The sequence below is a fragment of the Eublepharis macularius genome, chromosome 1 (genome assembly GCF_028583425.1).
Source record: "Eublepharis macularius isolate TG4126 chromosome 1, MPM_Emac_v1.0, whole genome shotgun sequence".
Taxonomy (NCBI): domain Eukaryota; kingdom Metazoa; phylum Chordata; class Lepidosauria; order Squamata; family Eublepharidae; genus Eublepharis; species Eublepharis macularius.
The window spans coordinates 79,816,082-79,960,260 of NC_072790.1; the positions used below are offsets into that span (position 1 = coordinate 79,816,082).

Here is a 144,179-nt window from a genome sequence, read left to right on the forward strand (position 1 = left end):
ACTGCATTCTAGTGGCCCCCTTCTGGCCACGGCAGGTTTGGTTCCCGAAGCTCCTGCGGATGTCCCAACGGACGTATGTGAGTCTGCCCCCTCGGCAAGACCTTCTCCTAAACGGGAGCCTGGTCCACCACGATCCAAGGAAGCTGCATCTAACGGCTTGGCGGATCATTCCTCCCCGATAGGCTTTACTGACGAGGTACAGAGGGTCCTCCTGAATGCTCGTCGGCCATCCACTAGGCGCGCTTATGCGGCCAAGTGGCGCAGGTTTGAGCTCTGGGCGCTTGCCAGAGGAGTGGTGCCTGACAACAGTCCCTTGGGGGTTGTGTTCGAGTATTTGTGCCACTTGCGTGGCCTGGGCTTGAAGGCTTCCTCCCTCAAGGTCCACCTGGCAGCGATATCAGCTGCTCACACCCGAGTTGAGGGTGCTACGGTGTTTTCTCACCCACAATCCCGCCAGTTCCTTAAGGGCATGTACAATCTTTACCCACCTGTGTCGGCGCCAGTGCCTCAGTGGTCACTGTCCTTGGTGCTCTCACGTCTCATGTTGCCTCCATTTGAACCGATGGCTACCTGCCCCTTGGATATGCTATCCTACAAGGTAGCATTCTTGGTGGCCGTCACATCGGCCAGAAGGGTCAGTGAGCTGTCTGCACTGCGGTCTGACCCTCCCTTTCTTGTGTTTCATCCCAACAAGGTGGTCCTGCGTCCCTGCCTTGGGTTCCTGCCCAAGGTGGTGTCCGCCTTCCACCTCTCGCAGGATATCTCACTGCCTGCTTTCTTTCCTCAACCCTCCTCTAAGGGGGAAAAGGCCCTCCATACCCTAGACTTGAAGAGGGCCCTAGCCTATTACCTGGATAGGACGAAGGAATTCCGCTCCAGTCCTCACCTGTTTGTATGTTTTGGGGCCAAGGACAAGGGTAGCAGGGCTTCCTCACAGACCCTGTCTAGGTGGATTGTGACGGCCATTAGCAAGGCCTATTCCCTGGTAGGGGTGGCTTGCCCGCTCCATGTCAGAGCCCACTCCACGCGGTCCCAAGCATCCTCTTCGGCACTCCTCAGGGGGGTGCCCCTGGTTAACATTTGTAAAGCAGCCACATGGTCCTCTGCAGACACCTTTGTCAGGCATTACGCCGTTGATGTCAATGCGGAGCAGGATGTTTCTGTGGCCAAGGCTGTCTTACACTCCCTTTTTTCCTGAGGGAGTTTTGGAATGACTTTCTTGGCGTACCTGCTGGGTACCCTTGAGTGAAAGTGTGTATATATGTACCTGGGGGTGTGTATATATGTAAATATTGAATATTTATGTGTCCTTACACAGTTTTTTACATAGATGTATATATGCATATCTATTTATTGTTGTTCTTGTTTGTTCAATAAAATTGTGTTGGACTTCACCCCCGCCTTCCTTATTGTGTGAAGCTTGGTACACTCCCATGTGTGGAGGCACAGAAGAACGAAGATGAAAACAGGGTTAACATACCTGTAACTTATGTTCATCGAGTTCTTCTGTGCTGACACACAACCCTCCCTCCTACCCCGCTGTGAACTCCAATGCACAATACTGTGATGGCTGTAACGGATATTGGTGTTTTTAAGGTGTTACGGCTGGAGTGTGTTGGTCAAGCGGCGGCAAGGGAGAACTGAGGGAAGGGGCCGTTGGTCGCTGGAGGATCACGTGACCGTTTGGGCGGGAAAACGGTCGCTGAGGCGCGCGACAAACGGCCCCTTCGGAGCCATGGAAGCTCTAGAAAATTCTCCGGCGGCTGGCCTGCGCCTGCGCAGTCCCCATGTGTGTCAGCACAGAAGAACTCGATGAACATAAGTTACAGGTATGTTAACCCTGTTTTCCAGGCCCCTGATCATTTTTAGTTTCTTTGCATTACGAACTGAATTACTTCAAGACAAACATCTTGTAATTCAGTCCTGTTAGCTGGTTGTCATAGTTACACAGGCATACTTAAGCCTAGGGAAAGCAAACAGCTGGAAGAGGCTCATGCTGCTCTGTTTATTGCTGGAAGACTAATTTGGCCACAGCTGCTTAGTCAGTGGCACAGACAAAAACTGATTGTGCACAGGCAATGTGCTAAAATACTTATTTTTGAAGGCACAGGTAGCTTTCAAGAGTGCGTCTGCTTTTTGCATCTTCAGTAATTGAGTTGGTATTTAGAAGTGGCTTTCTGCCCCTACATGAGGGAATTGAGGGGTCTTAAAATTACATTCTATGGAATCACCAGACTGGAAAATGTTAGTAGAAAGATTATGATTTATTGACCATGTCAGAAGTTTCCCTTGGCAAAATCTTTCTAAATTATTAAAATTGTGAACATAGTGACCTTCTTTAGTTTAAGTGAATGTTAAGGGGGAAGTGAATGGTGCATCATTCTAGAAAGTAGAAGACTAGCAGAGTCTGAAACATGGGCAAAGGTGTTCTTGAACAGAAGGCAGGCGAGGAAGAACATTAATGGGGCCACTTTCCTCAGAGTTGCTTCTGCTTGTTTATCACTAACAGGAAGTGCAAGAATATGACAGTTTTACCCACACTAATCATTGAGACATATTGAAATAATGGGTAGATAAATACACTGAGTTGGATCCCTCAAATGCAAGGATCACACATCTTTCCCGCACTTCCCCCCACAGTTCTTTCTGAGTCAAAACGAAGAAAGAACCACAATGGTGCAGGAAAAGAATTCTTTAATACTGAGTAACCTCTATACATTTTGCCTGAGCTTTGTCAGGGAGATCTGTCAGTAAAACAATATATGAGAAGCTATTAATGTAACATTCCAAAAATGGTAAAACACATTTTAAAAAAACCAGGACCAGTATACAGAGCATGTGCATTTTTGATATCTAGAAACCTACACCAACATAGGCTTACATATTCCGTATTTTACATTCACAAAAGATGTTTTATAAAAGCTCTTTAAAAGTTAATACAGTGAAAACTTACTGCCCTTCAGAATTATTATGGATGTCTATTTTGTCTGTGCACTGGTTGCAAAGTGGGAGTATAGGCCAGCCTCAGTTTTCATCTAGGTTAGCACCTGCCAGAAGATGGGGTCATTTAATCCATAAGGGGGGAGAGTTAAGAATCCTTTCTGTCTCCCTTTTTAGCAAAACCCTCTCATTTGTTATATCTAGTGATGATTCAAAATAAAAAAATCTGTTGGCTTATGGTTAAGCTCCTGAAAATGTTGTACCAAAAGGGCACCAACCCTGCGATATATAAAATGTTGCTTTTATTCTCAGAGAGATAGAATTTGAGGGATCTTCCCCACATAGATTTTACCACATCCACAAGCTATTGCATGCACCACATGATCACTGTTGCAGGTAGTGAATTCTTTAAGATAATACTTATTATCAATAGGATTGATGAAATATTTCATCGGCTTGAGTTAAATGACACCATCTCCTGGCAGGTTCCAGGAACTGAGGCTAGTTTATACTCCCACTTTGCAACCAGTGCACAGATGAAACAGACATCCATAAGAATTCTGAAGGGCAGCAAGTTTTCACTATGGCCATTTCCCCACAGTCTAAAAATAGCACGATACTCACAGAAGGTTGCCGGCTTCCTTGCCCAATTTTTGACACCATCTATTTACATTTACATCCACGTGTAGGGGTTAAAGAATACTTTTCCTGCACCATTGTTTTTCCTTCTTTGATGGATTGTGGAATCCAACCCACCAGTCTTGCAGAAAAATATGGACATCTATTAGCAAAACCCATCTATTGTAATAGAAATGATGGAAAATGTGTCTCAAAATAGTTTTTTCAGTTTAGATGCATCCAAGATGGATCAAGGAATGGAACCTTGCGACATTAAGTAGATTTCAGTAATTAGGACTATGCAGCATAAATACTAGTGTGATTGGTTTGAGAACTGTGGTCCTGAACCTCTGCACTAATGCATCCACCAAGAGGGCTCTTTTATCAAATACTTGACTCCAGTTCAAGGGTGCTTTAGGGAAAACCATGGAGATAGCAATCAGTCAGCCAATCTTACCCAGCTGGTTGCTATGGGTTGTGCCACATTTTCCCCTCATACTCAGGCAGCTCACTTTTAAATTCACCTTTGCCTTCCAAGAATCTGATACAATTACAGTAGCTGCAGCCTACTGTGCACTTCTTTGCATTTTTAGGGTGGGTCTCAGTAAGCTCTGTCTTGAATGACAACAGCAGTGTCCCTTTTTAAATAGGAAGAGAGAAAATGGAAAGTGGTCATAAGGGCCCGCTAGTCTGGGCACTCTTGCAGCACAGACAGTTTAGGGTTGAATGTATGGGACATAGATTGTATCCTGCAGGTCTGATGTCCAACATACCTAAAACTTCATAGCTCAGCTGAGATTTCATTTGGGGGAATTCATAGTTCATTGCTGGAACACTCATTTGTTTTCACATAGCTAGACATCTGCTGTAGAACTTTAAAGTGTGCTACAGGAGAGCACTTCTCGTATCTTAGATTACTTTCTGCAGACTCAGTACACTTTCTAAATGACACGTTACAACACAACCTTATCTGTAGTTTCACAAGACTCCTGTTGTTATTATTGTTGTTTATTTATAGTCCACCTTTCTCACAGAAATCCAAGATGGATTACATACTGCAAGTGAATACAATGTAATCAATAGCTGGGGCATTCACAGAGCAAAAATACAATATGATCAACAATTAGGGCATTCAATGAAAACAGATACAATAGCGTATGGTAGCCACAAATTTGAAAGCTAGCATAAAGCCGAACACATAAATGGGACCTTCCTGAATTAAAGCATATGTAATTAACATGCCATCTTTAGAAATGTCAAACTACCCAGTAGGATCATATCTACATTCAACAGACAGTACTCTATTCGATGTATTGTCAAAGGCTTTCACGGCCGGAGAACGATGGTTGTTGTGGGTTTTCCGGGCTGTATTGCCGTGGTCTTGGCATTGTAGTTCCTGACATTTCGCCAGCAGCTGTGGCTGGCATCTTCAGAGGTGCAGCACCAAAAGACAGAGATCTCTCAGTGTCACAGTGTGGAAAAGATGTTGGCAGGTCATTTATATCTATTCAGGAGGGGTGGGGTTGAGCTGAGTCATCCTGTAAGAGTTTCCCAGGGTGTGGAATGCTAATGGCGGGAGGCTTCACTGTATCCTGAGGAGGTTCTTTTGCATATGGATTGGTGCTTGATGTGCTAATCTTCTCTGCAGGGCTATTGTCGGGTATAGAGTGTTTTGTTAGCCTGGTGTTTTTCAGAACTGGAAACTATGCTCTAATCATTCTTAAGGTTTCTTCTTTCCTGTTGAAGTTTTGCTTATGCTTGTGAATTTCAATGGCTTCCCTGTGCAGTCTGACAAAGTAGTTGGAAGTGTTGTCCAGTATTTTGGTGTCCTGGAATAAGATACTGTGCCCTGTTTGAGTTAGGCTATGTTCAGCCACTGCTGATTTTTCAGGTTGTCCAAGTCTGCAGTGTCTTTCATGTTCTTTTATTCTTGTCTGGATGCTACGCTTTGTGGTCCCGATGTACACCTGTCCACAGCTGCAGGGTATACGGTATACTCCTGCAGAGGTGAGGGGGTCTCTACTGTCTTTTGCTGATCGTAGCATCTGTTGTATTTTTCGGGTGGGTCTGAATACTGCTTGAAGGTTATGCTTTTTCATAAGCTTTCCCATCTGATCAGTAATTCCTTTGATATATGGCAAAAACACTTTTCCTGTAGGAGACTTCCTTCCACATCATTCCCTCGACCTGAAATAGTGCTATTTGCCTCCTCAGGAAAACCTACAGGCATCCCTTCTGTAACCCCATTCACAAGTTACATCTAATGCATACAAATCTGTGTATGCATTACACTTTTCTTTTACATGCATTGAGTAATTCTCAACACATCTACAGGCTGAAGTGGGTTTGAAACCTCACCTTTATCAGGTTCTGGAGCCTGCCTTGTTTCATTCTTACGCATGCACACAGAGTGAACGCATAACATCCTGCATGTAACATGTGAACAGGACTACGTTATGGTGAATATGTGTATCTCTGTCAAAAACAACTAGCACATGTGCACTTTACAAATGGAACTGGGGACCAGTACCTAGATGTGTGATTTCAACCACTGCATTCAGCTGCACAAGCATTTAATGTAACATGAGAATTACTTAACACATGTATAAAGAACACTGAGTGGAATGTACTTGTGTTTTCACTGTAACTTCTGAACAGGGCTTATGTAGAACCCCAATGGTATAAATAATTGAGAAAACAGTCCAAGGCAGGGGAAGACTTAAGTACCTATCCCCATAGGGTTGCCAATTCTAGGTTGGGAAATTCCTGATGATTTAGGGGTGGGGCCTGGAGAGGGCAGGGGACACCGCAGAGCATAATGCTATTAAAGCAGCCATTTTGTATTGAGGAGCTGAACTCTTTAGTCTGGAGACCAGTTGTAATTCCAGGAGATCTCCAGGCCCCACCTAGAGTTTGGTAATCCTTTTTTCTCACCTGCGAATACTACTGTAGTGACGTGGTTGGAGTGGACAACACCGCTTCAGATTGCAAGAGAACGTTCCCCTTTATTAAAAACTTGCCGTAGAAAACAACAGAGCATTCAAAGAGAAAGGGGCAGTACCTCTCCGTCAATGATCTGTTCTAATTTCCTACTTTGGTAGAGATTTATGTTTTAATGTGAAGGCTCAGTCCCAGCGTTTGCCTGCAGTCAGAAACACTGCAGCCCATCCCACCACCCCAGCATTCTCCCGCCTCAGTAGTTTGCACGAGCGAACGAGGCCTAGCCGCTCTCAAGGACCACCGGCTTCTTCCAAATGGAGCAAAGGGTAGAAAGAAAGGCGTCTCTGGAGGCTCCGCCGGTTCTGTGCAGAGCGCAGAGCCCAACGTCGGGGTGGGCGGGGGAGCCCGAGCTGCTTCATTCATGCGGCCGCCAGGGAAGCGGGAGGAGGAGGAGCCGCCCCGCCCGCCTGCCGCTTCCACTGAGGCGTCTTATGAATGAAGGGGGCTGGCCAGTTGCCTGGAGCGCAGAAAGCGGCGGGCGACGAAGACGCGGGGCAAGCGGATTGGGAAGACGGCCGGCCGGACAGGTAAATGGGGAGCAGCTCTGGGCGTTTTTTCCTCGCTTGGCGAAGTCCCGGGAATTTTTGCTCCTTTGGCTGGAGATGAGATGCGTCGCTCATCCGTGCGCTTGGCGCTGTGCATGTGTGGGTGTTTCCCCCCCCCTGCACCCACCCGGCTCAGAGCCACTTCTTTCCACCCCGCCCCCCATAACCGGGTCCCATTGATCGATTTCCAAATATGTAGGCAGATGAGGCCCTTTTCATTCCAGTTGCAGCTATGCTGCGGAGCTCCGGATTTAAGAAGGCACCCGTTTGGCCCCATGGCGAGCGGCTGTGAAAGTGTCCCCTGAAGCCGGATTGATCTGATGAGATCTGCGAGCGACTTCGCGGGGCGGGGGGAGCGCTTCGTGGAAACAACTCGGGTTGTAAACAGCTCACCTTAGGGATACGGAGGAGAGGCGGGGGCAGTCAGAGGATTCTCGCCTGATTACACCTCGTGTCGCTTGTTCGTAGGGAGAGGGGACAGGGGTGTTCAGGGGGCACAGCGCGCTGCATCCGCTATCGTTGCCGGCCGATCGTGGCTCAGGATAATGTGGTGCCAAACGTGTTTTCTCTTATGTGGGAGTAGGGGGTTGTGGAGCAGAACAAAGCACAATTGCCTGTGTAAGCATATGAAGCTGCCTGGTATGAAACTCGGGCGGTCTATCTCAGTATTGTGCTGCCCCACTAACTGCGGCTGTCCCTTGAGCTCGGCCAGGAAGAAGGTCTTTCCAGGCCCCTGAAACCCGAGACACTTAACAGAAGATTGAGCCTCCTTTAGCACCTCTTTTCTGGCAGACAGAGTTCTCCCTTCCTTTCTTCTAGACAGAAAAAGTTGTAAAAGGGAAAAAATGCATTTTAAAAAGAGCTAGAAGGCTCCTATAAGCACCTTTTTACTTCCCCCACTCTCATTTTGTGAGTGTGCCATGAGAGGTGGTGCTCTTGTTTTTGGGACGTGGTCTGTAGAAAATAGTCATAGATCCAAAGGATCTATGAAAATAGTAGAAAATAGTGTCAAAGCAAAATAAGGCAAAGGGGAGTGCTGGATTTGGGTGGCATTTTCAAGATGTGGCCATTATTTATCTTCCTGCTCCTTATTTCAGTATGTGGCTGGGACTTGTGGGCAGCTTTTGTAGCTCGTCACTAGATTTGTTGTTCGTGGATACTTTTGCCGTAATCACAAGTTTTTTCTAATGAGGGCCTCACCCACATTTCAGTGCTTTGTGGAACAGCTTGTATAGCCAACTGTTGGAGACACTTCTCAGCTCCCCCACCCCCACCCCCCCATCCCTGTAGTTCAAATATTTCACTAGGCATTGCCAAAATTTTCACTTCAGGAGTAGAAACATGGCCCAAGTGTATACACAATCTCAGTTTTGACTGTTGGAGGAGCCAACAAAGGGAATGTGAAGAGAGAGTAGCCAGGATAATGAGGGGAGAATGAGAGCAAAAATCAGTTGCATGCCTTCATTTTTATTTTGGTTGGGTGTCAACATTAAGGGATTAATCCAGAGGCTTCATGGAAAGGCTGAGGTGGCACTGTGGAGAAGTCTTATGAAGGAGTCCCAGGCACAAGGTAAATTAACCACGGGGATCTGTATAAAACAGCAGGATAATTTAGGGGGCACAGAGGATGGTGGATTTTGAGGAAGGAAAGTCACAGGCAAGGATATATTGGGAAATCAGGGCATCACAAATAGGAAGGTGCAAGATTGGAGGTAAATTTAAATAGAGCTGCCAAAAGGCCTAGTAAAAATGTCTCATCCCTTTACTAAAGGCTTACAGTGCAATCCTAAACAGAGTCACACCATTTGAAGCCCGCTGACTGTAATGGACTTAGAAGGGTGCTTCCAATGGCACTCTTAATGTGTAGAAATGTGTAGATGAAGCGTTTCATGGCAAGGAGGTAACTTTAACTTCAAAGGACATGGAAAACATTTTATCACACAGCCTTTGGAATGAAAGATGGGCTAGAAAGTTTTTAAAAGAAATAAACAGATCACAGTAACAAAGAAATAAAGAAAAACACACTATGTACCAAATCCTACAACTCCTGAGTTACGAGATTAAAACATTTATGGTACAATCCTGTTTAATCAGGTGCAATTTCCACTGAATTCCAATAAACATACCTAAATTAAACGTACAGTGCGATCCTAAGCAGAGTGACAGTCGTTCTAAACCCATTGACTTTAATGGAACTAGACGGGTCTGATTCTGCTTAGGTTGGGCACATGTTTTGTTTATCAGCATGTTTACAACTGGATCCCTGTAATGGGTGCCCGTGTGATAGCTGTGGATGAACACACCATTTTGCCAAGTATACCAGTCTAGTTCCTATGCTTTGTAAAATGCTTTGTGTGTATCTGTAAAGGAAAATGTGTAAGGCAGCACATAAGGCTCTCTGCTGTAGTCTGTGCAAATGTGTTTGTTACAGACAGAGACAGCACAGCACTGTCTAACATGGGCAAGGACAAATCATACATTACTGTCATGTTTTCACCAAGAACTCGGCAGATGAATTTTTCATCAGTGAGTATGTAATTGCTTTCTGTTATGTTCTCTGGCAGTACAACATAGAGGAGTTTCAGCTGAAATTTGTTGAACTGAATTAACAGACTTCAGTATGGAAACAACCTCATATACTTGTAAATAAAACATATTTAACCAAAACTTTAAAAAAATAATTTAGAACAGTCCTACCCCACTTTCTCTACACACAGACCTCTGGAGATGGGTTCAAGTCACATTTGTGAAAAAAACACCAGCAGATATCAGTGAAAGAGATGAACTAGCAAAGATTTATACAAAGCAGCCATAACAGTTTTAAAATTCCAGGAGCGATGAATCTTTAAATACAGGCGCAGCAAAACCAGTTTTTTAAAAAAAGCCAGTACAGAGGTTTCCAAGTGCAATCCTGATAGTTGGGGGGGGGGTGCTGAAAGTGCTCAGGGAGCCAGCTAAGAGTTACACTGGCGTAACTCATTGCTCTGCCTAGTTATTAGTCTATCCCTTGTAAAAGACATGGGTTTGTCTCTACTCAAGGATTTTTATCTTGATTATTGGGCTAGTTTAGTTATGTGACAGAGTATAGTCATGAAATGTGTCCTCAGACAACAATGCTTGTCTGCACGTACAAGGAACTCCTCGATTTTTCTGGACAGAAGTCCCTTATGACTATGGTTGCCAACTTCTAGGTGAGGCCTGGTGTTCTAACAGAATTACAAGTGATTTCCATACTACAGAGATCAGTTCCCATAGAGAAAATCATAGCTTTGGACTGATTTTGCTGAACTCCTTCCCCTCCCCAAATCTCATCCTCCCCAGGCACACCCCAGATCTCAGGAATTTCCCACCCCACAGCTGGCAACCCTACTTGTGGCTCTTGTTGTCTGTAAACTCCACTGTCTCTAGCATAGAAGCAACAATGTAATTGTTTGCTTAATATAGGTTAATACAGGTAAATTTCTCGCTAACAATTGTAGACTCTGCTTCCACTTTCTGGTATCGCTGATTCATTCCTTGACCAGATAAAATGGTGGCTTGTTTGCTTCCAGTCATAATTCAAAGTGCTCACTGTGACTTTTAAAGTCCTAAACATAGGGCCAATACTGCTTTCTCCCATATGATCCTTCCTGCGAAGATCTTCCATAGAAGCCTTTCTTTGGGAGCCCACACCTTCAGAGGTGGTTCAGCTCTGTAGGAGAAAGCCTTTTCTATGGTGGTATCTTGAACTCCCATCCTACAGTTGTTCATAGGATGCCCAATCTATTTAGCTTTCTGCACCAAGTCAATTCCGTTTTTATTCATCCAGGACTTGGGTTGATTTGTTTGTATAAGAGTAATGTCTCTGGGTTTCTTCCCTTTGATTTCTGGTCTTAACATGCTTTTGTTGCTGTTGTTTTTGCTGATGTTATTTTTTATTGTATTGTTTTTTAAAAAATTGGAAGCTTCCTCAGAAACATTAAGGTTCAATTAAAAAAACAAGGAAGTAAAGAATCAGGCTTGGAGATAGAATGTCGAATAATTGTAAATGAAAGCAGGTTCTCTGGCCTTTTCTATATGATGGATAAAATCTTGGTAATGTGCTATTATGTCCCTTCTGGTAACCCTCTGGAAATGGGCTGGTCACACACCAACTGAGAATAAAATGTGGGCCTTTTTCTCAATTTTTTTCTAGTTGCAAAGTAATTATGTCATTTAGGACAGAAATCATTGTAAAATTGTAAGAAAGATTCTGTACATGCCCTGTGAAAATTTAAAATATTTTCTGTACTTTCTTTTTATTTAACCATTTCTGCAGGTATCAGGTTGAATTGTGTTAAGGGATGTTGCTTCTAGAACAGCTGATTTTGAAAATATGACAAGAAGTGCTGTAGGGACTGTCTTTTGAGTTTGTGACTAGAACTAGACTGGAACATTTATTCCAAGATGAAATGTCTTTCTCTTTTGGGACTGTGTATGAACGGATTCTTTAAGGCTGACTGTATATGGATATTACTGTCTAAATGTATAACAAATTTGCTCAGAAGAAATGGAACAAGGCAATAAGAACAGTATGTGCTTTTATATATTCTACATTTTATTTTCTCTGGCCTGTTTAGCTAGTCTTTCCATGCTTAGCAAAATATTATTAACTGCTTAGCAAAAAGTATTTATCCAAGGGAAGGCATAATTTGTTTTCAATGAGGAAACAGACTCTGATTCACTGGTTATGAGTTGTTTTTTATATTTTTCTAAATCCTATAAAATCAATAACTGAAGAGAAAGAAGAGGAAGAGAGACTTGTACAAAACAGTAATAATGTCTTTCTTTAGGAATTAGAAGGTTTTTAAAATTTTGGTGTATATAGATAGAGAGTTAAATACAATTGAACAAATCTGAGGTGCTGAATTCTGAGCATGTTGAACACTGATGCAAGTATATCAACATGAACTGCAGAACTGTATTACAGTTAAGAAAGAAATGTGTGAGCAGCGCAGAGCAACTCTGGAAAGAAGATGAAGCTATGAGAGAGTGACTGTCCCAAGGTCATCAGTGGGCTTTCTGGCAGGGTGGGGAATTGTCTTTCTGTTCCTAGCAGACCCCATGTTGGCTTACATGTTTTGCCTGTGTGTTTGCAACTGTGATAACAATGGGATGTTCAATCTAGTGTGAGAATTCAGGCAACACCAGTCTTAGTACACTATAGGTTCAATGAATATAGTCTGAACTTGTCACAATCTAGATTTGTTTCTTTTAATCATTATAAGGGGAAAAAAGGAAGTAGCTACAGGTCAAGATTGTAGCACTCTTGAGGGCCTTAACTGGTAGTATTTCTTTAATGTAGAGGAATGGGGTGGTTGAGCTAAACTGTGGTCTTTTGTCCCTTCCTTGTATTACTTGGAAGATAGAAAAGATGATAGTGACATTGCCAAAAGTTCCTTCTGTAATTTGTGTGAGTAAATTTATAGCTACTTCCCTTTATTATAAGGCTTTTTCATCAGCAGTGACAGGCTTTGATGATGGAATGGTCCTTTATTAACTGTGTAGAGCTTTTCCTACAGAGAATATAAAATACGATTTTTTCTTTGCTTTAGTCATGAATTCCCTGAGTAGCCTTGGCAAAGTGGCCACTCAGCTGCCTTTATTGTTGCCAGCCACCCCCCTTCAGAATTATGGACTCTGTTGCCAGTGCCTGTCTCCTGTCTTTCTGAGTTATGGACTCCGTCACCAATGCCTGTCCTCTGCCTCCCTGGATTATGGACTCTCTCTCTCTCTCTTGTCCTAAGACCTGTTGCATGCCTTATGCTGGCCATGAACTTTCCTTGGGCCGTGGACCTGGCAGCTAGCAACAACGCACAAGTTGGAAGGATTCTCTGTGAGACAGACTAGGCACCCCCTGGCCCGCTCCCACAGGGAAGCCACTGCAGGATGAACCTGGGTCCACCATCCTACCCAGAGCAACATGCTAGCAACATTGCACCAAAAAGTTGCAATGAGGCAAAGTCAAACAGAAAAGGGTGGGGAAAGAGCCCCCTCACTCACCACACAGACACCTTCCCAGTCGTTGCCTAGGGAATTAATTCTTGCTCCTTGCTCGCATAGAGAAGAATGGGAGCTCTCTGCTTGGCAGGCAGAGCTGCCTATCAAGGTTTTGAGGACTAAGATTGGCTGCAGAACGTCCACTCCTCCCTTGCAGAATGGGAGCTCTCTGGTTGGCAAGCAGAGCTGCCTATCAAAGTTTTGAGAGCTAAGATTGGCTGCAGAACGTCCACCCCCTCCATTGCCTAGGGAATTCACTCTTGTTCCTTGCTCCATAGAGCAGAATGGGAGCTCTCTGCTCAGCAGGCAGAGCTGCCTATTAAGTTTTTAAGGGTTGCAAAAAGTCTGTGGATGTCCCCTCCATTGCCTAGGGAATTGATAGATTGATGCCAGGATATCTGGACTCATGGACCGTGGACCAATGGACTGGCCCAAACGGACCAAAATTCGTGAAAAAAGGTGAGTCCCACAAACTGTGTGTTCGTGAACCACAAACTGGGCCGGACCGTGTCTAAATTAGATCCATTTTCCAGACCATACCCACCTCTAGTTCTGATTAATTCTTTGCTTATTTCAACCAGTTATGGAAAATTTTCAGTTTTGATTGTGTGTATTAAAGAAGATACCTTAACTAGTATTGAAACAAATCATTCCCTAGAACTCATCTTGTTCTTCTATTACTCTCCTTGCATCGTTAAATTGTGCTTTGTCAAAGATTGTGCTCCTTGTCAAAGTTGTAAAAGTGTGGCTATTATTGCTAAATGCAGCACAGTGTAATTGTTATAATCTGCTGTGAATCAAATTATTGTGTGTTTTTCCCAGTCTGTATGAGATGGTTTTGCTATATACTAGACTTGTACATGGGAGTTTATTTCTTTCATTTTTATTATTAATTCCCAAAGGGTCTGTTTCATCATTGGATTGTTTCATATGGTTTTGTTTCATTATTGTTTCTTTCATTATTATTGTCTCATTTTCATAATTCTGTTTAGTTATTATTTCACATTGGTTTTAATGGAATTCCACCCCCAGGGCTGCCAGTTGCCCTGTGGGGGTAGGGGATCCCTTGCTCCTAGCATGCACCCCTCACCACCACTCACCTGACCAGCAGGAGGGAAAGGTGTGGCGAACAGGCCTGGGAGGGGATGCTTCTGGCAGGGTGCAATGATGTCACTTCCAGGAATGACATCATCATGCTGGCCATGGGAATGCTCCCACACTTGGGGCTGATTTGGGCCCCAAATGGACTGATTCTTAAAGAATTGGCCCCGTTCAAAGTGCAGGAGCATTCCCATGGCCAGCATAACATCACTACCAGAAGTGATGTCACTGCATCAGGGTTGGGAGCATGCCTTCTGCAGGCTTGCATGGGAGGTATTTTGACTCCTGGGCCCATTTCCCATACCTCTTCCCCCCCACTGGCCAGGTGAGTGGTGGTGGGGGATGGAGGCTGGGAGTAGTAGCTACTGATAATAATAATGACACTGTGCTTATATATCACCCTCCTGGACAGATTAGCACTACACTCAGAGTGGTGAAGAAAGTCAGTGTTATGATTATCCCCACAATACAGCTGGGCTGAGAGGAGTGGCTTACTGAAGGCCACCTGCTGAGCTTATGGCAGTAGTGTGGCTCGAACTAGCGGAGTGCTGATTTACAACCTGCCCACTTAACCACTATGCTACAGCTGTTGAGCTCCCTCTAATGAGCAATGCCTCTTGCCTATGAAAACCATCTCACCTCCATCACCCCTTCCTTTTTTTGCCCAGGAAAGCTGCTTCAACCTTTGAAATAATGGCCCTGGTTAATCCCAAACATTTCTGGGGTTAATGGGGATAGAACTATCAATATATTCCAGAATCCCAGATATGATCAGTATCCCCGAATTTATCTGAAAAAATATCAATAAAGTATGTCTTGGGTATATTTTCTGAATAGATATACCGAATTGCACACCCCTAGTGGGTGCAGCTTCCCCACAACTTGCATGTGTGCCGGGAGTAATTTTCCTAGGGTGCCAAAAATTCTTGGGCCAGCTCTTATCTTTTTCCATCAATGTCAGTGGATGTCCACTTAATCGTCTTGGTTGCTCTCTTCTGCAATTTTCCAGCTCTGTAATATTCTTTTAAAGATATCAGAACTGTGCTCAATACGTCAAATGTGTATTTTGTTAGTATTTTTGATTGTAATATAAAAAAAGCACATATGTTTCTAAAAAATAAAACAGAGGAAGAAAAATTAAGAAGGAAAGAGTTGATAAGGACTGGTGGCCAAATATGAACAAACACAGCAAATGGGGCCCGGCTGGTGCAGAAGACAAGTTATTGAATTTAGTCACTTTACTGTATTGTTTGTTGAGGAGCCTTGATACATCCTTGATGCATTAACAGAGAGATGATGGCTCTAATGTGCTTTGTAAATAATGGCCTGATAATGGGGAACATGCTTATGTATGTACTGAACACCACCCCCATAAAATTATCTTACAAAAGAGCTTCTTGATATGACGCATTTTTATCCAGTTAGGCAATGAGAGCCATTGTGTCAAAGAAGGTGCTATAAAGAATCAAAATCTGTTTATTCTTTAGCCGAAAGAAGAGAGGTCAGTTTTGTAAAGATCTTTGCTGACCAAAACGCCATTTCACAGCTGTTACATTTAGAGAGCTGAGGAGTGCTCTGCCAAGTGCTCTGGGAAGAAGAACAATGGAGCTCCATCCATACTTAATGGGTGATCTCAGGAAAATTGGCCCTTAGTTTGACTCCTCTAGTGCACATCTTCTGGGAGACCTTTGTAGTCCATCCTCTGCCATGCACCCTATTTCTAGCTTTGCACATGACCCCAGAAGTGCTGAGCGCAAAACTCACTTAATCTTGGGGAAATAAATAATTGGTCTTGACTTTTTCATAGGGAACATTTACATACATTCCCACCCCTTCTGGTTGGCCAAAGACAATCTCCGTCTTTTCCACTGAAACACTAAAATGAGGGCTAGCAAGAAGGAGAGTTTGTAAGCGTTCAGACTATGATCCTTGGAATTTTGACCTGCTTTACAGGAAAGGCATGAAGATTAAAAAGAAAACCTTTTGTAAGTTTTGACCTACCTATCAACTGTACTTTTATTTTCTAAATCTGCATTTCCCTTCCCCTTTCCCCTCCCCAATATATCCATCTCTGTGTGTGCTTAGAATAAACTCTTTAAAATGCATTCTGGACCTGAGTGTCTTCCTCTAGGCTTATGAACGCAATGTCCAGGCAGGGCTATATGGGAACAAGTGGCCCTTCAAGTTCCCTGGTCCCAAGTTGCGTAAGGTTTTATAGGTTAAAATCAGTACTCTGAATTAGGACTGGAAGCAAACAAGCAGCCAGTGCAGATTTTTGAACATTGATGTTACATGATGCCTGTAATCCACACCAGCTAGCAAACCTGCTGCTGCATTTTGAACTAACTGAAGTTTCAAGCTGGCAAACTAGTCAACGTTGTTAAAGGTGCCATGTACTACAGATGAAATTGTATGTCCAAGTGTAGATCCAGGGGCTTTTCTGCACACCCAATTTACAGCAAGTTTTCTGGGGATTTGGCCTGCAAGAATCCACTCCGATTTGGGCTTCTGTAATTCTGCACTTGAGGTAGTTGAACCGATGTACTGTCTGGGTTTCCCCCACACCTGCAGTTTAAAAAATGTCCTGTTTCTGCTGTGGGATTTCTGGAGGATGAAGACGACATCAGTGGTTTTGTCAGTGTGGGTTTTTCCGGGTTACAATGTTGTAGTGTTTGGACATTAGAGGGGGTTATGGATAACGCCTGTCTCATCCTGTACTTGTCCTCCAATGACTGAACGGTGATATTTACACTGTAAATGTAATAAAAATGTCTGTTTTTTGAATGATTGAGGTGTTTTAGAGGGAAACTTTAAAATCAGAAGAAGGATTCAGTACTCTCTGCAGAGTTTTTCTAGCAGCCATTGCCGCGTTCTTTTAACAGAGTGCATGTGCAAAAAAAAAAAAAAGGAACTGATCTTCCCTAAGTGTGATTATAATTTGGACAATTACTTTTGAAATAGAAAGAGACATAAACATGGAGATTTCCCCCCAATATATCAGTGTTGCAACATTGTTGGAATTTTTTTTTTAAAGGAAATACTCAACAAAATTCATGGGGGGAAAAAAAGAGAATGACATACAAAATGCCATCCTACACATCTTGTGTTGGTGAGAAGACAATTTACTTCATGCTGCTGAAGTTAGCACACACACATACAACACAATGATGATATTTTTACATTTTTTTAAAGGAAAGCTGGAGGGGCAAGAGTGGCAGAAGAACGAAAAATGGAGTGGTTACACATTGGTGTTCAACCTGTCAGCACGCAAGGGGATAAAGGGGAGGGTTAAAGACCAAGCCACGGATTCCACCAAAGAAAACATTCTGCGCCTCATTAAAAAAGTCTTAACTCCACTTTTAAAAAAATTGGGGGAGTGTGCAGGAAAAACCCTGCAAAAATCCCTCCAGGGAAAAGTGAATTTGCAGCAGATGCACTGCGCATAACTTGAAAGAGTATAAAAAGCAGTTTCAAGACTGAACCAAGGTAATTTGACTGATGGCACCCCCAAGCTGTGAACCTACTTCTTCAGGAGGAGTTCAAACACATGCTGAGTGGGTTGTTTCCTGCTTCTGTCAGTGTCGGTTCTTTCCAAAGTACCTTAGGCTTATCTGAACTGAGCTTCAGTTTAATGGGCCTCAGCAAGACCATTAGCAGCTCTAGACACTGGTTCAGACTATTAACAGCTTCACCTGAAAGAAATGGGAAGGGGAGACAGAGTTCATGTCATCACAAGTTGATGGCATTTAACTCCAAAACTCTGGATTACCTATGACTTGTCCCAATAGCTTCATTTAGATGTTAAATGGCGTGAGAGGGCTAGAACCTTGTGACATACCATGGCATAACTGCTGTGGTATCAAACAGTGCTACCTCATCCTCAGCTTCTGGAAACAGCCTGCCAGGTAACAATGGAACCATCAAATTCAGTGCCCCAATTCAACCTTAGCCAGACAATCCAGAAGTTTATCCCCTTGATAAGTTAACCAGCTGGCTTATAGGTGTTGCCTCTTCATCTGATTCCGGCTCCTCGGACTCGTCATCTTGTACCTCCCAGCATTGTGTGCGGAGACGGGTGCTCCATCAGTGCTCCGAGGCTGCTGCCCACTCCCGCTGCATCCTTCTCATGGTTGGCTCAGGAGGTTCAGATCTTTCCAGTTCCTCCCTCACTCTGCTTGAACCCTCACCCCCCCGGCGGCCTCCCCCAAGTTCTTGTCACTTCATTGAGGGCTCTTCTTGCGCCAGTTCTGTTGCAGGCTCCCCTGATACAGAGGCTGGCTCCTCCAGTTCCTTGTCCTCTGAGGAGGACCTGACAGCTGGTGGCAAGGTGACAGGTCGAGGCTGGCCCATGACACATATTGCGTAATATCTTTCATTAAAGCCAAGCAAGGTATCACAAGATAGAGCATCCATCATGCTGGATGCTCAGTACCAAAAAAGGGTGCCTTGGTGGGGGGGGGGGGAGGATATGTTGTGTCAAATGGCAAAAACCCAAATCTGCAATTGTTTTGCTATATGAAGACTGCACTTCAGAACAAAAGGTAAGTATTGGTTCCAGAAACAAGCTAAATACCTTGCAAACATACTTCATGCAATGGTTAAACACTTTATTGAATGTTTATTTATTTTAAATATTGATATACTTGCTTTTCTCCTAGGTATCCCAGGACCGAAGGAGGGTTCAGATGCCATTAATTTCAATGGGATAATTCCATTCATGCCTTTGTCTCTAATATCTAAGTAAAATAGCAGAAAGAAATGAACAATTTGCATAATCTTTTAAAAAACAAACAAAATCTGTATAACAGCCAATGGAATACTTCTAAAGTTGATGGGATAGTCTTTTTTAAAATTAAAACTTACTACAAGCACTTTATCAAAGTGAAAAAAACCTTGGTTCTTTTTAGAACACTGAGCCAGCATATTCTAGTTTATGCTCAGTTGTTCAGTATGGGGAGAATATACCAAATAGCCCACAGAGGATAATTTTTGTGTAAGTTCTGATTTCTGTAAAATGAAAACTGCTCTGAAGCTTCAGGAGAGCTATTAATGTACTTGAACTGCCATTTAGTGTGGTTGATGGTGGTTTCATACAGCACATATGAAGCTGCCTTATATAGAATCAGGCCATGGCCAGCTAGCTCAGTATTAGGAATAGGTCTCTGGCAGAAAAAGGGTGTTCCCATCTGTTATTACTGTTTAATTGGAGATGCCAGAAATTGAACCTGTGACCTTCTATTGCGCAAAGCTACAGTCCCTCCCCACACAGGAATGGATCACAAGGGCGATAACAAATGTGCCACATCTTTGAATGGATAGTGGCTCAGAATTAGGTTTCTCAGACCCTAAAGTGGGTCACAACTATCTCAGGTGGCTCACAAGGCAAAAAGGGAGGAGAGGAACAAAGTGAGCTTGGAATCTCAATGGCAAATTGCTTTGGGTTTGCTTCTGCAAAATGTACCAATTGGCCATGAAATACAACATGTTGGTTAGTAATATTGAATCTTTAGAAATACGACACGTGGAAAATAAGAATATAAACTTGGTCCGTATTAGCTGATGTGAGATTCCTGTATTATGTGCTGGGAGAGAGAAAGTAGCATGGAGTTACTTTACAAGTGGATTGTAAGTTTAGGAAGGTCTCTGGCGTGTGGCTGATTCAGCCAGGTGGCAGTAGACTGGGGGAATAGGCAAAAACAACTTTCATGAAAGGAGGACCACTGCCAGAGAGATGAGAGTGTAGAGTAGGGGCCTGCTATGCATTAAATGGAGAAGTGGGAAAAAACCTGGGTTGGGTTGCTTTCTCTGATAACATCTGTTTTCACTTTTCTAAATATGTAACAGGTTGAAGATGGCTGCACATCGATTTAACAAAACATCACAACATGCTTTGTCAAATTCTGATTACACTTGGGAATATGAATATTATGAGTATGGGCCCGTTTCATTTGAAGGACTCAAGGCTCATAAGTGTAAGTGTTGTCAGAGAGCTCTTTGTTTCATTGATTTTAAATTGTGAAAGATCTTTCTTTGTTTTCTGCTGTAGTTACAAGTAAATGAATTTTGAGAGGTGTTCTTTTTCTCTCTAAATCATCTTACCTACAGTTTTGGCCAGGCCTCTTGGACACCTTTTCCTACACTTCTATGATGAATATTTAACAACATAGATGAATGTGGAGATATAAATAATGCAAGCAACAATCAGTGAATGTCAACTCCATGAATATGATGCAGAAGAAGTAATTCTCAGAAAGGACACAAATTCCAGCCTTTGTGCACTTGAGCCCACTTTGTCAGATGCATGAAGTGAATTTTCATGTGATAGTTTTAAGAGAGGGACAGACAGGGCTACAACGTAGGGTAGTGAAGTAGAAATCCCTTAAATGTGTCGTCCAATTATACTAATTCCTCTGATGCTGTTTAAAAAAATAGTTCTGGGAATTTGAAATGGAAGCTGGCAGGGCACAGTGCTGATCGGCTTTGCCCCCCCCCCCCGCCCCCAAACAGTTTTTCTCTAAATGTTTCCTTTTTTTTTTTACTTAATAAGGATGATTGAATAGCAAAACATATGCATCAATTAAATAAAATGGTAGACAACTCATCTGAGCTGAACATGAAGCAGGAGAGATGAGACTGACATCTGTGCTGGTGTTTGATTCATTATTATGCATACATGCTCTTTCAGTTGAGAACTGTAAACTTTTAATATTTCTCCACTCGCAACTGACGAAGAGAGCTGTGGCTCTCGAAAGCTTATGCTACAGTAAAGTTGATTAGTCTTAAAGGTGCTGCTGGACTGTTTTCTATTTTGCTACTACAGACTAACATGGCTAACTCCTCTGGATCCTCTTACGTGTATTATTATACTATCTTTTCATGGGTATACTAATTAACAGGGAGCTTTAATGTGCTTTGATGAACAGAACTGCTCTTCTGAACACACACCATCCAGAACCCTTATAATTAGAGCTATGGTATCCTGGTTGAAAGGAAATTCAAATGCAAATGGAATTTGTTTGCCAAAGTTGTGCGTAAAACTTCAAACGAGAGTACAGCATAATAAAACTGTAATCAACCTTAATTACAAATTGCTTTAATAATGCCTTGGTGTAATTGTTCTTTTTATTGTTCAAAAATTATATAGCTAATCAGGTAGCTTTTAGTATCTCACTTTGATGCACTTTGCATCATTTGAAATTGCTTTCCTCTCAACTGTTAAATTTAGTTATTAGCACATTGGAAACAAACCCAGAAAATTTGTACAAAGACTGGGGTGAAGATTCTGTGCCACATATGGGCTAAGGTCTGCAACCCATGGACACTCAGGTGGGTCATGGAGCCCTACCTGCTGGGTTGTGATCACCTATAGACCCCTTTTGGAAGGGCCTGCTTCCCGTGCACATGCATAAAGAGCAAGGGTGCCCTCCCCCCACCCAGTTCCTACACTGAGCAGCAGGAGATCATGCAGTAGTGGAAAGGCTCCTCCAAGGCTCTGACTCTTGGTTTGTCTGTAATAGACCTCCTAATGTTTGACTTGTATTTCCTTTGAGTCTGCTGTTCCTTGACACTGATGAGGCCATAACTCTGGCTTCCTATCTTCCTGTCATATGACTCTGATCATCTCATGCTAACAGTTCAGTTGCACACCTGTTCTAGAGAGTTTGAAGACCACGGTGCCAGGGAAATGTTTACTTCGCACTGCATATCCTCAGGGTTTTCCTTCCCCTGTTCACTCTGTCTAGATGTTGGTATATGTTAGTCATTATCTATAACTTTTGAGCTGCTGGCCCTAGTCCCGTGGTCTTCTCACACCGCAAGCAGGCTCTGGACAACTTGTCTGCTAATCTGGCACTGTCATCTCAGATTGTGTTGATCATCTGTCTGTGAGTAGGAGTTGAGAAGTGGGAAGTGCCATTTAGACTACCTCCCCTGCTGAGCCTGCAAACAGCTGATCAGCACTGCCACAAAGGGCATTGTCAATTTGGAACACTGGGCATGCACATCTGAGTGTTAAATGAACATTCACCTTCCTCTTCAGCATCTTCTGTTCCCTAGGGCTTGGGTTCAGAAGAGTGATCTGTGTGTAAAATAGACATGGGCATGAATCGAAATACAAATCAAATTTCGTGACAAATTGGGCAGATTTATGTTTTGTGAAATGCGTTTCATGGGGCCGTGATTTTCACGAAATTCACAACTTTTTGGGCCGATTCGTTTCATTCGTGAATGATTTGTGATGCCAGACAGGCTGGTTCCAATCAATTGATTCCCTAGGCAACATAGCCCCAGAATGTCTGCATACCTTTTGTTGCCATTGGAAACCCCAATCTTAGCCCATATAACCTTGATAGGCAGCTCTCCCTGCCAACTGGAGAGCTTCCATTCTGCCCTATACAGCAAGGAGCAGGGGGGTTAATCCCCTAGGCAACTGAGGAGATGGGCCTTCTGTAGCCATGGGAACACCAATCTCATCCCTCCAAACCCTGTTAGGCAGGTCTGTCTGCCAACCAGAGACCTCCTGTTCTGCTCTATATGAGCATTTCTTATGTAAGGCACAGCTCTCTGCCTCATTATTTTCAGTTCCAGTAGACAGAGGGAGAGGGAGGACTGGGATTTGGAGTGAGAGAGTGGAATTGGGGGCTTTTGGCTAGATTTGCTGCTGCTTTAAAAGAGGCTGAAAAGCCTCCTTATTTTCAGCTCTTGGCCTTGCTGGGAAGGTCATTGGGTGAGGGTGCCTTCTTTCCTTCACCCCACCCCACCCCACCACAGTCTCAGGGCATTGCCTGGCTCAGGGGCCTAGCTTGACTGAGGCCTACTTTTTTTTTCTTTAATTTTCTTGGCTTATATTCTTATTTAGAGCATTTGTTCTTGTTGGGTGAGGGTGGGCGGAGGAGAACCTGCTGAAGTCTCCCTGCGAGTTTGGCATCTCTGGGTATGAAGAGTGCCATTGAAGTGCCCTGGGTTCTGACGAATCACGAAACTAACAAATCGTTTCATGAAATGGTACAATTTCGTGAAAGTTCGTGATTCATGATCCGTGGAATGCAACAAAACACGAAACGCTTGTTTCGTTTTTTTCCCATTTCATGCCCATCTCTAGTGTAAAAATGTCTTTTCACAACTGGAAGGTCCTTGCTGTACTGCACTGGCTGACTATACACACATACACCACTGCCATAATCAGAAAGGGATTGACCAGCACTTGTCAGTGATGGAAATCATCAAAATATTAATGCCATTTAAGATGGCATGTGACAGATTTTCTTGAGACTCAGATGTTTTGTAATAATGAGATACTAATATGTAGAATAAGAGGTGATTTTTAAAACCTTCATCCATGATTTAACTCCCCTCATTCTCTCTTTCCTTTGCAGATTCCATTGTGATTGGGTTTTGGGTTGGCCTTGCTGTCTTTGTCATTTTTATGTTCTTTGTACTCACCTTGTTGACAAAGACAGGAGCTCCACATCAAGAGTAAGTACAACTCATACTTAGCCAAAGTCCCCTGGCAGTGTTCTTTGTAGCAGCAGCTCTTTGGAATGTATTCATTCTGATGTTAGAAGTAGCAGTGTCATAGAGCTAAACTACACAAGACGAATTACATGAGGATGCTCAAGTGAAGGGAGACGCAGTGTAAGCTGGGAAGCGTAGTTTGAATTTCACCTCTCGCAAAGATCGCTCCTCAGAGGGTTTGTTAATTTCCTCTTTGCCTCCCTGAAGGCTCTGTCAATTATTAACAAACCCTCTGAGGAGTGATCTTTGCTGATTTTGTAGAGAGAGGTGAAATTCAAACTATGCTTCCCGGCTAACATTTCGTCTCCCTTCAATTGAGCGTCCTCGAGTAATTCATCTTGTGTAGTTTAGCTCTTAGTTGTTGTAAAATCTAAGCACCCCTTTATTTGGAAAAGGCACCAACCTGAGATCTTGTCTCTTGAGAAAATGCTGGCTTTTTCACTAAAGAAAAGAATGTTTGCTGACTTGCGGAAGAATGTGCCATATCCAGTTGCTTGGGGAGTGGGGGAGAGATTGACAGAAAGGGGCAGTCCCTGAAAGTAGCATCCTCCTCCCCCATCCCAAGTAGTTTGGAGTAGTCTGAAAGTATATAGTGTGTTCTGGAATGCAGCAGGTTTTAGCTAGCTTTGTAAAATTTCAAATGTATCCTACCATTTCTGGAAGGTTTATCCCAAAGTCCAGTTATCTGGTATTTGAATGAAAAGTTGCCTGGTTAATGTTGCCCTTGGTTTCCTGGTTATTGTTCTCATTTAAATCCTGCTCAGTGCCCAAATAAGAGATCCATTGGCTACATTTCTCCTTTAAAAAAGAAGGAATGTACAGAACATATCTTTGCATTCAGTTGCTATTTTAGTTATGCTTGGGTTTTATGGAAAGTTGAGGTTGGGCTCTCAATTTAGTGTATAGAATTTGTCGCATGACTCAGGGACTGGTTGACACCATGTACACACGTTGCTTGGTTATTCTGCGCTTGAAGTGTGAACCGTGACAGCTGACTGCAGAAGTAGTGAGGGAGGTTTCTGCCATCAAATTCCTGTTTCCCTGAAAAAAGTACACACTGCAACAGCTGAGGATAATCCTACCTCTGCAGAAGTCTGGGTGAGGCTTTCTGTTGCCTTTCCCTTAGGATGCCTTTAATCGGATTAAAATCTAGAGGCACAGAAAGCCTATAAATGAACTGCCCAGTTGCCAGCACACTAGTGTGTTGCTGAGGAGTGCACTTTTGGGGCTGAAGAGAAAAATGGAGAAGAAAGATTATTTCTTAGTGATCTCAGCTGATGTCCTGCTGGAGAAACAGGTCTCTATGACAGCAAAACTGCTCTCCCTCAGCTGTATCTAGTTAGGAAGCTGGTACCCTTTTGCAGATATCTGATCTGGCCATGCTGTGATTCTACACAAAAGGCCAGCTTTCTGTTAGCCTTGCTGGAGGTTTACTCTCCATTGTTTCAATACAGATCAATATTGTGATTTTTTAAAAAAAACCTGAAATATTTTTACTCTTCTGTAACTTAACTCTGGTCTTCCCATGTGGAGCAGCAGAGAATAAGTCTTTGCCATCATTATGGCCACTGAATGCTACAAATATTTAGGGGGTTTATTTTTCTGAAAATTGCTCACTGTCTGCTCAAAACAATTTAGCTAAATTGTTTCGAGCTGCAAGAACCAGTGAAGGTACCTTACCTGACTCAGACCATTGGTCTGTCATGGTCAGTATTGTCTCCTCTGATGGGCAGCATCTCTCCAGGGTTTCAGGCAGAAGCCTTCCCCGTCACTTACTACTAACTACCTACTTCAGTTTTAACTGGAGATGCCAGGGATTGGACCTGGGACCTTCCACGTGCAAAGGCTGTTTCTGTATGTTGTAAAAGAAGCGGATCACCCCCAGAACTGTGGTGGTTTATACCGAACCTTCCACACATTATTGTTTGTCAGCTGTGTGCACTTCGTGCTTTCCCAGCTTTTTTGCGCATTTTCTGAGATTGCACTTGCTTCGAGGGTTTGCTGCTAGTTTCCAGGGCATTTTCAGCAGCATTGCCATGCACAGGGGTAATTTCATAGAAAAAGAGCTGGAGGAACTCGTTAGCATAACTGATTTGCATATGCCACACCCCCTGACATCACCTATCCTGGCTCTTTTGGACCCAATCCTGACTGTTCAGGGAAGAAATTGGGCCCAAAATGGCAAAAAGGGCTGAAAAGGGGCCCCAAATGGTCAGGATCGGGCCACTGCTGAGCAGGAGAGTGATCCACCGCCTGTCAGAGGCCTGATCCTGGCTGTTTTGGCCCCAATCCTGGCCGAAATGGGCCCCAAATGGTCGAAAGTCAAGTGGGTGGGGCCACCTGACATGTGACCTCTTTGGGGAACTGCTGGAACTGTGTTCCTGCGCATTCCCCCTCAAAATGACCCCTGGCCATGCATATAAACCGTATGAAGTGCTTCAGAAGAGACCTCCCATGAATCTTCATCCACTTTTGTCTGTGGCTCTTGCCTCTCCTTCATTACAATATTGTTCACTTCCTGAAGTCTGCTTGCAATGTTTCCACATATGTAGGCCTTTTTTATTATTTCCAGAGTCATAGCGCAATTACATTAAAAAATCTGTATGTACACATTATCCCTTTGCTATGCTGGCTAATGGCAACTCCACAGCAAAATCCTTTTTATTAGTAGTGGAAAATCTTTGGTATTGCACTCATGGGAAGCATTTTGATCAATCTAATGGCTTGCACCCCCTTTTTATTATTTCACTAGAAAATTGCTTTATAACACTAATCTTATATTATGAACACACAGCCATGGCCACAATGGTCTAAGCAGGCAAATTATAACATTCATTTTTGAATGGCAACATAACAGTCCAGTATCTGCAAAGGTGGAGACGCAGTTTGTATTGAAACTCCTGTCATGCAATCCCAGCCTCTCCACCAATCGGCCAGTTCCTGGCCCCTCCTGGCCTCAGCAGTGTATCCTGGGCCGATTCCGCAGGGCTTACCTGAAGCCAGGACGCTGTGGAACATGCCGGCAAAAACGCAGAAGATCGCATTTTCTCACGTGAGTTTTGCGCGACATCACACAAAACTCATGCAAGAAAACGCGATCTTTCGCGTTTTTGCCGGCATGTTCTACAACGTCCCGCAACGTTCCGGCTTCAGGTAAGCCGTGCGGAATCGGCCCTGTTTCAGAAATGTTTGGATGCCAAGTTTCTTCTTCAACAACTATTGCAGTCATAGGAAAGGAAAGCTCAATTTCTGTTGTCCCCCAAAATCATCTCTTAAGCAAGATGTCGGGAAAATAAGCCTGTGGGAGTGAGAGGCATATTGTGGCATGAGAAGGAGATAATAGATCTCCTTTCTTTTTGAGGAGAGGAAAAAGTCCAGGAGGCACTATGCACCTCTCACTGGAATATTGACTGCTTTGAAAAGAGTGTTGAGCAGATGGCTACTTGAAGACACAAACACACTGCACTGGAGGGCTGGACTAAAACCAAGACAATGCCCCTAGAGTACAAACAAGTGGTTGCCCACAATAATTGGTCAGGGAATGCGTCCTCATCGTGCCCGTACCTCAGAGAGCTTATTAGCAAGTAGGAAGCCCAAATATCTGTCTAGAAGCATTAACCTGGAGATAATGGCCGAACACGGGGACAACACTCTGGAACTGCAGGAGGGATCAGAGGAACTGTTTACCCATGATTGGTCACAGTTGATTCGGCACACATTCGCATCTCCATGCCTAGCTCTCAAGGTAAGAAAGTGTTCATTTGGAGACTGCCCAAATCACTGTCTGATTATCCACTCTCCTACCCACCAGCCACCAATTTCTCATTATTTTCCTCTTAGGAACAAGGAAGAACTGTTCAGACTAAAACAACATGGCTGATGAGGAAGACTCAGATGAAATTGCGACTCATGCTCTTGGGGAATCAGGTACGCTCACCCTGCAACTTGGCTGCCATCAGTCTGGCTGATTGCACTTTTGTTTCCCATAGGGGCAATGAGCAGCAATTAACTGTGAGCATATGGAGATTGGGGACATTCTGGAGATGCTGCAGTGTAACAATTGCTTTTGTTGAGGGGTGTGACTGCTTTAAAAGATGGCCTTGACATTTTGTTAGCACCTAGTTAAGATAGCTATCTGCTGTGGGAAACACAAGTATAGAGGAACACCAAAGAATCTCAGGCTTCATGTCCCCACATTAACCTGTCTTTATGTAAGATTTCTATTTTGGTGGAAACAATGCCAAATACTGATTTCAGATTAATCCTTTTTTTAAAAAAAAATCCCGTTCCTCAATAAGGAAATGAAGCCACCTGTGGATCCTCTGAGGATGTTCTACCAGACAAAGAAAATCAACCCACCTTCCTGGGATAATCATGGTACTGTTCCACATTTTTTTGGGATGATCCTTTATAAACAAGACTAATGGAATCAATCATACTTTTCAGTTACTAGGGAGGTTTTGTTTTTATGTGATGCTCACTATATTACTATGTGATGCGATGCATCTCATCTTTTGACACCCATAGTAATAATGTTTTATAAAGATTTTAAGAAATAACCAAAGGCAACCTTTGACTGATCCCTCTTACTGCCTTCCATGGTCTAAGTTGTTTAAAGGCTTTGGGTCATGTTGAAGGGACACCTTTCCAGTAAGACTAACAAGTGCTCTGTTTTCCAAAGGCTCACAGGAGAAGACTGTGGCTGAACTGTCTCCAGGAACATAACTTACTAATGTGAAGACAAGAAAGAGGAGGGTGGCTGAAATGTACTGTGTTGCTGAAAGAATGATGACTCAGTCAGCAAGCAAGCACAGTGCAGAAATGGCAGACAGAAGAAGGCAGCTGGAGGAGGCCAAGTGATGGCATCAGGAGATGCTCCAGGAAGTTAATCGTAGGCATGATGAGCTTCTCCAAGAAACCAGAAGTGAATAAATGGTTTTCCAGGAAGCTTGGCTGCAGAACTTAGAAATTATGTGGAATGCTGTCAGCACACTGAAAACACTAGAGGATTTAATGCTGTGGCAGCAACAAGTAGGGCAAGAAAAGCAGGCTCCAGGTGACCAGCAGGAAGGCTTTGTTTCTGTAGATGAGACTGGTCCACCCAAACTTTCCTGTGTTGGGCATCCAAGGGATCATTTGACATTGTAGAATGCATAGTGGCTGTGGCTGCAGGGCACTGATGTTTCTCCCTGTTATCACATGCTTATTTGTTGTAGTTTTTGATTAGCACTGACAGGTCTTGTTTAGAAGTTAAGAGTTCTTTGTTAACTGTGATCACTATTTATGAATAAAGTTCACATTATGCCTCCCAAACTGTGTCCCCCAAAAAGAGTTTCTTTATGAAAGCTGTCCCATTGCTTCCTCTTACTATTTTATTTCTGTTTAAAGTACAAGATTTATTCATGTTGCTTCAAAGAGAAATCAAGGTTCCCTTCAGAGACTTCCATTCTTGCTGTTTTTTGAGGTGATAACCCCAGAGTGGTGTTCAAGCAGAAGAATAAATGGGGGCAGGTTCTAGGGCATCATCTGAGCTTTTTCAGATTCGTTTGCGTGAAATGTGCCAAACCTCCCTCCACTTCTCTCCTCTTGCCCCTGTAATCTGCGATCAGCAAAGAAAAACTTCATTCATACTGGCTCCAGATTCCTAAGGATGAGTTAAAGAAAAGGATAGAAACAAATAAGGTTGATATCCTAAAACCTTTTCTATAAGGCTTCTTTGAAGAATTCCTCAGGAATGACAGTTTTTTCAGATTGCGCACACACCTAGGATTCTCTGGACCTGAGGATTGCTTTGATTACTCAGGGCAGCCTTATGCCCTCCAATCTGCCCGTGGACCGGTGAGTGTCAAGGAATGAATATGGTATACGTCCGCGTACTTTACACTCTGGCACAGTTATTGAGAGTGCCAGGCATGGGAAACGTATTGCTGTAAATACCATGGGTATCTTCATGGATCCATGCTGTCTCCCCTCTGTCCACACAGTGCTCCTCCGGAGCTGCCCTTATACCCCTTTGGCTTCCTCCTCCTTCAGCAGTTGCTTTCCAGCAACCACCTCATGTCCCTGCAGAACAGCTGAAAGGGGGATACAACGGTTAACAAATTTCTGAAATGAACCCTTAAAGTCCCATGTGTTTGTATCTCTGATTGTTAAGTGCTCACTGCTGAAATTTATATTTTTGTCAAAAATGGAATAATGCATCGACATCAGTGAGATTCCATTGGGGTGGGAGTATATATATTGAATGGCAGGTACTCCAATCCCTCTCTCAAAGTTAAAGAAGAATTTATTAAATTTTATTGTCGTGCACATTATTTATAGTCCTCCTTACTGAGATTGAAGGCACATAACATAGTGTGAGTCAGTAAAGTCACAGTCAGAGACCAATCAATAAACAACATAACTGGGTGTATGCTGGGAAATTTGAAAAGCTTTAAAATGATAATGAGAATCTTAAAGACTGTAAGAAATGCTAAAGAGAGCATAACCATTTCTAAGACAGTTCAAGCATCATATTAACTATGCAATGAGATCATACTTTAAGCCAGTCACAGTACATATAAGTAGAATATATAGTCCCTATCCCTTAAATTATGCATCTGTAGGGACCACTTTCCTACAGTACATCCCTCCAAGATGAGTAAAAATCCTTTTGAAAAATTTTCTGGTCTGCATCCTTTGTAGAAGGTCAGTAGAGTGAGAGCTTCCCAAAAGTCCTCATGTAGGCCGTTCCATCAGGGAGAGGACGTGGAGATGCACGTCTACGTGCAGTTATCGAAAACACAAGCATGAATCCTGTCTTGCCAGCTTGGCCTTCTTGCTTGCTCTCAGAGCTTCATGAGGGATGCAAGTAGAGTGGGCTTACCACTCTGGTAGAGGATTCCTTGCCAGGCCTCAAGCACATCAAAAAAGGCCCTATTGACACACTTGAACTTTGAGCGGCACTGGTCAGAGGAAGAGTGGTAGCCCAAGGTAGCTAGCCTTCTTGCTGCTGTACTGAAGGTGGACCTGGTCTCCAAGTGTGCACTACATATCACCTTGTTTGCCTTGCCACTCTTCAGCAGGACAGAAAGAAGGTGCTCGATCTCCTTGTCCTTCCAAAAAATGCCAGGGCGTCATGGAGGCATTGCTCTTAACCAGCATTCTTGCACTAAATTACAGGAATGCTACAGAGCATGCCCCATTAACATGATGTCACTGTGTTGTCTCCACAGGTTTTTTTTTTTTTAAGTCTCAACCACTCACATTTGTGGGCTGACTGCTCCCATGAGCAACTGTAAATTAGTTGGAAAACCCCACAGACTGTTCCCACATGAGTAGGAATGGAAGTAGAGTTATGTTTCCACTTAGAAACCCCTCCACAAGCCCCCATTCAGAAAATAAGGAATGTAAAATCCCCTTGCATCTACCAAGGGATAAATGAAAGTGACCCCCCCCCCGAAAAAAGAAGAATCACTGAGGCCAACATTGGCAATGGGTATTTTACCTGCACAACCACCCATCCACACACCCTGGACAAGAACAAGGAGAAAGGTTTAAGAACACAGTAGTTTATTAAGCAAACTTATAGGCCACTCAAAACTGACTATGTCAAAACAAAAAACATGAAGTAACTCAGAGCTTATTGCTTTGTCAGAGGAGAATTTCAGCGGACTACATTCTAACCATAAAGTTGGCCAGCACTTCCATTACCAGCTTACCCTAGTCTAAGTGTCTGTGGTCATTAGCGTGAAAATCCTCCTCTGCAAACGGCACCCTGATTGCTGTGGGCTCGCAGAAATCCCCAAGATACTTATATCCTTTTTCAGCGCACACATTGTGGAGAATAACACACACTGTGACTACAGAAGTCACATTCACTTCTGCAATACTTAGCTGTGTGGAAATGCATCTCCAACGGCTCTTCAAATGCCGAAAGGCACATTCCATTACATTCTGGGCATGGCACAGGGCTCAATCGAAGGTCCTGTGCCTCCAAGAGACTGCAGTCTTTCCAAAGGTTTTCATGAGCCACCTGAGCATGGGGTACACTCAATCAGAAATAATGAGAGAAGGAACAGAGATGCCTTCAAGAATTAATGTTGGATTGCCAGGTTTACGGTGCCCTGCAGAAAAATAAATGAAAACTGCTTCCGATTACTCCTTCCTTGGGGAGAACAGATTGGAATATGGGCGCCGTCTATAGCCCCCGTGTGGATTGCCAAGAACACCCAAACCATCCATGATCTTAAGAGAGGGAGAGAAAATTGTTGATTAGTTTGTTGATCTCCTTTGGAGTGACAAATTGGGAGGCAGGAAATGAGAGCACTTCAAAGACATTCCACATTCTTACTTTCAACTTTCAGACATGGGGGAAAATATGCAAGTAAAAATAATGCTATAATGTTTAAGGACAAAATAATTAATTAAGTAATCCCTCATTCATACATACTTTAGGTGACCTAGTATTATGGGTGGCTTGTTCATGATGATGAAGATGAGTGAAACTAGTATTGGCAAATGATACAGCTAATTCATTTTATACAATGTTGTATTGACTTTTTGCTTGCTTTCTAGGAATGCAGACCCTTCTGAGAAAAGATTCTGCATGAACAGCTTTGTGGCTGAATTTGGAAGGCCATTAGATTCCGACCAGATCTTTTCCCATCAAGCCGCTGAGGAATCCAGGTTGCTCTTCCACTGTTACATCAATGAAGTTGAGAATTTGGACAGGGCAAAACAATGCTGCAAAGCTCCAGTTCTGGGCAGTAACATCCAGTTCCAGGAAGTGGTCCAGAGCTCTGGGAGATTTGAAGAGGAGCTGAGTTGTCCCACAAAATTCAACATCCCCAACTTTGTGAACACTGACCAGAACTCTTCCCTGGGTGAAGATGATCTGCTGATTTCAGAGCCACCAATTATTTTAGAGAGCAAACCAGTTAGCCAAACTTTACACCAGATTCTCAACTGAAGACACTTGAGCAAAGTGTAGATCTGTAATTCAGCAGGGACTCCTGTGTAGTGGCATCACACCTTTTACATCTATGTTAAAACAGCGGTCTGTTCTTTGACTCCCATACTATGTTTCATTTGTTAATACAGGACTACTGTTGACTGAGTCCATGTAATATGGATGTTTTGTACACAACATGGGATGTTTCATATTGTCTTTTGAGTGTTTGCTCAGACTGTCATCATTGTCATGTTGCTTTTTTAACATATGTAAGTCAGCAAATTGATGATAAAATAATTCAAAACATACTTGAATGAGTCAACATGAGAATATGTTGAGATTGATACGTGTGAAAGTCACCAAAAGCAAGAATATGCTTGGAGTTTACAAATCTCAGAAGTCAGTATGTGGTAGTGCTTAAGCAGGGCTGACATCTCAGTCCTAAACACATTGGCAGTAAGTCAGAGACTGCCAAGTTGCTTCTGGACACTGACAAAATTAATTAATAAATGGGATATTTAGTTGGCTAACGTCTCATTGATCTCAGCAGGTAACTAACTCCTTGTGCATTAGAGCCAATAACTTCACAAGGAGGTATTTTTCTACATAATTTTTACACCAATAGTTTTTCTTGAGAGGTGCCAGTTGGCAAAATCTAGAAACTACATGTAGTTTCCAGGGTCACATCTCAAATTTCTGGAAAACAGTGAGTGTTTGTATTCCTAGTGATTCCCAGCATATAGCAGAGCCATACTTGCTTGAGCATGGGTATATATATATGCATGTATAGTCTTCAGAACTAATTGTGATTCTTGTCAGTCTACCTGCAATAAAGAGACTAGCATGATTCACAAAAGTATAGGAAGCACTAGGGGTTTGTATGGTATTCAGACATGTATTCACTATGCTGATAACTTGTGAAATAGTTATTAGTTGCCATAGTGGTCTGTCATAGGGAAAATGAGATATCTGAAGCACATTTTAAAACATTTCTTGATCCAAGAATGTACATTCTAGATTTACATTATTCCTTAGATGGGAACCATCTGGGATTAGAAACATGCAGTTCTTGATTTTTTAAAAAAAATATTAAGTCTCTGTATCCTTCAGTTACTGTCTTTGTAGCGCAGACCTACCAAGTATAATTTAAATTAAAAACAAGCGTTTGAATGGCATCCCCCTCCTCTTCAAGTTTCAATGCTCTCGTCAACAGCAATTGAGGGACAACTGCTGAGACTCTGATCTACTATGGGAGATGTCACATTGAGGCATCTAGAAAGTGGAGTGGTATTGCAGCAGAAGGAAGGTAGTGACATCCGGATGTGAACAAGGATCATCAAGGCCCTGCATGAGTTTCAAGGCTGGGACTTTCCTTTGCCCAGGTACAACAGAAAACCCTCTGACTGTTCCATGAGTACTATCACACCTGACTTGATGCCTTCTTTTAGTGAACATTTGTACCAAACTTGATTGGCCCTATTAGCGATAGCTTCAAGATGGCACTGTCTAGTAAAAAGAAGGGTGAATGTGTGAACTAATCTCTGTTCCTGGTGGTTGTGTGTTTTTCAGTAATACTAAAGTATTTATGCCCTGACCTGGGTAGACCAAGTGAGCCTGTTCTTATCAGATTTCTGAAGCTAAGCAGAGCCGGCCTTGGTTAGTAATTGGATGGAAGGCCTCTAATGAAGACCAGGGTTGCAGAGGCAGGAAATGGCAAACCATCTCTGTTAGTCTCTTGCCATGAAAACCCCACCATAGCCATAAGTCAGCTATGACTTGAGGGCACTCTCCACCACAGTATTTATAAAATTCTCTGTTTTTTAAGTGTTCATTACCACACTACATCTGCAAGGATACAACCAGACATTGGGATCTTTTATATTATTTTGGGAAAAGGTGCTCCCCCCCTCTGTTTTCCTTGCTCCCCTCCCCCACAAAAAGATTAAAACATGCCAAATTTGGAGGGTAGCAGTTTCACCTGTACTTCTGTTCACTCTCCTGCCCAGGAAGGGTGATGCGTTGTCACATTTGTGATATGTGGAACGTACAAAAGACCTTTTTATCCTGTCAGTCAGGTGTACCTATACCTTACTTATTTTTTTAGTGTTCCTTTTCTGAATATATTTTATTTCAATTTCCAAAGACACAAACATAAATTATGATAAAATAAAAACTACATACATACATTTACGTGGTACTTAAACCTACTCTTGATATTTCACTTCTATTTAAATATCTTATTCTGTCTTTACCATCTGTCTTATCTAATATTTTAATCAACTAATATTTTATTATAAGCATGTATTATCTCTTTCCTTCTATCATTTTCTTTGATCATTTAATTTTGTTATTAATTTTCAGCCATATAATTTTTAAAAAGCTAAGAAGTTAATTTTGCAATTGTCAAATACTCGTTTAATTTATTCTTCCATTCCTTCATGTCTGGGCACTTCACCGCTTTCCATTTTGCTGCAAATATTACTCTTGTCCCTGTCACCATATACTTAAATAGTTCACTGCATATTTTTGCAATTTTACTTGGTAAAATATTTAATAGCATATTTTTGGATCCATCAAAAACTTGATTTTTAAGATCTTTTGCATTTCTTCATGTCCAATATTTTCTTGCTTCCTTGCATGTCCACCACGTGATAAAATGTTGCATCTGTATCCTGACATTTCCAACACTTCTCATTATAATCTGTTTGTTTTTGCTATATAAAATTGATGCAATATATATTATTATTTAAAAAACATTTTGTACCAGTTCTCCCTTAATATTTGACATTCAGTAAACCTACTTTCTTCCATAAATTTTCATACTAACTCTTTTGATGTATTCTCCAAAGTTTTGCATCAGTTTTATTACAGTTTTTTACTTCTTCTGTTTCAGTGTTATATTGCAATAACATTTCATAAAGTTTTCCTAATAGGTGTCTTAAATCTCCATCAATTATTTGTTCAAAGGTGGTTTTCTTTCTTAGTTGTCCCCATTCTTTAGCTATTTATTCTTTCAGTTTAGACACCATTTGATATAACAACCACAAAATATTTTTTCATTCTTGAACCACTTGCCAAGATTTTGCTTTTTCCTTGTTTGTCCATCATATACTCATAAGTAATATGGTCAAATTTCTTTCCTGTACTATCGTCACAGTAAACATTGACTTGGGATGTCAGTGGCAAGGTTGGGGGACTTATTTTATTTCTGCATTGAAATCATATTCTTAATAGACCATCTCTCGATATATGGCACCTACACCTTATTGAAAGTATGTCTTAACTTTACATTAGCCTCAGGTTGCAAGCATGGATATACTTTCCTTGTGGAGTTTCCATGACCAAATAGTGTGGGTTTTTGTTTACACCAGTATGATTGCAATCACAATTAAGTGAACATATCCAGACTACATGTAATGGTCTGTCACTTGTAGAAAGCATGCCCTTAGCTTTACACTACAGCTTAGGTCTGGTGGTCAATCTCTACTTATGGGAGGTATTCCAGCAGCAGGGCAGGCCTTCCTCAACTCTCCCATCCCACTGGGACTTGAAATGATCCCTGCAATACTGTTCCTGGGGGATAGGGGGCCTTTAGGAACAGCATGAGGGGAAAATTGGGAGGGGTGGGAGGATCAGCAACTATCATTGCTTTCTGTTACCAGATATTTACTGCAGACTCCAAGCCAGAACCTAAGTACTCCCAAAGTGGCATTAATTTCAAGAAATTAATAGGGTGGGAAGAAATGAATTGTAGGAGAGAAGGTGAGACCTGAGGCTCAGCACCTTTTCTTAAAATGTAAGCCTTTAATTGTTAATTTGGACTTGCTTTGATGATTGAAAGCAACCTTAATGGGCAATTGCCACTAGCGGTTCCTGAGTAAAAGCAGGATAATCATTGTAATTGGCAAAGTCAGCAATTTCACAGCATCATTTAGCTACAATGAAATCTTCCTACCCTGGCGTTTTGGTACAGTAGCATTTTCCCTTTCAGAAATGAAGGAGAATTAGTACCAAACTGACCTCATTTGGAATATTCACTTATTTCATTTCTCAGTAATGTAATAGCTGTTAAAATTGCCTCCCAAGTTGCCTCCAAACCATCTGCTCTGCTGTGATTCCCTTTATTTCAACAAGCACCATCAGATTTACAAGACTGAAAGCCTTCTGGAATTCTGTTATCTCAAAAAAGCATTTAGCATCACCCGTTTTTATACAAACACCACAACCATTAATATGGATGCAGTGTCGCATTATACACATTCAGTATTTCTATATATGTTTTTATGCAACTATCTAACGAGTCTATGAGGTTATATTTGTAGCTATTATCTAGGAACCTTTAACTGAGTCAGCTGCTCAGTAAATAAGAAATCTGTACTTCTTGGTACATTTATTATCCTAATAAAAAACAAACCAGTTGCAATGCTTAGGTTAATTTTTTCACCATTATTTATCAAAGCCTAGAACCGTGAGCAAAAAAAGGCTGAAATCTATTCCAAGAAAAGTGGCTTGCTGCCTTGTAACAATGATGGAGGAATAGCACGCTTGGTTTTTTTTTTCCTGAGCTTTGTCTGAAACACAAAAAGCCAACTTCATGATACGCTTAGCACCAGTCCCCCAAGGAAGTTTTAAAATAGCAATAGATTCAGGAGAGTGCAGATATGTTCCAAGAACAACATAGAAAACAGAAACAAAGGAAACAGAATACAGATGGTTTAAAGGAAAACTTCTAGTGTGAACAAAGTTATTAGGAAGACATGGAACAAAAATTGCAGGGTGGTGAATGTGATAAGAAGTGAGGCGGAAATCTGAAGGATCAGGACCATGAAGATCTTGCATGCAAGGCAAGAAGCTTATGATGGATCTGTTGTCAAAGCAATTCTTTGGTTCTAAAACTGTACAGTATTATTTTTACAAATCACTTTCATATTAAATTTCTTTGGTCACAATCCAGTTAAAAGGCACAGATGAGGCCATTAAAATCAAGAGACTGAAAGATGCTTAATTGCTGTAGCCCATGTTTGCATGAATAAATCTGAGAGACAGAAAAACAATGTGGTACAGAAGTTATTGTCCGATTAGACCCATAGAGATGCTGGTTCAAATCACCACTTTCTCGGTTGTGAGGGTTAAGCATGGTCAGGAGAACCATGTATGTCACCCTGAGCTCTGGGGGAAGGGCAGGATAAATGTGATAGATTTTAACAGTTATGTGCCATGCAACTTAATAGAAAACCATTTATCCTTTCCACCTGCCTCATCCCACCTTCAAAAAAGGTGAACTGCTTATGTTCGATACCTGGCATTTAATATGGATTTGATAGACATCTAGTCATCACACAAAGCTGAACTTTTTTTTGGTAAAGTGAAACCCTACTTGGAACAAGATTCAGTGCTGGCCTGTTTTGTATATTGGAAATATATTTTACTCAGGCGGGCTAAGGGGAAGGAATTAATTTGGCTGACCAAAAACTTGTTTTATCAAGGTTCTGGGTATGCTGTGCCCTCTTAGTTTCCTTGAATTCCCAGCAAGCTTCTGTAGTATGTGTAGATCCAGAATGAAGTGGGAAAATACACTGCATTATTCTGGCCAGTATTACTATGAAGAATCAAATAGACCCCCCCCCCCCACACACACACACTGAAGTTCTAGACCAGGGGTTCCCAATGTGGCACTTGTGGGGGCCTGGCACTCACCAACATGGGTGGGGCTGAGAGAGCTCCAGGAAGCTGTGACTGATGCAAGGTTACCCAGTTGGCTTCAAGCGGTGGAGTGGGGAATCAAACCCGGTTCTCCACATTAGAGTCCCACCGCTCTTAACTACTATACCAAACTGGCTCTCCATGTGGGTACCAGGCAAAGGCCTGGCAACCCTACTTAGAAGAAAGAACTGACAAAAGTAAACATTTTTGGACAGCTGAAAACCATATCGTTGCGATCACCAATTCTTGAACAGAGCTAGTCACATGAAAGCTTTGTCCTTCAATACAACTTTTTCTCATAAAACCAAGTGAAACACTAATTTTTATGTTCAGTATTATTTAATACATAAATACACTATCAGTGTCATATAAAAACTATCAACAAGTTTCAATGAATTTGTACAATTGAAGTCTGAACATAGGCCTAAGAAATAAACTCATGACCTTGTGAGATACACATTCTGCTTGTGTCCATCTTTATTAAAACTCCTCTCTTATTAAATGGCTTATATCTTCCAATAATTTTCAGGTATGTTTGAACCTCCTGTAGGAATTATGACACCCTGCTTCTGCAATTGCCGTAGAACATCCAAGATGGAATCCAGTTCTATGCGGAATTTCTCTAGCTCTTGATTCTTCAGCAGGGCGAGCTTCCTCCATTTCTCAATTTCCTGAGTTTGTTCCACTTCTGCAGTATGTCGAGTGTGCTGTAGTAACTGCACAGCAGAATACTATATTAATGTTTAGACATAATTTCATTAGTTAGAAACTATAAAATCAATATAGCTTATACTCAACATGGCCAAACCTGTGGATAACCCAGAGATTAACAGACAAGACACAACTTTCTACAAACCTGAAAAGAGGTCTGGAATCTAAAACAAACAAACAAAAAAAGAAACACATGGGGGTTAAACCTTCCCTACATAACAGAAGCAGTGCCTGTAGCTTTAATTAATGAATGCACTCTGCAGTGGCCATTGTAAGAGTTGTTAAGCAAACACAACAGTATTGCCAGCCTTCAAGCCTCAATTACTGTCAGTAAAAGACAAGGGGAGGGGGCAGGACCTTTTCCAGGCCTGTTTTGACCTTTCAGGGAAGACTCACTGAGGCCAGGCCTGGCAGTAACCACAAGGAGCCTTGATACCATATGATCTGCATGACTCACTGGGACTTGCTGTTCATAAGGAGCCACCCCATGAAAGCCAGTGGGTACTGTGGTTAGAGCTTCACACTAGGATCTGAGACCCAACTTCAAATCACCACTCTGCTATGGAAGCTTACTGGGTGACCTTGGACTAGTTACACATTCTTAGCCTAACCTTTATTGCACAGTTTTTGTGAGAATAAAATAGAGTAGAGAATGATATAAATTGCTTTAGGTCCCCATTAAGAGAAAGCCAGGGTATAAATGAAATAAATATAGCTGAAGATAGAGGGCAGATAAAAAATAGGTTGGTTGGTGGGTGAGAAGGAAGTGGGAAAATGGAGAGGTTGTGGGGATTTTCAGGAAAGGGAAAGAGGAAATAGTGGGAGGGGGGAGTCCTTGCAAGTCCCTTTCTTATAATCGCTAATTCTGAATCGGCCCTACCAAGATGTTTACAAAATGCTTCTTCTAAAATGATTTGAAGGAAAACACACACTTGCATGATTAATTAAGCGTATATGGTCACTGGGACCAGGGCTTGGGACTGGTGTGGTATCGGACTAAAATGTGGGAGATCCCAGTTCAAATTCTCCCTCTACTGTTGAAGCTCACTGGATGAACTTGGACTAGTCACTTTCTCTCAGCATAATCTACTATAGAGTTGTTGAGAGGACAAACGGAGGATGGGAGAATAATGATGTAAGCTACTTCAGAGGTCCCCACTGGGGAGAAAAACAGCATATAAATATCTAAATAAACAAGGAAAAATAAAGAGTCCAGTGGATTCATACAAAGCTAGCACATTTATTGTAGCCTACACTTTCTTGGTTTGAGCCCAGTTTGTCAGATGCACTGAAATGAATTCTCAGTCAAAGATTTTTACACACACAGATTAAGTTTTATATATGTAACTTATATATAACTTATTATTATATATAACTTATTATATATATTATAATATATATTATATAAACAATGGGCTAAAAGGCCTAGATTGTAACACTGTAGGCAAAACTGAAAATTACACATATAAAAAAAGCATTTTATGTGTGAAAAAAATGTAACGTAATATGTGATACGCACATCAGTCATAGCCTCTATGTGCAGGCTTACAATGTGTATTTTATAGGACATTTATATACAAGTAACTTTCAAAAGGTACAAAAAAAGATGTGGTTGACCACCACAGCTTTGCTGTAATGCACAAAGTGACTCCAAGAGGCAGCAATGATGCTATTTCTCATAATATGTGACATGGGTTATGTGAAAGTCTTGGACTGAAAAGAAACACTAAATCGTAATGCAAGTGTGAAGAAAGCTCATTAACTCTTGTGTCAAAAACCTCTATTAACATGTTGGCTATAGCTCACAGGTATATTCATCACAGAATTGATTAAGATAGTTTTAAATGGGTAGTTGTGTTGGTCTGCAGTAGAAAAGCAAGATCTGAGTCTAGCAGCACCTTAAAGACCTACTAGAATGCATTGTAATATTTCAAGGCCCTTAAGCCAAAGACTTTTGAACAAGCAGTAAGAATAAATGAGAGACTGGCATGCTTCAAAAAGAAGACAGCAGTGAGGCCAGTACTTCAGAAATGTAATTAGGGAAACGTTGCAAACTGTGCACTTCACTTGATGTGATCCTGTGGCTCAGTCAATGATTCAGTGTTGAACTGCAGGACAATAAACAGGGTTTCTCACCTGTAACTGTTGATCGTCGAGTCTCTTCTGTGCAGACACACATTGGGACTGCGCAGGCGCAGGCCAGCCGCGGAAAAGATTTTTCTAGCTTTTAGAGATGTGAAGGGGACGTTCGGATCCACCGTGCATGCACGCCGGTGTTCCCGCCAATTTTGAATGCATATATATCCGAACGTCCCCGGCATTCCCTCAGTTCACCTGAGCCGCCGGAGAAACTCAGAAACCAAGCACTCACAGCGGGGTAGGTGGGAGGGAATGTGTGTCTGCACAGAAGAGACTCGACGATCAACAGTTACAGGTGAGAAACCCTGTTTATCGTCTTCGTCCTTCTGTGCAGCCCCACATTGGGAGAATAATTAGCATCTCACCAATGGGGGCGGGTGTGAGTGTCTACTGGAACAAAGAATGCAGGACAGCCGTGCCAACAGCTGATTCACACCGTGCATTCACGTCCACAGAATAGTGTTTGATGAAAGTGTCTGCAGTGGACCATGTCGCAGCTTGGCAGACGTCCCGGAGCGGCACTCCTCGCAGGAAGGCAGCAGAAGCAGCTTGCGCTCGAGTGGAATGAGCAGTAACCAACAAGGGACACTGGACTCCAGCATGCTGATAGCAAAGTTTAATTGTAGACACAATCCAGCGAGAGATGGACTGGGCAGAAGCAGGTGAGCCCTTGTGAGGGCCAGAGTAACACAAAAACAGGGCAGGAGATTTCCTGAAGCATTTGGTGCGATGTAAATAAAACAATAAAGCACGCTTTACATCCAATGTGTGTAGTGCTCGTTCCCCTGGGGATGAGGGTGTTGGAAAAAAGGAAGGGAGGACCACCTTTTGCTGTAGGTGAAATTTGGAGACCACCTTGGGCAGAAACTCCATGCTAGTGTGGAGCATGACCGTACCAGGGAAAAACTGCAGGAAGGGAGGGTCACACCTCAGAGCAGACAGCTCCCCAACACGTCTAGAGGACGTGACCGCCACCAAAAAGGCCACCTTTTGTGTGAGCAAGGGCAGGGGACAGGTGGATAGGGGCTCGAAGGGCCGGAGCATCAGTTGGGAGAGTACCAGGGACAGACTCCACTGAGGAATCGGCGGGGCCCTAGGAGGGAAGGTCTTGAACAGGCCCTTTAGGAACTGCTTGGAAAGCCAGTGAGTAAAAACGGTCTTTCCATCAATCTGCTCATGAAAAGCAGAGATCGCAGCCATGTGGACTTTAATGCTGGAGAAGGCAAGACCCTGTGAGCACAAATATAGGAGGTAGTCGAGAACCATAGGTAAGGGGCAATCAAAGGGAGAGACCCCTTTTGGGGCCAGCCACCGGGAAAAACGTGACCACTTCCTCTGGTAGGATAGCCTGGTAGATGGCTTCCGGGCATTTAGAATGACTTTAAGAACCTCCGAGGAGAGGCCTACTCCGGAGCGCACAGGAGCCAGGCAGCCAGGCTCAGAACTGCCACATTGTGGTGTCTGACCCCGTCCCTGGTCAATAGGTCCGGGGTCAGCGGAAGTGCTAGGCACCGTCCCTGTGAAAGGGAGAGTAAGAGCGGGAACCAATCCTGGCGGGGCCACTGTGGGGCAATCAGGATACAGTGGGTGTTGAAGGCCCTTATCCTGGAGAGGACCTTGTGCAGGAGCGGAAAGGGCGGGAAGGCATAAAAGAGCCCCGGGGACCAGGGTATCTGAAAAGCATCCCCTAGGGAGTGAAGGCCAATTCCGGCCCGGGAGCAGAACAGCGGGGCCTGCTTGTTGTGGGCCGTGGTGAAGAGGTCGATGAGTGGTGTACCCCATGAGCGGAAGACCTGGTGGAGGTAAACCCTGTTGAGGGACCACTTGTGCTGAGGTAGAAACACCCTGCTCAGTGTGTCTGCTGCGGTGTTGAGCTCCCCGGCAATGTGAACGGCCCTGGGAAGGACGTTGTTGACCATGGCCCACTTCCAGAGAGTCGTTGCTTCCCTGCAGAGCTTGAGCGAGACCGTTCCTCCCTGCTTGTTGAGGTAATAGCAGGCTGTGGTATTGTCCGACAGGACCTGAACCCTCCTGTTCCGAATGACATCTGCAAAAGAAGCAAGGGAGTAACGGATCGCTCTAAGCTCCAAAAGGTTTATGTGCATGGATGCCTCAGTTGGGGACCAGACACCTTGGGCTGAGAGCTGCCCACAGCGCCCTCCCCATCCCAAGTTGGAGGCGTCAGTAGAGACGGTGACCTCTGCCAGGAAAGGGCCAAAAGGTCAACCTTTAGACAGGTTCTCCGGGACAGTCCACCAGGCCAGGGAGCGCTGCACCACCCTGGGGATGGAGAACTTCTGATGCTGGCCCATAGTGAGGGGGTTGTACCTCCGGACGAACCAGTTTTGCAGAGGCTTCATATGCAGGCGTGCGAAAAAAAACTACCCCTGTGGAGGAGGCCATAAGGCCCAACAACGTTTGGATCAAAAGGGCAGTTTGGAAACGGTTATGCAGGAAATGATGGGCTAAGGAGGAAAGCCTGGTCAGGCGATCCGGGGGCAGGAAGGCTCTGCCCCGTGGAGAGTCGAGATGAACCCCAATAAACCTAATGGCTGTGCCCGGAGTTAGGACAGACTTATCCCCATTAACCACCAAGCCCAACCTAGCCAGTACAGACAAAGTGAGGGCAATATGGGCCTGGAGAGAGTCAGCTGAGGGTCCCACCAGGAGCCAGTCATCCAGGTATGGGTAGATAAAGCATCCCCTGGACCGTAGATATGCCACCACGGTGGCCATGCACTTCGTGAAGACCCTGGGTGCAGAGGCCAACCCAAAGGGCAACACCGTATATTCATACACAGAATCCCCATAGACAAACCGCAGGTATTTTCTGTGGCCCTCGAAAATGGAGATGTGGAAGTAGGCGTCTTTCAAGTCTAGAATAGCTAGCCAAACGCCAACCTCCAGGAGCTCTATAACCCGTGCCAGGGTCAACATCCGAAATTTCTCAACCCTTAAATAACTGTTGAGGCCCCTAAGGTCCAAAATGGGCCGGGAACCTCCATCCTTCTTATCCACCAGGAAATACCTCGAATAAAATCCCCAAGGGGAAGTAGCGGCATCGACCACCCGGACAGCACCTTTGTTCACCAACTCTATAACATTATTGTGTAACACAACATCACAACATGGAGAACAACGGGGAGGGAGAGAAAGGGGAGGTGCATCAACAAATAACAATTTGTAACCATGGGCCACAATAGATAGGACCCAAGTGTCAGATGTAACAAGTTGCCAACAGGGCAAAAAAGGCCGAAGCCTGTCCAAGAACCGGCAGTAGAGGTAGTGTCCTCAGAGGCCAACAGGGGAGCGTTCAGGCTTAGTCAGAAGACAGAGGGCTTCTGCACGGAGGTTGAAGGCTTGGGTGAAGAGGGCTGTTGCCTGCCCTTGGACCGGCCGGAGCGCCTGGACGAATGACGCTGCTGGGTAGAATAGGATCGGTGACCATAGGACTGGCCCGAGAAGAACCGCCCTTGACGCTGCTGGTAAGGCTGATAAGGGGTCTGGTAGGATCGGAACCGACCATAACGATACCTCGGACCCGACGGCTGAGCTGAGGGGGCGACTCCCAGGGACTTGGCCGTTTGCTGATTTTTCTTCATCAGGGAAAGGGATTCATCCGTCTTCTCTGAGAAGAGCTGGGGCCCCTCGAACGGGAAATCCTCCACTTTCGCCTTCTTCTCTGGCAGCCGGGCCGTGGACCGGAGCCAGGCGTGCCGACGCAGGACCACCGAAGTCGCCATCGCTCGCGCTGCAGAGTCGGCCGCATCCTTGCCAGCTGTCATCTGCTGTTTTGACAGCTTCATGGCCTCGGCTTGGAGGGCCTTAACCAGGTGGCGGCGATCCTCCGGAAGGTCGGAGAGGTAAGAGGACAGCCTTCTCCACAGGAATAAATTATAGGATCCCATTATAGCTTGGAAATTTGCTATACAGAATCCCAAGGATGCGGACGAGTAGATCTTCCTGCCCATGCCATCCAGCTTCCTGCCTTCCCGGTCTGCCGGAGCCGAAGAGGAACCGTATCGGAACCGAGCCTGACCTTCCTCCGCCATGATAGAAGAGGGCTTAGGGTGAGTGAAGAGGTACGGGCAATCGTCCTGCTTCAGGCGGTAGTACCTCTCGACCTTCTTTGCCGTCGGCGGCAGGGACGCCGGTGACTGCCAGAGCGCAAGGGCATTGTCAACGAAATCCTCCACAGGGGGGAACGCCACCGACGCGGGGGACCCAGAATACAGCGCCTCTAGCAGCTTGCTTTTGGGCTTGGAAGTCGTGGAGGAAACGTCTATCTCCAGCGCAGCGGCCATCCTCACCATCTGCTCGGCGAACATTCTGTAGTTGTCGTTTGGGGACGACGAACGAAGCTCACCCACGGTGCCATCCGGGGAAGGGTCAGAAGCCACATCCAAAGAGTATTCTGACGGGGAAGCCAGGCCCTCCTCATCCTCGGAATCTGAAAATTCTGCCGGGGTTTGCGTCGGAACCGAAGTCCGGCGATCAACTGGGGCTGAAGGACGAGGCGCAGGAACCGAGGAATGGACCAGCACGCTAGCCGCAGGAGGAGCAGGCGCAGGGTGCACGATCGGCTGAGCCAGAACGGAAGGCTGCGGAACCGAAGGATGCTGCAGGAAGGGCACGGACTGCTGGAACCAGGCCACGAAATCCTGCCAGGAGGCCATGTTCCCTACCCCCGGGACAGACTGGCAAGGAGGTAGAGGAGCGGGCTCCGGGGCAGGCCAGTGAAATGGTGCCGGAACTGACGAGGTGGACGGCATCGGAACGGAGGACTCCGAAGGCGCCGGGGCAGACGGCAGGGAACGCTCGAATGGCTGATATGGTTCCGAGAAAGGCGGGAACGGCAGGAATTCCTCCGGAACCGACGGAGGAGGCGTGCAAGGAGGTGACGGGGTGTGGAGACTTACCACATCGTCAGCTATCAGGACCGGTCTGGGCGGAGTACCGGGTGGCACAGTTGGAGCCGGGGATGGTGCACGGCCCTTGGCTTTTGACTTGGCCTTGGCCTTTTTAGGCGGGGGCTCCGAAGAAGCCTCTGTGGCCGAAGTTTTGGACGAGGGCTTCGATTTGGATGACGGACGCCTCTTGGCCTTCCGGCTCGAAGGACGATTCACGGAACCGGAGTCAGATCGGGCCTCCGGAACGGGTTGCCCCGTCGGTTCCGATGGGAGCAGCTCTGGCGACTTACGAGACGGCGCCGGTGACGGAGCGGCGGAGCGGGGCCTATCTCCTGATGAGCCCGATGGCTTGGGGGGGAGAAGGTTGGCATCCCACAAGAAGGCACGGAGCCTGGCCTTTCGATCGCTCCTCGCTTTCGGGGTGAAAGACATGCATACCGCACAACGCTCCACGACGTGCCCCTCGCCCAGGCAGATGAGACAGAGCTCATGGCCATCCGAATGTGTCATTTTCGTTCCGCATTTCAGACACTTTTTAAATAAAGATGTCTGAGACATTTCGAACGGTATCTCCCGACAGATGGACACAGGAAAATACCGAATAGCAGAAGAAAACGACCAAAGAACTCCGAAGAGACGCTGAGAGACAACTAACGCTAGACAATAAGAACCTTTTCGACGGTGGCGAAAAAGGAACTGAGGGAATGCCGGGGACGTTCGGATATATATGCATTCAAAATTGGCGGGAACACCGGCGCGCATGCACGGTGGATCCGAACGTCCCCTTCACATCTCTAAAAGTGGGCTAACTGTGATGACATTCTTACATTTCTGCTTTGAAAGAGCTCCTGTATGAGTGAAAGTGTTCTGATGGAATCCAACCCTATGTGTTTAGGATTAATAATTAATTGTTATTTTGTTGCCTTAAAACTTTCTGGAACTGTACAAACTAATTTGGCTACACCTGCATGATAAGACTATTTTCATAACAGGATTACAAGTCTGCAGATAGAGTGTAGCAGTATGTATTATTTATTATAGTGAAAAAGTTCCAACCTGCAGTAGCAGCAGCTAGTGTACACAACCAGAAACATCAATTTTTTTAGATAACAGTTTGCTATTTTATTTACCTGCTGAAGCTTTTGTTCTCTTTGTTCAGATCTGGCTTCCAACTGTCTCATGCTCCTTTCTAGGCATGCAAAGTGTTTCCTTTCAGGCCTCTGGCTCTCTTTAGCTTCTCTGAGTTCTTCTAACAATTTTCCCATCTAAAATGTGATATTTTAATGCATTATAATAGGCTGTTCTGTGCATGCAAAATCACATCAGCAACAACAGGTGCAAGTATACATATACAGGGATGGCTGTGGTCCTAGCTTCCCAAATGAAATTCAAAGAACGTAATGTTTCTGTTAAAATGGGAAACAACAAAGTGGGACCTTTGGGAAAACAACGCAGTGGGACAGAGTGGGACTCAGGAGGACATAAGAAGAGTCCTGTCACATCAGACCAAAAGATCCATCTAGTTCAGCATCCTGCCTCACAAATCAGCCAAGCAGATGCCGCTAGAAAGCCTACAAATAGAATACAGAGGCCAAAGCCTCTGCTTGGTGTTATCCCACCCCTAGCAACTCTTATGCATAGCCAGTCCATATTCAGCCACTCATGGGCCCATCCGCTGTGAATTTGCTAGCAGCTGTGTAGCAGGGAATGAAAAGCGTCAGGAATCTTTTAGGATATAAAACAAGTATGTTTGTCTGCGAGTACACATGAAATACATGTTATACTCATCTACTGGGTAATGGCATTTAGTCAATGATAAATGCAGGGGGTAATATTAATATGTAACTAAGAAGTTGTATTAGCCTTAACCTCAGATTCTAAGATACCAGCATCAGGTTTCCAGAGCCCAGGATCCCCACGCCCTAACAGAGCATTTTCACCTTCATTTTTTGTTCACTGAATTATCAGAAAATATTCTCTTCCATTCCTTCCTTCCTTCAATATGATTAAAGCTCCTTGACTAAAAGTCTTGAGCAGTCAAAAACCATATGTTAAATAGTATCATCTGGACACAACACTAAACCAATGGAAAAAATTCAATGTTGCAATATCTGACTAAAATAAAGCATTGTTGAATGTGTGCTCAAAGAAACTGGGCCGAAATGAGATGGAGGGAGGAGTTATGTGCATTTAAGTAGATGCCCACCTGTTCATATCAAAAGTGGGGAAATACAGATTACTATTAGTTATAATTTAAGATCTGATCTATAGACAGTGATGAAGCTAAGGATAATGGATAAAATGCTTCTTGGATTATACCATTTCAGACAGAAGAGGACTGCGTGATTCCACCCCGTCCCCCAACAACATACTGCACACAGAAAAGCAGCGCATCAAGAAAAAAGCTTCTAGTTTACCTGTGTTCATAGGCAGAGTTTTTTCCCACGAGGAGCCATTCCAACATGCAGTCTTTCACCTGTTGCCTGAAATGCTACAGTCCCAGAAACTCTTAATTATATTTTGTTGTGTAGCTTAGTTTTGCCTAATCCATTTCTGCGGGTCTCTATTAAAACTTACTTATTAAACAAATCTTGTCAGAAAGTTGACAAGAATACAAGATCCAGCTGCCTCAGAAATGGTTTCTTGTCACTTGCTGTGACATTCTGCCTCTGGTATTATTGGAGGGCACATGATGTAGCTCTGTTGCTGCTGCTTCGCACATCTGGTTATGGCCTCTGCCTGGACAGGAGGCCACCTGGGAGCCCCCTATCCATGCCCCCTTGCATTCTTTGAGGGAAGACAAGATACGAACACAAGCCAATAAGCTGTTCAGGCATGTTACCAACATTACCTGATGTGAAGTACAAAGTACCACAGAACGTGCTGGGTATAAAAATGTAATGATGAACAGTGCTATTTCAGAATTAAATTACTAGGATGCTTTGAAATACTCTGCATTTACCACTTACTTCTTTTTGAAGAATTTCCTCTCGCATCCGTGAAACTGTAAGGGCTTCTTGATCTCTCTGCAGCTCAAGGAGTTGCTGCTGAAGATGTTTTATCGAGACCTACAGAAAGATTTAATCATTCTTGATTAAACTCATCATTTAAAAAATTCACCTGAAAGCATCTCCTGAATCTTGTTAAGGAAAATACTATAGTGCTTCATGAAAGATGTCTCATATTACTAAGTCTAAAGGAAGACAAAAAGGATAGTTAAAAAAGCAGTGCAAATGGCAGAGGGTTGTCAGCTCTGTGGAGGAACTACTAGACAAGAATCTTCTTCATTTGTAGGCAGCAGACTTTTAACTTACAAGTGGCCATGGGTAGAATGCTTTCTTCACAAGTTTTACTTAATATAGTATTAGATTAACATTTGGGAGACAAGACACACAGCTAGAAAAATGCAGCTAATGCTACAAAATGTTTACAACTGGAGGAGGAGCACCATCAGGACTGGCACCTGCATTCCCTGAGAAGGGGCAGCTGCTGAGCTCCAGGGCTTCCAGTGGAGCACAGCACTGCTGCCACCTCCCACCTGCTTCCTCGTAAGCCATTCCTCAACACCCACACCCTACAGCTGCAAACATTGCCCAGCATGGCCAGGGGAAAGGTGTGCAGGTGGTACATGGCACGCATTTCCTTGGCAGTGGTGCTGCCAGCTATATGTGCTGCCCAGCACTACTGAAAAAGAGTGTGGGAGCCGGCATTTGAGCAGGGGAAGGATTGCTTGGGCAGTGAGGAGGGGTGCCCAGGGCCATGAATCCAGCCCTGGTTGCCAGTGCAGCCTTTTTTAAAGCACTGTGGTAGGTGGTTGGTATGTTTTACCTCCTGTGTTGAAATTTTGCTGTTTAACTGAGCTACTTTGGAAGTAGAATGCTCCATAGCATGCTGGCAAAGAATCTTCTCTATCTCTTTCTGATGTGATGCTTTAAGGGCTGCAATGTATTCTTCCGAGTCTTCTTTTGCCCTGTAAAGGTAATTAATCATCTTTTTTTTATAAGTGTCTGTTAAACTTCAAAGAATGAAATCATGCAATCATGCAATGCTCAGAAATGATATACTTGTTTCTTTACATCGACACATACTTTATTTCTATGAATTTACTTCAGCTTAGGTGCAAATCTTCCTTTTTAATGACAGTGCTTGAAGTACAACAGGCTCTAGGACATATGACACTTCTCTGCTGTTCCGATACCACTGAAGAGCTTATGCCAGGATTCACAGACGCCTCATATACAAATGCCACAAGGAAAGAAGGGCTGAACTGAGAAAGAGGAACTGGGGGGCATCACCCCACCTCACTCTTCCTCTGGTCCTGTCTATCCTGACACAAGAGGTTCCACTGGTGCAAGAGAGAAGTGGGGGTGATTCGGCCCTCTCTCCCTCTTCATGGCAAACCACTGTACCCTGTGCATTTTGCTCTTGAGGCTCCTGAAACTAACACTCCTATAGCAGGTTTTTGGTATGTCTTAACCTCCAAGTCATATTTACAAATGCAGCTCAATCTCCATATTCCACCAGTACACCAGAAGACTCGTGCAAAGATTTCTCACTCCCATTAATGACAGTGTTAACTCTGTGTATGTGCGTGGGGAGTTTACTCCTTATATTGCTGTGCATACAGAAGCCCTGCTTGCAGGGGACTGTTGCTGTGTATACATGCTACACATCATGTCTATTGCTTGCCACTCGCTAGCATTCTGAACTAAGGGGTGACTTGATCATGGCATTTCAAAGTTGTCTGATAATGTATCAATTACCTCTGTATGATACTTTCAGAGTTGGCTAGTCCTGCTTGAGATTTTATCCTTTGCTGGCTTAGTTCCAAGGTCAATTTTTCCAGCTTGTTTTTCAGCTGAGCATTTTCTTGCAGGACTTCTGAAATATGAGAATCAGCAAAAGCACTGGGCTGGTATATCTTATCATCAAGAGTGCCAGGGAAGAACTCTTCATTTCTGGTGTTTTTTGAATCAAAAATCACTTTTTTCACATTTCCTGCAGGCTTTTCTTTACTGTCAGTTCGGCCACCTGAACCTTTATTGGACAGCATAATCCTCCTTTCCTTCTGAAGTCTCTCTACAGTTCTTGTGAGGTCTTGTATCTCTCTGTTTTTAGCAACCAGGTCTTGATTGAGTCTCACCAACTTGGCCTTTGCATGAGCCTGCTCCACCTGGAATTCGAGTGACTGTATATCTGCATCCTCTGTAACTTTCTTCTGAAGCTCTAGCTGAGCAATCTGATTTCTAAGGGAATCGATTTCCACTTCAAGGTTTTTTACTGTAATCTGGTGGGCCTCATTCACACTACGAAGTTCTTCCTCAAGTGCTGCTTGGCTGACCGTACCGTCTTGGAGCCTCTGAGGGTCATTCAGCAGCTTATATGCCAGGAGCTGTTCAAGCTCACTGACCCTTTTCTCATATTGATACTGAAAAGGCAGGAAATATAAAGTGAAATACTTAAATAATTGTTTGTTTTCAGCATGCCATACAAACATACCAATAGGCCAAAATATTTGAGTGCTCACAATAAGTGTGTTTTACATCTTTCTTGCCCACTTTGAAATGATATACTAAAACGTACATACCAAATTTTGTTTCTGTATCTCAATATTCATGAGTGACATTGAATACACAAAAAATGCCAAATGTGTAAATTAAACCAGACCCTCACACTTGGCCAGTAAATGCCACTTTTGAAAGGCATCTAACGAAGAGAACTGTTAAGTCTTAAAGGTGCTACTGGACTCTTTACTCCTTTTGAAAGGGTAGAGGTACACACAGCGTGCTTTAATATTAAGATAATTTGTAATAATATCAGTCACGTAAGTGTAGAAGGAAACAGTTCAAGCCAGTTATGCTTGGTAGGGACAACGGAGTAGATATTTTCCACTGTACAACCACTGAGTACTTCCATTAACTTTTTCATGCTCTGAATTTGCTTCCTATTCTCCACTTTGTAGATTTCACCTTTTTCTAAATGTAGTTTCAATCCACTGAACATTGTTCCCAAAGGAGTCTTGAGAAGGAAAGCAGTGTTTGGATGCCCCCATCATCGGACTCTATTTTCTATTTCACAATAAATGGTAATTTACACAGAAGACTCAGCAACAAATATCTTGACCAAAGACTGCTTCGACATGGATAAAAACACCACCAACCAAACTTTTGCACAACAAAGACTTCTCTATTCATGAAAGTTTAAGAAATTTAAAAGCTGCACTTGATCCAGAAAGCGAGACCATGCATGTTGGTTGCTTTCTGTTTGCATTACCAATGGAGATGTGCCTCTCCTCCTTATGAGAGCAATCTTAAGCAGAATCCTACTCCAATCAATTCAACAGGGATTAATCCCAGTAAAGTACTCTCAGACATGCACTTTATGATAATCATCCAAGGCCTAATGATTTGGCTGTGTGCCTGCTTTGAAATAATAGGTGTGTGAATTCACTTAAGGGACCACCAGCTCTTAGGGATGACAATTGCCCATGAATGCAGCTGGACCAGTGCACTTGCCTACAATGGGGTGGATCCAATAGCACACTCCTGCGGATGCAAGGACTTCTACCACTGGAATGTGACTTTTGTGCCCCCCTCCCCACAGTCTGAAATGGCTCCTGAAATCCTACTTCAGGGAGAGACACGAGTCCCATGAGAGGGATCATGGAGGCAATTTCGGTCTATCACACTTCAGGGAGTCATGAAAGTCACACTCCACTGGTGGAAATCCTTACATCCAAGAAAATGGGTCCAACTCAGTATAAAGTTCTGAAATGTTCATGCTCAAGATATCTTCAAAGGAGATATTATTTTAATTCAAACTCCTTTGTTCTTACTGTAGAATCAGCCACCACTTGGAAGTTCCTAGAACAAAGTTTAGGTATTTACTGGGGAGAAAAGCATCCTGGCTTCTGCTTGCATAGGGATGCCCTTGGATTCCCCAACCACAGCAAACTTGCTGAAAAAGCTCAAGTCACCTTTACTTTTTGAAACTGCTGCTCCATAGTTCGGAGACTTTTCTTGGCATCATCATCTTTACCCTCAAGTTCTGCTTCTAACTTTTTAATTCTTCTTTCAAGGAACTCAACTGTGTTGGTTTTTGATGACGCATCACCGCCTCCATCTGAATTCACTGTGGCAGCAGCATAGATCAAAGCTGGCAAGGAGTTTGGATGTCTTCTTTTTAGAATCCCTTCCATTTCCTTAACCTTTTACAAAGTAGGACAGGAGTTTGAAATTAGCAATAGCAATGACCTTTAACTAGAGATATATTATTGCATATTTTTGACAGAGAAGATTTTGAAGGTAATTAAGACTGAGCATTTAAAAAAAGATTTTTTTTAAAGTAGAATTAAAAACTCTGGTCTTGATTAAGACTTAAAAGTGCAGAATCAACTCTGCTAACACAATCTAGCTCAGCAGCTTCACATTTGAGTCTCTCTTTGGTTTATGTTGTATAGTGGAAACATCTTGATAAATTACAAGCATTATTACTAAAAACATATTGCTGAGATCTGAAGAGCTTACATATGGTGTGCTCATGGGCTTGGGCATACCCAGTTGGGTTTTTTATTCCCCTCCTCGCCCCACCCCCAATGGCAGATACCCCTGGGATATGTCACATATTTCTTTGGAAAGTCCCTTCAGTTTCAAATGTCGTTTGAACGTATGCCACTGATGGAGGAACTTGAGCTTGAAGTCCTGGTAAGTGCATATTTTATGTATTTGATAGTTTATTTTAGGAATCAAATACATCGAATTTCTGGCAGAGATACCCCACTACTGAAGTTTCCACTGTAGCCCAGTACCCAAATGCTTCTCTTTTTCTGGAGGTGGGAAACACACCTTTGGATACTATAATCTAAAATAAAAGAAATTATTCCCTCAGTATGCTGATGATTTGGTCCAATCTCCCCCCACCTCTGCCTTCAGCATTCTCATTTAATCAGCTATTTGTGTTGAACTTGCACCATAATTGCCTCAAAGACCCACAACTACATTGCTGTTATTGTGATGCTTATTGGACTTCACTGCAAATCTGAAAACGTCAAGGAAGAAAAAAAGTGATTGTATTACATGCCTGTCGTTCAAGGTCCTGAATACGTTTGGCATCTGCTGCTCTGTCCTTCAGTCGTTTCTTTTGTTGTGCCGACTGATTCCCAGCTTCGCTTCTAAGCTTATCAACCTATGCAATACATGCAGACACATACTGAAAGGGATGCAATATGTCCATTTTGTCATTAGCACAACAAAAAAACACCCACATGCCTTTTTACAATTAAACATAAGAAACAAAATATAAAAGTCACTAATCAGACTGTGAAAGTAAAGACGCCTACTATACTATTAGACTAACTGATTGTTTAAACAGCAGGAGCAAATCAACTCCCAGCATGGCAAATTAAAGGGTATTTTTCCAATGTAGGAGTGCCTTCTTATGTGTTCAGAATGTCAAAATCATACACCTAGAGCAGAAAGGGTTCAAATGAATTAAGGCATAGATGGTGATTATGCAGAGAATACAGCCTGATCCACCATGAAACAAGAAAGATGCAGCCCACACAGGACAGGGGCAAACTGGACTCAAGGGCCTAGGGTCTGAACAATCTGCTTTTGGGCTACTGTTTGGCAGGGAGAACTAAAACCCTAAAATGTGTACTGAACAGCTGACTGTCAGGAATGAAGTCCACAGCAGGTCTTGAACTAGAGACTGAAAGGCTGTCAGGATTTCAGTCCAAGAGCACCATCCTTAATTACACCAATCAAGGTAGTTCCCTTTATTGATAACACTCAGGTAAAATGCCCTGATTCCCCAAAAAGGTTTTGGGTCAGCCTTACTTGTTGATTTGAGGGACCATGGGTTTATGAAGTCAACTGGTTCCTGTTTATTGCCTATACCAGATATATTGTGGTTTCACCAGAGAGATGCCAAGGTAGAGGGACCCCACCCTTTGCACCTATACAGAAACACACATTATATATTGCAGAAAGTTGTGAATGTGTTCTCTAGAACAAGAAACTAATAAAACTGCTTCTGCTGGCTACAAGCAGCCTTTGTCCTATTCCTTCCTCTGCCTTTCCACTTGTTCTGCCCTCAACTGCAGTGGATCAAAGTTTGACACTGTAGTCACCTCTAGTTTCAGTTTATCAATTTCTATTTTTGCTCCTCTTAGACGAGCTGCATCTTTATCCAGGAGCTCCTGATTTTCTGCATACCACTGAAGCCGTTTCTGGAGACGTCCAATTTCCTCTTTGTAGGATTCTTCCATAACTTTCATTTCATACGTTTTTACATCTAGAAGGTAAAATGGCAAATATTTGTGATAAAGCTTAGGTACACTGTGGACATGCGATCACTTTCCCTCTTCAGTAACTTTTTAAAATTTGAGGGAAATGAATTTTCCAGATCTTAACACTTTATACTAAACATTCATTACAACAGAATTTAAAAATCACCTATCAAATACAAAAATAAGATCAAAGGCAGCAGCAGAGTTCTTTGGGTTTGTTTCCCAAGCTCCTGTGGGGGAAAAAATCTTTATTTTAAAATGTTGTAACTGGTCCTATTTGTTGTGATGAATTGGGAGTGGGTGCTAATTCTCTTTGGTACTGTACTATTCTTCTTCCTTCCATTAATATCCCATAGGAAGGTCTTATCATTGCTACAGTATCAGCCCTAAAGTCAATGAAATATAGATGAGAATCTTTCCTTGCACCCCTCCCTCCACTAAACTAAACGTATGTGGTCTCTTGGCAGACTTGTTTTACCTCCCCACATTGTCATCGTTCTCTTGTTCAGTCTGTGTGTTTGTGGAAGTTCTCATGTAATGGAGGGGTGAGCGGACACTCTTCCTTTTCCCTAAGCACCTCAAAAATGCATTCCTCTCATACGATGACTATTTGTGGTGAATCTCATCTGCACAAATAAGATCACTACCAGTCTTTTGAAATTCCATAAGCAGGCACTGAGGGGAAGCACCTGGCTGTCTCATTCCAGATGGGAAGGTGAAGAATAAAAGATCCTAACTTTCCTGGTTCTGCTGCTCACCCCCAATATATAGGCTGTTTGTGACAAGGTTTCGCCCCCACAAGCACAACAGAATGCAATATGATAGGAACACAGTATTTTATACTTTCCATTTCTTTAATGAAATACAAGTGAATTGTAGTCTTATTATGAAACCCAATAACAGCCTCTTCAAAAGTAGGGCTTTACCTGAAGTTGAAGCAATCTGGGCTCTTGCCAAATCTCGCTCTTTCTTCACTTGTTCCAAGTCTACTTCAAGGGCTTGTTTGTCTTGCTTCAGTCGCCTTCTGTCTTCCAGCAAATTGGTCTCTATTGTCTTCATTTCCCACCCCAGAGAACAATGGGATACAAAAACATAAGTCGTGAGGATATGACTCGTTCTGAGCAATTGAACATTGTATATGCCTGAACACAGTGACAGGTTTCTGTGCTGTGCTAGGTTGGGCAACACACAACTGTATGGTGAAATGTATTTATTCATATCTAAAATATTTATATCCAACCTCTTCAATTCTGCCCAAGGCAGCTTACAAATATGGCCATGAAACCCAGCACACATAATTTAATACAAAATTACAATGTAGAACCATAGTTCTCTCATTAGTTGCCCATCAGAAAGAGTCAGTATGTATCAAAATTAAAATATAAGCTCTTCAGGAAAAGGACTTTTGAATCAAAATAGACTTGCAAGCCTGAGGGAGAACCATTAACACTGGTGCAACGAGACAGTGTCTAGAACAGGGGCAGCAACTGAAAAATCCCAGGGATGGACTATGGTAGAATTGACCACACTATGGGTGAGGGAGAGACAGAGAGAGGAAAAGCTATAACGGGTACATGGATTGAATAGGGAAAGGACACTCCTTCAAATAAGTAGTACTCAGATCATGAAAGGCTTTAAAGGTCAAAACCACCATCCTTAGCCAGCAGCCTTAAAATCGGTGTAGTATACACAGAGCAGTTGGACCATATTAGAACACCCTACCTAGTTAAACATCCCCAACATCACCTCCTTGCGGTTCCAATCAATGCCAACAGCACTTTTGGAGGGTCACTTCAATCAAACACCAAGGGACCAATACCTATGAATCTGTGGCTCCCAAGCACCCAAGAGCTTACCTGACTATATTCTTTTCTGCCTGCTCTACTCTACCCCAAGGGCCAAATTTTTGGCAGGAATTTTATCCAAACTAAGGTCATACCCAGTGGGGGAGAAATCTCATTATCAGACACAGACGCATATGTGTCCTACAGAGTTTCATTATTGCCCTTGCTGCAAAGAACATATGCTCCAAGATGGCAAAGTGAAGGGAGGTCACCTAGACAATTGGGTTTTTTTCCCCTTATCATTCCTATCGTACTGAATTTGTAGCTATATTTTAAAACTGGTTCCCGGCCCTATTTTTTTGTGTATTTGCTGATTTATAGTTTGCACAGAATTTGTATCCCTCAGTGTTGAGGGTAATGTAAATTTGTAACAGCCAAAGGCTATGTACAATAAACTGAACTTGTGACTATACAGAGCAGCAATGCCCCTAAAGAAAGCAACACATTTTGTAATAGCTGCAGTTTCCACGTTGTCTTCAAGGGCAGTTCCCTGTAGTGAGTATTGTAATAATTTAGTCTAGAGGCTACAGAAGTGTGGGTCAATGCAGCCACATCAGCAAGAATGCAGAAAGGAGAAAACCTTCTCCACATCCAGAACTTGCTTATATGCACATTTAATTGAAGACTGCCAATACAGAGTTTGGGTGCCGGAAGTCCAGATTCAGAGAACTCTGAAGTTTATTGTATGGCCTTGGGCAAATCACTATCAGTCTACTTATCTCATGGGACTGCTGTGAGAACAAACTGAAATAATCATGCCCAAGTTCATTGGACAGAAAACAGGATACATATTTGTGACAAACCACTACACACTGGCTCTAAGGGAGCTGGCCAGCTATTAGGGGTAAGTCAGAGGGAACAGGACACCTAGACCCTAACCCTTTGCCTGGCAAATAACTGGGCTGTGAAGGGGAGGGCCCCCTTATCCCACACCGGCTCAAAGTGCCAAGGGGGTGGCAATGTATGACTTACCATTCGTGGCAGTCGTACGGCTAAGTGTGTTGGGTTGGGGACAGTAATGGTGAACTACCCTGTAAAAACTTCACTGCGAGACTCTGCGGATCTCTCTCGACGCGCTATAGGACAGAAAGGCCTGGCGGGGGATGATCTACGGGGTAGCCGAGGGTCGGTCGCGACTGTGTGGCTTGGATCGGATTGGAAGGGGAGGGAGGCTTCACTCTGAACCCTTTATCGTGGCTATTTGGGAGTGAGCAGACAAGTTTAGTCTTGAGTGATTGGGGCTGTAAAGGTCACTTGCTCTCTGTCTCTACCTGATCTATTAGAACAAGGAACACAGATGAAGAGCCTTCTACTCAGGTTAAGGGAGGAGTGTGGTGATGGTACTGCGCTGCCATTTTGTAGTTTGTGACATCGGATGCATTTCACATTGGCAGGGCCATTCCTGCATCAGAAATCTATGGGATTTTATCATTTTAAACTTTCTTTTAACTGCGTTCAACAAGCAGAATCCAAAGTTCTGGATGTACATAGGCCTCACAGCCCACACTGAATGTGCCTCATGGGGATTTCCCATTGGGAAATCAAACTATCACAGGCGATTAAAAATATTTAAGTGGTGAGTATTTCAGTAAAGTAGCAAAGACACTTACCTTAGCTGCTCGAAGTTCTAAAATCAAATCTGTGAAACTCTGATTGCCAGCTGGTTCAGAATTCTGCACTCCATGAGATAAAAGATTATTTTTATCCACTTGTTCTCTAATTCAATTTAAAAAGAAACAAAGGATTGGTGTTTTTGTATAGCTTTATGCTTCACTATGTATACATACTGCGGCTGTACTCTGATCAAGATCACTCTAACTGAACCTGAATAATTGTTTGAATATTCATCTTTTTTTGCCTAGTGAAAAATTCTTTGTGAAGGACATACAATGGCCCCATAGGGGTTTTGCTGATATGGTGTCTCTTTAGCCACAAGAGAGTTTCTGAATCAGTTTCACTGGGATGTCTTGAATGGCTTCATTTTTAAGAGCCAACTTCTTTTTTAATATACAGAAATAAAAAAGATGCTTGGTACCCATTTCTCACCCATTCTCCAAGACTCCATCAAATATTCGACAATGCTATTTAGTTCAAATATACGTATTAATAATGTAAGACAGTTAATTATATTTTGCAAAAAGGTTCAGATTGTTGAGGTTAATGGAGTAGTATCCCTTATAAGGAGTCTGGCATTGAACTTTATTTTATAATATTAGCTAAAATTATAACTCCAGCAACATATTTTAGCTACTCAACCAAGCTAAGTTTTGGCTGGGTCACATACAGGTGAGAGGTGTGTACTAGTTATATCAATACTATATCAGTTAACAAATTAAGTCCCACTGATTTTTTGAGAGAGAATTACGCACAAGCATTACTCTGGCTGGGTAATTCCCAAGTTTCTTAGAGACTCTCAGAAGAGTTTTCTATTTATTTCTGATCTATTATTTATTAACTGCATTCATGCCCCACTTTTCTCCCCAACAGGAAGGGATCCAAAGAGGCTTACAACATTCTCCTCTCCTCCATTTTATCCCCACAACATCCCAGTGAGGTGGTTAGGCTGTGAGAGTGTGACTGGCCCAAGGTCACCTAGCAAGCTTTCAAGGCAGAGCAGGAATCTGAACATAGCTCTTCCAGATCCTAGTCCAACACTCTAAACACTACGCAGTGCTAGCTCCCAAGATCTATTCAAGATCACAGTGAATTATGATAAGCAGCTCAAATAAACTCACCGTAAGGATGCTAATTCAGTCATCAAACGCTGATTTTCTTTAAACATATTTTCCTCATTTTTCTTGTTGCTTAACTGCAGCTCTTTTACTTGCTGGTATAATCTTTCATTTTCCTCAATTAAACATCAAGAATGATTTTACTTAGCCACCATGTACTTATAAGCAAAGATGTATATTACTTACAAATAAACCTATTCACCCATGGTGCATTAACTTTGACTTAGTAGATATTTAATAAAATAAATGCCAACTGAAATGTGCTGTCAAGTCACAACCAGCTCATGGCAAGCAAATGAAGCTCCACCTCATAAGGTTTTCAAGGCAAGAGTTGAGCAGAGCTAGTTTGCCGTACCTTCCTCTGCATAGCAGCCCTTGTCTTCCTTGGTGGTCACCCCTTTAAGTACTACCCCTGCTTAGCTTCTGAACTCTGATGAGATCAGGCCAGTATGGGCTATTAGGTCTGAAGCTGTATGAGAGCTTTAGTAGATATTTAATAAAACAAATTCCATCTACAAGGCAGGGCAGAGGTGAAAGTTCACAGTGTGTAGAGACAAATGCCCTCTATTACTATCTCTTTTACTACAAATTCATACAGAAAGTTTTATGAGAGTACATCAACACTATAGAATAAAACAAGTGCAGCTTTCACATGTTTGCATGATGCCATCTTTATAGACCAGGGGTCACCAACATTTTCTAAAAAATGAGAGATATTTCTGAGTAACAAGAATACGTTACTTCTTCCAACTTGCAGTGTTTTGTTCTGTCCTAGAAAGAGAACAGTAACTAGGAAAAGCACCAGCAATGAAACTGTCAGCTAAGCAGCAGAGAAAAAATAAGAACTTCTAAAAAAGCCTAGAGTAGATTTAGAATAAGCAATGAGGAACAAGAATATTCCCTGTACAATATTATTTCAAATACATTGATAATAAAAATGTAGCTGTGTAGGAAAGCAAGATGGTGCGGGGGAAGATAGTTATATGCTTTTGAAAATCCTGCTACTGTACTCACAACATTCAAATGTCTACCTGTTGATAACCCTGAAGAAGAGTCTCTTGATTTTGGACTTCTTTTTGGATTTCTTTCAACATTTCTCCACCATCAGGAATTCTTTCCCAAATACGTGTCCACTTTACTCCTTTGTTCAGGTCCTCGCTATTATTTAGCTAAGAAAGTATGTATGTAAACATGTAAAGTGCATCTTAGATATTCAATTGCTTGTTAGATAAATTGCTAACTAGATAAAGGCTTAATCAAAAGTTCATTTGCATTTAATGAGGATGCTCTGTTACCTTTAAGAGTCCCATCAGTATACTTCCCTTCATCCTCAGAGCACAGGATGGAACTTATACTTAACCCATTTCCCCCTATTCTCTGCATCCATGAAGACTATCGGCAGTTTAGTTAAAAAAAGTTTTATCTCTGTCTAATATTATATTTTACATGCAGTAATCAGATAAAAATTGGAAAAACTAGTGCTTCTACCAGCTGAATAACTTCTGAACAGCTACTTATTTTATGCAGCAGTGAGAATAAATTGCATTTTCTTTTATCAGAACTAAAGTGACAGAACTAATAAGTAGTTCGTTATTTTTATTGGGCAGTATCACAAAAGTTATTCTCTTTGTTACTGAATAAGGAAAAGGTACAACTAGAAATATTACCTGTGTTCGAAGAACATACTTTTCTTGGTTTAGCTGAAAAAAATCTCTTTCATGTTGCATTTTCATTTCCGTTATTTTTGCCTCCATTTCCTTCTCCTTCTGCAAAGATGTGGTTTTTAGATGATGAATTAAATCATGGGCTACAGCCAATTTCTCCTCTGCTTGCTGAACTCTTCTGAATAAATAAAGCTCCCTCTCACTATTTCGGGAAGGAGAATAAGAAGAAACCTGGTAAAAAAAGGTACATAATATCTGAAAAGCTAAAAATCAGATAATCAAGATTAGTTTACCATTTTTCTTTTTAATTCAACAGTTCACGTTGAGGCTGGGCTATGCCCTTGTATAATAGAGAGAGGAGGGACAATTGTGCCTAATACCTCCCCTCACTACAACCCCAAAAGCAGATGGCTCTTTTTCTGTGAAGACCCCCCCCCCAAACTCCTGATAGTGTCTTTTCAGAGATCACAAGAGGCTGCAAATGAAAAAGGAAGGCAGGGAAAGATCTGCTTCTGCTAACAGAAAATTTATTTAATATGTTCAAATGCTGTATCTTTATGCAAATTTTAATCAGCATGTTTAATTTAAAGAGAAACTATTAGACACTGACAAGATTATTTTTTTCAGAAGTGATTTAACATTAATCAGTTGCAAATGGGTGTTGTGAAAAGCAGAACAGGAAAAAAGTGCAAAAAGAGAAACACTGTGAATGATCTGACAGCACAATGCCATATCGGCAGGGACCTCATCAGAGCACAGATGGAGAGCCTCTAGGACCCAAGTCAGCGACTCTGGGCTGTCTACAGAAGATGAGGCGGGGTGGGGGAATATAATGTGCAATAAAGTTGTTCTACAGTTTTTATCAGTTTTTATCAATCAGTTTTTATCATTTTAATAACTGTTAACTTGAAGCTGCTCCTGAAGCTGATGTGCTGAAAGTACAGGGGATTAATATTTTAAACACTCATTACCCCAAAATAATTATGAAGGGCAGCTTTAGTGGCTGCCACTCTGTTAGACAGAAGAGGAAAGTAGCATGCTCCTGCAACTAAAAGACGAACTCCCATTTATAAACTTTTTATGTAATGCTGTCAGATGGGAATCAATGTATTATGAGGCTCAATGCAAATATGCCCACACATTGGAGCAGACACAGTTATATCATGTTATTATGTGTGCATTCTTTTCCTTCTTCTCTGTGGGCTCATTTGGATGACACGGGGGCTGTGAAGGACTGCAGGATTTCTAATTGTTCTGCAAATGCTAGTTCAGCATGCATGTTGCTGCACTGCCATTCTCTTCCTGTTTCTCTTTAAGAGATGCCAATATTGGACCAGTGGCTTACTTGGAAATTGTGCAGAGAACAGTCTCTTTCTTTATCTGGCGGTTGAGGACTACTTGCGGAGGGGTGCCCTGCTGTAGCAAGGTCATTCCTCTTTGTAGAAACTTGCTTGTTGGTTTGTATTATCTTAGTTCCAGAAAATGTTTCTTTATCTGATGGGGAAAAAACATTACTGTATACTGTAATGGTGTCATAAGCGCCATCACCACCTTCAATATTTACAATTCTTACTTAGAGGACAAGATCCACCTTAAACAAAAGGTGTTATGGGAAGGGGAAGCATATGTAAATAATGCAGTCGCATCTGTGCTGGAGATGCTACAGAAACTGGGCTTGGAATCTAAGCATTAACAAATGTAATGCCCACCTTTAAAAAGGAAGATGAATAGTACAGCCCCGAGTTATCCTGCAGTTCACACTGTACATCCGAAACAGAGAAAAACTCTCATCCTTCCTTTGTCCTGCTGCCCAAACCTTAAACTTGTGGCTGTTGCTTTCTTCAGGTGGTGGTGGTGGTAGCAGCCAGTCAAACTTGGTGGGCGAGTAAATTTTTAAATTTTGTTCCATTAATATTCTGCCTTTCTCCCAAGTGGAGACCCAAAGCAACTGACATCATTCTCCTTCTCCTCCACTCACAAAACCCCTATGAGGTAGGCTGGCCTGACAGTATGTGACTGCCCAAAGAGGGAAAGAGAGACTTTCTACCCTCTCACACTCTGGCCGACCACCTCGTCACCTGCTGCTGCTGGCCTGCCTGCTACAGCAGAATAGCAACGGCCACCGAGTAAATGAGAGTGAGGAGCAGCTGGAGAGAGTAGAGGCAAATGTGAAAAGCCCAGAATTTACGAGAAACTGGAAGACGTTTAGAAAGGACTTTTTTTCTTCTAAGTTCTCCACTGCCACTTGTAGTATGCCCTCTTCAATTTGTTGGGCCCCTTCCAGTCAATGTTTTTACAGGCTTCTCTCGCCTAGCTGCTTTTATTATGAACTTCGTTCCTCCAACTCCCACAGTTTTCACAGGAGCATACTCTCAGCTAAGAATGCAGAGAATTACATTTGTGCATTTTTACCATCTCTTACACTCTCCTTTGTCATCTCCTCCCCCCACTCCAATCCAAATTTAGATGGTAAGATCTCCAGTCTTCTTGCTTGCCAGAAACTGTTCTTCTGAATTCCGTTTTTGTGTTGTACTCTGGTAGATATATTAAGCAACAGCATTCACATTTAGATCAAAATGATATTTCTAAATTTAAAAAACTGCCTTTGTTCCAAACACATCTACTCTCTTGCAAGGAGCGATAACGTAATCTTGAAGAATACTACACTTAACATTCTTCTTCCATCGTAACATAGAAAGTTGCATGAAAACACATCTGTGAATTACCTTTTGGCCTTGCAGGAGATTTGGCTTTCAAAGCTGGCTTTCTGATGCCTTCATTTAACACCTTCTTTTCATTAACTGTGGGAAACTGCTTTAAGGGAGAACTGGATTTGCCATAGCCAGAACTCCTAACAGAGTTATAGGCTCCACTCAGAGATTTCTTTTTCTGCATTGTGCCTGTGGTTTTGGTATTTTTGTGCATTGCTTGTTTATTCATTACTGATTCCAGATCCTGTTTATTTGGTGAACGTACCTGTGGGATGAGTTTACATTTATTTATTTAAACATTTACTAGCCACCTTTCCTCTAAAGGTGCTCAAGATGGCTTGCACTATAAAATAAAACACATTTTTCAGTTTGTATCAGACAGAAAAAAAACTAACTGAGGGGGTTACTGTTGGAGATTTGTATGCATTACTCTAAGCTCCTTTTATTATTGTATAACAGGCAAGGGCTATAAAGGTAAAGACTATGAAGTAGTTTGCACATTATGCACTAGACTGACTTAGGAAAAAAGGTTTAGCTCCAAACTTGCCCTTGCACAAATGGAAGGGAGGTTCTCTTTATAGGGGGCCGATTTACACGGTGCTGCAGGTGATTTCCCACTCTCCTCACTATATGTGATGACTTTCCTGAGAGCCCGCTGACTCTCAGAAGAAGCTTTTGGAGGGTGCAGGGAGCTGCTGAAAGGAGGATATGGGGGGAACAATCGTCAATGAACAGAGCTCTGTTTACGATTTGTTAAATTTGAGCTGTTCATTCTATCCTGCAGTCATAATAACTCTAAATATTATGTTTTTATGGTCAATTACTTATATACCAGAAATACATAGCACCTTCCTTCCTCTTGTGCCCCCCATTAACTCTGAAAAGCTCGTGCTAAAAGCTGGGAGTACCTCATGGACAAATGTCACAGGGCAATGCAGAGATGAGAGGGAACTGGAAAACCTCACATCCACCTTTGACTCTTTCCAGTGTGCTGGTAGGGAGAGGGGTACGAGGGAATGGCAAAAAATATCTGCAACTGTAGGTACCTTCTATTTGTGGTTTGTAGGTCCTCCATCCTATATATTTTGCATGTAAAATCAAGCTTTATGTATAATTTAACTTTTATGATTTAAACTGAAGAGAAATATATCAGAAACAGTTTACCTGGTTCATTTTGATGTCTTGATGCACAATTGAAGAGTTCTGTAAGACATTTTGTCTCAAGGAATCATGTTGAATCTTTTCAGTTTGATTCTCTTTACTAGCTCCATGATGAAAATTACCTTCTGTTCCATGTGTTTGAACTGAAACATCCTCTTGTATACTATGCTGCCCCAGTGGACAGCTAACCTTTTGCTCTTCCAGGTAGGAATTATTCTGGTGCTCTTTCAAAGGTAAATGTGGCCCAAGTTCATCTCCACTGTGTGTCACATTCACAGAACTGCAAGACAAGAAGGAAAGATAACATCAGTGATATCCATTTTGGGAGAAAACCCCCTACATATATTTACAGGAGGGGTCATGTCCCATGCACTTTTCATGAAAAAGGACCCAGGCTCAATTCCTGGCATCTCCTTAGAGGACATCGGAAAACAGATGTTGGGAAAAATCTTTCTCTGCCTAATACTTTGGAGAACAGTTACTAGTAGAGTTGGGCATGAACTGGGAAAAAAAGGAACCTCATAATTCACCATATTTCACAAACCATGAACTTTCATGAACCTGCCACGGTTCGTTTGGTTCATGAAAACGTCACTTCTGGGCCAGCAAATTGTCACTTCCAGGTCTGCAGAAAGCCCATCCCCTATTGTCTAGGAACTGATTGATCGGCGCCAAGCTGTCTGCAGACTGAAAAACAAACCAAATGAACTAGCCTAAAGTTCATGGCAGTTTGTCAGAAATGGGCTCTGATGAACTGCCAGTTCGCGAAATGCGAACTGGCTCAGTTCGTGCCGAACTTTGGTTCATATTTCGGTTCGTGTCCATCTCTAGTTACCAGTCAAAATAGACAATATTGAGATAGATAGACAAAATGCAGTCCACTAATTGCTGCTGATAGAACTAGCTAAATCCCCCTATCATGTTCTCCTTCTGACAGCTGTTCCTTTGAGACAGAGATAGCAGTTTGTGCTTTAACAGCTAAAGTAGCCTTTAATATTCAGTAAGTGTTCCAAAAGCTCCTTACAATATGTACTGCTGTTACCATCTTCTGAGTCAATGCCATATTTGAGGCTACTGTTAAGTCAGTTATGCTACCTGGAACAACGACTGCCACTTCACATATTTTGGCTAGGGCTGGACCTGCTTGCTGGTACAAAGAGATTTCCCCTCATGATGAAAACTGCACCCAGACATAGCAGGTGCTACCAAAGTTCAGCAACATGTAGGAATGGACTACTGGATTCCATTTCTTTTAGCAGCTTCAAGAGTAAAGTCTCAAGCCAATAAATGGGTCTGACAATGGTAGATTAATTGCAGGATTAAATTTTACAAAAAGAACAGATCTACTCAATTTGTAAAACAATATCACAAACTGAAGACTGATTTCACATCCTTTGCACTGTATTTGTGTGAGAAAATCTGCTGATCAGAAACAAATGAAGAAACAGATCCATTGGTTAAAATATGCTTGCTATAATACATATTTTCCAAAATGAATACCTTGCAGGCTCTAGGTCAAAGCCCCTGGCAAAAGACGAATCTGCTCTGAAAGGTTTCATCAGTTCTTCTATAGTAGGCAGATCTAAATAGATAAAATGACAACATTCTAGATTAATACATTCTGACATGTTTTCAAATAAAACTAACCAATTTAATTTTTTTTTTGCCAGTTACTACTGAGAACTCTAGGATCTGGTTGCTGCTATAACAAACATAACCACCATAAAATATAGTATACTTTTTGCAAACTACTCTGTAATTTTCCATTATTATTGCCAAATCAATAAATGTATTGTATTTATTTATGCATAACTATCATACCAAGTTTCATCTTCAGATCAATTGTCCAATAAATTTAAATCTTTCTGCCAATCACTCAGATTTTGGAACACTCCACTTTTCAAGTTAATAAATGAAGATACTCAGCACTGGAGGGAAGGCATACTTAGTTTCTGCAGTAATCAACTGTGCACCACTCTATTGTAATGCTTGTGCCAAGGAGTCCTGCACTGGACAAGAATCTGGAGCAAATATCAGAGAGACAGAGCTGAAAAATAATTGACCCAATCTGTTGGGCAGCACGGGCTGCAGACAGTGAGCAAGCGACAAATTCTGGAACAGCAAGGACCTTCCAAGCCACTTACGAAAGGACAAAAGAAGCAATAGTGGATTGAGTTAAGTGAAGGAACAGTAGCTAGTAATCTTTCGGGCAGTCAACCATCCTCAAAGCTGAGAAAGATCTTATAATCATGATGTATGAGGAAAAGGCGAGCAAGGTTGTGCTCTCCAATACAGCAGGACAAACAGCCCTGGTACAACTTGTACCTTTTGAGGCAAATACAGTATCTTTAGCCTGGCCTAGACACTCCTCCTGTGGCTAGCTTTATGGCAAGATGACTCAGCATCACCAATTATGCCAGCCTGTGCATTATGCCAAACCAGTATTGAATGACTTACGGATTTGTGCTATTGCAGTTACAGCCTACTAAGTGAGAAGACTGAATGCAAGGAATGAGATGGGGAGAGGAAAGAGAGAGAGTGAGAGTTGGAGAGTGCAGGACATGACCCCAAAGAAGATTCAGGGCCTCCAAAACCTCCTTCCTTAAATCACTGGTACAGCCTCTCTGAATGATCAACTGAGGTCCCTTGAAAGTGTGTACTTACTAATCTTCCTTTTCCTTACGTGGAAGAATAGAGAATTCCAATATCTTTCTTTCTGCATATCTTTCTGCATATCTGCAGATATGCACTGTGATATTTTTATTATCTTTTTGTTAAAATAGGAGAAATGGCAGAGGGGTGTAGAATATTTATAATGTCTTAAATACTACAACTATGGCAAGATTCCAATCAGTAATCATTAGGGCTAAACACTTGCTTTTGTCAGAAAACTAAAGCTGAAGATTTTCAGGGTTTAAGTTTTCTTTGGCAGAGGAAACTCTCATGGAAGAATTACACACACATTTCTAAATGCTTTCCAGAAACAGTTTCATTCAAGAAACATTGGTTCCACTGCACAACAGCAAGCGAACCAATGCTCCATGACACAATCCTGATGTTGCAGCATATGGGCAAGGATGTGAAAAAACATAAGCGGGAGACAGCTGCATGAATCTTTCCCATCTGATCATTGTTTTCTTCCAATCAGCAAGCCTGGCCTAACTCACAGTTCCAGTGTTCTTACAGCTAATGCAGCAGCCAGTGTAGTGTAGTGGTTAGAATTTCAGATTAGGATTCAGGAGACCTAGCTTCAAATCCCCTATTCTGCCACGAGACTGGCTGGTGACCTTGAGCCAGTCACACACACTCAGCCTAACCTACCTCACAAGGTTGACATGAGGATAAGACAGAGGAGAGGAGAATGATGTAAGCCATTTTGGGTACCCACTGGAGAGTTAGGCAGAGTGAAAATGAAGTAAATAAAATAAATAGTCATGCTACAGGGAAGTGTTCCTACTCTTGTGTGGTGACCTGTGAGTGGGGAAGTCACTGATATAGTGCTACAAAAACTACAATGGAAATTCTAATACTAATACTGAATGGCAAAAAACAGTCTTGGTTTTAATCCAGGTCTCATAATGTATTTTTTGTACACATATGCCATATTAACCAAGTATTGAGATGTTTTAGCATTTACCGGAATTAGTAGTGGAGGTATTCTTGGGACAATCTTCTTTACTCTGTGAAGCATCTTTAATGGAGTCCTCTGCCATTTCCATTGTACCAGCATGAATTCTTTGCTCATCTGTATCTCCTAAAGAGTGTTCAACATGGCAGTAGGCCTGATGCAAAGCTTCAATATCACTATTAGTCTGCCCACCAGAAACACCTGATGGGTGCAAGGAGGAGGTTAAACAAGATTCAGTGAATTCTATTCAAGGGAGAACAAGTTAATAAATTAACAGCATTAGAAGCTGTTGCAAGTGATTCCAATAAAAGATGGATTGCATCCTTAGCCAGCTATTTAACACTCAGTAACTGGAGAGAAATTAAACAGTAAGAAATGAAATCCTACATTCTTAATTTTTTTCTTCTTTCCCAATTCAGAACTTAAAGCTTGCAACCATACCCTCCTATTGTACCTCTTCATTGAATGTCCTAACTGTTGATCATACTGTATTTTGCTCAGTGAATGTCCTTGCCGTTATATTGTATTCACCTGTATTGTAATCTGCCCTGGATTTCAGTGAGAAAGGTGGACTATAAATTAATTAATTAATTAAAAAGTCCCAGACTTAGAGCTTGTTTCCATGATTACTTATCTTTAGGAAACATTAAGCTATGAGGAAATACTTAACAAACAAAAGTGAAGCACTTAACAATGGCTGGTTTGTATCTTAAATCTTAAGATAAGCAAATGGTAAATCGGAAGAGACGACAGATAAACTGAGTAAGACCAACCATCAGCATAGTCAACATATGGAGAAGGCAAAAAAGACTTGGTAAAAAAACAGGCCCACCTGTTCCATTCACTTCATCTGCTGCAACGTCTTGAGGTAGCTGATGTTCTGTCACAGCTACATCCTGCTGGTCATCGACCTTTTGAGTCTCCATGGTTGAGTCCTGGGAATCAAGGAGGACAACTGAAAAGAAAATAAAGATGTTTGAGAACACTGCCATTTAACAGGCGTGTATCTTCCAAATACTAGCCTGCTGAAAAACTATGCAACCCTCTGCTCTAACTTTCCATAGCACTGCTTTTAAAAGTATATAGTCAAGCAATTCCCTACTCCACCTAACATTGTTATAAAACTTAGAATGATATGCCCAGTGTCTGAAAACTTGATGGATGTGAAATGTTAGACTGTGAAAGGTTAGAATAAGTCAATGGCTATCAGCTGGAATTAATTTCATAGGCGGAAAAGAGTTTTGATCATAACAATACAGTGAATTATAACTATCAACAACTATAGTTCTCTGCTATTAAAGAATAGCTCCTAGTCTTGCACGGTTTTAGTGAGTTTTCTCCACAAAATATTATCTAATTCTCAACACTAAGGTTTCGTTCTTATGCACCTTTCCACAGGAGTATGACTCACTTAACTCAGTGAGACTTATTTCTGGTAAACTTATCACAATCTAAATTTCTCATAGCAAAGGAGGTCAGACTGGGAACTCTGAAAATTAACTTGCTGCTATACTGCTGTTTAATATTAACGTATTTAACTTTAAACTAAGGACAAAATTAGATCTGATGAACCTATTTATATCTAAAGCTGGGGTGGGGTGCCTTTCCCCCTTGCCTTATACAGTTGCAGTCTATTACTCTGAGCAGTTTTCTTATAGCTCAGCTCACATTTGATATTAAAGCCAGATAAAATTCTGAAAGAAGCAAGGCAAGGTAGGAAAAAGGCAAGGTTAAACTTCCCTCATTGGAACGTCCCATTTTCTTAAGAAACTTAGATTTATCTACCACAGTTTTAAAACAGGAACAGGTAGCCATGTTCAAATACATAGGAATTCTTCCCTCCTCTAGTCACATCTAGTTTTGCCCCAATATACGTTCATTATTTTATTGGGATTATTTAGGATTTTTTACTCTTTCAAAAACTGAAAAGTGAATAATTGTCCTCATTACATAGGCTGTACTTATGCTCCTTATATCTAGACAGTTCACAGTTTTTAACTAGCCTCTCCCAAATGACTTTGCAGGCAGATTCAACCCAAGAACTGAGATGGTCTCTGTTATGGTCACTTTGCTTGTAAAGGACAGATGAACCTTGCTGAAGTTTTCAGAGATAAAAATGTATATTAATAGTGAAATACTTATTCATTTAATTCTGAAAGAAAGTCTAAATGGACAGGGCCCTATGGCAGGCATAGCACGGGGAATAAAGGAAGCCACAAAGCATCAAAAAAACAATTTTTGCTTGCACATGAACAGCTTCTGTTGAAATTTGCTTAATACTTTAGGCCTACGGGTAATTTCTAACTGCTTCACACCAAGAACTGGGTACAGCAAAACCAACCCAGGTGGGTTACATGTTTGACATCTTTGATATTTTGTACCTTTAGCCAGCATGCCAGTCTTTTCCTCCTAAAAAAAAGTTAAGAGAATATATATGAATATCCATGTAATTGATAAATACGTATTTCAGCTGACAAAGAATTTTTTTTTACTGGCATTGTTTTATAGCCTAATGCACTATAGAGAAGAATCTTTAATTTGCATATGATCTGAACAGAAGTAGATCAAAAGACTTAAATTAAAGGAAATGACTATCAAATTTTAGGAATAATAAAACTTGAGAAAAATATGTAAGACAAAATACTGTTTTTAAACTGAAGTTAAAACATCTAAATGTGTGAATGTCACTACCACCACCAAGATAATGTTGTTTGTCACATGACTGGTGGTGGTGAAACAGCATTATGCCGGCACCATTTGTCACCTGGACTGGACACCATACTGCTGTTTCTGAACTGAGTGGGATCTGGGGATTATTGTGCATGAATTCATATTGATAAATCCTTATTTGGGTGTAAACTTCATATAATAACATCTACAAGATCTGTTTACTAATAAAGTTCAACACATTTAAAAAGTTGTACTTCTCCAAACATAATTACATTCGCTTCTGATGTAACAGTTCTTTCAACTTTGTCTTCTTTAGATTCTGTGTCTTCAAAATCCTCACTATAATCACCTGGGCATTTGAAACAAGGCATAAATTTAAGTCTTCAGAGGAAACAGGGAAGGACATTGTACACAGCTCTTTTCTACAGACAGGAGATCTAAGTAACCTTTTAGAGAAAAATCAACCAGCCAGGATGAGCTTAGTTTCAGCCCACAAAACTGGAGTTCTGCATTCAGCCAGGTGTGCTTTCTCACAAGTAAGCATTCTGGAGCAGACTACAAAGAGCAGAAGAATAACGTTCTGGGAGGGGAAAAAGAAGGAATAATGAGGAATTGCTTGCCTCTGTTTCTTAAAAGAAAGAAACTGGATGGTGCAAACAAACCATAACACTGCTGCTAATTTGAAATCAGGACAAAGAACCATGGACAATATGAACACAGGCTGAAACACAGTGGACTTATCCAGATGAATAAAGACTAAAATCATTTATAACAAATATAAAAAGTGAAATAGCTGAGAAGGAAAAAGCGCTATCAATAGAACTGAATGGTAAAATGAAAGTGCTGAAAAAGCTATTTAAAAGCAAAGATGAGAGAAAGCCTTAAAAGTTAAAGAAAGACACAACAGGCAGTAATACAGTATATCTAATAAATTGAAACTTTGTAAAGATGTCTCCTTTGGTCCTACGGAAGAACAGCAAGAACTATAAGAGGCCCTTTTACAAGAGAGAATCTCAAACTGGACTCCATGGACCCCTGGAGAACTGCCTGGGTACTCCAGGGGGTCCACAATCTTGCCATAAAGGGGGCCAACCACCCATAATTTAATTTAATTTAATTTATTATATTTATATTCCGCCCTCCCCGCTTTCGCAGGCTCAGGGCGGATAACAAAATACAAACATCACCCACCATCAGAAACAGGCAGGGAGCAGCAGCCTGTTCTCTTGTAGGGTATCAGCCATAGCAGTAAATTACTGCAGCAGTCATCATAGTTTCCAACCTCTCACAAGAAGACAGAGGTCTCCACTGGGCATGCACAGCATGCAGGGCTTGCTGTGCCTACTTTGAAAAGGGTTGAGAGGTGGCTAAGGAGGGTACAACTGCCTCTTGCTAAGCAAGCAGAAGGTGGAGGGCACTGAGAAAGAAGAAGCAGGAACAATTCTCTTTCCCTCAATTTTTGAGGCAAAGGAGTTGCCTGGTGCATGATAGGTGCCAGCAAAAGAGAAGTGAAGAGGAGGGGTCCATGAAAGAGTATAAACCAAAATGGAGGTCCTCAGGTTGCTAGTTTGTAAATTGGTACTCTTCAAATATGCTCAGAGTGATGACAAAGAGAATTATACCCACGGTGGAGTTTGTGTACAGACCACACAAAGTAAGAGGGCCACTGATAAATAATAAAGACTGTTAGACAGAATCATGGTATATGATTGCACGTCAGGCATCAGAAAATGGGTCTTTTACCATGAACTGAGAACACTGAATTGAGGAAACACAGCTGAAATATTTATTTCAAGTCTATTAAATCCTGTTCCAAGGCACACACCATACAGTGGGTTTTATGCTTTTACTGTATTTTTACTTTGTGAGTCACCTCAAGCAGGTCTCTGGAGAGGTGGTATAGAAATGTTCTATAAATATATACCGTGAAAGCTGATATGCTGCAGTATATACTGTAAGAGCTGATATTCGGAATATTTTTGTTCACCATTCATCCGTTCTGCAGCCCTTTCTACAGACTTTGTTAGAATCTTGTTCTAACAGACTGCTTCCAACAGCTGCCAGCAATATAGTCTTATTTGTTTCTGCTAACTACAGCCTGTCTACCTACAAGTAGGAGGCAGCCATTGATTATGGCCCATTAATTTGTTGACTGAAATCATGCATCATGGTGGCCATCTCAACTTCTTACGGCAAGGAATTCTATAGATTAATCATGGCTCTAATCTGTCATCTATAAAATGAAGTAAGGATTGAAAAAGATATCTTAAAGCTACTAATATTACCAGATTTTTCATGATTCTTTGATTCATCTTCATTTCCTTCTTCCAGATGTTTCACATCTGGGTGATCTCTGCAAAAGGTGACACCATTACTTATAGCAAAATGTCTCTCATTAAATGTTAGGGTTAAGAGACTTTCCCTACTGCTTATTTTAAAAGGCTCAAATGCCTGTTAACTCAAAATCATTTTTCTAAAAATTAATATACTTGGGACTACACAGACAGAAAATAAGTTGCCCTGCAGCATCAACATAACATCAAGAGAGCCAGTTTGTTGTAGTGGTTAAGAGCGGCAGGACTCCAATCTGAAGAACCAGGTTTGATTCCCCACTCCACCGCCTGAAGCCAGCTGGGTGACCTTGAGTCAGTCACAGCTCTCTCAGAGCTCTCTCAGCCCCACCCACCTCACAGGGTGATTGTTGTGAGGATAATAATAACACACTTTGTAAACAGTTCTGAATGGGTGTTAAGTTGTCCTGAAGGGTGGTATATAAACTGAATGTTATTATATAAATTATTATTATTATTATAATTCAGTCAAAAGATTCTTCAAAAACAATATCACCTCTGATACACCTATGGTGACTTAAAAGAAATTACTATTCTAGCATTCATCTACAACTGCTGATGAGATTTGCTAAATTTTAAATAAAGTGAATGTTTTCCTCAAGGAGAATTTAGGATAAAAAGTATTCAAGTAGTATTATAACATATATTGGACAAAATGCTAAATAATATTGGACAAAATTATTACGCACTCTAACCTTAAATACTTTGCTTACAACTTTAAGACTTATTCTATAAAACCAATCTTGTGACATTTGCAGTGCAATCCTAAACAGAGGTACACTCCTACTAATTCTACTAAAATCAGTAGGCTTACAAGGGTTTAACCAGCTTATATTTGCACTGCAGGATTATTTCCCTGCCCAAGTACTTAATTAAAATGAGTTTGCTTGTATTTTTCTAAGAAACAGATTATAGGCAGTCAGTTTTCAGGTAGACATTGGAGCTTAATCCAACAGTTAAGCAGGTAAAACTCCATCTGTGCAAACAAAATTCCTCAGCTCTTAATAGTACTGTGGTTATAGACAATAAAAATTGGTGGTTAGTGGAACTTATCTAGGTGAAGTCGTCCTGTTATTTGCATTTCAGCGCAGAAATCTTTGCCTGTCTTCCACTCTTCTGCTCCATTTATTTCCCCTCGTCCCATGTCTCCTCTATCTTCTTCCAGTTTATAATATTAATCATAGACTGAAACGCTGTAAAACCTAAAGTTTGCTACCAGAATTACGCATGTTAAATTTGCCAAAGCATAAATATTTAAATTGTGTAATGTTACCCTGTGCACTTTCAGAATGTTGTTATTAGAAAAATTGGATGTCTCTGAAGTCATAGATTCCTGCTTAAGAGTTTCATATATAAGTATAAAAGCCACAGCTTTTCAAATCTTTATGTAGTTTTTTACTTTACCGTAGAAGTGCCTGTAATACTTCAGAATCATTGGAGTCCAGCTCCTTATTTAATCTGGAATAGTCAATAGTAGATGATGCTCCTCTCTCAAGATTTGCAAAGAACTTCTCCTTTTCTTCTTCTTCTTCCAAAGTATCCAATCCAATGCCCAGAAAATTCTCATTAGGACCTGACGCCACAACTGAATCTATAATTTAAAAGCATAACAGCATAAACAGTATTACAATAACCTAAGTCAAAATAATATATTTTCATAAGTAGTTAATTTCAGGGGAAGAATTTCCCAAGCTAAGAAGAATACAAGATAGAACCCAGATCTGTAACACCACTAAGACACTGTTTCTCAAACTTTTAGAGGTGAGGTTCATTTCTTATTTGACTTTTCATGATTTACTTGCAAAGTAACTCCACAGTGTATTCCACTTCCTCAACAGTAGACACGGGGATCTGACAACAGTTAAAACTATTTTATGTTTCATATTTGGTAAGTATTTCATAGCCATTCTGCACACTATGCAGAGGAACACCCAAATCTGCCATCAAGTTATCCAGTGCCTCTTTTGCCAGCTCTGTTCCTCCTCCAAGTTCCTTTTGGCCTTGTGACCCCTCCTGCGAGCTCGATTTTGGGCCCCAAACAGCTTGAGAACTAGCATTATTGGCACATAGACCTTATGAATATGAATGTGCATTTCCAGTCAGAGATTCATTAAGCAATCCAATGTACACATACATTATCATATATATCTGTTTAATCCCCATTTACTTCTACTAAATAAGCCAGTTCATGAATACAAAGGAAAAAGCATGAAGAGTGATTTCTTTGAAAGACAAGAAAAATACTCATGGTATGAGAGCCATTTGTCTTCACTATGGTACAGACTGCTGGATTTGTGGCAATTATGTAAGGGTGCAACTCAGAGAAATGTAAACCTAGCTAAGATATACTGATTGAATTGAGACTTAAGTACACTAAGTGTACACTTCGCTATCTGGATTGATCTCAGGTGTTAGTCATATAATATTGCTTTAAAGTGACCTGTTCACTCATCTCACTTTTCCAGCATATCTTCTGTTTACAACTCTACAATACACTACTTATGAAGTATCGGTTACTAACCAGGTAAACATCTAGAGGGTTGGAGGAGAGAGAAGTTAGAATGCCTTTGGCAATTTTACCATTAGTTTCCAGGCTATCTCTGCTCAAAGAGACAGAAATGCCATCTGCTTCTGGGAGCTGCTTCTGGGAGCTTTCTGCATTATCTTCATCAACTTCCACAATAAGATGAGAAAGCCTTTGTGACTTCAGAAAACTTCCACGTGTGCCACGTATTCCTTTTTTTAAAAAAAAGATAACACTAACATTTATACACATATTTTGCAGGAGAGATAAGTGTACTTAAATCTTAAGATTTCAAAAAGCACTTTATTGGTGAATACAGATTAGATGCTGATTGGAATCCAAAGGGCTACAGATTATCTCCCTCCCTTTCCACCACTCCACCCATGAAAAATCAGGGCACCCTGAGGACGGCAATTCAATGTGAGGTGGGGGCTGCAAGGACTTAAGCTCTTTCTGCTTGTGGATGGAGTTCTTTGGATCTTGGCCACTGCTCTTTGTTTCCATACTTCAAAACCCTATTGTATACCCACACAATAATCTGGCAAATCACTTACCAGGTTACGGGTAACCTGCAATAAACCAAGATGCCAACTCTGTCCTCATATTCACTCCAACAACACAATCCTGGACTTAAAACTCTATTTATACCATCTCAGGTTCATCCACTTGTGCCTCTTCCAATGTTATATAAGCTATCAAGTGTCAGCAATGCCCTTCCACTCTCTACACTGGACAAATAGGATAGTCCTATGCAAAAGAATAAATTAATATAAATTTGACATTAAAAGTCACAACACACAAAAACTAGTGGAAGAATGTTTTAATCTTTTAGGACATTCCATTGCTGACCTAAAAGTGGCTGTTCTCAAATAAAGACGTTTCAAAGACAGATTACAACATGAGATTGCTGAACCTGAGTTCATTCACAAGTTCAGAACAATGGAACCCTGGGGCTGAACAGCAATATAGGATTCTTATCTCATTGCAGATGCAAACATCTGCTTTAATTAAATGATACTGTATCACTGTACCTTTGCATCCTGATGGCCTTCCTTGCAACACCCCTCCCACCTTCTGCCTGGGATATAAAAGCTCAGGGATCTCCACTCCTACTTGTATCTGATGAAAGAAGCTTTGACTCTCAAAAGCTTATTTGGTCTGTAAGGTGCTACTGGAATCTTGCTGTTCTACTGTGGACCAGCATGGTTACCCACCTGAAACAGGTTATGGATATTTTTTTAATTTACATTATTTATAGTCCATCAAGGTGGATTACATAGTGTAGGTCAATAGGAACTACATTTCCCAACAGGTCCCACCTGTTAGCTCCTGGTTCATAACGGATAGCTAAGTATCCATAAGGATGGAATGTATCGTAAATAAATAGGTGAAGAAGTGATAATTAGGATAGTTGATTAATTGCAAGGATGAGCCTACAAAATAACTTTTTAAATTTACTGCATAAACAATGGAGTCCTCCACACTTTAAGTCCACCAGAACGCATTTTGATTAATAGTCATGTCTTTGAAAACAATAAGGCTCCTTCAAAGGGGCAATAAATTTTCTAACATATGTGCATTTGAGCATTAAAAGTTTTTTTTTTAAAAAAACGATTAACCAGAGTAGGCTTGTTACCCTCAGTATGGTCATCAGTAGCAGGCATTTCTTCTCTGTTTAAACACACGCTTCTCTTTGCTTTAAGGGATTTTTCCAGTATACTGAATTTAGCCAGGGCCTTGCTGCGGGATGTACTTGAAAAGGGCTTAGGAGTAACTACTTTAACTACACACAGAACATTCACAAGTATTTAGGAGTAATGGGTTAGGGACCAAAAAGAAGGATAAATCATGTTAGCAAGCTGAAAAATGATTCAGCATCTAAGCATTTTCACATAGCAGGCTGAACTGTACCACATAATGAGGAAATTCATCTAAAAATAGTAAGACAGTAGGCAGGATTTAATGATTCTGACTTGAAAAAAAACATGTAACATGTTTCCTATTTAACATGTTACACCAAGCACTATATATATTCATTTAATTTAAAAAGTGGTCAGACTACTAGTGGTGAAAAAACACTATGCAATAAGTTGCATGCTCAACCAGTTTATGGATGGTAATCAATATAACAGAATTGGCCTGCTACTTTGAAAAAACTGCACAGAACATTACTCAGATAACCATCCAGTATACGGATATTTATGAAAATCATTTCATAGATCTCTGTAGACCTTGCAGTAGTGAGTCAATGGCTTGTTTGAAAAACTAAACTTCAAGGTTCAGTAATACCAGTTTTATAAAGCTCACACAAATGCACAAGTCCAGTCATTCTCACAAACTCTGTTACTCCTATATCAAAAACTTATATTCACCAAGTTTTTTTGAATCACTATACATGGCAATACAAATACAGAAAACAGTATGAAGTAGTGGGTTGGGACCAAAGGCCCTTTTCACATTCAGAAGGGGTCTTACATACAAAGAAGGGCTTTTTCACACTTCTTGCTAGAGTGTTGCATTAGAAAAGCAAAAGATGTTTGTTTTTTTCCTACTATGTTTTTCCACATGTGCAAGAGCTTATATATATATGTTGTTAGACAAGCAGAAGCATTAAAAGCTGCTACAGAATTTACTTATAACGACACAGCATACAAGCTTCTGTTTTATGAACCATTTGTGGAATGCGACTAGTGGCTACTGCCAGTCCATTCGTGATTCTTCTTTGGATCAACTCCAATGACTATATTAATTTTTACATAGAACTTCAGAGATCCACACATAGAGAATATATTCACATTACTATGTCAACAGTCACAAAAAACAGTTTTGACAATCATCTGATAGCTACAAATCCCATTCCTTCAAAAGCAAAAGCTGGAACACCATAGCCATGTGTGACCATTTGATCCAACACATAGTTGTAGTTCAGATTTATGTAAGCTTATCCCACTAATGTAAGCACCCAAACCTCTCAAATGTCCACCCACTGAATGTCATGTTTACAAATGAATCTACAAACATAAGAGCCCAACTTCTGCGATGAGCTCAGCTTCACAATATGTACACTCTGGCCCCTATGCAAATAGATATTGGGAGACCCAAGGACCTTATTTTTTTTCCCAACTCACTACTTCAAGGTTGTAAGTAAATCTGTATTCTTCTGAAATTATCAGCCCGGAAAGTTACTATCAAGCAAAGGGAAAGTATCAGTACAAGGAACTAATTTTTATCTGAAATGTACAACTAACATCAAGCTGTGATCTAAAAGCAAGAAACTTCATCTAGTACCAGACTGGTTATTTGAAGGCATCTTCTTTTCACCATCTTCAATCGTTTCATTTTTTCCCCCCACTGTTTTCTTCTCATTCCCCTGTTTGATAAACTTTCCCTTTTGATCTTGGGAAAGAAGACGGAAATAGCACACATAGAAAGCCAAGGAAGAGTTAAGAAAAAACTGTACAAACAGATTAAGCTATTTAACATGCCAAGTGTGGAACCAAGCATCCCTCACAGATACAGTATTTGCTTAAAATCAAAAGGCTCCAAATACATCATCAAGAAGCTGATATAAATATATATCTTTCCTATCTTTCCTAGAATTCAAGGACAAGTAGTTGTGATTAGCCTGTTTCATTTTCATACCACATTCTCAGATGGCACTGAAAATATATTTTCTGCCAATTTGAGGCTGGAGAGGAAACTAAGACATAAAAACATTTGACTACATTTGCCATTTGGCCTGTTAGCTACATGAGCGATGAAACTATTTCTAGGGGGTCTTCAGATCAGGAATTTCAACCAACACAGAGAAAAGACTATTACAGCTAGACCACAAGTAAACAACGTGTCTTGGAATATGAGTGTATCATATTTCAAGTTCCTATCAGCTGTGGAAATAGCCCAGTAATGCTGATATATTAGTTAGCCAGTAAAGGAGACCCAAACATTTTTCATTCACACACACACTCTTGTTCACGGAATTGTACAGTATTAATATAAAATTGATTGTGGATCAATCATTCTCAGTGTACTAACTCACAGGGTTGTCAGGATAAAATGAGATAAAGGAGACAACCAGTGTGGCTTAATGATTAAGGTGTCAGACTACGATCTGGGAGACCCGGGTTTGGCAGAGTAGAGACTTGGGTGTCTACTCTGCCATGGAAACTTGCTGGGTGACCTTGGGCCAGCCACATACTCTCAGTCTAACCTACCTCCCAGGGTTGTTGTGAAGATAAATAGAAGAGAGGAAAATGATGTAAGCTGCTTTGGGTACCAATTGGAGAGAAAGGTGGGGTATATATGAAATAACTAAATAAAACATTTGCATACTCTGACCTCTTTGGAAGAAGGCTGGCATAAAAAGTAATAGATCAAGATGGATAGCCATGTTAGTCTTTCTGTAGCAGCAGGAAAAAGAGTCCAGTAACACCTATAAGTCTAACAAAATTTGTGGTAGGGTATGAGCTTTCATGAGTCACAGCTCACTTTGCTGAGATTCACAAAAGCTCATACCCTACCACAAATTTTGTTAATCATATAGGTGCTACTGGACTCTTGCTCTTTTCTACTGATAAAAAGTAATAGAGTGTATAACTATGAATTTTCTACAGAAAAAGATGATAGCTGCAATATATGGTTCTTGCAGGTTTATGCTTTGCATAGGAAGGGGCTATGTTCTAAGGGCTGCTGTATTATACATATTCTATATATACTTCAGCTCCTAATAACTATTTAAACAGACTCATAGTACAATCTTATACACATTTGTTCAGAAAGTAATTCCACTGTGTTCAATGCGACTTACTTCCTAGTAAATGTACATCCTTAACCTTCAAGTTCTATCAGCCTAAACGCAGATCGTATATTTGAAAATACTCTGAAGCTATGAACACAAAAAGGCTTTGACTGACACCCTGTGGCCACAAATAACAAATATGCTTGTTAGATGCATAGAATTTCTACCATCATCTGAATCATCTTCAGATAACCACCACGGCACAGAATGCTTCTTCAGTTCTTTATTCTTGGCCTGTCCAATGGTTTCAAGAACACTGGATTTTTTCTTTGGTTCATTTCCAACTGAATCATCTGAAAGAGACTGAACCAGAAGCAGATCAAGTTACAAAGCGCCGTATCAGTTTGCTAATTTATTACTGGTCCTCCAAACTATAAGGCATGATACAACTGTAAGGACTGTTAGTCACATGGAACTCAAGAAGGCTTAAGTTTATGTTTCAAACACTCAGTAAGTGCCTAATCATAAAATCGGAGGGAGGGGGAAATCACCCTTTCTTTGTACCTGCAGAAGTGACCATAGGATCCAACACACTGGCTCTTATTCCTTGTTATAGTTATTCATTAGTTAATACCCAGAATAATAGCAACACACTGGTTGCCCCCAAACCTAAGTCACAGAAACTAGCACAGTTCCAGCATAGTTAGCATCCCATGCTCTCCCTGCAGTAGGAAAATACATACCAAAAAAAGACCCAACAAGCTCAGACCATGGAATTGGCACCAATATCTGTAGCAATGCCGCAGGAGCCTATTTAACACGAGGTGGCAAGCCAGAAACATCCCTGTGACATCTATAGAAGGAAGCAGTCAACCCATGTTGGTTGATACCAGCTCGCCTTCCAAATGTCACATCAACTGCTTTTAGTGGTGCCCAAAATGAGGCTACGGAGGCAGAGCCTTATGTCACATGTCTTTTAAACTCAGATATAGGTGTCTTGACTGGGGCTTACCCAGTGCTTCAGAGAACTTTGACTGGCTGCAGGCTTAGCTAGTATCCTATTCTGCACCATGACTTAAGAGGTGTGGTGGGGAGGGGAAGCTGTTTTTTCAGTCTCTACAACTTCTGTGAGAGTGTTTGGAAAATGTCAGGGATGTTTCTGCCACCATGTTATGCCAATTACACCAATGTCTGGTCATGGAGCAGGCTTAGAAGAACAATTAAGCCTTGCTTCCCCCCTCCCCCCGTATGTCCCCAACACTTCCCATTTTTATGCTGATACACAGGTTGTACTAGCATATCTCCAGATACATCAGTATTATTTCCCACTTGTTCTAGTTTATCTCAGAATTATGCTGTTTGCAGCCATCCTAAACCATTCAGAGACAGGAGTTAGGATTGAACTACTAAAAAATGGAATATGGCAGCTCAAAAAAAATCAGGATGCCTCATTAACAATGGACAACATTAATCAGTTCCCAGAACATGAATGTCCAGACAGAGACTGGTTAGAAGGAGCTACTATGTCATCACCACCCAACACATTGCTTATGTGTGACAGTGTAACATATGCACAATTTAAAATGAGACTGGCAAGCTCATTTTCTCCTGGTAACAAAACCCCTTCTTCTTATTGTACATATGCTGGCTGTCTTAATGTTTACGGGTTTACTAGATTGGATTCCTCATCCATTTCCACATATCACACCATAACTAGTGTCAACTGTTTTAGTTTAGAGGACATATAAAACAGTGCAAGACTAAAAAAACAGCCTCCCACCTCCATAAAGGCTAGAGCAAGCAAAACACAAAGATACTTGTTTCCCCCCATTTTCACAAACAACTAGGGCTAAGGCTGTGATCCTATTCACACTTACTGAGAAATAAATAATCGAATCCTATGTATACTTACATGAAAGAAAAACCTGTTATTTTCAGCAGTATTCATTTACAGGTACTTGTTAATGACTAAGGCAAGGCATAATTATACTTGGCATTTATGTAGCCATTTTCAACTGTAAAAAACCCTTTGTATATATTATTAATTTAAATGAATTCTGGACTGAGGTGTAATAAAGTATACTAATAATGCAATATAGGTCTAGTGTAAAAGAATATAGCATTCTGGAAATAGATAGCCCTATCGTAACAGGTATAAGGGTATCCTATGCAAGGCAAACATACCCAAAAGCCCTCTTGCTGCAGCTCATGAAACACGGGACACGGCTGAGGAACTAGCAACATGCTGGAAGCCCTTACAGTGCAATCCTAAGCAGAGTTACTCCATTCTAAGCTCGCTGATTTCAATGGGCTTAGACTGGAATAACTCTGTTTAGGATTGCACTGTTAGACTAGGATGGCACAACAGACTAGTTTAACAAAGAGTATAAAGAGAAACATAAGCTTACCTCTCTCAAAAACTGCTCAAACTGTTCATCGAGGTCTTCTTTTGAAAACTGGCGAGCCATAATCAGAACTGTATTTAAATTTCCAAATTGTCGACATAAATAGATACTGAAATGAAAAAGAAAATGCAGTTACAGCTACAGTGATATATTTCAATTTTAAGTCTCAAATGCTTATATGTAGTGCTACACACTTTGAACCAATAACATAATCATATTCACTCAAATATGTAAGAGAATGTTCAGTCATTTTACTTACATTCTGGGGACTTCAACAGAAGTCTAGAAAACAATGGCTTTTTGGAAGTCATTACAATCCACTTAATGCTGCTTCATAGCTTATCACCAAGAATGGTCTCTGTTCCCTTTTCACATGAAACCCATGCAGCACTTTGAAAGCCTGGCATAAAATGACCAGGCAGATGTCTCAGTAATGAATTGCATGTATTGTTATGTAAGCATGTGGAAAAACGTCTCAGAAAACATTATAAGACGATTACAAATGGCCCTTCTAATGCCACATAATCTACTTTCTCTTTCATAATCCAATTTTTTTAAAGAATCCAAGAAATAGTGATGTGCTACTTTACTGATAATATATAAAACCAAGCAAAGTAAGACAATATTGTTTTCAGCTATTTTTCTTCAGACAGTTTACTTTTCTTATGCACTAAGCACATATTTCTTAATTCAAATTTAAGAGTTGTTTGTAGAAGCTATTGATATTTTATGCTGTACATCTGAATCAGTTGACCTAATGAAAGTAACTGGATCAAGTCTTCTGTAATTTTATGGCCCCCAGACTTACATGCATAAATGTTAGTCATAGATGATAGGAATGTAAGAATTGTCTCTTTGATCAGTCCATCTAGTCAGCATCAATGTCCAACACAGGCCAGCATGATGCCTATTCATCTTTCCTCTGAAACTGAATACTATTTATTGCAGCTTGTCCAAGTCATTTAAAACCCACAGGCACACTGCCTCTGAATACAAAGGTTTCATTTAGCTATCATAACTAATGCTTCATAAGTTTGTCTAAACATTTTAAAAACTATCTACACTAGTACCCATTATTGGAAGTGAATTCCATAACACCAAGATGCAAGAGTATAAAAAAACCATTTTTGGTACTGAAGCTACTGCTAATCAACTTCAACATCAACAATATTATGAGAGCCTGCATAGGGGATGTACTAAAACGAATGACAGGATCGCCCATTGGAAATAATGGGAGAGGCTTGAATGCCCATTGGAAATAACGGGAAACTGGAATGCCCATTGACTTGCATGGGCTCCACTGAAACACATTAGAGCAAAAAAAGAGGTGCAACGAAAACGTGGAATGGATTTTGAAAGAAAGTGTCTGGGCCCAGATAGCCTGTTCTGGGACTGGATTGACAGGCCCCATGCTGGAATGACGGCCCGTGGGTATGCCAGAAGGGCTCGGGGACTGGAATGACAGGCCCCATGCTGGAATGACGGGCCCTGGGTGTGCCAGAAGGGCTCTTTGATCAGAAGACCCAGAATTCTGTGAGTTTCATTTGTAGGGAAGATTACCAACCTTTTGATCGCTTTAGTTTACCTTTTCTCAGCTCTGTTTTAAATGCTTTGAGCTTAGATGATCAGAGAACACACGAACGCCAAGATTCCCTCCTGGGGACCCACAGATAAGAGGCCGCTGCTACCAGACTACTTTCATTTGTGACCAGAAGACAAAGAGGCTGGAGACTCCCTGTCTTCTTTCTCCTTTCCTTCATTTGTCCTAAGGGCACATAACTACATTACCGCCTCTCCTTTCCCAAACCAAGCGAAAACAAAAGAACCCGAAACAATAAATTCCTCCTCCTTCGTCTACTCCACCTGGCACAAAGGAACGTCCTCTCGCTCCTTGAAGCTTTCCTCTCCAAGCGTTGGCGGAGAGGTTTCCTAGGAAACAAACTGAACCCATTGGGCCACCGTAGCGCAAGCCTCTGACACAATGATAGGGTATACTGTGGTCACGTGGGCCTCTCAGCTTGCGTCCTCTCATTTTGGATGCGGCGTACGAGCTCGTGACTTACGTGAAGGGAGGGCGATGACGAGAAGCTCCGCAAACTAAAGGGTGGCGCGCCCTCTGACGGTGGGGAGACGAAGGAGGTGATCGGGAAAGGGATGGAGAAGGAAGTAAAGAAAAGTGTGAAGAGATGCTTTCCTTTGGGCACCGCTTTTCACATCTGTTAAGATCATCTTCTCTGTGTCTCATGTAGGCGTATTTGTTTGAAGTGTGTGTCAAAATACATACAACAAAGAAGGCGGTATTTTTAGAGCAAGATCCGCTGAACTTACTTCTGTTTAAAACGTACATTGTGTGGGCTCTAATCTATTTTCTCAAACCGCTGTAGAGCGGTGAATGAATATGCATACCTTTGGGGTTATATAGAGCTCTTCTTTACGAAAAATAGAATTGTCAGCTCCGTTAGAGCGCCAAGCTGCTTCTTAATGCAAATTCTGCAGAAGATGGTTACAAACTGTCATTCACTGACATAGTTTACATTGCTGCTTGCTTTTTACAACAAAAAATCTATGTTTTTTCCTCTGTCCCCCACACAAATTGTGTGGTTTCCGTGAGAGTTCTGAACTGTTGACTCAAATTATCACTTTCCAGTTTAGCTTCCAGTGGTGACTGCCATGGCAGGGCCATTTATTATCTGTGCCATCTTTCGAAACAACTGGAAATAAAAACAGGGTTCATATTGCTGTTAAAACACAAAGGCTTCAGTCCTGCGTGAAATTGCTTTAGAGCAAGCCCTGAAATCAGTGGATCCTCCAAGTGGATCCACCATCTCCAAGTAAATACCGAAAGGTTAGACTGGTGATGCTTTATTGCTGTGTTTTACTTTTAATAATAGAAGTAGTCCCTTTTATTCTGCTTAAATGTAATTCTTTAGAAATGATACTTGCAAAGCCATCTGCTTGATCTTAATGTACTAAAAAGTTGTTGCTAGGAATCAACTCATGTGTTTATTTTAATTACTAATGTTTACTTAAATACTACTGATTCTTTGTCTTCACTACTAAGAACTTTTGTTGAGAAAACCTTCATAGGTTTTGGGCACATGTGAAAATAACTAGAATGAAAAAACAAACCACACAGGTAAGACTGAAAATGGAAGCTTTTAAGAGAAAAAGTCCTAGAGTAGTTTATTTTCTGCAGCTGGCAGGAATGCATTCCTGATTTGGCTAAATGAAGAGAGATTTGTCTTTGCAGGCAACAGACTGCGAAGATTAGAATTCCTCACTCTTTGTTGCAAATGAAGATACAGCAAAATTATGGTGCTGGGTTAAAGTTACCAGCTTATAGATGTCAGTGACAAAGTCTCAGATCTGCTTTGTATAGCTGTCTGAGCATGACAGTCTGAGGCACTCTTTTGTGAAGTATAAATGTTAGGGTGTTCTAATGGCAGCGGCATGAAAAAAACGGAGTTTTGAAGTTGCATCTTAAAACTGTAGAAGAGAATGTGTTTTTTGGCAAGAGGACACCGTGTCACTGCTCAACATGGCTCCATCTGTCTCTGCTTTGTTCAGCAGGGACTGAGTTGGTGGTCCTCTGGCAAATTTGTGACTCAGCTGCCCAAAGCCTGAGGCTACATTTGAGCAGCAGGAGTGGAGATGCAAGAATTTAGTTTTGTTTTTCATTCCACGGCAGGCTGCTCTCCTAAATATAGAATGCAGAATGGGCTTTGTTCATCTTGATGCTGTACTAAAAATCATAGATCCAATACAGCAACAAATTTAATTCGTATACTGCTTTAGAATAGACTTTCTTAGTTTTCATTAAGATTGCTTCCAGGAGCTACTGAGATGACCTATAAAACTGTTTGTTTATTTAAATATTTATACCCCACTTTTTCCCCCAAAGGGAGCCCCAAAGTGGCTTACAACACTATTCATCCCTCCTCCATTTTATCCTCACAACAAAAACCTTGTTAGGTAGGTTAGGCTGAAAGAGAGTGGCTGACTCAAGCTTACTCAGTCAGCTTCCATAGCAGAGAGGGGATTTAAACCTAGACCTTTTCCACATGAGTTCAGTACTGTTGGGAAGTCCAGCTTTCCCCCCCCACTTCCTTACAATATGGTTATACACCTATTAAGTTTTCCCCAGATTTTCTCTGATCTGTTCTACATGCTTTACTGCAAAGTTTTGGGAAGGCTATCAGTAAAGCTTGGATGGCTGCTGTATGGGTTGGAAAACTGGGATTTTCCTGGTGCTGCTCACATGGTAGCATTCCCTCCAGCAACCATTTCTTCCTCAGGCCACCAGAGGGATATTTTGGTTTTTTTAAATCAGCAGTACAATATCGTTATATGATTATAACATAACGATTGTGTATTATATTCTCTCAGTTCCCAGCTTTCATTAAAAATATAAGTTTGTAGCCCCTTTTGTTGAACAGATATGCCTCTCCCTGTATACCTCAGCAATGAACATTGTCTAACTGACCTAGAGGTGACTCCCTTGGTTGTATTTTGTTGGCAAAATACAGAGAAAAGTGGCTCTAGATTTTTTTTCTATTAGATTGTTGTCACAATAGTAAACAGTGCTCCCAGAGAAAAGCCAGTTACCACTTACAGTTTGCTTTCTGAAATAAAAAACATACCTGGGCTGAAAAACTACATCAGGGATCTACTACTGTCATGTTTGGGATAGTTTTCTACTCCATGATGTTTGTTACCCAGGGAACCACTTTAAGTGCTGTGCAGAGATATAGCCCTCCCTAACAATCTGAAGACCCTCTGTAAAAACCTAGGGAATATTTACCCCACCAAAGATATATATATATATATATTTTTGAAAAATTTTATTAGGTGAGTACAAATTACACATATAATTTTCAATCAAAAAAACCTAAATATCGATTTTCCCCCACCCTTTCCCTCCCCCCTTTTTCAGAGACTTCCAACAGCTTTCCAACCCATATCCTATTCTATAACTTACTTATCTATTCTCTCTATATGTTATATATTTCCTGTTGCATTAATAAACTACATAATATCCCTTAAAATCAAATCTATTTAAAAATTAACCTTAACAATAATTAAAACTTCACTTTAAATGGTAAAGATACCTATCCCTAGTATTTTCCCCAATTAATAACTTTCGTTGCCATAATTTCTCCTTCACGTCCCACTTTTTCTCCAAATACTCCTTCAATCTCCCCCAGTCATTGAAAAATTCTTCAGAATTCTGGTCTCTCAGCCTTCTTGTCATTTTGTCCATTTCCGCCATGTACAGCAACTTTCGTATCCACTCTTCAATAGATGGTATTTCTTGCACTTTCCATTTCTGCGCATATAATATTCTTGCCGCTGTTGTCATATAAAATAACAATGTCCTGTATTGCGTAGGAACATCTTCCATATTTAAGTTTAGTAGCAGGAGTTCTAGGTTCTTTATTATTGAAATCTGCAAAATCTCATTTATCACTTCTAAAATATCTCCCCAGTACTGCCTAGCGACCTCACAAGTCCACCACATGTGATACAATGATCCTTCGTGACTTTTACATTTCCAACACTTATCAGACATCTTAGCATTTCCATAGGCTATTTTTTTTGGCGTCAGATACCACCTATATATCATCTTGAAAACATTTTCTTTGATACTGGTACAAGTTGAAATCTTCAATGTATTTTTCCACAAATATTCCCATGCCTCCATTGTTATGTCTCTTTGACAATTTATAGCCCACTTCACCATCTGGACTTTAACAGCTTCATCCTCTGTATACCACTTCAAAAGTATTTTATAAATTTTTGAAATTTTCTTCTTACTTTCTTGTAGTATAACTTCTTCCAATTCTGAATCTTTCCATTTAATTCCATCTTTTGAACAATCCGAGTTATATAAGTCCTTTATCTGCCTATATTGAAACCATCCATAGCAAAAAGCTGGCTGTTCTGTTTTAATTCTTATCATATTCTGCTCCTGGATAAGAATCTTTTTATAGGACAGGCATTGGTCTCTATTATAAATAGCTCTCGGGTCGATAGTTTCAAATGGTACCACCCACGAGGGGATACCCTCACCCAGATAACTTTTGTTATAACATAATGGTGTAGAAACATAGAATCAGCTTTCAGTTTATCGTGCCACAAGTAGGCATGCCATCCAAACAATTTTTTATAGCCTTCCAAAGTTAGTAGCTTACAGTTCTCCAGTAACATCCAATCTTTAAGCCAAACCAAACAAACTGCTTCGTAATATAATCTGATATTTGGCAATTGCAGTCCACCTCTCTCTTTGGCATCACACAACACTTCCATTTTTACTCGAGGTTTCTTGCCTGCCCATACAAAATCAGAAATCTTCCTCTGCCACTTTTCAAATTGCTTACTGTCTCTGATAATTGGAATTGTTTGTAATAAAAACATGATCTGTGGTAACACATTCATCTTGACTGCCGCTATTCTTCCCAGCCATGACAGATTTAATTTATTCCATTTAATCAAGTCTCTATCAATCTGCTGCCATAGCTTTTCATAGTTATTCTTGAACAAGTCAATATTCTTCTCTGTAAGCTCAATTCCTAGATATTTTACTTTATGCGTTACTTCACAGTTTGTAATTTCCGTCAATTCTTGTTGCTTTTGTTTGATCATATTCTTGCATAATATCTTTGATTTTCTCTTGTTAACATAAAATCCAGCCAGCTCTCCGAATTCCTTTATTTTATCTGGCAGCTTTGGCATATTTTGTATTGGGTCCTCAACAATAACCATCACATCATCCACAAACGCTCTAACTTTGTAGGTGAAGTCTTTAATCTTTATGCCTCTTATAGCATCATCCTCTCGAATCTGAATCAGTAACATTTCCAAAATCAAAATAAACAACAATGGAGATAGTGGGCAACCTTGCCTTGTACCCTTTCTGATTTCCAATTTTTTAGTTAAGTCATTGTTAACTACAATTGCTGCACATTGATCTTTATAAATCGCTCTTACCGCTTGGATAAAATCTTTTCCCATTTGCAGTTTTTCCATTGTGGCGAACATAAAACTCCAATTTAGATTAACAAAAGCTTTCTCTGCGTCCACAAAAAAGAAACCAACCTCTTTCTCACAGTGTTTGTCATAATATTCTATCGCATTTAAAACAGTTCTCAAATTATCTTTAATTTGTATTTGGAAGGAAACCTGCTTGTTCTTCTGCAATAAATTCCATGAACCCCTCCTTTAGTCTCTCCGCCAAAATTTTTGCAAAAATTTTATAATCATTATTCAGCAACGAAATAGGTCGATAGTTTTTAACATTACATAAATCCTGGTCTTCCTTTGGTGTCAGTGATATAGTGGCCTCATTCCAAGATTCTGGAACCTTTTGTCCTCTTAAAATTTCATTCATTACCACCTTCAAAAAAGGTACCAATTCATTTGCCAATGATTTATAGAATTTGCCCATAATTCCATCTGGACCTGGTGCCTTGCCTAGTTTAGTCGACTGAATGGCTTCTTTTATCTCTATCTCTGTAATTTCTGCATTCAACATTTCCTTCCATTTTTCTGATATCAATGGTAATTTAATTTTGTCTAAATATTGTTCAATAGCATCCAAATTTACTTCTTTCCTTTGGTACAGTTTTGCATAAAACTTAAAAAAAGCTCTGCTAATCACTGGTTGAACTGTCAGTGTAATTCCATTTTCTTGAATCTTAGTTATCACCTTTTTTTCTTTTTTCTTTTTCAGCTGCCACGCTAAATATTTTCCAGGCTTATTTGCCCCTTCAAATGCCTTTTGATTTAATTTCTTCAATTCCCATTCCAACTCTTTATTCTCCATTGCTGTCAATTGTTCTTGCAGGATTTTAATTTCTTGACATAATTTCTTTTTCCCTGGTCTTTTCTTCAATTGTGCCTCCTTAGTTCTTATATTTTCCACAATTTCTTTCTTTTTTCCCCCTTTTCTCTTTTTGTCCCTTGCATTTAAGTCCATTAATACTCCTCTAATAACTGCTTTGTAGGTATCCCAAACTATATACGTTGGAACGGTGTTATTCAAATTATACTGTATAAAAAATTTGGTTTCCTTTTGTAACAATTCTAAATTACCATTTTGCTGCAGCAAATCCTCATTTATTCTCCATCCTCGTCTTTTGGTGCATTTTCCAAACTTCCACATAATTGGATTATGATCTAAGCCAACTTTTGGCATTATCTCCACATCTTTTGTCCATACAACCAAGTCCGTAGAGGCCCAGATCATATCAATTCTTGATAATGTTGAATGTCTTGGTGAGTAATACGTATATTGCTTTACTTTAGGATTATTCCTCCTCCAAACATCCTCCAAATTCTCCTGATCCTTAATTTCAAAAAAGGATTTTGGCAAAAGTCCTCTTTTTTTGTGTGCACCTTTTGTTTTTTTATCAACATCTAAAACCGTAACGCCATTGAAGTCACCTGCCAAAATTATTTGTGAGTAAGTTGGTCCATCCAATTGTTTCTGTAGATCCTTAAAAAAATTGTCCTTAGCACCATTAGGTGCATAAATCCCAATCAGCAAAATCTTTTCTGTATTCCAAATAAATTCCACGGCTATATATCTGCCTTCCATATCATTAAATATCATCTTAGGTTGCAACTCATCTTTAATATATAAAACAACTCTTTTTTTTGCCTCGATGTTGCTGCAAATTCCCTTCCTAATTTGACATTTTTTAAATATTTCACATCTTGTTTCTTAATACGGGTCTCCTGTAAACAAATTATATTACAATGCTGTTTAGATAGCCAATGGAAAATAGTTTTACGTTTAGACGTTTAGTTCAGTCCATTTACATTCCAAGATATGATTTTGCATTCCATGATCAAATTCTGGATCTTTTAGGTAAGTCTTTTTCATTGTCCATAAAAAGCATCTCCATCTCATGACTGGACCTGATAGTTTTCTTGACTGTTTGAAATTCAAAACTCAAACCCTCTGGTATCTCCCATCTGTATCTGATATTCAACTCCTTCAACATTGAAACCAATTCTCTATATTTCTTCCTTTCCAACAGGACTCCCCTAGGTAGCTCTTTCATTATTCGCACGCTTTTTCCATCAATTTCCAAAGGGTTTTGAAACTGCTTACTCACAATATCTTCTCTTATTCTTTTTGTTGTAAATTGCACTATCATATCTCTTGATAAATTTTTTTGAGCTGCATATTTTGAATTAATTCTGTACGCCACATCCAGAAAAGCCGCAACTTCTTCCACTTCCTTATCCAAAAATTGTGCAAGTATTTCTGATATCTGCTCTTGGGCTGATTTCCCCTCTACTTCCAGGACTCCACGAAATCTAAGTTGTTTTTCCATGTGTTTACATTCCATCACGGCCATTCTTCCTTTCAAACCCTTAGTTTCAGTCTTAAAAGAAGCAGACAATTTGTCAACTTCATCTTCCGTTACTTTAACTTTCAGCTGTGTCGTTTGTAATTCCTTCTTGACCTCCTCGATACTCTTAGTTAGTTCTGCCACCTCTGATTTAAGTGTCTCTTTAAAATCTTTCACCATATCCCTTATCATGTCTTTAATCTCTTTGTTTCCATCCGCCACTTTCTTGTCAAGACTCTCCAATGCCGACTGCCACTCCTTCTTTGACATCGTGGGGCTAGCTTTACCTCGCTCCCATGAGTCCGCTCTCTTCCGCAACTCCGTGGCGAGGGTAATTTATTATTTTCAAAATTAAGACCTTTATTTTAAAGAAATTCTTCTCCAATTAAAAAGTTCCGGTATCCAAAATGGCGGGTGTCTTTTCTCTATGGTTTTGACTCAAAGCTTCTGCCCTTACCCTTCTCCAAAATGTCCCGCTTACGTTTAAATTGAGGTCTTTCCCTTTTCCAAGATGGCGCACTTCCTTTTCCGGGCTTCCTTTAACAGCCGCTTCCAGCCCGTTACTCTATTTCTTTGACACACTTCCTGATCCGTCTCAACCACACAGCATTTCTCGCGATTCTTCAAGTTTCCCACAGTTCGCTATCTCTCTTAGACCGCAGGTATGTAAACAATCATTACTTTTCCGCTCTAATTCTTCTAAATAAATTCTTTTTTACTCAGTCACTTTGCCGGAACATACCCAGTAAATCTTTAAAACTTAGCGATTTTTGTCTTCCAATTTAATTCAGTTCCTCTTATCAAATTTCTTCTCAAAAGAAGAGATAGCAATCTTTACCTTAACAGTTCTATTTTCAGGTTGTAATCACTGTTTCACTACTCAAAACACTCCAAATTAGTCCAAATTGATTGCTGAAGCTTGGGTACGATGATCTTATGTCAATTCAATGACTCCAGAGCCGCTGCAGAGATCTTTGCCGTCCTTCATAGAGCGGGATCTCAAGGCTGGGTAGGAGATCGTTGCGCAGACCACCCCCCACAGCTGAGATCAACACACCCTCAGGATCCTGAGCGTTCACGCCTGTTCTCCGCCTGAGAACAGGGAGCCGCGGGCGGTCAAGCACCCCACTAGCCCTCAGAAACAGCGGCTCGGACAGCTCAGCTCCCTGAGCTGCATCAGACCACCATGATCCCAAACCGGAAGTCTCACCAAAGAGATATATATTCATGGAGTACAAAAATTCTCCAAGTTGTAGAAATTATCTATTTTAGACGTTTTCCTTTAAAATTCAAAAAAGTTTTATATTAGTTAACATAATTTTTATTGTTTCAAATTAAAAATAACTTTGTAAAGGAACTAAACTTGTGTGAGTTACTCAACGTGCAAAAGAGGAGTGAGTTAATCAATAAGCAAAAGAGGATAGGTGAATCTACACAAAAGAAATATTTTCCCTCATGTCAAAGTATGTTTTCAAGTTCTGGATGCTTTTGTACTATGAAACCTGTGCGGAAAAACACTTCAGGTTGTTAAACATTGCCCATATCCCAGGGAAGGCCTGGGGACAATGGTAGTATGTTTGATTAGCATTCCACAGAAGTATTTTAAAAGTCTGCTACTATCTGAGACTTCATCTGGTCAGGATGCCTTTTCTGTAAAGTGTCATTAATTAATAAAATGAAATACCTACCATACAGATAGATATGGCACTTTCTTGCCTTGAATAGAATGCTTAGGGTTTCACATTGAAGTGGTGTATAGTTCATTTCATCAGAGTTGAGTATGCAGGAAGCAAATGCAATTGGGTTCTCTGCTCTATCAGGAAAAAAATGTGAGAGGATTGTATGTGCTCCATATGGAGAAACATCACAGGACTGTTGCAACATGAAGAGAGCCATCAAAATGTGTGAGAACGGCAGTTAAACTCAAAAGTGTGTTTCTTAAATCCTTTGGCACTCACTTGAGCCCATTTCAATTTTGCTTTTTCTCAGAGCAGTTCATGTTAGGGTGCTAGCACTGTAGACCAGTTTGGTAGGAATTTACCATAATAGTTAAACACCGTTCCGAGAATGAATGCAACTGTGAAACATTTACAGGTGTAGGTGCTTGAAGGATATAATTCTGTTTCGCCAATGATTTCCCCAGTAGCATTAATAAGTCCATGGTAACAAACAGAGGGTTTAAAGAATTCACACTTTTCCTGGTGTACCCTAGGTTATGAATTTCTGAGCTGTCTTAAGACAGCATTCCCAACAAAAAAGTTTCTGATTTAAGTTGTATATTGACCTTCAAAATTTTCTGTATTATTATATGAAATGGTGATCAACTTTTTTTTTTAAGACAGGTCCACCAGAGGTGATAAAATGTTCTTTCATGTTGCTCACATTTCCAGCATTGGTTTAACATACCTTTACTCATTTTTGCTAATTTATCTGGAGATATATACCACTGATACATCATTTTATAAAAGTTTTCTTTAAGTGTGGGGCTCAAGGTAAATTTGAGCCCCTTACTCACATATTTTCCCACTGGTCCATTTGTATATTATACTGAAAATTTTTAGCCCGCTTTATCACAGTCTTTCACACATTCTTCCGTATCAAATTTCATTAAAAGTTGATACATTTTGGAAATGACATGTTCATTATTTGTACAAAGCTCTTTTTCAAACTTTGTCTTTTCGTAGTCAAATCCTCATAATTTTTTATCTGATTTAAACCTTTCTAGTAATTGTGCATAGAAAAAACATTGATGTTTATAACTTTTCGCTATTAGATCTTTCTTGTTTTCAATTTACAGTCTCCTTCTGAGAACTCGATAGATCTCCGTAAGTCAACCATCCCTGTTTAGTCGTCATTTCACCTCACCTCAACACTTCCCGTGTTGAAATCCAAAGTGGTGTCTTCTGAGACAGTCTCAGTTTATATTTGTTCCAAATTCTCAAGATGGCTTGCCTAATATAATGATTTTTAAAGTCCACATTGACCATTACTTTACCACTGGCTCGTCCTTGGCCCTGGAAAGGGTTCCTTTCCCCCACAGACCTTGTTTCTTTTTACAGTATATGTCACCTCCTGGATCCATCACACTGCTGTGCCTTCCACCAGCCCAGTACAGCTTGCCACCCTGGAAAGTATGATGTCCTGGCGGGGGTCTCTGTCTGGGGTCAACTTCTCAGTCCATCTCCCTTCTCAGCTGGGGTTCCCTGGACTTTTGCAGTCGCCCTTCTGAGATACCTCCTGCTTCATAGTTCCCCCTGACTTTTCCTAGTCTGTGCTGGGTTCTTTTGCCCTGCTGCCAGTGAGTTCTTCCACAGCTGAACTATCTCCATCTAAGGCCTTTCCCCTGCTATGTTGGGTCCTGCCACGCCCCCTTTCTTCCACTGGTTGCAGCCCTGGGCCTTTTCTGGCCTTTGCGACTGTTCCTCCACCCCACCCCCCTTTTTCTGGCTCATCATCAATTTTTGAGGGCCCCAGTGGCCAGGACAAGCTCTGCCCCTCCATTGGTGGCACACCACTTCCATCTGGGCCATTGAGATCACCCCACCACTGTCTGGTCCTCACAGGGCTGCCAAACCAGCCATGGATCAGCAAGGCTGGGACTCTTATCAGCAATGGAGTAGTAAGGTACAAATTGCACAAACCGTTCGACATTGGTACCGGAATTGGTCTCCTTGCAATTAAGAGAATTGTGAGGGAATTAGCAAGCAAGGAAGATGGCTATGTGAGAGGTCGGTAACTGTGGGATCTTTTTCATCAATTTTTATGGGGTCCCTTCCAATTTAACAAACAAGGTTGGTGCTTTAAATTCAAAGAGCAAACTTTTATTAAAAGGGAAAAATGCATGCACATACACACAGGAATACAGGGTAAAAATTGTTATATGCACACGGAGTCCTACGAAGCTAGTCAGAAGTTGGAATAGAGTGAGGGAAACAAGTATATCTACCTATCCTGAAGAGTAGTCCAGTCTGCAGGAGAAGAGAGTAGCTTCGAGTGCCAGCATTCTCGGCCAGGAGAGCAAGAGGCTTAGGGCAAACCTCAAGGGAACAGCATTTTGGATCCGGATGCTTTTAATGTTTTATGATAATGTTTAATGAAATGTTTTAAATGTTTTTAATGCTGTCATCTGCCCTGAGCCTGCTTGCGGGGAGGGCGGAATATAAATATGATAAAATAAATAAATAAGTGTGTACAATTTGAGTGAGGCCAGGGCACTACAGGGTAAAATGCACCCTGAGGTGGAGGAGCCCACCTAGCAGTTGGAAGAAAGGCTCCAACAGTCAGTTCCTGGGAGTAACAAAAGGTTTGATTACCTTGATTGTCAGCTGCCAGGACGTGTGAAAGATAATGCAGAATTTGTTCTAGCACGCACAAAGGGGCAGTTTGCTAATGAAGTTCACCAGAACTAAGTTGATTAATTTAGTTGGGGAATATACCTCCCCAGGAATGAATTATAAATACTTATGAATGCCATTTGATCAGCTCCTCAATCAAGGGCAGGAGATCTCATCATGGAAAGAGGGAAAGGAATGTGTTAAGTGGGAGGACTCTATGAGACCTTTGTTGTACTGGACACCTCCCAGAGCTGGAGGGACTGCAAATCCAATCACTACTGATCACTCCGCATCTCTAAGTGGCATTCCATTCATGCCTGTGTCTCCCGGGTGGGACTCAGCAACCGTTAGCTGGATTTCTGCTGGCTGCAATGCAAACTGCCATTTTAAATCCAGGGGCCTTGTGATTTTTAATATCACAGGTAGCCATATTAAATGCCTATTAAAGATGGCGGAGACTGGGTCAACTCCTTACAACATATGCTATCCTTGTTTCATGGCCTTCTCAGGGTGTGAGCACTTTGAACCTGTTACTAGAGTGGCTTTTCTTTGTGAGCTTCAAACAGAAGATGGCTCCTTTCTTATTAGTATTTACTTTCACTCCTAGGCATTCCCCTATACTGCCCATTAGGGTTGCCAGCCTCCAGGTAGTTACTTATCACACTACCAGGTGTGTTGCATTAACAATATACAATCCAACATACACAAAATAGCAATATATTTGTAGCATGCAATTATACACCAGTGAATCACCATTCATATACAATATACACTCATAATCATTTTCACATAGTCCTCAATCTGTTTTACAAGAAAACCAAATCACAGGTGTTAGAGCTCAGTCCATGTATGATAAATATTCGTTGGAATGCAATTCTTCACTCTCAATATTAACGAGCCCACAAAACCCGAGGATGTTTCCAAGCTTTATGGTTACATGCACAAGTCAAATGCCTGGGATACTCCCACTATTCCGGGGTTCTCCCACTGTTGGCAACCAAATGGCTGCAGGTGGCTGGAGTCACTCCCCAATTGTTGGAGCGCTCCCAAAGTTGGCAATTGGGGAGTGACTCCAGCCACCTGCAGCCCCCGGAATTACAACGGGTCTCCGGGCCATAGAGGTTAGTTCACCTGGAGAAAATGGCTACTTTGGGGGGTGGACTGTATGGAATTATGCCATGCCAAGGTCCTTTCCCTCCCCAGACCCTGGTTTCTCCACGTTTCACCCCCTAGATCTCCAGGAATTTCCCAACTTGGGGCTGGCAACCCTACCGCCCAACAAAGCGGACATTATTAGCCTGAAGTCTACTGTGCCTCATTTGACTCTTGGATTTCCGTACTCTTCTAGGTAGTTCTTGCAAATACAGGCAGTTCTTTTCTTACATTTCTACAAAGCAATAATGACTACTGCCTTCTACCACATCTAGCTTGCTTCTGCAGTCCCAAACAGCAACACTTTTCAGCCCCCCCCTCCCAGCATCAAGAGTCTGATCTTTTCATACAGTCTGGTACATGAAAAACAGCAGTGGGTCATAGGATCCCTTGTTGCCATATATGTGGTTACACTAATGTAGCACTTACTGCCCTGAGAATTTACCCAGCCAAGATAAGTTCATTTTTTTTAATGAAGGGAGCATCCAGAAAAGGAAATAGAAACCAAGGGTGGATAAAATTTCAAGGAACAGTGTAGCATAATGATCACCTGAACTGGTTGGTTAGGTTGAGAAACAGTGGCATGCCCATGGCCCTATGGTGAGCTACATGCTGAACCAAGACCTCTGTGACCATTGTGAGAGATTGTGTCATTAGATCTATTACTCTGATAGCATCTGGATCTAATACACAGCCCCTGTAGATATGTGGGGCTGCAGTAGTGTACCAAGTGACTTTTACAGACTTCAGGTGACATCTTTTGTATGGCAATACGGATGTCCTCTGTGCTCTGGTGCAATCCCTTTATAATGAACTAGGACATGTTAAATGCAAGGTTGTATGCAGATGAAATATGGTTTGTGGTGGCTGAGTTGCATTGAAGATGCCAGATAACTGAGCTGGTCCCAGCGATGCTCCACTTCTGCCTAATTCCGAGCTTTGCAACGTGTGTGACCCAGATGTACTGCATTTAGGCAAGGAATGCCGTATTTCTGGCTATCAATGCTTCTCTGCGTTCTTTCTTAGGCTCAAGGGTTTTGGCCTGCCACAACTTCAGCAGGGTCATCATGTTCCATCCTAAATAATTATTTGCTAACCAAACAGTTCATAGCATTAGACTGTAAGGCTTATGCATGCATGAGAGAGCATGTGCCAAACTTTTGTTCCCAGCAGTGCAAAAAAGAATAATAATCGTTTACCACTTCTCTCAGAATCTCTGATCAAAATCTCTTGTCCCTTTTATATATTTAGTTATTTGGTGTAGATTCACTCTAGCCCTTATTTTCAAATGTTTTTAAAATGTAGAGAAAGCAAAGATCATTGCCATCTTGACTACATCTTTAAAATATCCTCATAACAAAAGCACTTTGTGTGGTATGTGAGATCCAGCAAAGGTGTTTATTATAAGAGCCTCATGCCTTCAGATATTTTAAAACCACTATTAATAAATGGCACAATAGAAGTGTTTTACTGAAGAGGATGGATGCCTTATAGTGGGACATAATTTAACATGATATGGATCATATATAATTGAATATTGAAGTGGTAATACGAAAAACATAACATCTATGTATGCATTTTTTGTATTTTTCCCCAGAATTATAACTTGGATGATAGTAGAGACTTATAAAAAAAGAGAAATTAGGAAAAAGACTGTTGAGGCATCTGATTAGATTTCTGAACTTGCAAATATATGAAATAAGATATTATGATAATAAATCTTGATTTCAAAGCAATTTTTTAAAGGTTAAAAGTGTTCATACTAGCTGAAAAGAAAACAAGCCACCGTGAATGGAGAATTATTCTTAAACTGCATTCTCTGTTTGTGGCTACTCTCCTGCTTTCTTGTGACTGACTACAGCAAGGAGGAAGGGAAAGAAACTTTGGTAAACAAGTCACCTAGAGCTGGAAGACATTGACTCTTTTTTAAAATGAAAAATAAGCTGTGTCTTCAGTGAAGCAATTTTTTATTCTCTCTTGGGCTTCAAGAGGAGGTGGGTAGCGAAAAGTTTGTTCCAAAATGGTGATACAATACAATGCTCAGGGCATGTGGTTGTGTGAGCTGATTTTACTTTGTTCTTGTTCTCATAAGAGGTAAGTGGTTTGAACAATGGAGAGTCCCAGAGTATTCTGTTGGTGTTGGTGACCACCTGCTATAAAGGCTACTTCTGAAGTAGATTACCAAACCTGTCTTTTGAAAATGTATGTGGGGAAAGTGGCCTGTATATACATATCCCTGTAACGTCAAAAAAACCTTGATTTGATAAAGTCTTCATCAATAGTATCATCAAGTAACCCATCAGTGCTTTGATGTAGCTGTTATATAAAACTGTCAATTATCATAATTAGTATTACTGCTGAAAATGGAATTTGTTTCAAAATGACAAAATGATTTCCATTCGAGTTAAAAGGAATCAGTGGAATGTATTATTTGAATGCATGGTAATAAGTGGGGTGTGTGTACGTGTATTTGTTATGTGTTGTCAAGTTGCCTCTGACCTATGGCAACCAAGACCTCCAAAACATCCTCCAAAACATACTGTCATTAACAGACTTGCTTAGATCTTGGAAAAAATAAGTGATACATTTCAAATAATATTGGGCCTGTCCCCCACAAAGTGATTGGTGGGGTTTTTATTTTTTTCTGTATTGATTACATTGTAATGTTTCTACTTTTAACTCATGTATATTTACAATTTACGATTTTTTTAAAAATTCAGTGTTAATGCCAAGGCTGCCCTAGCTGCTGTGACAACTACAGGGGCTGTCTCAGAACATTCTCGTGCCTCTGCATACAGCAGGTTATACAATTGATTTGGTTTTCTTTGGGGATAAAGTACAGGTTTGGGAATGGGGGAATTTTCCACTCTGCCATTGTTATGGACCAACAATTATCAGGTGAGATTTGGACCCACAGATCCTCTGATCCTCTGCAAGAGTGAAGGGACAATTAGGATGGTCCACTCCAGTAGGCTGATGGATCCAGAGGGGTTCCTGATGTCTCTTGGGGAATTTTCTTATCAGCAAGGTTGTTGCACCTGTTGCAGCCCTGGTTGACCTGTGGAGTATGGAAATGACATGGGCTGTGGACATGATTGCCTGTGAGACCCTCTGTCCTTCCACGGGAGTCTGGAATACTTCTTGGTTTACTGAGGAGCTTCAGATGATTAAACGGTTGGGCACTCGGATAGAGTACACATGCAGAAAAACTTGAAGTGAATGTGATCAAACACAGATAAAAGGACATTATCACTAGGGTATTTGGAGTGCTTGTGCGGCCGGCGTGGTGATGTCACTACTGAAAGTGACATCATCATGCTGGCTCTGGGGCCAGCACAAGGCAGATCCCAGGTACTCCACCCTCCCGATGAGAGGTGAGGGATATCTGGCAACCCGAGCGGCAACATCACTTCTGAAAGTGACATCGCGCTGGTCGCTTTGTTTGGGGCTGATTTGCCCCCAAAACGGACCAAATTGGCTCCGCATGGAACACAAGGGCATTCCCATGGCTGGCAGATGCTGTCACTTCTGGAAGTGACGTAATCACACAGGCACCAGAGCATGTGCATGCTTTGCACATGCGCGAAGAAGACCTTGCCACTGGCATGAGGTAAGTGCCAGGTGCCCCACCTCCAGCCAGGAGGGTATAGGGACCTGGCAAGCCTAGTTCTCTAACCAGAATAGAAAAATCAAAAAGAGTCCAGTAGCACCTTTAAGACTAACCAACTTTATTGTAGCATAAGCTTTTGAGAATCACAGTTCTCTTCGTCAGATGCATGGAGGGCAAGAATAGAGAATCTGATCTGGATTTCAGAGAGACCAAATCTTTTTGCTATCCCTGGTACCCGAATCCAGATCACCTGGATTTTGTGTGTGCATGTGCATGTGTGTGTGTGTGCACTCCCAATTATCATGCCTACTCTGTGTCAGTGATGGCGGTGAAGTGAGCTCAATTTTCTGCCACTATTGCATTTGCACAATGCTGTCCAGAATAGCTTTTCTGGGCTGTGAAGGGGCTTTTATCTCAAGTCCCAGAGGAAGCTGACCTTGAAAACATACAAGCCCACTGTGATTCCTTTTCAATGTATCTTGCAGATAAAATTACTCGCATCTGCCACAATTCAGACACCATAATTGGACTGGTTCAGTCTCAAGGTATTATTGAAGAGCAGTTTAGTCCTAGTTGTATGGATGCAGTCCATGCCCCTTTTTATTATTGTATGTCCAAGCCATTGCTCCTATTGGCTCACTCTGTGTAGTCTACCTTGAGTGTCTGAGAGAAAGGTGGACTAAATAAATAACATAAATAAATAAAAATGTCTTTCAGTTGGTGAGACCTGAGGAAGTGGGCAAGGTGCTTCAATGTGTGTCATCCATTCTTAACCTTGTCCCTCATGGCTAATAGTATCATCCTGGGCTTGGTTGGTTGACTCATCCCAGGAGTGATAAATGCCTCTCGGTGGGAAGGTGTTGAAAGAGGTGGTTGTGCGAACCCTCCTGAAGAAGACATCCCTGGACCCTAATGACCTAAACAACTACTGCCCAGTAGCTAATATTCCATTCTTGGGCAAGGTGCTCAAGCCAGTAGTGGCTAAACAGCTTTAGGCAGTCTTGGATGATACAATTTATCTAGACCCATTTAAATTTTATTTATTTATTTTTGACTTTTATTCCGCCCTCCCCACATTTCCAGCAGGCTCAGGGTGGATTACAGACACATAGAGGTTAAAATATATAAAACACAGTTATTATAAATTAACAATCCTAAAAGCATCCAAATTTACACAGATTAAACTGCATAAACATCAACATAGCAGCACAAAATTCCACTGACCAAATTTAAATCATCGTCAGAGCATCTCTGCAGTAAAAGACTTTTAAACGGGGGTATTGGTGGTGGGGAGGGCCCAATCCATCATCAACCGGCCAGGGGGGTCTGTCTAGCACCGCCTATACGCCTGGTGGAACAGCTCCATCTTGCAGGCCCGGCGAAAAGATAACAAATCTTGCTGGGCCTTGGTCTCATTAGACAGAGCGTTCCACCAGGCTGGGGCCAGGAGGACCGAAAAGGCCCTGGCCCTGGTCGACACCAGGCGAGCCTCCCTGGGGCCAGGGACCTTTAACAGAAGTTTCTCACTAGAATGGAGAGTCCTCTGGGGTTCATATGGGGAGAGGTGGTCCTGCAGATATGCCGGTCCCAGTCCGCATAGGGCTTTATAGGTTAATACCAAAACTTTGAACTTGATTTGGTACTCCACCAGTAGCTACTGCAGCTGATGAAGTGCTAGTGTTATATGCCCATGCACCAGCAACCCTGTAATGACACACGCTGCCGCATTCTGCACCAACTGTAACCGCCGGTTCAAGGGAAGCCCTGCGTAGAGTGTGTTACAGCAGTCTAACCTAGAGGTGACCATTGCCTGAATCACTGTAGTCAAGTCGCGGGATGAAATCTGGGTTCAGGTCTGGCATTGGGATGTGATGCTGGGTGATTGCTGCTTGGCCCTGTGGCATTTATTCCAGGGAGTCCTGCAGGGTTTCATCTTGTCCCCCATGGTATTTGCCACATAAATGAAACTGCTAGGAGAGGTCATCCAGGGATTTGGAGTCAGGTGTCCCCAATATATGGATGAAACCTAGATCTGTTCATCTTCGTTCTTCTGTGCCTCCACACATGGGTACTGCGCACGCGCAGGCCAGCCGCCGGAAGATTTTTTATCGCTTTCCCAGCTCCGAAGGGGCCGTTTGCCGCGCGCCTCAGCGACCGTTTCCCGCCCAAACGGTCACATGCTCCTCCAGCGGCCAATGGCCCCTTCCCTCAGTTCTCTTCTTGCCGCCGCTTGAGGAGAACGTTCGCTTGTAGCTCCGTGCTTATTTGTGTCTTTGGATTGCTTTTCTCGTGACTGACTTGGATCTGGATTTGACTTCTCTTCTGCTTACTGATTTGGACGGACTGATCTTGGTAGAGTATTTGACCCGGACTGTTTTTGACTTCGCGTTTGTTTTTTGCCCCTCGGAATGGCTTCTACGGCCCTGTTTAAGCACTGTGCCCAGTGCCGTGCTAAAATGGCTCAAACGGATGGGCATAGCCTTTGCCTGCTTTGCCTGGGGGAGGAACATGTAGTCCCCAGGGCTTTACGCATAAAGCCAGGCAGGAGCGGTCCGCCCGCCTCAAGGCTTCACTGTGGCAGCGGGTCTTGGACGCCCCTGGGCCCTCCGAGGCGGAGAAACCCGGGGCCGCGGAGAAGGCTGGCCGAACCCCCACCCATGCCGGAAGCCGGTCTCGAGCGGGCTCTGTAACCTCTTCCAAATCGGTGGCTACATCCCGCCCGGCAGACAAGCCGGCGTCGAGGGCAAGCTCGGTGGCGAGGTCTGCGAAGTCCCCGCACAAGTCGGCGTCGGTGAGGTCGGAACCGGGGAGGTCGGCTCCGAGGCCGGAACCGGGCGAGTCGGATCCGATACGGTCAGCCCCGGCGTCGATCGAAGGGCCTGTGACAGTCTCGGGACCGGAGGCTGCACGGAAGGCGTCGACCAAGAGGACATCGGTTCCGAAAGCTTCCTCCGAATCGGTTCCGAAGAAGAAGGCTAAGAAGACCAAGCATCGCTCTCGGTCCCCTCGGCGCCGGTCTACAGAAGAGGTGGTCCTGGTGTCTCCACCTATGCCATCACCTCACCTGGACTCCCCTGACCGTCCCCTCCTTGAGGAAGAGATGCCGGATCCGGGGGCCTATGTGGTCCTGTCGAGTGGACGGCGTTCGCCAACACCGGAATCGAGCCCGGTTCCGCGTCGTCGAATCCGAGAGACGACCAGGGATCCGTCGCCTGCACAGTCTGCCCGTAGCCAGCGGTGTTGGTCGGAGGGGAGTGTCGGATCCGAGCGAGTCGGATCCGAGCGGTCCGTGGCTGCGCGTCACCAACAGGCTACAGGTCTACCAGAGGCCTATCAGTGCCAGTGGAAAGGAGCTCCACCTGGTTTCAGGTCATCGGATCCGGGGCTGTCGTCGTCTAGCCGTCGTGAGTGGTTGCCTCCACCATTCCCAGGAGAGGAAGTGTCAGCACTTGCGTCTGATGAGGATGACGAGGATGCGGGGTCCGGCTACCGCTCTGAGTCGCTCTCTGAGCCCTCTCCGGACGACAATGTCGGCCCTTCCACCAGCTCTCCCTTCGAGGACCTGCGGATTTATGCAGACCAAATGGCCCGCATGTCCAAGGCCTTGGAGATTGACGTGTCTTCTGTGGTCCCGAAGACGAAGGACAAGTTGCTGTGCAGAATCTATGGGGAGAACCCGGCTACAGTAGGTTTTCCTATGTTGGAGGGCTTGGAGGAGATCATCGACAAGGTCTGGAAGTCACCATCTGACCTGCCTGCCACGTCCAAACGCATCGAACAGATGTATAAGATCAAACAGGGGACGTGGCAGTCTCTCATCAAGCACCCTCCACCGTCATCCCTGATAGCCGAGGAGATTCAGCACAAGAGGTCGGGGTCCTCCTCCGTCCCACTGGATAAGGAGGGAAAGAAGATGGACGCACTGGGTAGACGTCAGTACTCAGTTGCTGCTTTAGCCCTCCGGATAGCCAACTATCAAACGATTATGGCGGGCTATCAGCTCTATCTATGGGAAAAGCTGGCGAACTATGTCACTGACCTCCCTGCTGACAAGAAGGCGGTGGTGTCGTTGCTGCAGACGGAGGCAGTACGATTATCGAAGCAACAGATGAATGCCGGGAGTCATGCGGCTGACACGGCTGCTCGGGGTATGGCGTCAGCGGTGCTTCTGAGGAGGCACTCGTGGTTGCGGTCGACTGCCCTCCCGCAGGAGGTGAAGGCCAAGATTGAACGTCTGCCCTTCGAGGGTGACTCCCTCTTCTCTACCACCACCGACGAGGCGCTTAAAAAGAAGAAGGAGGACCGGCAGACGGCACGCTCCCTGGGGGTCACTCCGGCGGACAGGTCCACGTTCAAGCCTCGGTACTCGTCGAGGTATAATCCCTACCAGTACCGCAGCAGATATCAACCCCGTCCGTACTATCAGCAGTACCCTACCTCGCAGCGCCAGTATACCCCAGCGCAACACCAGGGCAGGAGGCGTAGGCCATTCAAGCCCCGCTCGTCTCAACCTCCGCCCCAGCAAAAAGATCCGCAAGGGGCTGGAAGGCAGTTCTGAGGACCCGGCCCTGAGGCAGCCCTGAACTTTTCGGACAGACTCAGTCCTTTTTTGTCTGAATGGGAGTCAATAACATCTGACTCATGGGTCTTAACGATTGTTGATAAGGGGTACGGGCTGGAATTCACTGAACTGCCGATGTGTACTTCACCGTTGAGTGCGGTGAATAATACCTTGGTTGAGCTGGAGGATGAAATTAGGTCCCTCTTGGCTAAGGGTGCTGTGGAAGAGGTGCCATTTGTGGAGTCTGAGAAGGGTTTCTTTTCCCGGTTCTTCCTGGTCCCTAAGAAGGATGGGGGTCTACGTCCCATTTTGGATCTTAGGGGCCTAAATGCCTTTCTAAGGGTCACCAAGTTTAGGATGATCACACTACCTGCTGTAATTGCCCTTTTGAAGAGGGGGGATTGGTTCACTGTCCTGGATTTAGAGGACGCGTATTTCCACGTGGGGATCTTGGAGGAGCACAGGAGATTTCTGTGCTTCGTTTACAAGCAGCGGGTATTCCGTTACAAGGTTCTCCCCTTCGGCCTTTCCACAGCCCCACGTGTGTTTACTAAGTGCGTGGCTCCTGTGGTTTCCTTTCTTCGAGAGCAGGGCTGTACCATCTACCCCTATCTCGATGATTGGCTTATAACAGCGGGCTCGGAGGTTAAGCTGCTGCAAGATGTGGCATTGGTGCTAGACACTTGCGAACGCTTGGGCCTCCTGGTTAACTTTGAAAAATCTAAGCTGACACCTAGCCGTGTTGTGCCTTATATTGGGGCAGTGTTCGACTCATTGGAGGCCAAGGCTTTATTGCCTCCAGAGCGGGCACGTTCCTTGAAGGGCCTGGTGTCCTTGTTTAAGAGAAATCGTTTTCAGCCAGTGCGCATGATTCAATGCTTGCTAGGGCATATGGCTGCTGCCACCCCGGTGGTCCCTTTTGCGAGGCTGCGGATGCGCCCGCTCCAGAATTGGTTTGTGAGGAGATACAATGCTTTACAGCATCCTCCGACTGCTAAATTCTCTGTTCCCAGAGCCGTTATATCCTCTCTTGACTGGTGGTTGTCGGATATTAATTTGTTTAAAGGGACCCCATTTGGTTTCCATCATCCCGAGTTCTCCGTAACCACGGACGCCTCTCTGCAAGGGTGGGGGGCTTTCTGTGGGGAGCTATGTGTTCAGGATGTGTGGTCTGAGAGAGAAAAGGGTCTCCATATTAATGTGCTTGAACTGAGGGCTGTTCGTTTTGCACTTATGTCGTTCACAGCAATCTTGCAGAACCATCAGGTGCTGGTGCAGACGGACAACACTACCGCTATGTATTACCTGAACCAACAGGGCGGCACGGTGTCCATGATCCTCTGCAGGGAGGCCACGCTCATTTGGGAATGGGCAATCAGGAATGGGGTGACGCTTCGTGCCATTCATGTAGCTGGGTCGGACAATGTGCAGGCGGACACTCTCAGCAGGGTGCACATGCTGAATCACGAGTGGGGGCTCAACGCAAAGTACGTTGGGCCGATCTTTCGGAAATGGGGTCACCCGAGCATAGACGTGTTTGCGACATCGGCAAACACCAAGGCCGAGATCTTTTGTTCTCGGGCAGGAAGCGACCCCCTTTCTATTGGGGATGCCTTCCAATTTACTTGGGCCCGGGGACTACATTACATGTTTCCGCCTTTCCCTCTCATACCCAGAGTGCTGTGCAAGGTGGAGAGGGACAACACGGACTGCATCTTAGTGGCTCTGTTCTGGCCACGGCAGCTCTGGTTCCCGAAGCTGCTGGAGATGTCCGGCCGAGCTTACGTGGCCCTTCCGCCCCGGAGGGATCTCCTCCTACACGGGAAGCTCTTCCACCACGAGCCCAGGAAACTACACCTGACCGCTTGGCGGATTCGGCCCCGTCCCTAGGCTTCTCTGAGCCAGTCGAGAAGGTCCTACTGAACGCTAGGAAGCCCTCCACACGGCGTGCCTACAAGGCGAAGTGGAGTAGGTTTGAGGCTTGGGCCGCCTCTAGGAAGGTGGCGCCTCTGGATAGCCCCTTGGGGATGGTCTTGGATTATCTTTGCGAGCTGAAGGACCAGGGCCTTAGTGTAGCATCTCTGAAAGTGCACCTTGCGGCCATCTCTGCGTTCCATGATCGGGTGGATGGCTGCACGGTTTTCTCGCACCAGAAGTCCCGCCAGTTTTTGAAGGGGATGCTTAATCTTTACCCGCCTGTGTCACCCCCTGTGCCCCAATGGTCTCTCTCCTTGGTCCTGGCTAGGTTGATGTTGCCCCCTTTTGAGCCTTTGGCTACGTGCCCTCTGGACTTGCTCTCCTACAAGGTGGCATTCCTCGTGGCGATCACTTCTGCCAGACGGGTCAGCGAACTGGCTGCTCTTAGGGCAGACCCCCCGTTCCTTCGCTTTCATGCGAATAAGGTGGTCTTGCGACCGTGTCTTTCGTTCCTGCCCAAGGTGGTGTCAACCTTCCACCTTTCACAAGAGATTTCTCTGCCTGTATTTTTCCCTGAAGCTTCTACTAAAGGGGAAAAGGCCCTCCACAGTTTGGATCTGCGGAGGGCTTTGGCTTTTTATTTGGAGAGGACAAGGGCGTTCAGGAACAGTCTCTACCTTTTTGTGTGTTTCGGGGCGAAGGACAAGGGCCGCAGGGCGTCTGCACAGACGGTGTCCCGTTGGATTGTGACAGCCATTGTGAAGGCCTACGCCACGGCTAAGGTGGACTGTCCTTTGGGTGTCAGGGCTCACTCCACACGGTCCCAGGCGGCATCTTCGGCACTGCTCAAGGGTATACCTTTAGCTAATATTTGCAGGGCTGCAACTTGGTCGTCCGCCAATACCTTTGTACGGCATTACGCTGTGGATGTAAATGCCAATGAAGATGTAGCTGTTGCTAGGGCCGTCCTCCATTCCTTGTTTCCCTAGGAGTATGCTGATTAATATGCTCCAATGGGGGAGGTGGAGACGCTGTATATAGTGTATATTATATATATATATTTATACTTGCTGGATGTTGTGGGGTTGGTATGTTTTCTTTTGCCACATATGTATATGTGTATATATGTTGTCTTGTTTTTCCTGTTGTATAATAAAATTGAGTTGGATTTCACCCCACCTTCCTTATTGTGTGAAGCTTGGTACTCTCCCATGTGTGGAGGCACAGAAGAACGAAGATGAAGACAGGGTTAACATACCTGTAACTTATGTTCATCGAGTTCTTCTGTGCCGACACACAACCCTCCCTCCTACCCCGCTGTGAACTCCAACGCAGATTGCTGTACTATGGCTGGGCTATGGCTCTAGTCTTTATCGGGGTTATGGCTCTGTGTATTGGATGAGCGGCGGCAAGGGAGAACTGAGGGAAGGGGCCGTTGGCCGCTGGAGGAGCATGTGACCGTTTGGGCGGGAAACGGTCGCTGAGGCGCGCGGCAAACGGCCCCTTCGGAGCTGGGAAAGCGATAAAAAATCTTCCGGCGGCTGGCCTGCGCGTGCGCAGTACCCATGTGTGTCGGCACAGAAGAACTCGATGAACATAAGTTACAGGTATGTTAACCCTGTCTTTCTCCTTAACAGCTAAGCCAGGTGGGTTTTCAAGTCCTGAATAGGTGCCTGGGGGAGGTAATGGGATGGATGAAGGCCACTGGAGTTGAATCCAGACAAGACTGTGGTGCTGTTGATCAACTGAGAAGCTGCTTGGGGCCTGCAGAGTCAGCCTGCCCTGGAGGGGTTTGCACTCCCCTTGAAGGGGCAGGTTTGTAGCTGGGGGTGCTACTGGATCCTGGTTTATGATTGGAGGCTCAGATCTCCTCTATGGCATGTATTGCCTTTTAGCAACTCCAGCTGGTTTGCCAGCTATAGCCATTCCTCAAAGAGTGTTATCTGGCCACTGTGACTCATGTTCTGATCAAATCCAAGTTTGATTTCTGTAATGCACTCTGTGTGGGACTTGTCTTAGAAACAGTTTGGAAACTTTAATTAATCCAGAATATGGTGACCAGGCTACTATCAGGAGTTGATTATTGCATCCCTGTGCTGAAAGATCTGCACTGGTTACCCATCTATTTCTGAGCATAATACAAAGGCCATTGGCTTGAGGCCAGAGTACCTGAAGGAGGTGAGGCAGGTGGTGACAATTTTCTGTGGTGGCACCTTACCTTTGAAAAGCCTTCCCTCTAGAGGCTTGCCTGGCATCTTCTTTACATCTCTTTACCCAAGCTTTTAATTAGGATTTTTTTTAAAAAAATCTTATCAGCTTTTTAATGGTCTGCTTAATTTCTGGGTAGTTCCAATGCTGCTTATGTCCCGTGCCTAGTTTATATTATTGTGATATTTTAATTCTAAGCCACCTCAAGTAAGATTCTGAAGAGGCAATATAGAAATATCCAAAATGAATAAATAAAATGCTATGGCATTCTTAAAATGCTGATGTTTCATAAGTTCACCAAATCTTGACCACAGAGCTCTATGTAGCCAATTTGCCAGGCTTAGAGAGTAGAGATGGGCACAAACCTAAATACGAACCAAAACCATGAACCAGCCCGGTTCGGGGTTCGTGAACCAGGGTTTGTGGAAGTTAGTTTCCGCAAACTTTCATGAACTAGACTACTGGTTCGTTTGGTTCATATTAAAGAGCCAGTTTAAATGGCCATTTCCCTGGGGGGAAATGGTCATTTAAACTTTTCCTGCCACTTGCAAGGGGCAGGTTCCTTTAAACTATCAGCTGGGATTCCCCACCTGCCAGCTGATCGTTTAAAGGGCCCTGCCCCTTGCAAGCGGCAGGAAAGGGCCCTTTAAATGATTAAATGCCCCTTTCCCTGCTGGAAAGGGGCATTTAAGCCCCACAAACAACGAATCACGAACTGGTTCGTAACTGGGCCAGTTCCGTGCCAGTTTGTGGTTCATGGAAACCTCATTAACCATGAACCCCATGGTTCGGTTTTTTTCTGGTTCGTGCCCATGTCCATTAGAGAGGATCACTGTAACCCTTCTCAAACTTAATTGATCCTGGGGTGTGTGGGAGGAATCCTGCCTTAGTTATCTTGACCATGAACATAGTTGGGCGCTTTCAGAGGTAACTTAACAAAGTAATTTATTTAAGGGACGTCTTAAATATCTGTTTATACACGTGTGTGATAGTAACCATCCATAGATACTGAAATACTCATAACTGGGGCCTGATGATGGGGTTATATGAGTTACTCTTGGCTATGAAGAAGCCAGTGTTTGTGTTGGTTCACTTTGAAGACTCATATGGAAATATGGCAGTCCCACAGAGTGAGGAAGACAGGCTACCACCCTGTCCGGTAGCCTTATCAGATGTAAGCAGTCTTCCCCTGCCCTTATTTCTAATTTCTAACTAGGTTGTTTAAAATGCTGGCAGAGAATTCAGCCTTCCATTTCAGATTCTTGCTTGGTTATTTTTAGTTCTTCTGAACCCTGGGAAATCAGAAATATAACTACTTTGTACAGTCTACAGAGCCAACTACAGCAGAGCCTCTGAATTTGATTAGATAAAACAACAAAGAGGGTCTGTTAGGGCAAAGACAGGAAGTACTAAGGTGGGTGGCAATATCTGTCATAACTCAGGGGAAATGTAGCCTCAAAGCACTCAAAAGTGGGTGTAAAAATAATATAAGCAATAGACAACTTTCCCACATCTTGAGGTCACTTTCAGCTATTTCTATGCACTCAATTCCTCTTTTTTAAAAAGCGGTTTTAAAAGTATAATTAATAGGTCATGGTTCAATGTTTCTTCTGAAAATCTTAGGATACAGATCATCATTTGGGATCAGAACCAAAATAAAAATTACATGCAGATCAACTCATATATATTATTGTATATTCTTCTGTTTGATACACAGCTTTAGTTTAAGGGGCTGTTCCTCATATAAGAATATCATTATTCTATATAATATGATTACCTCAGAATAGCCTTTTGCTCATCAGCCTCTTCAACAACTTTAAATGGCTTAGGCTGTTTACTTGAAGAGTCACTTTCTCCCCTACAGTTCAGTTTTGCCAGTTGAGATCCTGTTTCCGGGCTTTCCATGCCCCTGTCTGCTGAGGTGAGGCTGGTGGGAACCAAAGACAAGACTTTCCAGTGGTGATACCTTGCCTTTGGAATGTCTTCCTGCTCGAGGCTTGTTTCTTGCTGAATTTTATGTGACCGTGCAAAACCTTTTTACCTACTATTTTAACTAACTGTTCTATCTTCTTTAGCTGTTTTTGTAGTATATTTCTAGCCTGAGAACTGTTTATAAATAACTTTCTTTAGGCTGGTGGATGTTGGTTTCTGCAGCTTTTAAGCATGTGGCTTGTTTTTATGGTGTATTTTTAATGGCTTGTTTTAATATCTACAATGTTTGTGTTACTGGGTTATTTGAATAATTTTGTTGAATTGTTTTTACTTTGAGCCACCTGAAATAGATCTCTGGAAAGGCGGCATATAAACTATCTAAAATAAACAACCAACCAATAGTCCAGGAATCACCATTTTAAGGTCTCCCAGCCCCATCACGATGAAAATTGGAGGAAAATGCTATTTATGTCACCGGGGAAATGGCGTGAGCAGCCACTGTGCATGGAAATTGACATGTAATTTACCTTTGATTAATCTCTCTCGGTAACTGCCAGGAGGAAGGGGATATTGGAAACAGGATTCCTTGCTAGCAAACCCATTGTAGTTACTATCTATTCATTTAGAGCCTTCTATGTATGAATTTTTGATTGTATTTATGGAAAGCTTTTTGCTGATATTGGAATCTGGATTATACTACTGTGCTACAGTTTGTTGGCTATGAATTTATGGTTTGTACTCTGTGGTTTAAGGAGATGTGGTTCTTCAAAGCTAGCATTTGCACTTTAAGACAAGGAGTTTATAAGCACTATTGCACTTTGAATTCTATTAATTGTATGTTGCTGCTAGCTGCTTTATGTACTGCACCTTCTATATATTGACTGAGGTCAGCAGGGTTCTCATGAACTGATACTGATATAATGATATAAAAGACATTTTTGTCTATTTTGTTACACTGTATCTTTAAATTGTAATAGTAACTAGGTCATGGTTTACTCTTGTTGCTTGGTATGTTCTTGGTATGTTCAAACAGCTGTGTATTATGTATTGTGTATGTTTACCATACATTTTAAAGCCACCTTGAGTATAAACCTAAAGCAAACAATTCTCACAAATTGAAAAAAAATCACATATCAGAATGTTTTTAAATATAAAATTTAACACCTTATTAATGGAATGGCTTTTTACTGCACTTTTATTGCAATCCTAAGCAGAGTTACTCCAGTCAAATCCCATTGATTTTTTGAAAGATAATGGGAAGAACAGTAATATATTTGACAGGCATGCAAATGTACTGCCCGATGCTCTGAGTTATTCTGCAGTTTTTATTTGTTAAAAGTATACCAACCTGCTTTATATTATTGGTTTTGTGCATTTTAAGAAAGAGAGAAAACAGTCATCACTGCAAACTTAATGGCAAGATGCTGATTCTGGTTCTCTCTGTCATTCAGCTTGCTTTTTAAGTTTGGATTTTCACTTGAACTATAGCAACCATGTCTTTCCCTTTTCCCTCCTCAAATTGGAGTTAATCTTGTATTCATTCCTACAAGGTGTGGGAGATGGCATGTTCAGAAGGACAGTCCAAAACTAGAAACAGTGTGTAAGAGTTATTATGAACATAGATTCCCTCTGGTGATGCTGAGGTATGCTAAATCTTTCACCTCCTCCTCCAAGGATCGCAAGCAGGAATAGAAAGCCCACTTATTTTGTGTTGGATAATGCAAAAAGCATGTTTGTCCTCTATGTCTGTGGGTGCATATCATGCAAGTGCTTTAAGTTAGGATCCCATAGGATTGATTCATTTATATTGTAAGGTATACAGTTAATATGTTCTGAGCATACATGTACAGATCTAACATGTGACTGCAACAATGTAGGTATCAGGCAGGATATGTTCGGGAATAGTCTTGGCTTTGGCTTCCTGCTGAGTTGGTGAGAACATTTGATGAAAACCTATACTCGTCTCACATAATGTGTGAAACAGTCTTTATAATGCCAGAGCAGGAAAAATGTGAAAGATTGGATACCATTTTCCTGGTTTGCTGCCAGAAATAATTATTTTAAAAAACACCTGAATAGCTGAGAAATAGTCAACTTTATTACCATTGAGGATTCTTCTAAAAAATGTTGCCATTGTGCATTAAAATGACTTCTGTGTAACTGAGTGCAAGGCAGAAAAAGAGAAAGAAAACGGGTTTATGAAGAGTGAGCGGGGCATATCAAGAGCCTGGAGGTCACAATCCTATAATTAGTCATTCACAAAATTGATTCTGTGTTGTGCTTTTGGTGGAAGGGGATCAATATTTTCAGATTTCTACATCTGCATCAAACATGTTTGATACGGCTAAATGTATTACTGGAAAATTCTTCCTTGCTACATTGATACTGATGTGTTCTTTTGATGCTGTTGTATTGCTTTGGCTGCTTCCCTCTGCCATTTTTCTTTCTTATTTGCCTTCTGTGTTCTCAAAAAATGGCAATATGGACAGCACTGAAACATGTGTGTTCTGAAAATGGGAAGTACCATTTGATGGTCATAAAACTATGAAGCTAGTTAAATGATCTTGGCTCAACCTTACCTAGTAATCTGTTTTCTTCCGTTATTATGATTTTGTGAACTTTGCCTTTCTGATAGCTTTTATGATAACTGTATTTAATGTTTTATGCTTAGGTATTCATTTATTAAATCTCATTAAGCAAATGTCATTTTTTTTGAAATTTGTATTCAAGCTTACAAACCGTTTTGTATTTTTAAATGGCTATCTGTGTGTCTATTTGCAGTTTAATATTTGATTTGGCTTAGGTACGGGGCATACAATACACCCCTTTGTAAATTTCAAATTCCTCAAGGTTAAAGAAAACACACCCTTTAAGCTTTGGGGATGTTGCTTTTGGCGCTGAGTTTGTGACCATTGATAAATACTTTGCAACTTTGTATAAAAATGTGTACAATAATTATCATGGCATTGACATGAGGTCTGACTCATCCTCGGTGGTTTGGATTGCATGTGTGGGATTGTGTTTTGGACAGAGCACTCCAGAATAGCAACACTCCATCAAAAAACACAGTGGTACACCTGTATTCCAAATGGCTGAATAAGGCAAAACATATGTCACCCGAACACTGCAAATGAAATTTAACAAAAAAGAAAAAAAAAACCCTTGCAGTAGAAATAAAGGCAAGGGCCATAACACAAGCGTGTATGAGGATCTGTTACTCCCTCCAACTCCTTGGGATGATTTATTCATCGCTAAACCTCTGTTCACAAGCCATGTTTGATTTCACTTGACGCCGACAGTTTCTGCAACTGGATCTTGTGGAAAGCAGCGCCAAAGAATTTGGATAGATAAATTACAATAGCAGGCATAATTTACAGTGAACATATAATGCTGCTTCTGCCCCTAATGTGTGATGTGGTTTTAAAGTACTAGAGGACTGATTTCATTTATACAAAGCCTCCTTTGCAGTATTCACTAAAGCTTAGTTACCATTTGCTTAGAATTGGGGGGGGGGGATTGCACTTGAAGCATGTGCCCAAATGTAAAATAATTTAACCCAGGATCCCTGGTCAGCATCATTCTGTGAAAGGGCTACAGATGCTAACAACCATTTCAGCTCTTTCACAGAACTGCCATTCCTTGGGTTCCTTGATTAAATTCTTTCAACACTGCTGCATAGATAAAAAAGATATCGGTTGTATAGATGCTTTTGGTCCCCCAGTGCAAAAACTGGGGTGGCATGTCTGAAAATGAGATATTGCTCCACCCAGAAAATACAGTGATTTGGCCTTTTCCACTACAGCCAGCCTGTACTGGGCCATCATTTGGAACCTGCATGGAGGAAATGAGGGAGGCGGAAGATGGGCAGCCATTGACCTGCTAGGCCAAAGCAAGGGTGTCTGCAGAACTGCAGAGTGACCCATCCTGCAGCACTATAGGACTGCCTTGTCTTTGGAAGGTCCCATGTTCAATAGTTAGTAAGTTCTATTAAAGGATATTGAGTAATAGAGCTGGGAAAGGCTTCTGTTTGAGATCATGGAGAATTGTTTTGTCATGCTGTAGGTAACATCAGGGTAGAAAAATCCATGGTCTAGGTTAGCATAAAGCAGCTCCGTATATTCAACCACAAAAGGGGATGCAAAAGTGCAGGAGGACTGTTTGAATGGAGGCTCCTTCATATTCCTCAATCCTCGGCTCAGGCATCACCCCTCTTGATGCACATACGCACAGTTCTCCATCCTTTGTAATCCAGTGGTGGCACCGTACATCCTGGGTTGTAGTTGCTTTCAGGAGATGGCCAGGAAGATGATCCAACTACTTCAGTCCTCTAGTTGGGTTCAGGGATGGGCTTATGTTTGGCTTTTTGTGACATATATTCTAAGCAGGTTAAAAAGTGTTTATATGGTATAGTTTTAGGCGGGACACACTACAGGTCTGTAACATATATCCATTAAAACAATTAAATATTAAGTGGCTCTTATTTTTTTAAAATGTAGGCTAAACATTCTCCTTTACACTCATATTTTCACTCAAAAAAACTTTGGCATATCTGATGTACCCCCCACAATTGTTTGCTTATTGTTTATACTGCTTCACAAAATAAACAAAATATTCCAGTTCAGACATGTATCATTTAGTATTATTGCAAAAAGAAAATAAAAAATTAGAATGTTCAAAACATTATCTTATTCCATCATATTTACGTTTATATTTAAAACATTTGTATGTTGCCTTTCCACTAGGGTTGCCAAGTCCCCCTACCCCTCAGCGGGAGGTGGGTGGCCTGGCACTTGCCTTTTCTTCACTGGTCACTTTCTGGGAAGTGATGTCATCGTGTGGGCCGTGGACCACCAGGCAGATCTTTCCGCACTCCTGAGAAAAGAAGTCTAAAAAACAAAACACTCCTTGAGGGTTAACCTCCCCCTGCTAAAAATAATAGAAGTAGCACCTGTAGTTTTAAGAAACAAATACCCTCTGTGGACATTGCTAGGGGTTTCCCCCTGCTGGCCAGGGTGAGTGACAGCAGGTGGTAGAGGCTGGAGATTGGGGATCGCCCTGCCCCCAATGAGGTGATGGTACTGGAAACCCTTAGCTGAGGAGCCTGTCACGAATCCTTGCAGGTTCCCCACCATGCTAGCGGGCCTGGCCCAAGGGCTGGCACTGCATTCAGCCATACTTTTCCTAGGGAGAAGCTGCCATGGGAAAACTGAAGAAGGGGAGATAAAGGTAGGTTGGCTGGTGGATGGGAAGGAAAAGAGACAGGAAAAGGGGAGAGGAAATAGTAGGTATGGGGAAAATGATATTCCCCTGCAACTCCTTGTGGATTCCCTGCTTACCTAGTACTAAATTAGCCCATGGTGATCATGTAGCACCAAAATGGTGCTCTCACAAACATGAGGGCAATTTCTGAAGGAAACACCAGGTATGAGAAAAATATGGCATTCCAAATTAATACCTTAATAAGGGAGAATTCTAGAAAGGGAGCAGAAGCTGTGCCTGCATGCTGCAAAAAAAATAAATAAATGGCAATGTGAGGAAAGAGATGAGGCACATGACCTGGCCACGTAGTGACCATTTGAAGAGATGAAAGCAGTTTGCTAAGGTTGCCAGCCTCCAGGTGGTGGAGATCTCCAAGAATTACAACTGATCTCCACACAACAGAGATCAGTTCCCCTGGAGAAAATGGCTGCTTTGTACGGTGTGATCTGTGGCTTTATATTCCACTGAAGCCCCTTTCCTCCCCAGACTCTGGCCTCTTCAGACACCCCCCACTTGCAATCTCCAAGAATTTCCCACCCCAGAGCTGGGAACCCTACTTCTTTGGCCTAAGGTCTAGTGGGAGTGTGAATCAGAAGCAAGTGACAGGAACTGTTTGAATACCCTGACCCCAAGTTTTACCTCTCCTTAAGAATTTTTTTAAGCTGTAAGGAAGAATTTGCTCTCTTTGTTTCTTTATTGGTCAAAATATACTAATTTGGAGGAAGTTTTTAGACACCTTTTAAGCACTGAAAAGGTCACATAAAGAATATAAGTACAGTTTGGCAACTGGAAGCATGATATGGGTGCTGTTATGCATATATTTCCTGTTCCATTTCATATTCCCTGAATACAGTATGCAAAAATGAATTATTCAGGAGGGCTTTTCTAAGATAGGCTGTGGTTTCAAAGAGATGCATTGGTAAAGGGATAGGGACTATAGAGTATACTACTACGTACTGCCTGTTGCTGTAAGTATGATCCTATTGAGTAATTTCTGGATTGCTTAATATGTCAGATTTAGAATTATTTATGCTTTATTTCAGCTCTGTATTTGATTTCTGCTTGTTTTCAAATCTCTCCAAATTTTCATTTGCATACCCTATTGCATTGTATATTGAATATTCTTGCTATTGATTGTATTGACTTACATTGTGTTAAAAAAACATTGATGTGTGCAATGTGACTTCTCTTCCAGAGAAAACCCAGGAGTGACATCACATTGCTCCAAGAACCATAGAGTTTTCAGCTATTCCTAGAGTAAAGCATCCAGTTTTTCTAGTTTTTCCCAGAAGTGATGTCACATCACATGTGATGACGGTGTCCCCTCCATGTCTCTACCCCCCCATCTCTTGCTGCGTGCCAGCCATTGGCTGGCAAACCTATTCAGGGGATGAGTGCACGATGGCAGCCTCTGCCCAGGTTTCTATCCGCTGTGAAGGCATAAGGAAGCCAGCAGAAGAAAAGTTGCTTCACTGAAGTTGAGGAGAGAAATGGGAGGGGAATGAGGATTTTCTCTTTCCCACATTAGTTTGGGTCACTCACTTATGCAAAAAAGAGCTATGTTGTTAGATATTTAAATATGTGTTGCTGCACAAGTTTTACCAGAGATTAATGCTCTTCATTTATGTGCCTTTTATGTTTTCTTTTATAAAAATACCTTGAATATTTCAAATTTCACATCCACTGGGATGACAAATGTAAGTATAGCTCCTCAGGCATATGTCAGCGTGATGAGTCGAAAACCAGCAGTAAGTGAGCGCACATATGGTATTGTTTGTATTCCAAACTACGAACAAACGAAATAAATTAGCAAATACAGATGGTTAAAATCAGTAAGGGTGTTTAATGAAAACAAACAAAACAGGTTTGTATATAAACCAGAACCTGTTTGCCTTTTGCTCCTTTTGACCAGTGGCGTAGTCCTGTTTTCTGAGGCCACAGCAGCGACTTTCTTGTGACAAATGTTCCAAGTACCTTCAGGGAATTTTGGCATCCACAGATGCTGGTCCTTTCTGCCATACTTTCCTAATGAATTTGTGTTTTGTTTCTTTTAAAAAAGGATTGTGCATTCTATTGAGAATGTATGTATCTACTGGAAAAAAAGAACTTTTTTCATCTCAAAGTTCATGATTCATACTTCTTTCTGATACTTCTTTCTTCTGTACTATTTATTCAGTAGAGCTTAAACCAGCTTACACATAGTTCCCTGGCAGTGTTCTTTGAGCCAGTTCTCAGGGTCAGAACCCCCCCCCCCTTTAATATATACATAACATATTGTGTATGTATGTATGTATATGCCCTTCCTCTCAAAAATTCATGGCAATGTAGTTGTTTGTTGCATTTTATCCTCAAAGTCTGAAATTTGGCTGAGAGAAGGACTTGCCAAAGATTACTTAGGAAACTTCATAGATAAATGGCCATGAACACCATATCACAGTGGCTTTTCATCTTTGTGAATTCCATTAACTGTAAGTCAAAGTGCTCAAAACTACGGCAGAATAAAACATATGTCTCTCCGTTGACCTGCATGGGTTAGGCTTGCAGCATTATTGTCTCAGTAAGCTGTGGTCCAGCATAAATGCAATACTTAAAAATGCAGTTGATAAAATCACTGTTCAAGAGAGATGAATGAATATTCCCTGTTTTTATTTTTATATTTGTTTATATTCTTCATCATTAGTTTTGTATATGTGTGTTGTATGGTTTTTATATATAGTTTATATGGTATTTAAATACGCACTGTATACACATATGTAGATCTCATTGATTGCTATACAAAACACATTAAAATTGTGTTCATTTTAGGAAAAATTGGTTCAATGAAACAGCAAAGGGTACACAAATAAGGAATCATGGTTCCGCTGGGAAAAGAGAGAGGTGAAATTGAAACATGTATTTTCACAGTGGAATAACAGAGTTAAGAGATTTGAAAGAAACCAAGACATCAGGTGTTATACAGCACACTGTAAGATGAAAAGCAGAAATTCTGACTAGGAACAAACAGCTTTCAGGATACAGTACTGAGGCCATTTGTAGCACGTTCAACTGTATAAAACATCTTGTAAATAGGCTTTGATTGGACAAAAAGAGATTTGCGCATGATGTTACAAATATGGTGTTTGTGGGACCAGCTTGGAGGGCGAAGGGCAAGGCGACAGAAGACACAGAGACCTCAGGTGGAGTTTAAAAGGCCACAGCTTTATTGAATACAGCTTTAAAGAGCATTGGTGCCTCATGAGGCTTGGATCCAAGTGTTGCTCGACCCACCTGCAAGCTGATGATCCCACATCCCCTCAGCCCACCTGCCGATGAGGAAACAGTGGTAAAGCAGTCAGTGGGAAGCCAAGTGGGTGCAGGTCTCTGTGTGGTTCCTCTGCCATCTTGAAGCAAGCACACCCTAGCAGTCCCTGAGTTGGGCTTGCCCATTCTGTGCCTTGCTCCCAGGATCCTATAAGGGAATCCCCATTTACGGGGAAACAGTGCCTGCCGGCCATGTTTCCCCCCTAAAGGATCTGTGACCCATGCCAAACTGCCCCCACCAAAGTTGTGACAGTGATGAAAACAGCAACCAGCCTGACATAAAAAGAAGACTCCACCAAGGAAGAGAGACCAAACTCCAACTGAACAAAACCTGACGAAGCCAAAGTGAGGGTGGGAGGGATGCTAATTGCAGATGACTGCGTGTGATGCGCAGGCCCGGCTGGCTCTCCCGTTTGTGTCCTGCCCATCACCCACCTTCTCCAGGTTTGCTGGCCAGGAGCCCTCCCACTGCCTGGCAAGGCTGCTGCTGATTGGCTGGGCGGCCCGCATCCATTGGTTCCCAACCAGGTGTGGAGTCTGCTGGGAGCCGCCTGGGCTGAGGCAGCATGGTGGTTGCCTCGCCTGATGCCCTGCACCCTGCGGCCCAGAAAGGAGCCCCCTGTAAGTCAGGAGGCTTGGCTTTTATATATTAGGGTACATAGGAATAATAAAGCATAGCATACATTTCTTAAATGTGTTCTTGACCTGTGACACCAGGCATGAACAAAATTGTTTTAGCTGTATGAGGTTCTACATGGCTAATCTCTTGCTCATTTATAATAATTCAGTGCGCTTATATACCACCATCCTGGACAGATTAGTGCCACACACATTTGTAGTGTTGGCATCACTTCCATCTGGAACATGGTTTGCTGGTATGGTGAACTTGCACATATAAAGCCCTAGTCCATCTGGTTTAAACAAGTTGCAGGTCTTGAAATCCACATAAGTTAAGCCCCCCCCCCAAACACCCAGTTTCATGTTTAAATGTAGATCTTCTTGTATATCTGTTTACTTTCATGTCCTTTGCAACATTGCAATAAGAGAAACTCTAGAATATACCTCCAAACCTCCAGTGCTGCATCTTTCACCTTAGGCAAGGGTTGAGTTTGTAGAATACTGAGCAACTCAACAAAATATTTGGCACTAGCCCTGGGAAGAGAAAAAGAATATAAATTAATATCTGGTAGCAATCTCATATCCTTAAATGAGGCTTAAAACAAAGCTCGGGAATTGGTGTTTGTTACGGAAAACATTTTGTAAAATGAGACATTTATCATATCACTTTGAGGTTAATCTCTTGAGCCAGCACTGGAGAGGATGACGTAATATTTCTACGTGTTGCAGATAAGATAAACTAGAAATGGATGGGTGAGAGAATAGGATGGTAACATGCTATGAAGATTCAACCTGTTAGTTGAAATCAGTAAGAGCTGTGACTGAGTAGTAATGTGTGAAAATACCAGATTAGAATGGCTTTCACAAAGAATGTGATGGCCTCTGAAATATCTGTTGTGAAGAGTTGATTATAAAAAGAGTGCTTGCTGCTGTACCAAGATAAGTAATTGGGGTTTTGACATAATTCAAAAGAAGGGGGGAGCTCGCAGATCCAACACATTTAGTGGATAAACTTGAACTCTCGGCCTTGTTGATTTACTTAGGCATGTCAGCAACTTGGGGTGTTGGAATTTTGAAGACAGTCAAGTGTATGCTATTTGTAGGTACAGAAAGGGAATATGTCACTGAGTTGTACCTCTACTACATCACCTGTTATTTATATTAGAAGAACTATTTAAGCATTTGTTTCCGTCCATAGTTTAGATGTATTGAACAGACATGCTTTGAGTGAAGAATTCCTTTGTCATTGAGCACATCTGTCCTGATTCCACAACAACATCCTTTGTAAAAGTGTAGTTCATCCCTATATTTTGTTGTGTTGGTTTGATTCAAGGCTTAAAGATTCAAGCTTTGATTCAAGCTTAAAGATTCAATTTCATTTTTAAAGATTAAAAATGAACTGATGTTGAGAGAGCATGACTAGATATGGGCTGTTTTCACATGGCTGTTAATGCCTCCAGGAAATTGCACAAAACTTGCAGCAAGATGGTGTCTTCATAGCACGATTTCCTGTTTAATGGAACGATGATGTCAGAAATCATGCCATTAAATGGGAAATCGTGCTATGAAGACGCTTTTGTACTGTGAGTTTTGCACCATTTCCTGGAGGTTTTAGCCGTGTGAAAACGGCCATGGAGTAAAAACATTCTGTTTGTTTCTTCTGGAATGTTAATTCTGGAATTGAGATCACTCAGGCCCCAGAAGCGCTCCTGGGTTTTGTACCAGCCAATTCAGGAGCACTCCCAGGTAGGGTTGCCAGGTCTCCCACCCCTGGGCCATTTTTAAGTTGTGCAGGAAGGTCTATGTTCATAGTTCCAATTGCTGAAGTTAAGTATCCTCAGATCAGGGCCACTTGGATATTAGTATATAAGATGTGGCACCCTTACTTTAGATCCTGTAAGGTGAATACCCACATGCTAAATGTTAACCAATGATAGAAATTATGTGTCATGCTTGTCCCACATTATAGAAATGACACCTGAAAGATTCCTAAGTTCATTGGTTCATTGAAATCATTAAGTGTTACCAAGCAAAGCAATTCCCGTGCACCTCAATGAGCTTTGGGCAGAGGCACCTAAAGGGGCAATATAACCATCACAGCTAAAGAGAAATGAATATTTGAATGTTCAACATTAACCAAATTTTCCATTTAAATCCCTTGATTTTTTTTTTGCCAGTTGTGATGGATAGCACATTTTTGAAAGCCTGGAAGTGCTGTACACACAGCTGCAGGACTGTTAAGGGTTAACCCTTTACGGAAACAGAGAGCTTTGAGCAACAGGCTGCTCTAAGACATCTGACTGGATAGCATGAGTTGTAAAGACGAGGGTCTGTTTTCAGTCCTAGCTAAGAGGAATGGAGAGTGAAGAGTTGGAGGAGATGGAGTCCTAATGGAGAGCAATTTTAATACTGACAGGAGGACTGGGGAAAAGTTGGCAAGGAAGTTTGGGAAGTAGGTGCAGACTCCCAATCGGGCAAAAGAAAATGGATAGATCTTCTAAGGAGAGGAGATTTTTCCTATCCAGTCAAACAAGGAGAGAGCTCCGAAGAGTGAAAAGATCCCTGGTTGGCTGCGGTTGGAAACTGCCTGTAGAGACCTTCAGATTCAGTTAACAACTGAAGCACTGATGTGTGGCGAGAAGGGAATTGAGGTATTAGAAAGTGGGTACCAGCATTCCTAACTCCAAAAGAGAAAGAGGATACTGAAAGAAAGTATACTAAAGTGTTTGTGGAAAACTAAGGGAACAAAAGCCTCAAAACATAAGCATTTAAGTATCTATGAAGAGCATAAGAACTGAAGTCTGTGCATAGATTTCCGTGTTGGAAATCTGTGTTTGTGGTGGTTCTTTCTGAGTAGCACCCCTGAGAAAGCGACGTGTGTGTGGGTGTCTGGATAGGATCAGTCCTGGAGTTCTGGTAACACCATCATCAGAGTTGCAATGTGTTGTCTCAATGTAGAAGACTTGAGTCCGCTAACATGGCCACCTTGCAGAAAAGTTATAATTTATTTAATCTTAGGTTTCAAAGGGTTGACACCTTTTCTTCTGCTCCACCTGATGAAGGCATTCCATGATGTATTGTTCCTGGGAATGGCGGTGATGGGGGCTTCTTCTAATTCTCCTTCAGAGAGGAAGCTGTTGCTGCCCTCACAACTTTCCATTTTAGAGCAGTTGGAAAACACACTCTGTAATGTTGTCAGATGTGAACCATAGCTGATAAGTTCTCCTGACTGAAGAAGTTTTTCCCTGAAGTTTATTTGTGTAGATACATGAAATAGAGTAGGTTAGTGAAGGAAATAGAAGGAACTGAAGAAAGGCACAAGAATAAGAATCTAGAATTAGACGTAAGTTAAAAAGAAGGAAAGAAAAAACAAATAGGTAAGACGCCTATTCTAAACTGCTCTCCCTGACGATGCAGGTAAAGAACTGAGGAGATGGATGACTCCCACCAAGAAGACATGAAGTGGAAAGACTTTGTTCTTGCCTTCCTGAATGGAGGGTGGGGATCACCCACCAAGATGTCTTCCACCTCAGAGGAAGAACTAAGCATTCTACTTTGTGGATGAACACAGCCTAAGTGGTGACAAAGGGAAAGTTCAGTCAGTCTAGTTCTGAGAGATTCTGTCTAGTTCAGGCAATCTATATATAGTTTACTCAGGAAAACTATGTGGAAACCTGAAAAAAACTAATTCTGTCTAGTTCAGACAATCTGTGCAGAAGCCTGAGAGTCTAGTTCAATCAATTTGTGTGGAAGTCTATGTGGTGAGAGAAGAGAGTTATTTCATTATTCTGTGAGTGAAGAACTAAGGAAAATTAGTCTTTGTAAGTGGGTGGGTGAATAACCGTTTAAGAATATATAACCATTTTGAAACCATCCAGTTGATGAACCTATTCCAAAACCAATGCCTTTATCAATACTAGTCTGTAACCATCACACATACGAACTTATAAATAAATTTTATCTCTAGTTAGGCAAAATGCCTGTTTTATCTGAATGTAGGATCCTTTTTTATCTCACTGCTACGCCACCCCCACGTGCTGACCCTTCTGTCATACTACTATCTATAACTAAGCCTTCTTATAATACCAGTTAAACTGAAGAGATCTAAGGCGAAAGCTGTTGGTGGCAGCAAAAACTTTTTGGGAACTCTGAGGAAGACAAGGAGGAAATAACATATAGGACACAAAAGGGGCAAAATGCCAAAGTTGCTGTAGCACAGTGGTTAAGTGGTTTGGCTGTGAATTAGTACTCTACTGGTTTGAATCCCACTACTGCCATGAGTTCAATAGGTGGCCTTGGATAAGCCACTCCTCTCAGCCCCAGCTCCCCAGCTGTATTGTGGGGATATTAATAATACTAACTTGTTCACTGCTCTGGGTGAGGCACTAATCTGTCTAGAAGAGCGTTATATAAGTGCAGTTTATCCCCCTCCTTCTCATTATTATTAATTGTGGTGTTGAAACCACCAAGTGAAGGTATTCTTGAGGTAAAAAGCCTAGATAATGTAGAGAACACCTGAAGTAATGTGGGTGTGGAAATAAAAGGACTGACCAGGGACCTCCTGAGGTAAAAAATTAAGTTAACATAGGGAGGTGCTGTAAGAAAGATCCAAGGCAGGTTAAAACAAAAACATTACAACCACCTTTTCTTGTGAATGATCCACAAAATGTCTTACATTAGTTAAAAAGTACAAATCCAGTTAATATGGAGATCAGCTATAAGACAGCTTGCCTATCCCTAATGATCTGTCTCTGTAATGCAAAATCAACATAGGAAACTGTTGGGTGTGTTCATCAAGTGTTCACACATTGTAAGTTTGGCTAGTAGTTTGTGCATTGTAGACAGTGTATGTAGTGGTTAGAATATCAGATTGTATCAGTTCAAGATCCTACTATAATGAAATGAAGAAAAAAAAAGATCCTACTATGATGTTATCTGGATGTAATGTGAAATGATAAAAACAAACGTTTCTGTAGACTGTATTTCCTGTATTCATGCATATTATATATCTTTTCTGAGCAAGAAAGTCAGTGTTGTATAGTGGTTATAGTTCTGGATAGGATCAAATCCTCACTCTCTAGGTGACCATCGGCCAGCAATTCTCTCTCTCAGCCTAACCTACCTGACAGGGTTGTTGTTGGGCTAAGGCCGAATCCACACTACCGTTGTTCTTGCGGCAGTTTTTCACTTCTGCAGCGCCATTCCTTCATCTGTTCACATGCATCGTCTCCAAAGCCATCATTAATTCGCCATGGCGTCGCCACAGCCCATTGCACTTTCACCGCGGGTTATCTTTTGATGAATAACTGCCCTCCGTTGAATTCCAAGCCTCTCTTGACCCGCCTCCCAATTAAGGAGTAATTCTCCGCCTTTGTCCCCACCCCTTTTTTTAAAAAATAAGAGTACCGTGTCGATATGGCGACATCTCATCATATTAATCTTATTTTAAAAAAGCGGGCAGACCTCAAATATCAGAGGAACAATTTCATATGTTAATTCAATTTATATATTGGGGGGGGCATCCACATGATACTGAAATCATGGCTTATGTTACACCCCGACACGGACTGTGCTGACAAGTTAGGCACAGATTTCAATTTTCCAAAGACAAAATGAAGCTCTGCTGTGGGATGCTGCTGTAGGTGATCGTGACTGCTCACCCATTCCCGGATGATTTCAACCAGCATGCAGGCTGTGATGTTCCGAGCGCTCATCGTAAGTGTCTCGGGTGATTTTTTAAAATATATTATCTTATTGGTGTCGTTGTACCATTGAACCAGGATGCTTACTCGTCGATATAGTGTCAATTTGTCCTTTTTTTTTAAAAAAAAAAACCGCGGAGCCGTTCGGGTTTTTCCCGCCCCTTTACCCGTCTTTTTGAAACGGGATGTGATCAATGGATTGCGCAGGAGAAGCGCTATTCAAAGGGTGATGTGGACAAACAAGCGAAGAATGCGCAATAACAGATGGAGCAATCATTGCACAAGAAAAGCGGGAGCTAAGGTAGTGTGGAATCGGCCTAAATGGAGGAAAGTGAAATGTTGGAAGCTGCTTTGAATCCCCACTGAGGAAAAAAACATGGCATCAATAGCTAAATAAAACATAAAAACCTTGTGTGAGTAGATAAATTAGGAAATGAACGGGTTTTTTTCTGGGAAAAGAGGTGGCGGAACTCTCAAGAGGGAAATGAAGAAGAAACACGCAGGATTCTTTGAAATAATATTATTTTCACGCACTATTGCCAAGTATTTTCAAGAGGTGCCGGAACTCCATTCCACTGCGTTCCTGCTGAAAAAAAGCCCTGGAAATGACATTTCATCTTGTGAAAAAAGGCGTCATGTTCCCTCCAATTTCAGAGGCAGGATTAAATGACTAATATGGCTGAATGCTAGGCAGAAGTTGGGGGCAAGGAACTTACATGGAGTGGATTTATTTCCCTATTCTCCTGAATGGCCTTTGGGAGCAATCCTAAGCAGGTCTACTTAAAAGTAAGCCACATGTTATTCAATGGAGCAATGTTAATCTCTTAAAGCATCGAGCATGATAATTTATTTTTATTTCTTTGTTTAAGTACCTCAGCTTGAGTGGATGGAAGCTATTTAAAATTATTTGCACATTAGCATTTACCCAAAGCAGTTTAGCTCTATGTGCTGCTACTTCCATAGAAAACATTTTAATAATTTCCTAAAGACAGAGTTTACTTAGCATCTTCATCTTCTGATCCTCAAATAAATTAGTTTCCATAACAGTCAGATCATATAAGGAAAAGGGATAGTATGGGAATGGTTAAAAACAGATGTGAGTCAAATAATAGGAAAATAATATTTTTCCATCAAGCTGAACAAGGCTGTTCTACATTGAATGGTTTGATACTTTGTACATGCCATTCAAACAGCAGCACAATCTACCAAGTGGCTACCAAGTGGCTTCATTTTGCTAGTTCCTCCAAGAGGGAGACTTTAAAAGGACTATACAAATGTAAAAACTCAGTAGTACAATCAAATCATATCAATCCTTCATATCAATCCTTTGAGATTTGAACTTCCTTAGCACAGTAATCTTTTACTCCAAGATTAACTGCAGTAAATACAAAATGAAAAAAAGAGTAGAAAGTGTTTAATAACCCACGGTGGTCTTAAAGGATCTGCCTTACAGTGTGACTTATATTGGCATTTGTGCCTTTTATTTGCCTCAGCCTTGGTTTAAGCCAAGAGCAAAGTGAGCTACATGAGGAAGGGAGCCCTTGAATTATCAGGAATATTGTCCATGACTCGAATAGCTTGATTAAACCTGAATGTTTCAAAATGCTCCAAGGAATACGGAAGATGCCATGGCGCAGTGTAGCTCTGAGTTATCAGTTTAGGGCTTATGTCAGACTATGGAATCCCAGTTACCTCGAGTTCGTTTCTCCCCCTTCTGCAAGAAGCACAAGGTCTCTTGGTTCCAAAAGGTTTATTGAAAGACTATGCTCAGGATACAGGTGTCCATAATCCAAGGGCTGGAGAGGATTGGCCGAACGGCGCGGAGGCCAATCTAAACTCCCCTCTGTCTGGAGATCAGGGGGCGGGGCCACCAGCCATGTGACCATTTTCAAGAGGTTCTGGAACTCCGTTCCCCCGCGTTCCCCCTGAAAAAAAGCCCTGGACCAGAGTATGATACTTTTTAACTTCTAGGGAGAATTCAGGCCTGATTTGATCTAGAACCCATTTACTTGCCTTCTTGGACATCCGTGGTATCTGTAAAACTCTCCCTCAGTATCACTGTCCAACTTTCACATCCATATATAGTATGACTAGCTTGATACCCATGTTTCACTATGGTATTTAACTACTTTAAATCCAGTTTTAATATTTATGGGTATGTAACATTTTTGGTTTATGGGTTTTTGTTAAAAAAGTTAGTTTTGTAGTATAATAGCATAGTACCCGAGCTTCACAAAATAAAGCGAAGCATGTTATCCCTATTCAGGAGTCTTGAGGACCAATCTGGCCACATATGCAAATAACTTCTGTGTTCCAACTGTCTCTGGGGGGATGATGTGTGGAATGTTGTGAGCCCCAATCAGTCCACATAGGCAAATGACCTTGAAAGTCTGGCCCAATCAGGAGCGACTGGCTGAGCTGGTAGTGGGAGGGGTGCAAACAGGCAGTAGCCTGCCAACTACACAGGGAAGCTGAAGCTCTCTGGGAGAACACATTTTACCTCTTTTTACCCCCTTATGGGACGAATTTCTTAAAACCCCTCCTTAGTGGGCGTTTACATCATTAAAGGAATGTCCTCCCCAAATTTCATGTTTCTAGGACCAGGGGTTTGGGCTGGGCATTGATGAGTCAGTCAGGACATTTGTCTTTATATAGCTAGATAACACCATAGTGTGAATTATCTTGATCTTGGTTCCCAGTGATACATGATTGTCCTTAAGGATCTTCTTTAAGTTCCTTTATGACTGCCCATCCAAGTCTCATTCTCCTTCTGATTTCCTGGTTGCAGTCTCCCTTTTGGTTGAGGATTGACCCAAGGAAAAGAAAATCTTTAACACTTTCAGTTTCATCATTGTCAGCCTTAAAATTGTATAATTCCTCAGTAGTCATTACTTTTGTCTTCTTGATGTTCAGCTTTAATCCTGTTCTGGCATTTTCTCCTTTAACTTCCATCAGTAGTTGTTTCAGTCTTCACTATTTTCTGCCAGTATTGTGGTGTCATTTGCATATCTCAAATTGTTAATATTCATTCCATCAATTTATACTCCACCTTCTTCTAAAACTAATCCAGTTTTCCTTATATGTTTTGCATATAAATTGAATAGATAGGAAAACAGTGTCAGACTTCCTTGTCTGACACTTTTGCTGGTTGGAAACCATTCTGTTTCACCATATTCTGTTCTAACACTATCCTCTGGTCCAGAGTACAGATTATGCATCAGAACAATCAGATGTTGTGGCACATGCATTTCTTTGAACACCATCCATTGCTTTTCCTGATCCGCACAGTTAAAAGCTTTGCTGTAATCTATAAAACATAGGGTGATTTTCTTCTGATATTCCCTGGTTTGCTCTGTTAGCCATCACGAATTTGCAATATAGTCTCTAGTGCCTCTTCCTTTTCTGAATCCAGATTGAACATCTGACATTTTTTAGGCCACATATGCTAAGAGTCTTTCTTGTAGAATTTTGAGCATCACTTTGATTGCATGGAAATTAATGCAATGGTCCAATAGTTCTATGTATTGTCGAAGGCTTTCACGGCCGGAGAACGATGGTTGTTGTGGGTTTTCCGGGCTGTATTGCCGTGGTCTTGGCATTGTAGTTCCTGACGTTTCGCCAGCAGCTGTGGCTGGCATCTTCAGAGGTGTAGCACCAAAAGACAGAGATCTCTCAGTGTCTCAGTGTGGAAAAGATGTTGGCAGGTCATTTGTATCTACTCAGGAGGGGTGGGGTTGAGCTGAGTCATCCTGTAAGAGTTTCCCAGGGTGTGGAATGCTAATGGCGGGAGGCTTCACTGTATCCTGAGGAGGTTCTTTTGCATATGGATTGGTGCATATGGATTGGATTGGATCCAATATGGATTGGTGCATATGGATTGGATTGGATCCAATATGGATTGGTGCATATGGATTGGATCAAGCACCAATCCATATGCAAAAGAACCTCCTCAGGATACAGTGAAGCCTCCCGCCATTAGCATTCCACACCCTGGGAAACTCTTACAGGATGACTCAGCTCAACCCCACCCCTCCTGAGTAGATACAAATGACCTGCCAACATCTTTTCCACACTGTCTTTTGGTGCTACACCTCTGAAGATGCAAGCCACAGCTGCTGGCGAAATGTCAGGAACTACAATGCCAAGACCACGGCAATACAGCCCGGAAAACCCACAACAACCATGGTCCAATAGTTGCTGTAGTCTTTGGCATCTCCTTTTTTCGAAATTGGAATGTAGATTGAGCACTTCCAGTCTGTGGTCCATTGATTTATTTTCCCTCTTAGTTGACATATTCTTGTTAGGCTTATGATGGACTCAGTTTTGTATCTTGAAATAGCTCTATAGGTATACCATCTACTCCTGGTGATTTGTTTATCCCATTTTCTTTGAGAGCAGCTTTCACCTTACTTTCTAAGAATGCATGTTCTTCATCAAGATTATTCTTTGAAGGAATCTGTCACCCTTCCATCTCTTCTATATAGCTCTTCAGTGTATTGTTTCCATCTTTTTATTATTTTGCCCTTTCAGTAGCCCTAGCCATGGTTTGAATTTTCCTTTGATTTCCTGGATTTTGTAGGACAGATCTCTTATTCTTCCTTTTTTGTTGTTGTTTGCTTTGCACTAGTTATTATAATAGTTCTCTTTTTTCTGCATGCAAATGAGTGAAAACTGCATTTAGAATTCTGATTATTTTTCTGTCGCCTTTTACCTTTGCTTCTCATCTATCTTTAGCAATTTTAAGAATTTCATCTGTTATTCATCTAGGTTTCTCCTTTCTTTTGGCTACAGGAACAGTCTTTACAAATTCTTCTTTGATAGTGTCTCTGTCCACAGTTCTTCCAATTCATGATCAATTAAACTTAGTAATAAAAACCCATTCTTTACACCATCTTTAAATTCTTCAGGAACATTATTTAGATTATATTTGGCACTACATTTCTTTTAGTATTCCTCTTCAGCTTTATTCTAATTTTTGATATTAACAATTCAGGCTGCACCACAATCAGCTCCACAATCAGTTTTAGCAGAAAGAATAGACCTTTTCCATCTTCTGCTTCCGAATATGTAATCTCCTTGGTTTGTATTGGCCATCTGGTGATTTCCACGTATACAATCATCTGTTTGGTTGCCTGAAGCATGTGTTTGCAATGAACAAGTTGTTGGCTTCACAGAATTCTATGAGTCACTCTCCTGCCTCATAGATCCAGAAGAGTTAGCTGTGTGTCTGCAGTTGTAAAATAGTAAAAAGTACAAAACTGACCAGATACGTTTCGGCCCTTAGGCCTTCCTCAGTGGTCAATTGTAAACAATTTATGATCAAACACACCCACACATATGGAAACCAATCATGCAATGCTCCCAGTGTTTTATCTAGAGCTGTAACAAAAGAAGAAGGGGTGAGGAATTTTTTAAATATAATATAGTCCATTCTAAAGTGCTAGAAATATTCTAGGTAAAATACTGGATCAAAATTTACCTCTAGTATTGTGTGATAAACTGCAAATATTGCAGTAGACCCAGGACTGCATTCACACAATGCTCTTCATTTATTGTTGCACTCTAAAGAAAAAATGTATCAAATTATAAAATTATTCCCTAACATGTTCTTAATTACCCCCTAGGTTATCTAAATCCAATCACAAACCCACCTGAGGCTTGGTTTCCAATGTATAGGAGTGTGTTACATCAATCTGCAGTAAAGATACAATGGCACTTTAACCTAAAAAAGTTCAGCTATGTGATAAGGTATAAGGATGATGCAATCTCTCCCATGTGATAAGGAGATGTGCTCTCAAAAGAGGTGGAGGGGAGGAGAGAGAAAAGGAAGGGAACACCGGAGTGGCTGAGACACACCACACATTCAATTAGGGCCAACTCACTTTTTATCCCTGTGGAGGGTCTTGCAAGATGTGCCTACACATGGATAAAAAGTGAGTTGTTGCCAATACGGCTTGCCTTTTATATAGTAGGACCATCTGTTCTTTTTGGTGTTAGCTGTCTGGCAATAGAAGGTTGAATGTCTAAGCCTGAGCTTTTCTCTAAAAAAATATTTGTTTTGTCTTTATGGATCTATTGTCTCTCACTCTTCTAACCAATACTCAGGCTTGCTTTGAAAGCAGATGTTTATGTTTACTGTGATGGTGATGGAAGCAGAGGGAGAGGGGGAAACATACATGGCAGATCTTTGTCCAGCTGATTTATAATGTATTATGCAAACAAACTTTTTAAAAATTCAACAATTTTAGGTCATTCATGTTCCCTCTCCAATTAGTATGAGCACAACTGGATTATTTTTCAGAAATGATTCACATCATTTTGATTTTCTGTATCTGGTAAGTTCCTTTACCATGTAGTTCAGGTGTACAGGATCTGAAAAGGTGGAATGGCAAGCAGGGTTTTTAATTTTAAAAATTGGCACTTCTAAGCTTTCTATTCCTTCTCTCTCATGAAAGGACTTGAAAACTTATCCTCTTGCTGAATGTTGTAAGTAGTTAAAGGATTTAAGCATAAGCTGAATTCTCTGTGGATATGAATCAGGAAGTACAAATACTTTAGACACTTCATTGTAGCAACTGTTCTGGGTTTTGGACTCAGTGGAAGATCTGTAAAGATAGCCCATTAGCCATGATTTGGGCAAATAAATTAAGAAAATACTTTCGTTCAGGTAGGTGGTCATCTGCAAATCAGCTTGAAAATTATAGGAAACAAAATATGTTTAATTCATCCTAACAATGGGTTCCACAGATGTCTGCCAGAAATAAAATAGGACAACAAATGGTGAAGACTACTGTAATATAGACAGCAAGATTTAGGTCCAGTATCACCTTAAAGACCAACTAGATTTCCAAGGTATGAGCTTTCAAGAATTAAAATTTGTTGACATATCAGAGGGGGCAATTATGTTCAAAATGGCTGAATAAAGAAGTTGTTACAGGCCTTGTAATGTATACTTCTTTGTGAAGAACAAGATACTTAACTATCCATCAGGACTAGAAGGGTTGCATTCCCCTTGTCTAATTCTTGAGAAAGGCGGACTACAAACAAACAAACAAACAAACAAATGAATGAACGAACGAACGAACGAACGAATGAACGAACAAACAAAGTCATTACCCAAACAAACCAAAGCAGTATCTGTTCCAAAGCCTAGCCTGAAACCAGATTAAAATGAGTTTAGAAAATTAGTCTCTTCCAAGAATGCTAGAGGCTGCACATGCTCAGTCCTTTCCCCTGAAGTCTCAGGAGAACTAGCAATCTTATGAGACCTCAGAGGAATCTTGGGCTGCACCTGCTGCCTCTCTTCCCCCTCTCATTGTCCTGGGTGGGCTCAACAGCCAGCAACTGTAAGCAGTAGAGTTACCAGTCTCCACTTTCACCCTCCATCCCCTGCCACCATTCACCTGGCCAATGGGAGGAAAGGCAAAGGAACAGGCTCCTGGGTGCACTCCCGGGTGCCTCCCGATGACATCACTTCCTGGGAGCCCATTTGTGGCCCAAATTGGTCTGCTGCAAAGCCTGCACACGTTCCTGTGCCTGCACACTGACGTTGCCTGCAAGGGACATCACCGGAAGGGACACAGAGGTTGAGTGCTGGGTACCTGCCCTCTTGCCAGGAGGGTAAGGGGACCTGGTAATCCTACTTGGCAGTGATTGAAATGGGGCCTTAAAAGGTCCATACTACAATACTGCTGATACAGTATTCTTCCTGGTTGGCTTGTCAGCTGTTAGCTGTGATTGAATTAAGGCCTGAAGTGCCAATGTTGTGGTGTTGCTGTTATAGCCTTTCTCCATGTTGCCACTGCCCTGGTGAGCTTTTATGTTGCTGGTACAGCAGGTTCCCAAGTGAACATCCTGTGATTCTTGGAAAAGTCCAAGGGCAGATCTGCCACTGGAGGTTGGGCTGCTCCCAAGCACTATGTTTAAACTAGAGGGAAGAGGCACAATGAGTACCAGTCACAGACATGTTTATTTGGTGTTAATGTTGGTTGTGACCTCTGTGGCCTTCAAAATTCCTTATGGATTTCTTCTTTGCACTTTAGATGAGCCTCTTGTTAGAGCTACTTCTTGATGAATCTTAAGTCAGAAATTTCACATTGAATTCTTCATTTGATATTCTTTTGTTGGAAAGTCACTGTTTTCTCTCTCACACACACACATACAATTCATCACGACATGGCTGAATTAGGATTCATCCGGAAGGTCGGTTTCTGCCTACCTAGTTTTATCAAGGACTTGGAATTTCTCAGTCACTATAGAAGTTAAATGGCCTCTCCCCAACAGCATTGCCCTCCTCCCTATCCTTTCAAGCTTTTTTTGTAACACAGTATTGTCAATCAATCAAATTTAATATGTAATAAACAAGTGTTGTGCAACATAGGAAGCAACTAATAAATCCCTTTCAGTCACCTCAAAAAGTGTTTGCTTTCACCAGCCTTAGATTACAATCACTGCAGGAAAGCCTTCCTTATGAGACTGACGCCTCACAGAATTTATTTTCAGCCCAAGCAGGGAGATCACTTGGGGTGGCCAACTTGCTCTGTCTCAACTGCACGTGAAAAAGATGAAGCTATTCTATTCTTCCAAGCAGCTAATTTTCACACCTAATTATCACAAGGGATCTCAGCGGTCCCTGTTTTCTTCACATTGATCTTCAGAACAATCAGCAGGGGGTGCTCCTGGAGCAATATTGCCTGCCTCTCTCCCTCTGACACTCCCTGTGTGACAATTTGAAAGAACATAAGAGGATGGAAGTATTGGTTTATAAATTATTAACTACAGTTTTCCGACAGGCTAGCAGGCTCACATCTGTGGATATTTTATGTAAAAGACAAGTAATGGGAGAAGGTGAGATCTTCAAAGTGTGCTGTAACTCAAGAAGGCCTGTATTATACAAGCACAGAAGGCAGTAAGGGATTATGATAAGTTGTGTTTGGGCTACAGTGTTGAGCCTCAGCTCTTAGGGCTCTTGTTTGGTTTTTGGTGCCAGTGAAGGCTTTTGTGAGCATTTAGTTTCCAGGTCTAAGTATACAAAAGGAACTCCTAAGGGAGTTTCAGACATTTCCCCTACTTTTGGATGGAAAAGGCAAACCACTGAATATTTCGATAAAAACACACTAGAACTGCATGCAGTGAAATTATTTATTTGAAACATTTAAAGACTGCCTTTCTCCCAAACAAATGGGATCCAAGGTGAGTGATAAAAACAAAAGAATAGGAGGTAAAACTCCATGGGGGTTAAAACTGTTTTATTTTAAAGTTGTTATGGAGGACCTATAGAAGATAATGAAAGAATGAAAATATTATGCTTGAATAAGAACATATGAATTTCCCTAAGTCAGATCTCAGTAAATCTAGTTCTGCGTTCTAAAATCAGGAGTTTTGTTTTTTTCAAAGGGGAATAAAAACCTTTTAAGCAGGGTCCATTGCCTCAATGTATACAAATTCCAGAAGTTAATTATTTGTTCGAAGAATTTCCTTTTCTGAGTCCTTAGCCCACTGAAGTTTAATAATATGAGACAGACAGAAAGAGCAAAAGAGAAATCTTTCTTATCAATCGTCTCCACCCCAGTAGGGTTGACAGCCACATGCTGGCAACCCTAGGGTGCAGCCTGGGGAGGAAATAGATTTCAATGGGATATAATGCCATAAATGCAACTGTACGAAAGCTTTTCTCTCCGATAAGTTTATTACAATCAGTCCTCAGCTGTAAGGGAAAGTATACCTTAATGCTAACACTGAAGTATTTGTAAATCTGTAGGTCATCTATAGGTATTATCTATATGGAGAGAGAATAGACCATTACAGATACAGTAGAGTTCACAGAAGGGCTTTTCTTTAGCAGCCCCCCGCCATGCCAGACACTCGCTGATCCTGAAGTTCCTTGATTTTTTTAGGAGTTGCTTTTCACAAATGGGACCCACATATCAGTATGACCATCTCTTTGCCTACTTAAGCCCTCTGAGGTCTTTCCATTAGGCCCTCTGTCCATTAAGTTTGTTCTGCAACAGCTGAGCCGACCGGTGACAACTTCCATTATGTGGAATCGTTTCCTGGAAGATATACATAAGGCATTCTCTGCACAAGATTTTCAGGGGTTTGCAAAAGACTACTTTTTCCTCTTTTTGTTAAGTAGTTGATTGGAGTTATTTGTTTTAATGGGCATTTTACATTCTGTGTTTCATCTGATGGATGAATGTTTTATGCTTTTATTGACATTTGTAAGCCATCTTAAAATGCAGAAAAGCAGTGTATAATTTTTTAATTCAAAAAGATACTTTGCCTCTTTTTTGATGTCTTAAATGTCAGTTTGATGATCAATAAACAACAGTGCTGTATATAAGAATGTGGAGTGTCAGCTGTGTTATGGAAGATATAAAGCAAGCATTAAAATATACTACAGGGTCAAGTGGTTGAACTCATAGAGAGAATTCCAGACAGATGTGTAGAAATAGGAGCAGGCTTTGGGTTGAACCCTTTAGAATTACAAAAGTATTCCCATTAAATATAAGGAAATTCTCACAGATATAATGCTTTGCAGGATTTAACTGACTATGTAAAATTTCTTGCAAGTCCAAGCTGACTGCCAAATAAGGTAAGCCAGAAGGCTGCTTAACTGCCAGATTCTGGGAAATACTTCTGGGAAATACTTTAAACAGTAATTCTGCACATTGGAATTAGAATGAGTGTGATCCAGCAGTTGTAAAGAAAGGTACATGTTGCAGAATGGCTGCATTCTCATAAATGCATCCCTCAGTGATTTTTGATGTTGTTTCACTAGGCTGTGTGAGCCAGTGTGATGAGAGTGTTCGACTGAGACCAGAGAGACTGAGCTTCAGATCTTTACTGGTCAGGAAGCTTGTTAGGTAACCTTGGCCCAATCAGGCTCAGCTGTCCTCACACTGAGAGACCTCCTGGAACCACAGCTAATTTCCAAACTATGAAGATCAGTTTCCCCGGAAAATCCTGGAGATCTGGGGGTGGACCTGGAAAAGGTGGGATTTGGGGGAAGGAATTGTCTCAGTGGGATATAATGCCATAGAGCCCACCCTCCAAAACAGCCATTTTCTCCAAGGAAACTGAAGTCCAAGATCTGTTTTAGTTTTGAGAGATCTCCAGGCTCCTCCTGGGAATTGGCAACCCTAGTCTAGAGTACTGAGTAAATAAATACCCACAACATTACTGTTCCTTTCTTTGTATTTTTTTCCTGTATAATCTTACAAACTTCTTATGGGACAAAGCTTTTCATAGTGGTGTATATGGTTTTTCTCTGTAAAGATTCTAGTCAAAATGGGAGTGTATCTTCTCAGAAAAGTTTGGGCTTTTCCAGTTGTTGCTCTTATTTACAAAAATAATTACATTTCAGACTGAATACAAATACATATCTGGAACCTATGGACAACTAACACCTTATTATTGGATCCTTATGCTTTTCAGATTTCCTAATATTCTTCTATTGCCAAATGTTAGGATTTAGAATAAACAGATAATCTATAAACTTTAGAAATGACAATGAAACATCCCTTAAACTAAGAATATATGACCACAAAAAGAGACTTCTCTGTTTTTCGGAGAATACAAAGGAAGCCATGGAAATTGTAGTCTGCTTCCTGGTGCCACATATTCCTCAGAACACTCTTGTAAAGAGAAAAGAGCTTCTTAAAGGTCATGATGTTCCTTTGCTTGGCTTTCCAGTAAAAGACACTTCTCTTATGGATCAAGTTACTTCTGTTAGCAAAACTAATTTGATTGTAGAAACTCTACAACTCCAAGGCATCTTTTAATATTTCAGCGGATACCTTTATTATCTGATTTATTAGGTTATGAGATATAGGGGCCAGTTTTGTACAGGAAATACATGCAGCAGATCTCCACAAAAATATGACAAAATATCCATATATCTTTTGTGTTAAGGGGAAATTGGTTTTGGTTGGACTAAAAACACAAGTGTAGAAGAAGGAGCTTTTGCCTTTTTGTATCGGTGTCTTGTGATTTTCTTCATGGGCTGATTTGATATGCCTGTGTTCAGTGTGGTGATAGAACTGAATTTGTATTACCTGATGTAGAAGAAGTAGGCTGTTGGAATATTATGGTTGTTTCCACACGTCCTAATATTGTGCAACGCTCACGGAACGAGGGCATCTTCATGGTGCGATTTCTGATGTCATCGCGCCACAAAAACGGGATTGTGGAGCAATGACATCGGAAATCGCACTATGAAGACGGCCTTGTTCTGTATTGTGCGATGTTAGGATGTGCGGAAATGACCTAAAAGAATCAATCTAGATTATGATAGGAAATGTGAGCAATATTTATTTTATTTGAATCTACAAAATGCTTCTAATAGTTTCCCTTATCAGGTTGTGATATAAGTTCTTTTTATTATAAGGTGGTGATATGGTTAATTTTGCTTGAACATTTTTGCTTAATAATACTTAGTATTTATATACCATTTTCAAAGCACTTCACATATATTACCAGCGCCTTTCCCCGCTAATCTTCTCTCAAAACTAAATTTCCTGGTTTTGTGCTTTTGATTCTGTTGAGTTAATGGGCCCAGACCCTGCAAGATTATGCTGAACTTGTGGACAGAGTAGCCCACTGGTTATTATTCAGGGAGAGGGAGGAGAGGAGATAATGCACAATAAAGAGAGTATTTAGTCTTCTTCAACTACTGAATCTGGTTCTGAGGCTGGAATTAGTGATGTACGCTCTGCCACTTTTCATTTGGCTCTGTCTTCTTATATTTTCTCCAGAATTCATCTCTTTGTTCAGAGTTGCACACCAAGACATTCTACTTTCTATACATATATTTTCCTTGTCACATGATGGGACACCTGGAATAACATTTCACTTCCTAGTCCAGAAATAAGACCTTTGCTTCTCTTCACAGTTTTGTTTCTGTCAGTCATTTTAAGCTGCCCATCTAACACACAGTTTCTCGGCATTAGCCCTGACCTTATGGAATGGACTGCCTGAGGAAATCAGGAAAGCTTCCATTCTCCTGGCTTTCTGCAAACTATGCAAAACTGAATTATTCAGGAGGGCTTTCTACTCAGAATATAGGGATGTGTTTAGGATCGCCAGCTCTGGGTTGGGAAATTCCTGGAGATTTTGGAGGTGGAGTCTGGGGAGGATGGAGTTTGGACAGTGGAGGGATTTCAGCATTGTATAATACCATAAAACAACCATTTTCTCCAGGGGAACTGATCTCTGTGGCCTGGAGCTCAGTTGTAATTCTGGGAGATCTCCAGCCCCTACATGGAGTTTGGCAAGCCTAGCTGTGTCATAAGTAGGGATGTGCGTTTCGGCATTCAGAATGCCGAAAGAATGCCGAAACAAAAGTGTTTCGGCTTCTTTCAGGGAATGCCGAAACGTTTCGGGGAATCCCGAAACGTTTCGGGTAGCCGAAAGAAAAAAGCCGAAACGTTTCGGGATTCTTTCGTCTTTCATTCGGCTTTTCAATGGGAAAATGCCTCCGTCTTCCCGGACGTCTGGGGGAGGCATCTTCCCACCGAATAAGCCCAAAATTGGTGGGGACCTTCCTCTAACCCTTCTCTAACAACCACCCAAGTTTCAGACAGATTGGACTTTGGGGGGCCATGTTATGGCCCCCCAAAGCAGGTCCCCCCATCCTCCCATAAAGGAGCATCTTCTTCATTATTTCCTATGGGGAAAAAATGAAGAAGCAGGCTTCCTTTGCCAGGGGTGGCATTTTGCATGCAAAATGCCCCCCAACCCTCTGGGGCCCTTCTCCCACCCCTCCTCCCACCCCCCACCAAGGCTCAGCCTGCTCCCACTTGGGGGGGCCATTTCATGGCCTCCCCAAGTAGGTCCTCTCAGCCCCTAAATTCCACCCCTTACAGCTCCACACAAACCCAATTCCCCCCAGCTGCCACACACAGACCCAAATCCCCACATTAGCCCCTCACAGACCCAAATCCACCCCCACCTGCCCCACACCCATAACCCCAGGAACAGGCTGGCAAAGGCCAGCCCTCTCCCTTTGTTCCCTATGCTGGGAACTTCTAAACTCTCTTTCCCTGGGCAATTCTGCACAGCCCAGGGGTGCCACAATGGTGGGCACACTTCTGAGTGCCAGCTGGTCCCTGTGAAAGAGCACCTGAACCACAGACACCCTCCCTCAAATTCCCCCACCACCTACAGAGATGGCTGGCCAGCCAGCCCCATTGTTCCCTATGATGGGAACCAACTGCACAACAAAGAATAAAACAAGAACAACACAAAATAAAGTTTTTTAAAAATTATTTTCTCCCTTCCAAAGTACAAGTAGGCAAAGCATTATGACACATAACACCAGCAGTCCCCCACACAGAAAAATAACACAACTCACTTAACATCAGAGAATCACAAAGCACGATTCCTGTCAAAAACACTTTATTTCTTGAACAGCTTTAGGCTACACAGCAGGGGGGGAACACCAAAGGGCATGGCAGCAGTATCTTACACAAAAATAACACAACTCACTTAACATCAGAGAATCACAAAAGCACAATTCCTGTCAAAAACACTTTATTTCTTGAACAGCTTTAGGCTACACAGCAGGGGGGGAACACCAAAGGGCATGGAAGCAGTATCTTACACAAAAATAACACAACTCACTTAACATCAGAGAATCACAAAAACACAATTCCTGGCAAAAACACTTTATTTCTTGAACAGCTTTAGGCTACACAGCAGGGGGGGAACACCAAAGGGCATGGAAGCAGTATCTTACACAAAAATAACACAACTCACTTAACATCAGAGAATCACAAAAACACAATTCCTGGCAAAAACACTTTATTTCTTGAACAGCTTTAGGTTACACAGTAGGAGGGCACAAAAGGGCATGATAGCAATGTACTACAAAAAATAATACAACCCACTTCACCGTTTTTGACAGCAATTGTGTTTGTGTGATTCTCTGATGTGAAGTGAGTTGTGTTATTTTTGTGTAGTACACTGCTTTCCTGCTCTGTGGTGCCTTCCTACTGTGTAACCTAAAGCAGTTACAGAAATAAAGTGCTTTTGACAGCAATTTTTTGGGGTGATTCTTTAATGTGAAGTGAGTTGTGTTATTTTTGTGTAAGATACTGCTTCCATGCCCTTTGGTGTCCCCCCCCTGCTGTGTAGCCTAAAGCTGTTCAAGAAATAAAGTGTTTTTGACAGGAATTGTGCTTTTGTGATTCTCTGATGTTAAGTGAGTTGTGTTATTTTTGTGTAAGATACTGCTGCCAAGCCCTTTGGTGTTCCCCCCTGCTGTGTAACCTAAAGCTGTTCAAGAAATAAAGTGTTTTTGACAGGAATCGTGCTTTGTGATTCTCTGATGTTAAGTGAGTTGTGTTATTTTTCTGTGTGGGGGACTGCTGGTGTAATGTGTCATAATGCTTTGCCTACTTGTACTTTGGAAGGGAGAAAATAATTTTTTTAAAACTTTATTTTGTGTTGTTCTTGTTTTATTCTTTGTTGTGCAGTTGGTTCCCATCATAGGGAACAATGGGGCTGGCTGGCCAGCTATCTCTGTAGGTGGTGGGGGAATTTGAGGGAGGGTGTCTGTGGTTCAGGTGTTCTTTCACAGGGACCAGCTGGCACTCAGAAGTGTGCCCACCATTGTGGCACCCCTGGGCTGTGCAGAATTGCCCAGGGAAAGAGAGTTTAGAAGTTCCCAGCATAGGGAACAAAGGGAGAGGGCTGGCCTTTGCCAGCCTGTTCCTGGGGTTATGGGTGTGGGGCAGGTGGGGGTGGATTTGGGTCTGTGAGGGGCTAATGTGGGGATTTGGGTCTGTGTGTGGCAGCTGGGGGGGAATTGGGTTTGTGTGGGGCTGTAAGGGGTGGAATTTAGGGGCTGAGAGGACCTACTTGGGGAGGCCATGAAATGGCCCCCCCAAGTGGGAGCAGGCTGAGCCTTGGTGGGGGGTGGGAGGAGGGGTGGGAGAAGGGCCCCAGAGGGTTGGGGGGCATTTTGCATGCAAAATGCCACCCCTGGCAACACAAGCCTCCCCCAGCTGTCAGTGGTAGAGATTAGAGCACCTACTTGGGGAGGCCATGAAATGGCCCCCCCAAGTGGGAGCAGGCTGAGCCTTGGTGGGGGGTGGGAGGAGGGGTGGGAGAAGGGCCCCTGAGGGTAAGGGGGCATTTTGCATGCAAAATGCCACCCCTGGCAAAGGAAGCCTGCTTCTTCATTTTTTCCCCATAGGAAATAATGAAGAAGATGCTCCTTTATGGGAGGATGGGGGGACCTGCTTTGGGGGGCCATAACATGGCCCCCCAAAGTCCAATCTGTCTGAAACTTGGGTGGTTGTTAGAGAAGGGTTAGAGGAAGGTCCCCACCAATTTTGGGCTTATTCGGTGGGAAAATGCCTCCTCCAGGCGTCCTGG

At 42.0% G+C, this 144,179-nt stretch overlaps 2 protein-coding genes across 4 annotated transcripts; one reads left to right on the top strand and one right to left on the bottom strand.

Moving 5' to 3' along the window:
* The first annotated feature begins 20,073 nt into the window (after positions 1 to 20,073).
* Positions 20,074 to 32,856, top strand: MRAP2 (melanocortin 2 receptor accessory protein 2). Its single transcript, XM_054992846.1, has 3 exons — positions 20,074 to 20,194; positions 23,597 to 23,696; positions 32,292 to 32,856. The coding sequence occupies exons 1-3, from the start codon at positions 20,074 to 20,076 to the stop codon at positions 32,683 to 32,685; spliced, it is 615 nt and encodes a 204-aa protein (XP_054848821.1). The 3' UTR covers positions 32,686 to 32,856.
* Positions 32,857 to 38,714: 5,858 nt separating this feature from the next.
* CEP162 (centrosomal protein 162) lies at positions 38,715 to 85,763 on the bottom strand. 3 transcript variants are annotated; one of them, XM_054978621.1, is made up of 27 exons: positions 85,711 to 85,763; positions 83,851 to 83,956; positions 81,670 to 81,805; positions 76,761 to 76,916; positions 75,585 to 75,771; positions 74,115 to 74,182; positions 72,102 to 72,178; positions 71,541 to 71,568; positions 69,992 to 70,114; positions 69,169 to 69,360; positions 67,032 to 67,113; positions 65,535 to 65,811; positions 64,386 to 64,614; positions 63,005 to 63,153; positions 61,663 to 61,890; positions 61,027 to 61,164; positions 59,999 to 60,111; positions 58,874 to 58,979; positions 56,346 to 56,472; positions 55,261 to 55,424; positions 54,210 to 54,314; positions 53,107 to 53,337; positions 50,894 to 51,558; positions 49,959 to 50,100; positions 49,100 to 49,198; positions 47,261 to 47,395; positions 38,715 to 39,086 (listed from the first exon to the last, which is right to left on the bottom strand). In XM_054978621.1, the coding sequence occupies exons 2-27, from the start codon at positions 83,908 to 83,910 to the stop codon at positions 38,877 to 38,879; spliced, it is 4,227 nt and encodes a 1,408-aa protein (XP_054834596.1). In that variant the 5' UTR covers positions 83,911 to 83,956; positions 85,711 to 85,763; the 3' UTR covers positions 38,715 to 38,876. The 3 variants fall into 3 exon arrangements, with proteins under 3 accessions (XP_054834596.1, XP_054834612.1, XP_054834604.1); XM_054978637.1 differs by having other exon boundaries at positions 53,113 to 53,337; positions 64,386 to 64,635; XM_054978629.1 differs by having other exon boundaries at positions 64,386 to 64,635.
* Positions 85,764 to 144,179: the final 58,416 nt, after the last annotated feature.

Excerpts from the sequence above, each read along its gene's own strand:
- CEP162 (XM_054978629.1), bottom strand. The coding sequence starts at position 83,910 with ATGGCTCGCCAGTTTTCAAAAGAAGACCTCGATGAACAGTTTGAGCAG. Across the intron at positions 61,891-63,004 it reads GTTCTCTGCACAATTTCCAA|GTTTCTTCTTATTCTCCTTC; the intron begins GTAAGCCACTGG and ends TTTTTTTACCAG. Across the intron at positions 55,425-56,345 it reads CCAGATTGCTTCAACTTCAG|ATGTAAAAACGTATGAAATG; the intron begins GTAAAGCCCTAC and ends TTTACCTTCTAG.
- MRAP2 (XM_054992846.1), top strand. The coding sequence starts at position 20,074 with ATGGCTGCACATCGATTTAACAAAACATCACAACATGCTTTGTCAAAT. Across the intron at positions 20,195-23,596 it reads AGGACTCAAGGCTCATAAGT|ATTCCATTGTGATTGGGTTT; the intron begins GTAAGTGTTGTC and ends TTTCCTTTGCAG. Across the intron at positions 23,697-32,291 it reads ACAGGAGCTCCACATCAAGA|GAATGCAGACCCTTCTGAGA; the intron begins GTAAGTACAACT and ends CTTGCTTTCTAG.